Source organism: Poecilia mexicana, unplaced genomic scaffold (assembly GCF_051168715.1).
Source record: "Poecilia mexicana isolate PSO_F unplaced genomic scaffold, ASM5116871v1 scaffold_3, whole genome shotgun sequence".
NCBI classification, from domain to species: domain Eukaryota; kingdom Metazoa; phylum Chordata; class Actinopteri; order Cyprinodontiformes; family Poeciliidae; genus Poecilia; species Poecilia mexicana.
In genome coordinates, this window is record NW_028263372.1 from 14,608,193 (window position 1) to 14,729,548 (window position 121,356).

Genomic DNA, 121,356 nt, shown 5'->3' on the forward strand with positions numbered 1-121,356 from the left:
TATGTACTTGCTGTCTTCAAGGCCCAATCTACTCAGTTAGACCATCAACATGCACAAGTCTTATTAACTTCTCAGCAGTTGGCATTGACTGTTAGCATCATCCAGCCATAGAAAAAGAAAAAAAAACTCCAAACTTTTTATATTTACTTACCTACACTTTGTTTTTTCAACATCAGAGAAGTTTAGTTCTGGTGTTCTCCTGTTACGGGAAATTTGAACAAGCTTTATACTTTTACAATAAGAACATAGAAGTAGGTGCAGAGTATATGTTTTTTTTTTATTATTTATTAAATTTACTAGACGATGTCACACTTATGTCAACTCAGCTGAATAAGGAGAAGTGAAACCCTGCCAGACTGAGGCTGAAGGTCACACATCTTATTTCTGTCTAGTTTGAGAAATACTTTTTTTTTCCCCCCTCAAAATTTCTCATGAGTCATTTCATAACATTTATGCATGGCTTTACAAAGAATTTTATTCTGTGCTAAAAAGAATAGGAATATAGATAACCTTCTAGCATTGCTTTCCAAACCAATTCTTTGTTCCACAACTTATGCCAAACCTTCATTTAAATCTAAATCTCGTAATTTGCTCTAATAAAATTATGGGTTCTTCAGCAAGAAACAGATTTAATTAAGGTACCAGAAACGTATTAAAAACATAGTCACGTTTCCTTACATGGAACAGCTGTTTTTCTTTTTTTTGTTTTTGTTTTTTTCCAAACTGCCTGGTTTCGTTCATCGTGTCGCTTTTCCTTTCCTTCATTTTGACCTGTCTGGTTAAGCTCAGCGTGCCAGACACAAATAAACAGCTTCGTTTAATTTTCTTGACTTTTACACTCAGCTTCAGTTAGAAGCAAGACAAAGGACGAGGTCTTGTTATGATCCTTGAGCATCCAAGTTTTGCCAAATGTATTTATGGATCTCGCCTGGAAAGTATTTTTTGCTGTATACAGCAACTCCTGTCACAATACATAAGAAACAAGCGGAGCCAGCGGCAACGAACATAAAACCAAAATTTGGGGAAACAGCGGGGGAATGAAAGCATAAACCCTGTTGGCTGAAGTGAGCAAAACTGAGTCATCATTTTCTTCCATGTGGAAAAAGCTTTTAAATTATTCCCATTTGTGGAACAGCCCTAAACTGTGCAGGATCAAAATACCTCAGACCTTAAGGTATCATTTAACTGGCGTTTCCAGGTCCAGTGATGCTATACCCCAAGCTTCCTGGATGTTCACTCATGCAGCATGGGTGGGAAACTTATGCAAGAACGAAAAACATAAAAAAAAAAAATCCCATCCTGAATTCCTGCTATTATGGTACATTATGGGTTTGGGGTATTGTGATGTAACGTCTTTGGAGGTTTGGTGAACCTTATATGAATTTATGAGCCGTCCCTGTGGAAGCTTCTGGAAGGCAGCCTGGCTTTTGTCAAGTGTTTCACCTCATCTCTTGTTTTCTCTCTTTGTCTGTTTTTCTTACATAACATCCATATTTTCAAGCAGGATTCATCTCCATGCCGCAAGTTTCTGTAGTGACTTATATGAAGGAGTTAGCTGGGGCCTGGGTTCCACTTTTTAGACTGTTGTGATTTTTCAAGAATATCAGAGAAACACTGAACATGGTTTATGCTCAAGAAATGGTTGCATACTCTAAAATTTATGTTTTTTTGTTTGTTTGTTGTTGTTTTTTTACATTTGCAGTACAATTTAAAAAGTTGTTGGTAGCTACAAAGTCATTTCTTTTTATGCATAGAACAACTTCTATATTTCGAAGATTGCACAAGTAAAGTATTTTTCTCAGCAGTTCAGCATTTTTAGTCTTTTAGGCAAAGTTTGTTGTCTTAAAAAGATAAAAGGGTTTGGTTAACGATTAACGATTTGATTTGGTGATGAATCTGAAAAAGAAATTAATTTTTGGTGTTGAAAACTAAATAAAAGGCTTTTCCATCGTCTTGTCTGAATAATGAAACAGAAAATTAAACTTCTTAAACCTCCACCTCCACACGGGAATAATTCTCCATTATGAGGTGCCTCATCGAAAATAAATGAAGCCTACGAGTGCAGCTGTCTCCATTTGTCCCTAATTTAAAGTTCACCAAAAACTTCAGAGGTTCAGCAGATGGAAAGCCTAGGGTCGGCTTGTTTTCAAAGTTTGGTTCTCCACCCTAAACTCACTAAACTGTGGCTTGGCACTTCAGAGAGCGAGAGCCAGATGGCCTCAGATGGATGGGATAGGAGTGGGGGTGGGAGTGAAGTATTTTGAGGGGCTCGGGGCGTTAAGTAACTGGGGTTGAAATGAGTTAATGATTATTTTGAGCAGAAATGTTGACAGTTGAGATGATGGGTTTTATGCAATTCAAGGGAGGAGATGAGCATCGTCCGCTGCCGTCTCCATGTCCCACCGGTGCACTGCTGTTCAGAATATAAGCAGAATATAAGCAGAGCGTTGAGCTATGAAGGAGCATGACAGTTATGCAGAGGTTCATGCCCCAGACTGTCACTTGGTGACTGAAAATAGTTGAGCAACACACTTTTAGTTTGTCAGCATTCTCACCGGTCAGCATCATGAATCAGTCCAAAATTTCTGCACAGGATGTGAAGACCGGGTGCTGTTTAGCTGTTGACACACTGGAGAAGTCACCCTTGCGAACGCAAACGCTCTGAAGATGCATTAATCAAAAATTCCATAACACAACGCAACAAAAACAGCGTCGCTGTGGAAACGAGATTGGGTGGGGGCCCTTTGTAGAGCGATACAAAGGTCAGGTCAGTGACTGGCGCTGATGGTGGATCTTCTTCCACTGAATTACATACTGAGTCACAAACTCACACGCCCATGTCATGAGGTACCCAGTGTCCAGAGGAGCAAGTCGGTGCTAAGACGGCGTGCCAAGTTGTTAGCGCAAAAAGAATAGACGGCTTTACCTGCGGCCTTTGTTGTCCTCATGCTGAAAGCAACACAATAACTTTTAGACCAAGCTAAATGCAAGCAGATGTTCATAAATTGGTATTGGCTTGTAGGAAGAAATAAAAAGCAGCACGGATTAAACTGAATCTTTTCTCCATGTTCTTATTTACCTAACATAGGGGTGCCCAAAGTCCTGCATGCTTAAGTTCTCTGCCTGGTGGTAGTAACAACCTTTTCAGCATGTCAATGTTCCTCTTGGGCCTTGTAATGAGCCATCATTTGATCCAAGTGCATTAAACCAGGGAGAGAACTAAAACACGCAGGACGCCGGCCCTCGAGGACCCTCAAGGTCCCACCGGTGCACTGCTGTTCAGAATATAAGCAGAGCTTTGGGCACCACTGACCTAACAGCTCATTTTAGCAATACAGCTGTGAAAGGAAGTTTGAAAAGTAGCAATTTCCATAATCGACTGTGTACCATGCCCAGTTTGTGATTGTGACTGGACAAAGCGTGGAAGCGTCCAGCGAGCGTGAATACTAAACCCAACACACTGCAGAGAAGCGAGACACAATATCTAAGCCGCAGCCCAGAGGCATACAGTTTTTGTCTGCTAATTAGCTTTTTGCACTTCCTTATTTATTTTCCTAACGTCCAAATAAGCAGAAAATGTAAATGTTCTTGGTTTATTTATTCTGACAAAGAGATAGGTATTATGTAAAACATTTGTACATGAAAGATAGTTAAAAAAGATACAATTCGAACTCTGTTTTAAAGGTTTACGTGGTTCTAATGGTCTTTACTCTTCAGTAGCTGGACAGGAAGAAGAACAGAGAGTGAAGAGGAGAACATGGAGTAAATGACCGAGGGCCAGGAGTCGAACAACTGTGTTGAGAGCAGCAGTCTCGACATATTATGTGTCTGCTCTACCACTGAGCCACTCTGTCACTCCATCACTGAGCCAACGAAAGATTTAATCAGCCCGTATTTCTTGCTGAACAGAGCAGCCTATTCCAGCCATGAAGCAGCCTACTTGTTTGGTATTGACCGTATATGAATAAGGCCGAAGGACGATGAAATTAGCTGTCGAAGTGCTGAAGCCAGGAAAACCTTGCTCGAGGCTGTATCATGGGCAGCAATCTTATAAACGCCGCCGGTGATGTGATCCGTCGTAATTATAGCTACCTTAATTGACGTCAGGCAATAAGGAGCAATCTAAGCCACAAGGGCACCTGTTGTCACAGACGGGAGTCCGTGGTCCACGGCCTCTCTGACCTTTCTCCATCCCGATCCAGGAGTAACACCTCTTCTGTTTGGCTCTGTGAACACAGAAACACTCCCTCCTCCACCCCAGACAGCTGCGTACCTCCAGACCAGTCACAGTTTACACTTCCAGGAGTCAAAAACCTCCCATTAGCTGTTCTGCAAGCTGCCGGATGGCACCTTGTCATGACTTTCTCTCTCTCTCTCTCTCTCTTCCCGTCTCAGCCGTGAAAACCTGGCCTGTCCTTTTACATCCTCGCATCGGGTGCAAATGAGCCTGACCTTTGCAATGTCAACATGTGTTTGCTGCGGGAGACTTGATCAAAAGTAACTCAGTGAAAGAGGGCCTTTCTAACCTGTGCCCTCAAGCATGCAGATTGGGCGCAGTGGATCTGACAAGCTGCCTTTTTCCCGCAGACTGAACAAGCAGTTTTAATAAAGCCAAATTAAAAGCAGAGGAAGCATGTGTGCATCTTGTTTACTCTTGTTTGTGTGGCAAAACAAGCTCGGTTTCCTGCATGGCTCCACAGAACACCGTTTTAACTTTTATACCTGTCACAGCCAAGACTGTTTTTACTGTTAATTTATTATTTTGTGTCTAATTACTGAACTCCTCATGCGGACAGCTGACGTTTTCACACGTTCAGGGAACATTTCCAAAAGACTCACTGTAAGCTCCAAAGCCAGTCGTCTCCGACTTTTCATTCCATCTATGACTGTGTGTTTTCGATGTGCACTGGTGAGTCACCCCTTTGCCAGAACCAGCCTGCCGCTGACTCCAAGAGGAGTTTGTCCTCACAAGGTCCTGCAGGAAGCAGACAGGCAGACAGACAGAGTGTTTTTTTTGTGAATTAGTGGATGTTTTGCTGGCCTTCGTAAAAAGTTCCTGGCCATTAACCCCTTAAAAGTTCTCTAATTTGACATGGAAGTTTGCAACCCGCCACAAACTGGACGTAAGATTGAATCTGTGCACACAGATTATTTCCAGAGCACTTTTAGTCTGGCACTGCAACTGCTCTGCAGAGAAAATGAGGACCTTTTCCTGTAATATTTGAGAACGCTGACAAAAAAAAAAAAAAAAACATGTTCCTAGTCAAGTTGTTTTTCCGAGATTGTTGTACGATAGATTTGCTATATCACGTGTTAGGACAGAGCTTTCCTGCAGGCAACATCTGTTGCATAAATCACACCCACTGGTGAGCAGGACTCCAAATAAAGACCTGAGTGAAGTTTAAAAAATAAACAAAAATTAAAAAGAAGCACTGAAACCTCCTATTTCTCTTGTTTTTCTCATTGTCTGACCTTCCCCCATTATAGTCGTAGCATAAAGATTAGCTTAACGTCAAAGCGAGGATCCTCAGGGCAGTGTTTATGTGCCGACGGCTCCCAAGCATAATTATTCTGCTTCCCATATAAAACACAGCTGGACTGTGATGAAGCAAACATATTTTCCAAAGTTGTGAGAGGAAATGTCATTAAACGTGTGTACCTAGGAGTAGGTATCACTGTTACTCACTCATTCCCGTCTGGACAGCACAGAGGTGCCGGGTCACGTGACGCTGTTTGAACAAGTCGTCCCATGTGGTGGGAAAACTGTTTTTGTCAGATGTGACTGTGATGGGAAGATAAAAGAAGAGAGAGAAACGTGACGGCTTTACGATGTGGCTCGCAGGGAAGGACGCAAGTGGTCGTGTACAGACCTCTCTTGGACACGCACACACACACACGTGCAGTCAGACGCATTCACCAACAAAGTCACGAACAGGGATGTGCAGACACCTCTGCAAACATAGCCAGAAAATTATATTTGCTTTCCTCCAACACATCCGTGCCGCATCTTTTAAATGAAACTTCAAGCTTTGGTCATATTTACCACATCAGTAAATTTGTATTTGAGATGTTATTTTGTTTGTTTGTTTGTTTTTCTGTCTTTAAGTTACTGCTTTTTGATGAAAATGAGCAAAAAAAGAAGTCTGTTGGAATGAAGACAAAGACGGTTTGGAAGTCGAGGAGCCGTGGATGAACAGGCGGCTGTAGTTTATGACTGAAGCACGGCTCACAGTTCACACCCAGGCAATAATTGCACCTGCGGCTAACGGGTCGGACATAGTTGCACCTCTTCGAATTTGATAAGGTCATGGCGATGAGTGAGTTATCTCCTGCATCCACAGAGAGGCATTTAGAGGGGCAGAAATATGACAAAATTTTATCCCAGCAAAACAAATTTCAGTTTTGTTTGTCGCATAAAATACATTTCTACTTTACCTTTCAAATATTTTATAACTCTGTCGTAAATTCACTGAGCAAAACGAGAAAGGTGACTTAATAACTCCGCTTTAAAGAGGCTATGATGCGTGTTGAATGCAGTCATTTTTAATCACACAAATTCTTTATTCTACTGCACGTCGAATAAAAAAACGTGAACGTAAATAAGCATATGAAAAGGAAAAAAAATGTGCTTGAGATAGAGGTTCTCAAGGCTGTTTCATTGGATAAATTAATCAACAAAATACCATAAAACTCTTCAAATATTCAAAATCTTGGAGGCTGAACTCCAGATGGAAAGTTACATTCACATTTTTCATATTTTCTTTTCTTAACCGTCGTTGGCTAAAACACAGTCTAATGTCAAACTGCAGCCCTCATCAAACCTAATCGGGATTGTTTTGCTCTTCTTCCCTATATATTGGGGATTGTATTAACTACGCAGCACTCAAAACAAATAAAACACAAGCAATTTGTCCATTCATTATGTATGTATGTATATAAACAAATAAAGATTTTAAATCAAAAACCGGTTGAGGAAAGTGGCAGTAGCAGCAGTGCACTGCAGCAGCATCGTCTCAGAATAATTTCATGTGGGTGAGGAAGGATGTTGTTCCCCTTCATTAAGTATTATCCCTTGTTTTGTAATCCTCCTCCCCACCACCACCACCACTCCCTGCCTCCTCTTTCCTTTTTTGGTCTCGGCCGTCTCTCTGGTCTCCATTTGGCTCCATGTGAGCCCGGCAGCAGCCTCCCCTTTTTTAGACCATTTGCCACAGTGCTGTTTTCTGAAGGAAATGCCGGAATGTCTCACCGGCAGTGCTGCACACTTTAACCCTCAACATAATACCCTTACAGTGTGTTTTCTATTTAAACAGCAACGTTGAATGATTTTCCGAAGAGAATTACAAGAAATATAAGGTGTAAATATGTTTCTGACAGTAATTTCTGTTGCTCCAGGTGGGCTGTGACTCACATGCAGGGAGCTTCAGCTCGACAGAATCGCAGCGAAGCGGCGAGAGGGTGAGTCACGGTCTGTGGACGGGCGCAGTGACAGATCTTCTTGCATTATTTCCCAGCAGAAACTCTCTCTCTGCATGGAGAAACCATTTGGAAGAGCTTGGACGGAGCAAGCTTTAAAGGAAAAAAAACAAAAAACTTTTGGAAGAGAAATTACGTACAGTACAGCCAGAGAAATTAGTGGTGTCCACTCAGTAGTGCCAGTAAACTCTTAATTCCTCATCTGGGGAATTGCTTACAAGAAAATGTAACGCACACACACACAAAAAGACACCGTATAAACTTTAGAAGATCTGGGAACTTTAAAATAATTCGTGCTCCACAGCCACTGCAGCATTTTTTAAAAAGCTCTTCGGAAGACAAACTGCAAATCATCATCTTGCCCTGCAGCTTTCACCAGATGATGAGGTCAAACATCTCTGTTTTGGATGTCTCTTTCCAGTCCTTGCCTCCTGTAATTACACACTTTGGTTTACCCTGCAGGGATCCAGCAGGTGACGTCAGGCCGACCATCAGCCAGTTGCTTGTTTAAAAGGATGAGCTGGATCGTCACCATGTGTGCACATGTTCCTCCAAATGATATGACCCGTTGTTTATATGATTCACTGGGAAAAGGGACATGAAAGTGCACAGCAAAGGTAAAGCAAGTTTGATTTCAGGCATATAATCTTTGTTTCAAACTCAGTGTCAGGCAGAAATGTACGTGCACACACACACACACACACACACACAGACGCAGGACATCCAGCTTGAACCGAAGTTCAACCAAACGCTGCAGAAATGATTACAGTGCAGTTTATAAATGACGCCTGCGGCTGCTGAAGTGACGGTTTTTGCGGGGAGGTGTTGTGTAAGTTTGGGTTTGTTGTGGAGATGTTGTGGCCGGGTTTGAGCCAAAAAAAACAGAAAAAAAAAAAAAAGATTTGGGCGTTGCTGAGGTGAAATCACTGGGAACACAGTCTGAGAAATCTACAGGAACAGGAAGATGAACTTTGGTTTCTTTAGGTTTTATTTTTAAAAATTAAAGCTCATAGCAATGTGTTTAAGGGATCCAATTTTAAAAGAGAAAAACAATTTAAGAATCAGGAAATTGTCTGATGACAAAGTCCATTTTAATTTCAGTGACCTATTTGAATTCAAAAGCCTCAGAGGAATCACTTCTGGCTCTGTGTGTAGTTTTTACTCGTAAACCCAGAACTGAATGTTTTAAGACTCAACATCCATCATTTATTTTTTTAAGGAATGACATTGTTTAGATGTCCCACATTTCTGTGTCAACAGAAGGAAATAGGTGTGCAACAACTACAAAACCCAGAGCAGAGACTGGCACCAAAAGCTTTGACGGACAGAGACGTGAGGAAACAATCATTGGTGCATTTTGTGCATACACAAGAGAGTTTAAAGGGTCGAAACCTTTGAGCACTTTCTATGTGAGTCTCAAACATTTAGAAGTGAAAATCGTGACACGCTTCCATGTTTTTTCACCATCCTTTGTACATCAGGCTAAAAAGAACCAAAATGCAACTCGGGCCGATGATGCCTCGACAACGGATCTGAACAAAATTCACTTTCAGTCAATTTAAACTCAGCATAGATAAAGATACTAACATGATTATTGAAAGGAGCAGAGAAAATAACAATAGGTACTCCTGTCCAGCTGTCTAAGATAAATGTACTCACTCATAATCTGAATATCTCTTTTGTTTATGCTCGAGCAAAATCCTGGCTTGACATTATCATGTTCTCGCTGTAAACATTCTTTTTTCATTTTACTGGAAGCAACAGCGAAGGAGCTGTAGATCAAACTAAATTACCAGATTCATGTTTTAACAGCTGCTGGGAGCTCTGCAAGGCGGTTCTCAGCCACCTACGTGTTTAGGGTTGATGGATTTTCTTTCTTTTCTTCTTTGTGTTTTTTTATCATTTTCCTGGAAAAACAAATAGCTCGGTCTGTTTCTTTTGCATACAGCGAGTCAAATATAATGTTTATTTGGCATAAACATTTGTGCTAAAAAAGAAAATTCTCCAAAGCCTGATTTGCAAAGCTGGACTTCTTCCTTCACCTAAACATTCAAGGGGCAAGAGGTGAAGACCCAGAGTTGTTTGTGCCTGACGTGTGTTATTGACTGAAATATCACAGTCCCAGACAGTGATTCTCTGCAGACTAGACCCAAAGAACAGCACCTCTCTCTTTTGTGGTCCGGCTCGGAGCGACCCTCCTACCTCTGCAAACGCAGCCGGTCTGACTTTTGCGCACACACACACACACCCACTCACTTCATCCACAGAGTGCCTCTCTGCTGCGGTGGAAAGTGACTTCATCATTCCAGCGCCACTGAGTAACGTTAAATAGAGAGGTGGAAACCATGCCTTTTGATTTAAGTACCGCAGCACTACAACACGACATTCAGATGGGGGGAACGGATACTGGCAGTGCTTACTTACAGAACAAACACTCAAGAAGCTGGCAAAAAAAATAAAAAAGAACGTCAATGCCAGTCTCTAGAAGTGGTCCAAAAATCCTGCATGAGTGAAGCAATGAGTAGTTGCTGGATGTGTTTTTTTTTTTTTGTGTACTTTTTCTTAACCATACCATTTTCTTCTATCAGTTCCCCATCTGAGGCACCTTTAAGCAAACACTCTAACGGCCGTGAGCCAATCCTCAATTTGTTTGTCAGCTTCTGAAGATTAGTTTCTATGGAGTTCTTGTGCTTACTCGATTGAAATCATATGGCTTTATTACATAACACAGAGAGGGGATGGTGTGCAGCGCAACTTGACGGGGCGAAAGCCTCCCAGTGCAGATTCCAGCGAACCTGTCTCAGTCTTCAAGAAAACTCAAACTGGGATGGAAATCCGTTCTTCGTTCTGACAAACGTCCCTTTGAGAAGGAACTGGTAAAATTAAACACAAAGGACTAATCAAAACCCTGGGAAAGCTCAAAGCCTCTGATTGAAAATCTGTAGGATGACAGAAATCCTACAGATGACAAAAATTCTTCCTTGCTTTGCCTTCATGAACTACAAAAAAATTTTCTTTGACTAAATAAAACAAAATGATTCCAAAAAATGCCCTTAAAGGGGCAGCATTACATATTTTCCAGGCACATAGTGCCATTTTCTAGCACAATCAAGCAATCACGTTGTTATAAAAATGTTATCTATATTAAATGACGTAAAATAAACTTGACTTCATTCTACAAATTGAGCCTCTGTCTCTTTAAAAACTCTGAAACTCCGCCTTCAGGAAGTCATCACAACATTGCTCCTCTATTAACCCTTTTGACAACGTTTTTTTTACCGGCACTGGTCTGCGAAACAGCTTGAGCTCAGCAGATGAGCACTTCCACCGGGTGTTTGCTAATTGCTGCTGGCTAGTCTGAAGGAGCTGAGCGGGGAAGTCGCGAGGGAGGGCTGCACCGTAACGCGGAAGCTCGGAAACTTGGAAACCGCAGATCCGAGGAGGAGCTTCGTCCATGAGGGTGGTGCTAGGCTGGGGTGAACCCCAGCCGTTTTTGCACAGCTGAATGGTTGCCATGGAGATTAAAAGATTTCTCAAACATGCAACAAAAAAAAATTCAAGGCAACACCAGGTATGTTTTTGATGAGGTAAAGCTTACAAAAAAAAAAGAAGTAGATTTTACATAACACTGCCCCTTTAAAGACTTCTGATTCTTCGGCATGTTTTCTAGCTGATGCTGATTGAAAAGTAACCATTAATTCATAATGGCATTGTATAGCAGCTGGTACCATTTATCTCGTGCTGCATGAAGCGGTTATTGGCAGAAAACACTATAAACCACAGTTGGACTAAGCTAAATGATGTAAGAGTACAAATTGTTTATTTCTTGGCGGAAACGATGTGCCGAGCAGGCAATTTCGCTTTGCAGGTTAAGAACTCTGGCCGATGAAGCCGGAGGTTCTCAAACCGAGTCTAATCTCTGAACTGATACAACACAGCTGTCCGTCATTAAGCCCGCGGTGTTTATGTTCGCTTTGGCACGGACAAAGTTACCGGGCGGTGAGGTTGAATAAAGCGGCATATTAAGATTACAAAGATTGATGGGGTTATTACTGGTCCAGAGAAACACTCCTCCAGATGTTCCGAGTGCAGCATGTGCAGAAACGAGGCACAAATTGTCAACTTAATCCCAAAGGCACAGCAGTTTCTTAGAAAGTGAAATGTAAGGGGAGGCAACCAAAAATGACATTTAAAGCGCCGTCTTATACTTTTTGTGTTGGAACTGATTGTTTGAAGAAATGCCCGGTGTTCTTGTTGGAATCTAACTGTTTCTTGTGTCTGATTTTCTTGGTGCTTTTCGCCGCGGCAGAAGGAAAAGCGAGAAATGAACAAAGATGTAATAAAAAATTTTAAAAATCAACAAAAAAAATCCATGCTGTCCGTGGGGATCGGACATTACCTGATCTCACTCACTGCGTCTTATCTGTAAGGAATTTTAAACAAACCACTGGAGCGATGATCAACTAATCCTGTTATTTATGTAGCTTCCCACATTTTTACAGCACTTTAGGCTCAGATCAGTGAAAGCAGATCCAAACTCTGTCATCCTCTGCATTCCATCCGCCGAGGCGGGGCAGCGTGTTGTTGCGTACTCGGCCTTGGCCTCCAGGGAGTGATCTGTCCTCCTGAACCACACCAAAACAAACCACCAGCGTTTATTAAAGCCTCGGTCTCGTTTCCAGCTCATCCTCTTGAGTGTATCGTCTAATCAAAGCAAGTAGGAAAGTCCGCTTTCAAGAAAGTTGGGCCGCATAGAAATAGAAGGGGAGAAAACGTTTAATTTAGAGGAAAAAAACTTTTGTGAAAACACCTGGAACCCTTCTTCTCATTAAAAACAGAAAGAGGAGCCACACACCGCTGAATCTTGTGCCACACCAAACTTTTGTTATGTTATGTTTTTAGCTACTGCTGCTCTGAAATCAGGACTGCTTTCGACGATCTCTCTCTCTGCGAGGCGTCCCCAAAAATAAAATATGTCTGAAAATGTATGCGTATCAATGGAGACAGGATGACGATTCAGCACTTCAGAGAACAAAGCATCGACATGTTACAAGCGACTTTGACTTTTTGAGAGAAAAATGTCGAATATAAACGCTGCTTCAAAATCCTTCAAAGTTGGTTTTCCCATATTGTGTGACGCAAAGCTGTTGAGCTTCGAAAATGGTTTCAGATTATTAAAAAAAAAAAAAAAAAAAAGGCTGCATGTTAAAGTAATTATGTTTGGGCACACTTCATCTGGGTGGTGAGAGTCAGCGACCAAACTAAATTTAAAGGATAAAATGCTCTAAAATTGTGTTTTAAGTTTCAAAGTTTAGACTAAATAAATCATTAAAATATTTACAACCAGTTTAGTTATCATGAAAAAGCCTCTTGTCCTGCAACTCTGACCGTAACTGGATTTGATCTAATCTGACTGTTCAAGTTGATTACTGGATGTAATAAATTCAAACTAAATTAATTTGAATTCCGATTTAGCATTTTTAGTCTTTTTTTTTTTTTTGTACCAGTTTTACTTGTAGAACCTTTTGAAAAGTATATTTTCTCTCATTTTCTTTCCTTTCATTTTCATTCAAGTTCTAAATCGTCTCACTCTCCGGGCTGAGAATGGAAAAACAGCAGTTTCCTTCTGGGAGGGCTGGAGAAATCTTGCTTAGAAATACTTATGTAACTTGAAGCCCTCTCCTCCCCCAATTAGGAGGGGTAAGTCTGTCCTAGCTGTCTGGTTTGTAAATACTGGAAAGACAGGAGGGGGAACATGTGCTTCATGTTCTTTGTCCACAAATAGTTACTGGAATAAAAGCTGGGATCCTATTTTTTTTCTAACTTAAAAAAGTAAGAGGGATAAAAGCCGTTCAACAGCACTCCCACTACGAGAAGCTCAAACTAACGTTTTAAATAGCTTATCGATGGAAATTTAAAAAAAACAACCTTTTCCTACGTTGCCCTGTGATGCTGAAAAATCACATCCATCTTCATTTTCAGCTTTTTGTCATCTTACGGTTTTAGGTCACAGCTAACAAGTATTTGGAAAAACCTGCTGCCACCACCGGGTTTCAATCTTGCTGTTCTTTTGATGATACCAGGCGATTGTTGTGTTAAACCTTCCCGGTTAGGTTAGTTGGCCAAAACCTCAATTTTACTTTTATCGGACACAATCCCAGTTTAAGCCAGGCTTGGATATTATTTTGGAAGAAAATGATGCCGTCTGTTAATCCTATTTAGTCGAGAAGACGACTGAATAAATGTTTTTAGATGGTCCTGAACAGTTTTTGTTTTTTGTGATTGTATAGAATAGATCAGACAAAGAGTAAAGAATTTATACATTTTCTTTTTTTCCACTTACGCTGCAATCAGCACACTTCCTCTTTAATACCCAGTAGGATCATTTCTGCCCATCTTCACTAGAATCCCATCTGCAAACATCAGCTAAATCAAAAGACAGTATGACATTTCAACTTCTCTGATCAGTGTTTTTTTTTTTTTTTTAAAGCAGATTGAGTAAGAAATTCTGACATTTCGTCTTTGCACTTTTATGTCATGTCTGAGAAGAGAACGAATGCAGCTAGAGAAAAATCCCCAGCAGTGTCTGAATCCAGTGGATTCAGAGTAAAGAGCACATCTTCACTGTGTCACTGGCAAAGTGACTTGTTCTGTTTTAAAATTGTACTAAACAATACAAAACAGGCAAAACTACAAAACACATTGTCTCCAGGTACACTGCAGCTGCATGATACATAACTACTATGGGCCCAGTTATTATATGCAAGTCTGATGACACCATTTTAGTTCTAAAATGACAATACTTTCATTGAAAAGACTTTTAAAGTTCAGTTAAATTAAATGCATCATCTTTAGGTTTTCATATAAGCTCAAACAACAAACAGTAAATATAGACTAGATCATTATACACAAATTCCTGTCAAAGTCCATAAACTATTTAAATGTTTATTGCTCAAATTGATGCAAGTTTGTTTCAAATCATGTTTGCAAGTTTTTAAAACTTTTTTGATTCTAGGTAACACAGGTTAACCCAACATAATGCATTATGTCCCATTAGGTCAGCCAGAGCATTACTTTTTGAAATGAATGTTCACTTTCTTAAAATCTAGATGGTTTAAATTGAGAAATAGTATTATTTGTTAGATTAGAATGACAGAGGAAACCGTGAACGTCACACTTATGCAATAAACCACAGGTTTTATTATACAAATGATTCCATATTGATCTGACTTTTTACATCCGACTCTGTAATAGGCTACTTTTCACCATCTAGTGGTTGGCAAGAGAATTACATCAACGTTGAGACGTAAACGAATATTTCTGCAATAGTTTGGCTCAATGCAGTTTGGTTGATATTAAAAACAACTTAATATATTATTGCTTATTAAGCTAAACAACAACAAAAAAGTCAGTACAGGAAAATCGCAACACGTCCATCTAACAGTGTCTGGAGCCTTCTGGAAGAAATGCCTCAACTTTTTCATGCAAACTGCATCACCTCAGCTACGCGGTACGTTTTATTGGTTTGTCAAGGGGTCATTTTGTGTTTTTCACCATTTATTAATCTTTCGATGCTTCTTCTTATGATTGCAATTTTCTTGCACAAAATGTAATAGAAATAATACATTGTCTGTTCTTTTAAAATATATTAATATCTCTGTATGTTTCTAACCTTTTTTGCACTATTGACATTTCGCGATTGATTGATTGAATAAGTGTCAGAAAATAACCTGCAAAAATCTTCGGAAGGCAGAAGTAATAAAGATTGACAAAGCAGTATTTCATACATACATTTATTTTATATAAAAGAAAACAATGGTTGTAATATTAACAGTTATACACACAGGGATCCATCACTGGAAAACTACGGTGTCCAGCATGGCGGCTAGGCACTGAACGATGTTGGAGGTCATTAAAACATCTACGTGCTCCTCCAGGTGTCTCTTTGGATCCTGAGAGAAGAAATGATGATGATGATGTTTTTACTAAATGCATATTATAACAGGACTCATCAGCTCCATAAACATGCAACATTACTAAGAAAGCAAGTTGACGTATGAGCAATAAGTCAGCTTTAAAATTAATGATATTTTTGGGGGTTTTTTTACGCTTAAAAAAAAAAAAAGAGGGAAAAAAAGAAATAAATCAGTACCTGTTTTCCAACATTCTTGATAGCCAGCTGCTCCGGGGTCATTTTATCTTCCTCTTCAACAGCCTTAGGAAAAACAGTTTATTTTATTCCAAGTAAAACACCTTCCAGCTTATTTTACTGTGTCATCAAAAAAAAAAAGGTACTAACTTATTTAGCACAATATTTTAAAATCAAAATGACCTCTTATTTAGTTAGAAATATTTCTAAATGGCGAGCCATCCTCTAACAGGCTCAATCAAACGTTGTCGTGTTGTAAACCGACAGGGTTCAGGTTCTACCTTATTGTAGTTCTTTGCCAGCTCCAGCATTTCTTTGACGATCGTCTCATTGAGCTTGCAGTGCTCACTGTAGTCCTGCAGAGTCAGGCCCTCCATCCAGCTCTTTTTATGCAGGTTCAGCAGCATCTGAAAAATTCATAGAATGAATCACGTTTTACAAGAAACAAACATAAAACTAGATGGGGGTCTTAAAATATGAACTTCAAACCTTTTGCTCCAGCTCATTCTTTCTGTAATTGATGGTGATGGAGTAATAGTGTCTGTTAAGTCCATGAATCAAGGCCTAAAAGAGAGTAAAACAGATTATTAAGTACAATAAACATACAGATTTATACCGACTATCAGGAAAGGTCACAGGAAAACACAAGAAAAAGAAAAGTTTAAACGTGGAATTTTAAAATTGCCCCGTTTTATTCTAATGTAAAAGTTACCTGGATTGACGGCTTGTTGAGATGACCCAGGTTGGATGTGGTTTGCCTCGGTTCATGACCCAGAACCATCATGTTGGCATTAATCAGTCTGAAGGCATCAATAACCACCTGAAGGACACAGTGGCAGAAAAAAAAATATCAGCTTTCCTAAATAATTCAAACTTTGATGGAGTGATTTAACTTGGGGGTTCCAGTGCCCACCTTTCCTTTGACGCTCTGAATGGGATCGACTACCACGGCGACGGCTCGCTCTGACAGCGCCTCGAAGCTCTGCTGTGTGTTGATGTCCACACCCGACAGCCAGCAGCCAAAACCAGGGTGACTGTGGTACCATCCTACAACCATCTCTGGTCTGAAGAAAACAAGCAACAACTTTTTAATGTTTGGATTTTCTTAAAATTAAAAAAAAATTTAAAAAAATTACATATATATATATATATATATATATAAAATCCTTCTTCAATTAGCTTTTAAGTAAAATTAAATTATGTAAAAACAAGTGTGGGACTTTGAGATCTCTTCTTTAACAAATTCAAAATGCTGGTCTTGTTGAGTCGTACCTGCCCGTCTGCTTCAACATGTCCAACATCTTAGCCTGGAAGACGGGGTCCACAGCTTCTACACTCACTCCCTGTGAGACACACACTGCTTAGTGAAAATGAACAACTACAACAACGACGACGAGACCCAACGATTCCAAACGACTTGAAAACTAGAAATTTATGAAAATGAACCAGCAATTTTGAATCCTGGCACAACAATGGTGAATTCTTCAACGATGGTGTTATCAGGAGAATAAATGAAGATTTGGAGGGGAAGCAAAAATAAAACTGTGCGATATCCTTTAATAATAATAAAAAAAAAAAACAATGTTGGAAATTGCAAAACCACTCCTAGGTGAATTAATGTTTTCTTTCCAGCCTGGTATGCTTACTGCTCATTAACCTAATTGCAATAATATATGACTGAGGCAACTAGCGATGACAGTTTCATCGTTTTTACAGGACCTCCTATGAATCCAGGTGTGTCTGAAAAGCTGTTGCAGCAATATGAGAAATGCACCATGCAAGATTGCAATATTAGCTATTTTTAGATATAATGATGTTTTTCCCCTTCAAATTTTTAAGAAAAGTTGCAACCGCTTTCTAACAAATTTGTGTGTACAGAGAATTCTCCCCCAACTTCAGTGTGCAGCAATAACTGTGTGTGTGTGTGTGTGTGTGTGTGTGTGTGTGTGTGTGTGTGTGTGTGTGTGTGTGTGTGTGTGTGTGTGTGTCTGTGTTCAGGTAAGAACACACTTTTATTCTGACAAACACAAAATCTCCACAACATGCATTCTTGATTTTAGAGGGGATACGTACTGTTCCTGACTGAGGCATGGCAAACACATCGATCACTCGCACTGTGTAGTCGTCAACAAATTCTCCCAGCATCAGTCCCATGACCTCCATTGGCACACCGGCACGCCCGTGCTTCAACATCTGATGAGGAGGGACGGCAAAAAGTAAAAAGAAAAAAAGAAGATTTGAAAGGGTTGGGCTTCAGGTATATGACAGAGTTAGCTCTGATGATGAGTTATTTTATTACCTTAAGCAGGGCCAGAGAGGAGATGTACACCTGTTCTGCAGTGTCCACAGCAGGAGCATCTGTGGGGGGTCCCTGATGAAGCAAAGGATAAATCATTGTTACACACCATAACATTTCTGCGACTACATTGAAGTTTGTGTGCAAGGAAATACGGGAGGGGAAAAAAGGCTGAGAAGATGAGTTACATCAGTCTGAGCTTGAAATTCACAGAGAAATAACTTCACAATACAAAACTCAATCAAGCTCACTGGTTTTCTTTTATATACAAGGACATTTAAAATGTACCTGGCCAAGCCCTGGCATTCCACCCCCAAGCCTCAGCAGCCGGTCCATATTGAGATCTGTGAACACATTCCCAGAGTCTTACTATTAAACTCCAGCGGCAAATATTTTAATGAAAGCGCATTTTAATGTAATAATATATGTTTAAAATATTGTAAAGTAATAAAAATGAAATAAACAAATGGATAAGAAAAGGCTTTGAAGATCTGATAGTCATAAATGGCTTAGCAAGAATAAAGTGAGGGTTATTAACTAGATAAATATTATTAGGAGATTCTGTTTATATCGTAATTGGATGTTTGTGGTAGGAATTACACTTAAAATGTGATTAAGGCCGAGTGTTTATATTATGATTTTTCCTTTTTTCAGAAAACTTTCGCTTTGTTCTCATGAAGTGACAAAACAGAGAGAGAATTTAGTATGAGAAAGCAAAATAACACAGCTAATGCTAGGCTGATGTAGCCGACACTGCCTTGAAACGTAAACACTCAAATGAATATTAAACTATTCATAGACGCCATTTTATTTTTAACCATACTGAAAGTTGTCACATTTAGGGTGTAAAAAGTGATTATTAAACAAAACATAGACCTAAATTAGCTTGGTTGCTAAACACATTCGCGTTATGTTACCGTTAGCTAACTCATGCTAACTTAGCTTGCATGGCTTAAGCGACAGAAAACGAGCTTTTGTGTGAACGTCGCATGTACCCAAAGCTGTTAAAAAGTCTCTACGGAGCGTCTTCGGTGTACACCTGCTTTTACCTGCTGTCAGATGTTTCAGGCGTTTAGATGAATGTTGTTCAGCGTAAAGTCAGACCAAACCAGCGAGCTACAATGAATCAGCCAGAAACCAGAATAGTCTTTTTAGACAGAACTACTTCCGTCGCACGAAATTTACGTTCAGTGTTGACGCTCGTCTGGCGCATACAAAAATGAACCACTAGAGGGCGTCACGTTCATTGTTGCGGGTGACTCTCCTGCACTTATCTGACATCTCTGCCGTCAAATGACCTTATAAAAATGGAGATTTGGATATAAAGAGTCTTTGAGAAGCTTATGCAGACTATTGAAAATTAAATGGTTATATTTTACAATGTTTGTGAAGATGAAGATAAAAACAAACACAGTGATAAAACTAAGTGTTTACCTTATTGCAAATTAATTACTCTTGACATGTTACTGTCAACTTGAAAATTTGCTTTGAATGCATTTCATTGAATTAATCAATGAAATGCATTTTAATTTAATTATAGAGCTGTTTCAGAATTTTCATGCATTGACACAATTAACACCATTTTGGTTGTACTCATTCTGTATGAAACCTCTAAAGATGTTTTACTTAGCTGCTACTACTGCAAAAGTTAAAAATATGTGAAAATTTTTATATTAATAAGGGCAACAATACCTGTCTCACACAACTGCTTATCTTTGTAGATATTTTAGTGTATTCATACATGTTTTGGAAATGATCTCAACTGATTCATAATTGGAGAGCATGGCAGCAACATTATAGGGTTTGTTTTCCTTGGCCACTGAAATCTATGGTGACTCACACTGGGAGAGTTACAAGACACGAGACAAATTAATAGTGGGAAACGGTTGTTCTGGTGCCTGATGTTGTAGTTTGCAGTAATTTTATGTACTGTCACTAAGGAAACTTCTCAAACTGTACTTGAGTGTGAGTGGCAAATTCTGAATTAATCTGATGCTATTTTTTTTCTGTCCTGGGAAAAATACTCCCTCTTTACGGTAGTGAGTCTGCATGATGTTGATTGTCTACTTCTGGACTTGTGCTGTGATTCTGGAACAAACAAACAATAACTTCATGTCAAAAATGACCAACTTCCAGTTTCAGAAAACAATGAAATAATGAAAACAGCTGGGAATCTGGAACTGTGCTTGTTTATCACCTGTCAATTAAATTCAAATTAATTGAACTGAATTTATTTATGTAGTACAGATTCCCAACATAAGCACAACAAATAAAGTTAAGTCGATCTTGAACCACATGTTGTGCTACGGATCACTGGAAACCATTAGAAATAAGTTTGTCACCGTTTCTGACATTATAGGTCTCAATGATTTTGTCTTTATTTCCATTATTGGAGCCATTTAGATCTTTGAGTGATGGTTGTTTTTGTGTGTGTGAGAGCTCTTTTAGCTTACTCACTAAAACATCTCATAAATATCTTTTAGCTACAGTTATTTTAGACAGCTGTACGTGTTGTCGGAAAAGTTTAAGCGATTTTATGCTTGTACAGGTCTGGTTGGAATCAGTCCTGGGTATTCCAGGATGTGGCTGTCAAAATTAAACTCAGCCGTCCAAAAACTTTGGTGAATCACAGTTATGTCATGATGTGTCAAAAAGAGCAATTACCTCTTCTGAAGAGTGGTTACGTGAACCTTACCTCTCTGTTCCATCTTCTTATTTAGACTCCAGGGAAACAGACTTAATGTGACTCTGATCAAGATTTGCATTGAAAGCATAAACTGATTCAGTAAAAATAAAAATAAAAATGCTTAAATGGACTGAACTTATAAAGAACCCTTTCTATCATACTGACACCTCAAACGATTCATTTTGTTGCTTTACAGCAGACATGTTTGCCCATTTGCACTTAAAAAAACAACTAATTTCTGCATCAACATGGAACTTGAATACTTGCTACATGAACACGAGGAGGAAGCTGGAACCAAACCAACAACCTTCTGATTGCAAGAGTCCTACTCTACTTTAATTTACAATTCATTTATACAAACTGTAGATGTGGATCGGGTGATTTATAGGATTTAAAAAAACATTTCTTGATGTAAGATTTAAAGTTGTGTATTTCCATAAAAGCCTCAGTGTGCGATTATGACGTACACCTCCAGTTCGTTGTGACTTTTCCCCTGTTTCAGGCAGCTGCACTAGCGGCACCCAGAAGTGCGGCGTGTTCTTTTTCTGAGAAAAAGAAATGAAAGAAATCCTGTTTGACATTTTGTGCGCTTTCTCCCGTTTCAAGCAGCCATTTCATTATTCCCCGTGGGGCCACAAACTCCTGGCCAAACCAGAACAACTCCGGGGTTGTGAGAAAGCTTCGCCGTTTGAATTCACCCTCCTCGGTTGTCGTTGGTGGAGAAACATTTGCAAGCCTTCCACTCTGACACACGGCGGTGCCAGGCTGGCCAGCTGGCATTTTGAGAGGAATTTCAAACTTCCCTGTTTCTTTGATGAGTTTTGTAAGGAGCAGATAATCATCTGCATTCCTCAGCGACCCCCCGCCCCAACCTCCTCCCTGCCTCTCATACCTCAACACACTCCGCATTCTTAACCAGGATTTCCTTCCTTGTGCTGGCCTGAGACTACTTCTCTCTGGCCTCAGCAAGTCAGAGTGAATTCATCAGTCATATTATTTACACATTTTCACCTGTTGAGTATTTGCGTAAATTTATTATAAAATACATAAAGCTCACATAAACAATACATCTATTCAAGTTGACAACGCCCATACTGAAGCAGATTTTTTTTCAGTAGATGTACTTTGTGTTGCAGCTACTGTTGCTAATTGGAACCTGTCCAAACTGGAAACTAATTTCTTACTCTTTAAATCAGTCGTTTGTCTGGATAATTGATAAAGATGGAGAAACTAAAAAATAAAATAAAAAAAAAACCCTTCTCTGATTTGTGAAATTTCATTTCTGTAAAATAAAATGTAATCTGCGACCTGCGCAGTCGGCGTCCAGGGGTTATTAACCCACCTGGCTGGGTAACAACAGGCACAGCGAGCCATCTGCAGCTGATCGTGCCGATAGGAATGATTGGACTTTTCAAGGTACATTAGAAGTCACTTGAAATGCAAAACCAGCATGAAACCTTAATCCTGTCTGCAGAGGAAATACAGGAGAGAAATCTGATGCTGTAAGAGCCTCCCTGCCACCCTGATAGGATTTGGATTTTTAGAGTTAACTCTCAAGAGTCCAACAGGACCAGATGATGGGGTGGCTGCTGTTTAGAGCTCCTAAAATGGTTTAAAAGTGAAAATAAGACAAAAGTGAAAAGCGAGATGTGCGGATAGGCAGCTCCGGTGTTGCATAATATGATAACATGCTCGGGTAATTTCCCTGCTGCATTTCAGGGTAAAAATGTCAAATCCATTTTCCAAACAAGTCTCAAATTTCTACAGTATTGGTGCAAAAGTTATTATTAGTACTGGTGCAAGCTGAATGTCTTTTAAGGCTTTTAAAATGGCAGATTTTTCTTTGTTTTTGTTTTTTTTACCCACCCATTTTCAGAGGAATGTTCTTTTTTGTTTCTTGAGCCCTTCAACCCTGACCCATGAACTATTCGAGCTCAAGAAAAATGCACCCAGACTCAAAAGATGAGTCGCTGTTTTGTAAACATCACACACAACTTAGCATGAGTTTTAAAATTTATCTCTAGGCGCCATGTTTCTAAGAGCCTGTCACAACAACACACGGATTGTTAGAATGCATTGCATTCCTTCAATGAAACAGAAGATAACCCAGTTTGATAGGGCGGGGCGGCGGGGGGTAGAGAGGGAGAGAATCACCGTCTTCGGCTACAAGACATGGCACAGACGGTTCACGGAGGAACACTTGACATAGTACAACATTCAGAACTCTAAAGTACCAAGTATCCCTTCGGTTCGGGTGCGTTTTATATGCTGGAATGATTCATAGGTCAGAGTTAAGTGGCTCAGAAATACATACAGCATCTCTAAAAAAGGTCAGGTACAAGAAAAGTGGGGCAAAAAAGCTGTTGACGACAATAGACAGACAATAGACAGACTTTGAAAGACCTTTCCAAAGCCTAAAGCATTTTTTTCTTTAAAAAAAAAAAGAATGACTTTGCATTTAGTTGAACATCAACCAAATGCATTTAGCTATCTGCAAGCTGTAAAGACAACTTGTTGAAAGCTCTGAATGAGCATCAAAATCGGGGAAAATAGGAAACTGAAGTGACTTTAGATGCGGCGTGGATGTTGGGGCCAGTCGGTTTAGCCGGAGTGTTTCAGAAACCACTGGTCTACTGGAAACTTTATGCATGTACCATTTCTCGACTTACAAGAAACGGTCCAAGAAAGAGACAGTTTGAGCTGAGCAGAGGCTGTGGGTGGAAATACCTCGTTGGTGTCAGGTGGTTGGAGATGATAGACAGGCAAAAGTATGTACAAAGAAAGCAGTGCACAAGGAATACAGTCTCTGAACACAACACGTCGAACCTTGAGAAAGATGGGCCATGTCACCAGAAGACCACAACAGGAGCCATCCCTGCCAACTATGAACAAGAACTTTAGGCTGCAAGTCCTACAGACTCACCTAAACTTGATGATAACAGACTGGAACATTTTGAGGTTCGATGAGTCTTAATTTCAGCTGCGACACAGTCAGAATTTGGCATAAAGACCATGAAATCATGCACGCATTATCCGTTTCGCCTGGAGTTTGCAGCCTACTGGTGTGAGGGATAACATTTCTAAACCACCTCTGTTCCCTCGTCACTACATGTGCGTAATTTAAACACGTCACCAAACTGACCATGTCCAACTCTTAGTTACCACAGTGTCCTTCATAAAATATAAAGCAATATGGACAATCACGAGAAACCTCTTCATGAGGCTGTGAAACAACAACAGGGTCTTCAGTCTGAGGGTGTAATACAGACAGCAACAGGAGATCTTTCCCATTCAAAGCCTTTGGCAAAGTAGAACTTTTTGTAAAAACGTGGATATGAGATACAACTATATTGATTTCCCCTTTGCGATTAATAAAGTACTTCTGAATGGCATTAAATTAAAGTCACAAAGCTCAAATCATCTCAAAGTGGTTTAAGATGACAGGTTCTCTGTGCTCCAATGTCCTCGGCAGATCAGTTAAGGGATTGGTTGAAACAGCAGCAACTCTGTGGTGATGCATGCCATCATGTCCAAAAGCGTGGACCAAAATCTCCATCGAAAGATTCTGACACATGGTTGAATTTGTGCAACGGTGAAACACAGCAGTTCGGAAAGCACAGGGAGATCTAATCTGGTGCTAGCAAGGTGTACCTAATAAAGTGCGATGGCCTTTTATTTTCATCGGCCCCAAAGATGAATTCAGGCTAAGGCAACTTTTCGTTTCAAAAAGACAAATATCTAACGTGCTTCAGCTGTTGTTTGGGTCGGTATGCTGCCTGTAGTTCGCGATCACTGCTAGCCTGCAGAAATGAAGAGCTAAAAGCTGAACGTAAGGCGACCCATTGAGGTTTGGAGTGTTTGAAGAAGTGAAAACCGAAGCTGCTGTAGTTCTGCTTCTTTTTTTTTTTTCTTTTTTCTTTTTCTCTCATCAGCAGTAAGGAAATATTCTCTTTATGTTTTGTGAACACAGCTCGTGTGTGAACTCCAACAGTCTATGAATGATCCTGTTGGTCTGCAAGTGTTTTTATCTCAGCCTCATCTCCTAATTTTGTAACTATATGATCTGCATAGATTGGGCTTATAGATGCTGGCTGCATTTCAGGAAATCTACATAAAGGACTAAATGAGAGATGATGATGATGATGAGGTGGAGGAGGAAGGGGTTGGGGGTTCCTTCTTTGTTTCCAAATATTTGCTGGCTGCTCAGTTTATTAATCCTGTCCCCCACTCCGTCCTCAACACACAGTTGGGTTTTTTACAGGGAGACTGTGACCTCCTGCTGATTATATTTCATTGCATCCTGATTCTCTGTCATGCATGCTAGATGGGGGGAAGGGCATAAAGAGGAAGAGGATATGTGTGCGTGTGTGTGTGTGCGTGTGTGGTTGGAGGAGGTGGGGGTGAGGAATGCTTGGTATGTGCGGACGGGCGATAACAACGCGAGAGGCGAGCAACGCGCGTGCAAATAAAACATCCCCCCCTAAAAAGCGCCTTTAATGCCACTTTTAATATACGCCGACAATATAACAGAGGTCTAAACGTAGATATTTCCAACCGGATCGAAACGTTGTAGGGGAGTTTTGAGGCGGGGAACACGCAGTTTGAGAGCCGTGCAACACCCCGTAGAGGCGGAGATGGTTCGGTCTGTAGTAGGTGGGGACAGCCGAGCGGTCTGCAGCAGGACGTCGTAGATCAATGAACCGGACCGGAGGGTTGGTCAATCGCCTGGTGTGAATCTGACTGTATTATAGATGTGTCAGTACACCTATCAAGGACCGGGGCTTTATTCGCTGTTAACCAGCCGGTTCAGTATGCGGATATTATAAAGGCTGTTTTACAAGCCTCTCTCTCCCCCCTTTCCCTCCTTTCATCGTCGCTCGGTTAGCGCTCTGTTTTATTTTATTTTTATTTAATTTCATTTTTTTTTCTTTTTTTTTTTTTTCCTTTTTTTTTAATTTTTATTTTTGAAGGGAGGGATCCAACATACATCTATAAGCTCCGGGATGATTTTTGCAAATACAGGCAACCCATTGAAGACGACCCATCGAAAGCAGGTAGGCCAAAAATACAAACACACACACACACTCTCTCTCTCTCTCTCACACACACACACACACACACACATTCACATATACAGGGCCACACATATTTTATTCCCCGCTCTCACTTTTAGTGTTAGGTCACATTTGACTGGGCGTTTAAATGCACTGAAATGCCACCAGGCGCACATGACATTGGAATGGCATTCCCACCTCATTCCTTATATGACGGGATTAATTATATTCATCAGTAAACAGATCCACCGCTCTCAGCAGTTGCCAAGCAGATGCTCTGATATACACGAGGAGATAAAACAGCAGCTGGCCCCCCGATCCATGGCTCCACCGACACTTTGACGCTTATGTCCGAGTAACCTTGTTTGGCCCACTCACTGGTTCCCAACTCTGGTCAATATGCATGGCGGTAACTGTAGTCCTTTTTTTTATATATATAGGTTAATGAATACTGGGCGAATCCATAGAGGACTTTATGTCCTGATGCAAAGCACAGCATATATCAGTGTGCTGTATGGGTCGGACTTGTCCTGCTTGCTTTCTTCGTCTTGACCTCTGAGATCATCACACTTAATAGTTTTAGATGGAGGATTGGGAAAAAAAATTATACTACTAATGATTATGATGATGATGATGATGATTAAGCAAGAAAGGAAGAAAGAAAATAAGTGTACATGGTTGAAACTTCAACCCCAATACAGATAAAATCAGTTGTGGTTTGCTGAGCCTAAGAACGAATACCTACAGGAAATGAGGTTTTGGTAGTAATTAGCTGCAAAGATGCCCTTGTGAATGTCATCCTATGCATCTTTGAAGGGGACGTGGACCCCACCCCCCCTCCACCTATGCCCACCCATACAGAAAAGTTTGTAGCTGCATACCAACTAATTGTTCGAGAACAGAGCAGACCTCACAGATGTCACTGCCCCTCAGATTCATTTCTCATCTGTGGCATTCAAAGAAAATAAAAATAACACAAGCCTTTGTAAGAATAGCTCTGTTGTTCAATTCTTTTTTTTTACAGTCTTGTGTGCAGTTTTATAATCTTTGGCTCTTGAAGGAGATTGTCCTTTGGTTATGGACAGATGGTGTGATTCTGCCTTTGATCTGATTCTGGAGAGCGCTTGGGGTGGCTGGGAGCGATTTTAATGAATGAGTAAAGGGAAGGAAATGCTTCGCAGGGGCAGTGCGGGGTGTGCTGAGTGGCTTACAAGCACGAAGAAAGCGGCATGTTTCTGAGGAATGCCACAGCAGGATGTACTAGTTAAAATGCCGATTTAATCACAATGTGATTCATAAAGGCACCTCTTGCACAATAGTAAATCTTTCACTTTTGGTTGGCGGAATATCATATTTTCATCACCACTGGGACCTTAAGTCAATTACTTATGTCTGCTGTTGCTGTAAGACTGTAACAGAGGGAAATGTAGCATGTTTGTTTTTGTAAAAAATATATATTTTTAGAAATGTATAGCAGAGTAGTAGGGAGGGGGAAAAAAATGCCATTAGTTTACCGTCTTTCCACCGCTGCAAACAGTATACCGGGGTTCAGTGCTGGTCATTAATAAGCAATGCTTGACCAACAACTCTAGCTTTTAACGCAGTAGGAAAGCAACGCTCCCCGTCCTGCACGGCCAAGACGTTCTTGTGATCGCCGTCGGTCTGGTTAAATTAGATTATCCGGAACCTCGTACACTTCCTAACAGCGAGTTTCCTGTGTGCAGTCGTACCCCATGACTCCGTCCAGTCCCAGCAGCAGCAGCAACAGCAGCAGCACAGGCCTGGAGCAGCTCAGCAAAACCAACCTGTACATCCGAGGCCTGCCTCCCGCCACCACAGACCTGGATCTGGTCAAACTCTGTCACCAGTGAGTACATGCAGACACGTCCAGATGGTCTGGGCTTGATATCAACAGCACAAAGATCACATCTTTTTGAGATAAGAAGAGGTGGTGGTGTGGTGGTTCATTTACTCGAGTCTGATTTCACATTGGTTTCGTTGCATCTCAAGGTAAAGAGAGTCCAAAATGTGCCGAAGAGACATTTAAAGGGGTAATTCAGATTTTTCTGCAGACTGTTTGGAGTGTTTCTTTGACAAGAATGTGTTCCTCCTGCCTTCAGGAAATATGGCTTATATAATCTCTCCATGGTAAGATGAAAAGAAGCTGAATGATCTCTTTAAGCTTTTTGCTTCTGGAGATACATCATTGGAAGTGGGCTGAAGATCCCAAAACAAGTATGTTAGTGATGCGAAACTGCAATGCTGCCTGAAAAGCACTATAGTCTAACATAAGACACACTAGTGCAAATAAGATACATGGTGTCTTTTGCAGCCAATGCAACGCATCACATCTCCATAATTTGGAATCTCTGATTCTCTGATGTTAGAGATTGGAAAATGTTCACAGTCTTAACGTCAGTGCCCTGCTTTGCATGCAAACATAGATTTATTTGTACTTCTTAAAAAGAGAAGCTAGATTAGTAGCAGGGAAAGTTTTTCATCATCAAGTTCAAAGTGCCATCGTCGTTTTTAAAACCCCAAAATAACATCCTCTTATCAGATACATTAAGTATGCTGTGTTTTAATGAAGCAGTTTGATTTTCGCAGAAAGTGAATTTTTAATTCACCATGGAACAAAAGGGATCTTGCAAGTTTTCGTTGCTGAAAGAAAGAGACATAGTTTTCAACTGCAGTCAGTTAATCTACTTTGTTATTTATTCATTTATTTTTTTAAATTATTCTAGCTATGAATTTATTACTCTAAAGTGCCCCAGTCTGCTTTGGAGTAAAACTCGCTGGATTTTTGTTTTTCTATTTACCTGAAAAATAAAATCAAACCAAAAAATGACGTCAATAAAAGACACATACTTCATTTTGCGTCTAATATTTTTCTTAATAGGACAGTTTTAAATTTCAGTCAGTTAATTTCTTGGATTGTAAACATTGAAACAGTTATTATTTTGAATTTTTAAGCAAGTGTGTAACTGTATTAATGTCTACCACCTGTCATACAATTATAGCCAAAATAGATGCCTATCCAATTATTCATAATTCTAATAGTTTTCTTTATAGATGTGACACAGTCAGGTTTTAATGATCCCCACATTCACTCAATGACGTAAACTAACTATGGCGACTTTAATATTCAGAAATAATCAGGATGTTGTGAGCCAGCACCGAACCAAGGTTCACACTTGTGCGAATGATGCCACGTCACTGTCATGCTCCCGTTTTAGAGATCTGGTTACAAAGTCTTGAAACACTATTTTGAGATATTAAGGGTATCCCCATAAATGACATTCAGTCTTAATGTGATTTCTAAAAGCTTCTATTAAACGTGTTGTTGTTGTTGTTGTTGTTGTTATTGTTGTTAAAAGCAGCCATAATAAATTATTAAAAAGCAGCATAGTGGCTGTTTGGGGGTGTTTTTGTATTGATTTATTAATTGTGTTTTTGTACTTTAAAGAACAATAACTGGGTTTGCAGCAATCGTTTCTGTTGTCATTTTGTTGTTGCATGAGTTAAAAATGTTTGGGGAAACTCTGGATTAGAGAACACGGTAGAAAACAGCTCTTAGAATTAAATTACATTTTGCTGCATTTTTTTTTCCAGTGTTGGTGCTACGCTGAGCTGACAGGTGCAGGCTGAAGGAAAAATGTGTCACATTGGAGGACATTTTGAAATGTTCAAATTTTAAACCAAAAAACCTGCAAAATTCAGCAGCTCAGCAAGGCTTCTTGTAGCAAGTTGAAAATAAGCCTATTTACATATTTATAAGGACTATACCAGTTGAAACATGCACTGAATTAAATAGCGGCTTTACATAGTTAAGCTGTAGATAAATTGAAATTAAATAGAAAAGAATTGCAGACCTTGTTTTGTTTTGCTGAAAATCCGGTTTCATTTTTTAAAAATTGTTTTTAAATAGATTCTGGTTTAGACCATAATGCACAGCGATGCATAAGTGCTAAAACATTCAGTTGTCTATAAATACAAATACATATGTAAAAGCAGGAACTCACCAACGGTATGTGTAAAAATATTGTTTTATAGAGAAAAGACAGCCGTCCAGTGGACATGTTTCATATAACTTAATACTACAGACTTGAGTCCAAGTGGTTAATGTGGTGGACGCCATAATTAGTGGATTTTTGTCTTTGTTTTTCCTTTTAAATCAATCGCATATTGGAGGAAGAGGCACTCAGCCATATAACCAGCAGCGGCGGCAGCTGTTTGTGTCCTGTTTGCTTGTGTTTTGTTCTTGTTCCCAATGGTGTTTGCCAGCACAAAAGCAGAAACGAAACCGCTTTTCATAGCAACACAGTACGCATGTTGAAATGAGCGAGACATTCAGTCTGCATGGCCTCCAAATCCACACAGCAGCTCTCAGTTTGTGTCACATTTCAGCCAGATGTAAAATAAAGCCTGAGGTGATAGAATTATACTAAGGTTGTTGGAAAAATATGTTTGATGGAGAGCGTAGCTCCTCTCCATTAACATGAATGGCTTTATGTTGCCTGGTAAGTCGTTGCCCATAGCAGGGCCGCTTCTTGGATCGGACCTTCAGGGGTCATTGGGCTCTTTGAAAAAGTGGCAACAAATATTTCATTTATGTAAAATGTCAAAAGTAAATGCCTTTTTAAAACACAATATTGCTAATAATATTGCTAGTAATTGCTAGTGCCGCCTGCTACTTCCAGAACTAGAACAATATTTTTAGAACTATGCTTCTGCTAACGTTGAAGGAATTGAGTGTGCAAGCTTCAGAAACAACCTATTGATTACTTCTTTTTATTTCAGAGGGATTGCTGGGAATGGCAACATTTTTCCACAACATTTTCGATTCATTACGCCGGTTTCACAAATCAGCATCATGCAGTTATTCAAAAATTAGTCATATCAAAGAACGTTGGTGAGAAATGTTTTTTGCAGACTTTATATGCTGCTTTGGTGTTTCTTTAAGTTATTTGGTTTCTTGTGTAGGGCTATAAAACCCACAAAGCTTTAATTGTGAGTGTATTAAATGTGGGGAAAAAAAACAAAAACAAAGATGCATTTGTAAACAGTGTGTGATAGAAACAGGAGATCTGACTAAGATTAAAGGTATGTAGGCTTAAGTAAAAATGACTGAGTCTACCTTGCAGAGAAAGCACTATTCTACTCTTCAAAAATGTATTCCTTCCTTTGGGAACGAACGGAAATTGCCATCAACATCAGTTAAAGATGCTATCTCCAGTCAAACCTTTTTAGATGAGTGTTCTTTGACAGTAATGTGCATTTTGTTGTCTACACAGGTATGGAAAGATTCAGTCGGCCAAGGCGATCCTCGACAAGACGACCAACAAATGCAAAGGTCAGCTACCTCAGCTGCTTAGTATGTTCAGTCTCTGTTGAGAGCAGCTAGGAGAATATATGTATGTTTCGAGCCATTCGAGGTAGCATCTGGTTTGTATCAATATCCTAAGTGTTCATAAATGGATTAGTTGTTTAGCCTGATAACCGGTCTTTGTGAGGGCTGACCGTGAAGGATTCTGTTCCCGTTCTCGTCAAACTTCTGTGACTTCACATTGAGGCAGATTGAATTATGCAAAATCTTTGCTGCGCTTCCATGGTAACAAAAGTTTGACAAAAACAAAAGCAGATTAAGATGGATTATCCCAGACAGACAGGTTTAGAGGATCTACAGACACATTCTCTCTCCTCGTGGAATCAGCAGAAAACAGTGGCTCGCTGTGTTGCAGGGAAACATTGAGATCATACTTGAAAATGACAAAGAAAAATGGCATGTTTTCCAGTTTAAAGTAAAGTTACAGAAGTCGATGTGCAAAAAATTAGGTTATCTAGTTTCATCATGTCATTGTGCATATATTAAGCTATCAATGATTCATATAATTTACAATTAGGAATTCAGGTCTCCATTTACCCACTACATACAACTCAAAAGTAAGTGTACTGAAGTTAACAAGCACACATATATTATTTTTATCTTTACACAATACCAGACTTAGTGTAGTACCTGGTTTGTATCATTGACTCTGCCTATCTAGAGATTGGCCACTTACAAAAATAAAAAGGAAAGAAAACCACACCTTACTGTTAAAAATCCCTACAGCAACCTGTAGCAACAGTCGTACCTTATCCACGATGTGTGATCTGTTCTCGCCGCCTTTGATTCACCATACTGAGTCACGAAAGGGAAAGCCCTTTCCTTGCATCCTCTCATTACTGCTGGAGAAATGTTTTGATGCTTTTACTTAAAATATAACGGAGGTGAATGATAATGAAAATCACAGCGTGGGGTCAGCAAAAGCTGAGGCACATAGTGTTCAGAGAACTTTGTGTAGAGTCCATAGCTACAGGCCTGCAGACTTCATGTGGCTCAGGAAAGTCTCATGCAAACCTAACATCATGACGTCGATTGTAAAACCTTGTGGCTGCAGTGGTGTAAAACATTCTCCTCTGGGCTCTAGAAGAGTCATTTTTCTCTGGAGGGATGAATCATTCCTTTCTGTTTGGAAACCCATTGGATGGGTAAGGGTTAAGGACTGGCCAGGAAGTTGGTAATTCCCTGACATCATCATGTCAGGTGCAAAGTTTGGTGCAGAGTATGATGCGGGGCTGTCCCTTAGTTCTAGTGAAATGAACCCTTGGTGCTTTGACATCTAAAGACATTTTGGACAGTTTCATGCACTCCAGGGCAAAAAGCAAAGTCCATAAGAACTCGACTGGTCTGCACAGATTCCTTAAAGAATCTACCATTTGAGTCAGGACAGAACAAACTAGAACATATGCGGTACGCTGATTCCCCAACACCAGTGCCTGACTTACATACTTCTGGAAGAATGGTCAACAATTCCCATAAACACACTCCCAACTTTGGTGGAAAGCTTCCCAGAAGAGCTGAAGCTGCAGTGGGTGAGCCATAGAGTACCGTAGTGAACGGATATATTTTCAGATACCCTTGTGCAAATGTGGTAACTGTGGCAGCGACTTTGCAAAAACAAAGTCAGAAAGAAACCGAAGTGTCATCATTGTCTTCACACTGAAATGTGACTGTGTACATTTGCTACATTCAAGTAGCCTTCAAATGTCCATGGAGATCCTAAAAAGCAAGAGGAAGTCCTGATCAGAAGTAAAGGAGGCCTTTGCTAGTGTACCCTTTAGTGGAGATGATGTTTCCTTGAAGGGCATTGACTTGTGTAGCAAAAAAAAATGTTCTTGGATGTTCTGCAAAAACGAATATCCACTTCACAACGTCTTGGACTTGTCAGGCTCGCTGGCAGATACCACGACCCTCATGTGGTTTACAGAACCTAATTACCACATGGCAAATAGTCTGAATATTTTATACGGTGATTTTTATTTATTTGTGTCGTGCAAAATTATTTGGTGTAAGCGACTTATCCGCAATGCCGACAGCAGAAATTGTTGGAATCATTGAATGTTCTCTTGGTTTAATGTCTGCTGATGGAAATCTTGTCCCACAAACATCAGGTTACGGCTTTGTGGACTTCGACAGCCCGGCTGCTGCTCTAAAGGCAGTACATGCTCTGAAAACCAGCGGCATTCAGGCCCAGATGGCAAAGGTAAGTCTGATACGGACACGCCTGCATGTCTACGTGTGTGTGTCTACGTGTGTGTGTGTGTGTGTGTGCATACTTTTCATGCTTTCGAACCTTTCCTTTGACGTTGTCCTTTTTTGACTGTTTGCGTCCTTGTCGGTTGCATGTTGAAGCTGAACGTGTTTTAGCCGGCGTGTTGTTCCTCCTCTGACCCCAGTGACATAATGGCACAACAATTTATCAACCACGCTGCTTGCATATGCATTTTTACATTCCTGTTGTCTAAAATAACATTAATTCCACAGTTTTACCAAAAGTCTATGAAGGCAGAGAGATATTTAGCACTTAAGCACCATAAAGAAAGGGGATATTTATGCATCTTCTTAACTTGCTTCTCTCAAATACCAGCAGCAGCATGAAATCTCTTTTAGTCCAATCGTTTTTCTGCATGTGTATGTGTGCTGCTGTTCGCTGATGAATCGCTCCTCTCGGGAGATCTGCATGTGGCTGCTCAGTTTTTATCAAACATGGCAGAACACCGGTTGTGTGTTGCAGTAGCTATGGCGACGGCGCTCTCGTGCTGTTTCCAGGAGAGACCGTAGAGGCGCCGAGCGGCTGCTCAGAGCAGATGAAGTGGGATGCGCTGTGTGCGGTTACATGTTTGTGTGCAGAAGAGCTTAAAAATGTTTGCTTAACCCAACCGTTCCCTTGACCAAAACCCGAGCAAAGTCAGCGTTCTGACTCATCCGTTTGTCAGTGAAGATAAAGTGAATTATCTGTTTTAGCTTTCTTTCTTTCTTTCTTTCCTTTTTTTTTCTTTCTTTCTGGGATGTAACATTCTCACACTTTCTCTTCCTGTCTCTGAGCAGCAGCAGGAGCAGGACCCCACAAACCTTTACATTTCCAACCTGCCTCTGTCGGTGGATGAGAGAGAGCTGGAGAAGATGCTGCAGCCCTTCGGTCAGGTTGTCTCCACTCGAATCCTCCGGGACTACAGCGGTAACAGCAGAGGCGTGGGCTTTGCCAGGTCTGTCGCAGGATACGCTGAAAGGAAGCACATCCGCTTCTTGCCTGATGAATCACCTTTGAAGTATTTGCGGCATAAGCCTTCAGCGCTTCGCCGCTTTATGTGATCTGGTGTTCAGCTTCGACTATTTGTATCTGCTGTTTGTGCGCGCAAAAAAAATAATAGAGGACCGGCAAACACAGCGATCTGTGAGGAAAAACCGTAGTGCACCAAAAAGCTGCTTTTAACATTGTTTGACAAAAAAAAAAAAAAAAAGAAGTAAAGGATAAGAATGTTATTTTAGTGTATGTTGTAGCTATGCAGAACATGAACACTTTATATTAAAAAGACATTGTTCCAGTGGGTGTGTCAGCTTTCGTGTCTCTCTTACAGGATGGACACGACGGAGCAGTGCAATGCAGTCATCTCCCACTTTAATGGCAAGTTCATCAAATTAGCCTCCGGAGCTCTGGGTAAATGACCTTTGTTTTTATGTCTGTTTTATTTAAAGTGGATTAATAACAGTAATAATTTCATGTTGCCTGTGTGTTGACATTGTCGTCTTCCAGGGCCGTCTCAACCTTTGCTGTGTAAGTTTGCTGACAGTCAAAGAAAGAAACATGCTCACAGCGGATACGTTCCCAACGGACAGACAGGCGACCTCAGACTAGTATGTATAAAATGCTCTTTTATTATTTACTGTATGTGATTTTGATCACTGCTTTGTTAGTATGATATTTTAACCTATTTAAAAGCTCACTTTTAAAACCCTTTGTATTGAGAAATCAGCCTACTTTTAAATAAGTAATGGATTTGTAATTTTCTAAAGCATTTAAAATAGATTCAGTTATTTAAATTAACAAAGTATGTCCAAAACAACATAGTGATTCGGTGAATCTAAATTTTTATTTTGTTTCATAAGTGTTGGGGGGGGGGGGGGAACTGAAGATTGGACTGAAAAGCCAATTCAAACTAATCCGATTAGCTGCTTGTTGCCACCAGCAGTGGACAGGAAAGAAATAAGTGATTTTGTAAGCAAGTGTTAGCATCTCAGGATCACTAACATAAAGGTACTTCCTAAACTTTTAGGAACATGAACCTCAAAATCAAACAACTTTTAACTAGAAAAGGTTATATGCTGTATAAAAATTTTAGCTACATGGTTGTGCACAAAAAAGATCTTAGGTTTTCTTGTGCATAAATAAAGAATGTGAGTTCTCTCCAGGTTCTCCTACAGTCCAAAAGCATATTAGGTCAATTAGCTGCTTTAATTACGCCTTAGGTGTGTGTGTGTGTGTGCGTGTGAGTGAGTGTGTGTGAGTATGCATGAATGCCTGCACCTCATGTCTCTGTGTTGCCTTATGATGGACTGGCTTTCTGTCCCCCACCATCCTGCATAGAGGAAGCGCAACATGTATGGATTGGTGCTTCTTAATTTTCACAAGTTTTCAAAATTCTTGAAAATCTGTTCAAGAAATATTAAGGGGAAAAAAAAAAATCACATCTTTACATGGAATCAAATCAAACAGCCCAACATCACTTTCATCAGCTGGGCTATTTGGGGGGACATTATGATAAACTCAGAAAACTATATGGATTTTTTTCCTGACTTTTAGAAACACATTTGAGACAATTAGTCCTGCCATTCCAGTAATCAGCTGGAGCATTATGAGTCCACGTGGGTTGAACCATGGTTGGTAAAAAACTAATTGACAAGAACCAGTATGTCAAATTAGGAAACTATTCTAGTTGCACATTGCACATTTCATAAGATGATATTGGTTATGAATTATTTAAAAAAAAAAAAAAAGGTTTGAAAAGAACCCCTTTTGACTGCTCTACAATTTCTGTGAAAAAGAAACTATTTAAGTCATTTCCAGACAACATTGTAAAACTGTTTTCATAAAAAGGAACGATGAGTATCATTTGAGTCAGAATTAGTCTGAACTTTTTCTTCGTTGCCATAGGGTGCCATGACGCTGACCTATGACCCCTCCACAGCAGCCATACAGAATGGGTAAGTTACCCTCTCTTTATAGAAGTTTGTCCAGTCCTTTAAAACCTTCTGAGAGAAAATGCTCTGAAGTCAGTCTTGGTATTTTTATTTGTTTGGACAAATAACTTTAACAGTGGAATGCTGGCGGGTTTTCCCCCAGTGAAAACTGGTCCTCTATTAAATGAAGTTAGCGCTCTGGCCTGTTCAATTACTTAATAACTTGATGTTCTGATCTTTACCTCCAAAACTTGCTGTTAATATGTACCAATTTACTCTGTGTAGAAAAGCATGATACATGTTTATTTATTTATTTTTTTAAATAAAGGCCATACCAATGTCATCACATTGACTGAAAACATTCAACCCTACTTGTACTTTTAAAATTGTGGTTAGTAATAGATTAATTACTTTTAGTTTTTCAGAAATTATTATAAGATTTCTGAACATTTTAATAGCTTTAAGCTTCACATTAGTTATTTCTGAGTTCATGAATATTGTTGTGTTTTATTTTTTATTTTTTATTTTTTCTAGGTATTATCCCTCTCCGTATCCGGTGACCAATAGAATAATGACTGTGCAGCCTGCAATGTCTCCATACATGTCTCCTGTCTCTGCTTATCAGGTATTCAAAGAGTCATTTTAATAAATCAACATAAACATAAAACAGACGCAACAAACAAACAAGCAAAGTCTGGATTTTCTCCATTTCTCTGCTGACTTCAGTATGCATTTTAAGGCGTGTCATTCACTGCATGAGCCTGAGGGTTTTCGTCATTTCCCACTTGCTCAGGAGCAAGAGATGCAAGAAAAGGTGTTAAACCATATCTGAAACACTTACAGCCTCGGGTCGCGATCGACTGCTGTTCTTAAAAATGCAAAGCAGGCTGATCGGCTAGACGTTAAATAATCTCTTAGTAAAGCGTGCATTTGTGGAAGTGAAATAATGCGGAGAAATATAAGATTTCTGCCAAGAGTTATTTCTGTTAATTCTAGCAAACAGATCAAAGATTTGCTCCTAGTTTGGAAGAGAAGTTTTTTTTTTTTTTTTTTACTTTTTTGTTTTGCAATAGTTTTTATTTGATACTACTGTGCCAGATTTAACCTTCTGACAATGTTATATTTGGATAAAATAAGAGCTTCAATTAAAATAGGGAAACATTTGACAAAACATAAAAATCAGAGACTTTTTACTTCTCTGGGTCAAGAAGTGAAGCTGCACACCTTCACAGCTCTGTCAGCAGGAACACTCAGACAGCTCACTTATGTCCCAGGACATGTTGTTTTGGCTTTAATTGGCAGTTGGTCCATTTCCAATAAAGCTCCACCTTAACCTGTCACTGTTGCACCTGTTAAGTTTTCTTTTTTTTTTTTTAGGTTTGAGTGTTTTAAGGTTAGAAGGCCAAGAGCCCTCTGGTGGACACCAGCAGTCTAAAGCTCAATCAGTGCTCTGAAATGGTAGAATGAGCAATAAAAGCTCGAAATTAAGCATAATCAAGATTCAGGAATTGTTGTTTTCTCACAGGCCTGAAGAAAAATAGACGTTGCAACAAGTTGCTGGTTAGCAAAAAAAAAAAAAAAACTACCCTAATTAAGAGTGGTAGAGCAAAAAAAATTAATAAAAAATGGCAGACACAAAGAGCAACATCGAGAAATAATAACAAGTTCAAATAAATCTACATAAACCAAGCAACTATTGGAGCTTTACTATCATTAGTTTAGAAAGTTTCTCGGCTCTCCACTGTTTTGAATACATAGATACATATTTCCATAGATAAGAAATTGTTACCTCAAGGAGATGTTTACTGGGATAATGATACCGCATTACTATGGATACATCGCCTGAGGGAATCTAGTTCTCAGACTTTACTATAAAAATGTCATATAATTTAGAATTTTCAAAACTACCAATAAAATATTTAAATAACAAAAGTAATATAAAGCTAGTGAGTGAGGCCAGTATTTGTTTTATATGCTCATATTTTACAGAAAAAGATGCAGCGGTTTTACTGGCCGCAGTTAAAAAAAACAAACAAATATAACAATTTATAGTAACATCGCTATGAAAGTAGGAATAACTATTTAAAAGTCTGAAATTGATTTGTATATCACATTTAAGAGAGCTGTCAAAAAATATACTGGGGATTTTTCAACAGAAGAGCGATTATATGAGGAGACTTTTACCAGCAACGGGAGAAAAAAGGCAGCATTTTATTCAGGTTGTTAGTAATTCAGCCACAGCAGATGACTAAAGTTAATAGGAATGACTAATCACACTGACACAGCTCCACAGTACACAGGAAACTTTCTGAGCTCATCAGTGAAACAGACATGCACACTAAAAGCTGAACGGTTTGGACATTTTATTTTTTTAAGAATTGTGAATGAACAACCTCACAGTGTTTGAATTAAAAAAATTCAAACAAATTCAAACACTGATAAATATCTTTCTGATATTTGCTTATGTCTATTTCCTGATTTGCACACACACACGCCCACACCCACACACGCACACAAACTGCGGCTTATGGCATCCAATTGTGGGTAACATGAATGCTTCTTATCTTTTGTGTGTTTCGCTTTCTCACCCTATGTTAGGTTCAGAGTCATTCTTGGGTGGCGCATCAACCATACATCATGCAACACCCAGTAAGTGAACAGAATATATATATATATATATATATATATATATATATATATACAGTCCTCCAACACCATGTTATGCATACAGGAAATGGGTGTGTGTGTGTGTGTGTGCGTGTGCGTGTGTGGTGCAGTTGAGGCTAAAGGGCTGAGCTCAGTGCTGTTCGCTCTTTATTCAGCCCGCTCTGCTGACACAGTCAACCCAACACTCAAAGTTCCCTAAACATAATGTGGGGAAAGACCACGCTGACACAGGCTGTGGGATACAGCCGCTCTCTGTCGGAGTGTGTGTTGGAGTGTGTGATGGGGAGAGCAATGAAAGAGAACGGGAATAACTAAGGAGACATTCAGCCCTCCCTTCCCCTGCGCCGTCTCTGTGGATCCAGCAGGAAATGCCTGAAGCAGAGACAGTCTTGTGACTCTTTGACTCTTCCAACAGATGGTTTCCACTGGAACAAGTGTCTGCTGCTGTGTCCCCTCCCCCCACCACACACACACACACACACACACACACACACACACACACACACACACACACACACACACACACTTTCTGCTGGGAAATGAACTGTTCCCGAAAGGCATTAAAGTTTAAAGGAGCACACTCCATTTGAAAATTGACAAGCTGCCAAATGAACACTTTTGGTGGTTTTTGAGCATCAAACCTGACTGCAAAGCACATTCAGTGGTTAATAAGTACACACTCACAGATATGGCAAAAAATTATCACATCATCTGTCAGTTGACTGCACCTGTATGTTTTTTTGTTTTTGGTATATTTTTGTCCATGTTTGTTGTGTGTTTTTGTTGTTGTTGTTGTTGTTTTGCTTGGGGTTTGCTGTTTTTGTTCTTGCAGAGTGAAGACCGATTTGGCAAAACTCTTTATCATGTGACATGATGCTAAAGCTGAACTGCCTTGTGCCGCAGGCTGCTGTGATGTCTCCCTCTGTGGATCCCTCCATGTCAATGCATCCCACAGCCATGATAACTCAGCAGATGGGCCAGCTGTCGTTGGGAAACACGGGAGCGGTGTGTGGGACTAACTCCATTACACTTATTTAATTATTTTTTTGTTCTTTTTTGTTTTTAGATTTAACACCGTCTTCAACACTCTGCGTATAGCATTAAAGTTTGCAGGAGACGTAAAAGCATGTTGAACTGCTGTTCTTTTGAGGCTTTTTAACATGGGAAACTTTTTCATTTGTCTGACTTTCAAACATAAACGCACTCACAATCATTTGTTAGATAAGGTTCCCTCATTTAGCTTTTTTTTTTTTTTTTTTTTTTTTTTTCAGACAATCTAAATAGTGGGGTTGTGTCCAGAGGTTACGAGTCGCTATGCTCTGCTTTATTTCAATCCAGAAATCAGAAATTAGAATTTATGTGGAAAATGTTCTGATGTTGGAAACCAGATCTCATGATCCAAAATGGCTGACACGTTCATTTTCTATAATTTCCCCTTTGGGAGAAAGGGGAAAACAGAGAAGAGTCTCCACAATTATACTCTTTGTAGGTTTTATTACAGTAAACCAGTTATATACGTAGTTTTGTGTTAATAAAAGTATTGCTACAGCATCGTCTTAAAATACCCCCTTCACACTTTTTCATATAGTTCCAATGCATTTGCATAGTGCAGTAGGAATATAATGTTCTCATGTCTCCATTCCTATGCATTTGATACTATAGAGTACACAGTGAGCAAAAGTGAGTATTTCATTTTATTTTTCTTCTGTGTCTCACAGTACATCGCTGCCAACCCCGGGGTCCAGGGAGCCTACATGCCACAGTACCCCCCACTGCAGACAGCAGCTGTAAGTTCTCCGTAAAGTCGTTTCATATCGCCCTCCGCGCAGCATCCGTTTAAATGCAACACATTTAAAAGCAGTAATTACATCAGAAAATGACAGCAGCCCGTGCCTTGTCCAGAAGTCCTCGATTCATAAAAGCCCCGAGTTGCTTTTGAAGCGTTCGTCCTCCAAAACCATCAATTTTCTCACACAGAGGGGGGTTATTATCGGGCTCTAAATGAGAGATGCTGCTCTTGCTTTGCAGGAAAACGGCACGCTGCAGCAAGTGGACTCTTCCAACAACTCGTCTCCTTACAGTCAACTCAGCAAGTAATGCACAGGTATACAGTGTGCTTTAGTTTATGATTGAAACTAAAGCACTTTTTTTTTTTTATAAAGAATTTTTTTAATGTTGACATATATTGATGAAAAATAAAACTATTCCTTTAAAGGCTGCTTTTATGAACTTTCCATGTAAATTGTGTAAAACTAAATGGATTAGTTTGCGCAAAAGAAAACAAAACAAAACTAATATTAGTAATCTAATTGTATTTTCCAGGCCACATTACAGCTCTGTGAGCCGGAGGGCAGTTGGGAAGTTGCTGAGGATATCGCAGGGATAAAAAGCGACCGCCTGCCCTGATTGGACCAGATACACAAACGTTTTTTTTGCACAGCCCCGACATTTTTAGTGGGAATTGAACACAACTTAAATGGACTCAAACAGTCGGCTAATCACGGGGAAATCAAGTAAGATTAAAAAAAAAAAAAAAAAGTAGATCTATTTTGATAACAAACATCCTTCTCTTACTCTCCTTTTCAATGACACCCTCCCTCCCACCCACCTTCACCCACCCATCCCCCCCGTAAAACCCCCCTTCCCACCTAATCCAAGTATGATGTGACATTTGCAATGCATGGGACTGAGATACCCTCCCCCTCCCTCCCTTTTTTCTGAGTTCTCCATGATTTTACAGCTTGTTTCATTCGTGGTGTACGACCGACATTAGCGGGCCTTGTTTGCACTGAAGCTTTTAGAATCACTTCGTTTAGGTCTTCAGGGCTGCAGGAGAGCGAATAGCTGACGACACGCATGTCCCAGCTGCACTTGAAAGCTAACGCAGACGACCATTTCACTAGGAAATTAATGAATTTATTATTGGAAACGGTGCCTTCCTCACGTAACACTGAACATCGTCCAACACTCTTTCATCCAACTCGATCAGGTGTCATTCTTCTATTCCAATTGATCAATTGTGTGTGTGAAATCATGGAGCTTTCCATGAAGTGTTTCGCTATCTAAGTCGTTTTGGTAGCAATAAAGACAATGAGAGTTCCACGGCAATACTAAGAACAAAGGTGACCAACTGAGAGCACGGTGATTCCTTATTTTTCCTATTTCCTTTTTTTTTTTTTTTTTTTTTTTTTTTTAAATGGTCTAAAACATGAAACAGGAGCCGTACCTTTATGACTTTACAAGTTCTACACCCAATGGGCATCTATTTTGGAGGCTTTGTTTTACTCTTGTGGTCGGTGTGACCGGTTATCTACCTCACGGTTTTGCTGGAGTCAGCTGGTGCTGTTGGGTTTGCAGGTAAAGCCCCTTCTCGCCAGACTGAACGCTGCGAACCAGAAGCCATGCTCAGGAGCTGGCTAAACAGGACTTCTGCCATTTGTCTCCCATGTGCAGCATTCCTCCTCATAATCATCGAAATGGGAAAAAAAAAAAAGAAATGCTTTTGAAATTTTTATCCCAATTTGTCTTTGCTTTTTCTTCTGGTGTTTCTTTTTTTTCCACAACGTGACAAGCAATGCTCCATTTTAGACACTCAAAACGAAGTTCCTCTGAGTTCCTCAGCAGTTTGTATTTTTGACAGATCTTTCACAACTCGCAGTCTGCAAAGATTAAAAACTTTGCACGTCCCAAACACTTTGGATGAGCTTAAAACGACTTCAAAATTAAAGAATTGTGTGGGATTCTGGGATTTGAAATTACATCACAAAGCTGTATTTCCTAAGATCTGCAAACTGCATACTGCAATGGCCAAAAGTGGAAAAGCAGAGGAGTTTTACTTTTACTTTGTTTTTTTTTTTCCTTCAATTTATTTCTGAATGACCATCTTGAAAGAAGGAAAAAGGTCAAACGCGTACGGTCGTGGTGCTTCTTCCTGATCTGTTCTGCTAAAAACAGTGAGTGCTGAACACAGACAAAATACAGCCAGGGTTTTTGCTGAGAGTACTTTCCTTTCCTGAAGATTTGTTGCTGAGAGAAAAAAAAATAATAAAATGGAACGACAACTACCAAAAAAAAAAAAAAAATCATGTTTTCCTCATCGCTTCCCTCCTGTCACCTCCTTCTGATTCTCAAATGATCCTCTCTTTGCTCTCTCTCCTTTGGAAACATTGAAATAAAAACAATAAAATAATCTTCTCTTTCTCAGATATGGCTCCTGTTTTCCTTAAAGGCTGATTAGTTTCCTGCATTAGGAAATCAATGAATTTATTCTTGTTATTGGTACCGATATGTAATGTCAGATTTATATGGAACAGATCTAATATTAGATTATTGTTAATATAACATGTGACGGACGGACAGATAGACAGATAGATAGATAGATAGATAGATAGATAGATAGATAGATAGATAGATAGATAGATAGATAGATAGATAGATAGATAGATAGATAGATAGATAGATAGATAGATAGATAGATAGATAGATAGATAGATAGATAGATAGATAGATAGATAGAAACTGTTTTTTACCGTTTCTGTTGGTATCCTAAATAAAACTTATATAACTTAAAGTATTTTATGAAGGTTTTAGAAATAAAGTTTTTCTGATTTTTTTTTTTAATAAAAAAGGTTAAAATCTTCTCTATCTTTGCATATTATGAACAAAAATGTCAAGCTACGTCGGGTGTTCGCTGACTATCTGCCAGCAGGGGGCACTGTGAACCAATGCAGTCCAACATGCTGCCACCAGGACTGACATTCAGTCATTGATATCTTTTGGCATGGCTGACTCTGATGTTATGTATGCAGCTTATAGTGGATCAGATGAGCAACATGTGCAGCATGTGTGCTCTTGCTCTCCCCATTTCCTGCACTATTTCAGGCCCGCAGCCTTTGTAGTTTCACTCTCACACCGGATCTCCTTCTTAAGCTCAGACTTAGCACAGCTGATCCCGGAGACATGAAGGCACCATGCCTCCATCCCTTTCCACTCAGAGGGATCAAAACTGCCATGGTGCAAGATTAGCTATTACACTCTCCAAAACACAAGGGCCATCCCGACCCATCCACGGCAACTCCGCCGCAGCTCATGCACGCACTTGTGTCAATCAAATGCCAATTGTGAGGGCATCAAACCTTTAAGCATCAGAAGCAAACAAATCAAGAGTCTGCGCCTAATTCTCCACAGCTGAGGGGACACATGGCACAGATTCCCCCCGAGTAACACCAAGGTCAGAGGCCGGCTTTAGGAGAAGCAGACAGTGTGATCCGATATCGTTCATTTAGTGCGATGCACTTCAGCAATTCAACACATGGGATGGATCCGAGATCAGGAGGGTTTAGCATATCATGGGATATTAGTTCCTGTAGGAAAGTCTGTAAAAAAAAAAACAGGACACTATCAGAGGATTGAATGTTGAAAGAAGGCAAAAAGTGTCCCCAATACCTAGTTGGAAAAAGCTCACATCTGTCACTGTGGGATGGAGTCGTCTCAGTTTTCTGCTTAAAATAATCACAGCACAATTTACTTCAGTATGTTTTTTTTTTTTTTTTTTTTTTTAATGAAAATCAACATTTTATACCCAGCATGTGCACTGGAGTCAGGTGAGTGTTTGGTAACATTAGATTCAGATTCACCTACAAGCACATCTTCCTGGGGTTAAATTTATATTTAACTGTATTGGTGCTGTTATAAAGAGAAATTACCCATGTTCAATTTAAAAAAAAATCTACTTTTTCCAGTGCAGTGATTCTTGAACTTCTACCATAGCTTCAACATGTATTTATGCTTTAGTAAGAAAAATACAGCAGAAGAAGGGTATGCTAATATGAAATATAAATCAACATAACCAGAAAAACGGCTGGGTATGTTTTTATCCAGAAAAACGGGCTTAAAAGGTACAAAATGAAACAAGGTGACACATATTTACACTGTAGACCCAAGAATAAAACGCCATCAGTTTTGCTAATTACATAGCAGTCTTTGCGAAGATTGTTGGAGGGTTTGATAAATCCTAAATTGAATGCTGCTGTTTGTGAATACGATGTTCTCAGCTTTGGAATAAATCTGCATGCTAGTGCCAAGTTTGACTTTCACAGACTTTGTCATGAGGTTACTCACTCAACATGCAGCCAATAAATTCATAACTTGCAAGCTACATCTTTTAAGATCCTTCAAAAATATTTTCATTATCATTTCAGGATTATTTTTTTATCACTTTCTATAGTCACAATAACATTATCTTGTGACCCTCATGAATATTGAAAAGGCAACTGTAATCCTTATTTCCGTTAGTTGCAATATTACAACCTGAAAACCTGGAAGCATATTTCCTTTGTCTGTTTTATGAACAAAACGTGCATCTATTCTTTTATAGCATGGGTGTCTTAATTTTTACCATTCATTTGAGCTTGTATGTGTATACCTGCACCTGCATTCTTGCCATACCAGTGCGTGAGGGAGGCTGCACCACAGACCTGGCACTCCTTTGCTCAGCTTCTCCTCCTTTCCACCACAAGAAATAATTGAGCTCAAGCAAGCACAACCCAAGCAGGGTCCAGATTTATTAGAGGGTTCGCACTTCTGATTCAGGAGCGTTGTGGTGCAGCCTCTCTCGGGTGCAACACGAGCACATCAGGCAGGTCGACTCTTAATAAAGAAGCTGGCTCCCGTAGAGAGCTCACAGCCTGCAGTTGTTACTGTCACTCATTATCACTGCAGCCTCCCTCTGCACACACATATGGGCAAGCTGGAGCTTGTACAAACACCCACACACGACCCTTGCATGCATGCACACCCACTCACCCACTTTCATATGCACACACAGGCATGCACACACATGCACACACACACACACACACACACACGCACACGCACACACGCACACACACTCCCACACCCACACACAAAGGCACACATGAGCCAAGGAGCATGGGCAGCAGGGTCACCCCAGCGCCATGCTTCATAAAGGGCGCCGTTACAATAGGTTTACTGTTACTCTGACGAGAGCTGGGACACAAAAAGACTGATGGTGCTGGTCGGATTTCTTTCCATTTTTCACTTGGTTGGAAGGAAGAAAGACTGAGAGCGGACAGCATGTTATCAGAGGACGGCCCTGCAGGTGAGTTTGCTCATTGGGGTTAGGGTACTGCTTCTTTTCTGGGACTATTGGACAAATGTAGAGCTGAGAGAAATCTGACTTTCGGACTTCAGAATGTGCATCAGTCTGAATCTCTTTAAAGGTCAAGCCACTGTAATGACTGGAAACCGGTGCACTGACAGACATCAGCAGAAAAGGCAACCCATATTTATCTTTTGCAAAGAGTGACACCTTAAGTCCTTCGTCACATTTGATGGGGTGAAACGTTGCGCAACGTGGTTTCATTGCATCATGTTTAGGTAAGAGGTTGGAGGGAGGAAAGGTGAATTCCCTGGCAGACAGAGAAGCAGGAAATGAGGGGCAGTAAACCAAATGAATGAAGGAGGGAGCCTCGTGGATGCATACATCAGGGTGAGATGGGTCAGAATACAAGGAGCTGAGCCAGAGGGACTGGAGTGAAAGGAAAGGATCGGTGTTACAGGGGCAGAGGTGGGGTTCGGGTTTGGGGTGACAGATGGGACTCACCCTCAGCCAGGGGGGTGTGACGTTAAATTGTGAGATTCCTCTTAGCCGGGGAGAGCGGTGATATTTTCTCCGCAGCTGTCAATGATTCAACACCTACACAGAGCCACACCCTCCGACCCTGTGAACTACACACATAGCGTAGTCACACACTTGCACTGAGAGCCATATTTCATATTCTGCAGCAGGCCTCCGGGGTTGTTTCTGTCAGTCATCAAACTGAAGAATTCTTCAGCGACAACAACAATGATTCATGAGTTAAACATTAACATATCCGTTACTGTTTCTGGGCTATTCTCTGCCCCGGCTGGGTTTGCTCAGAGTCATGCCGGTCTGTATTTGATTAGCATTGTTCATCCCAAGTACAGCGAATGAACAGCTGAGTCATAGTTTGGCCTTGGATATGCCTAACAGATACATCCATAAAGGTGTGAGGAATATTTGATATAATCTAGACAACAAAACAATCCTCTAAATGAGCCTAATTCATGGTTTGTACTACGTGCAAAACTGACACAACTCATTTATCACAGAAGTAGGAGTTACACTTGTAATGCACTTCCAAACATTTGGAGCCAAAGTTTAGTTTCTTTTTGTCTTCTAACGACTTTACTTAAAAGCTACTTTGTGCTTCTTACATCGAAGAAAATCTAAGCTTAGCTATATTTAGCAAAAGCACATGGGAACTCTCTCAAAAGTATGTGGCAAGACGTGTCATGGTCTGATAAATGTAAGATGAAACTTTTTAACCGTAATTCCAAAAGCAACACTGTATATCCTCCTGACTACCAGGAAAAAAAATATTGTCCAATCACCATTTTTTTTTAAATCCCACATTCTTCGTAAGGTAATAAAAGGTTTTATGCACTTACTTTGTCTCGTCCCATAGAATGTGTTATTACTGATGAACACAATTTTTATGTATTAGAAAAAGATACGAACAAAAGTCCCACCCCTTCATATGTGGTATCATTGAAAAGCCCTAAATGTCCTCTCCAGATACCAAAAGGAATTAATTCAGTAGAATGCAGGGGGTGGGAGATATTCAAGTTTAGAAATGTCCTCTACAGAGGATAAAAATGAACTACTGGTAGTCAGGAGGATATCATCAAAAGAACACCATATCCACAGCGAAGCAGGGTGGTGGCAGGAAGCATTATTCTTTTGGGGGTCTTTTTTCTTCAGCTGAAACATGATGGGCCTAAATTAAGGTAGGAGTAATTATATACCAATCCAACATTGGCATAACATGTCAGACTTCAGTTAGAAAGCAAAGGAGGAAGAAGTGCTCCAGCATTAAGCATGAAAAGTGATGCAAAGCATGAATCCTGAAGAACAAGGCAAGAGATACAGAAGATTATGACAAAATACTGAGTGCTGTCAAAAGTGTACAAACTTATGCAACCCCTCTATTATTATTATTATTATTGCACTAAAAAGCCTTTATTTTTCACTAAAAGATTCTAGGTTGATTTTCCTCTGAGTTATACGGGTCATAGGTCACTATAAACATAAAAAAGAAAATCTGAAATGATTTACCATAATCTCATTTGTTTCTATGTGAACAACAACCTCAGGATTTGAACAGGAGTGTGTAGAGTTTTTATTTCAGGTGTACTATAAGTCGCCGTGCATTTGGTCAAGGTGCAGCTCTCACTGTTTTTGTTCCCCCCAATTTGCTATCACCTGTTTTGTGCAATAGATCATTTGAGATGGCCACAGGTGAGTAAATGTAAAGTTGCACAGTTAAAAGTTAACATCAATATTTTTGGTTTGTTTAGCTTGTCATCGAGAAAAATTGAGTCTTCATTGCTCAGTCATATTTTCCCAATGTTACTGATACATCTATAAATATTAGAGTTACAAACTAAATACTTACTTAATCTTGTGAATCTTAGTCTGTGCATTTGTGAATTTTGAGACAGTTTTAGCCCCATAACTAACAGCCCTTGGTGAAAGTGACTTTGAAAAATAAACTGCCGCATTTTTCTCTATACCAGGCTAAATAAGCCTAAATATTGCTGTTATTTTTTATTTTTTTTACTGTGCAACTTTACAACAGGCAGCCCAATGATATGTTTTGTAAGTCCGTGACTCAACGTTTCCATTCTCATTACATTTTGTGTACAAAATGTATCATCATAGTTAGATGAATATACTCTCGAATAATGTCTTGTAAGGCAAACAAAAGGCGTAGGCTGTCTCCATTTAGGTTGTTTACTAAAATCATAACAAAAAACAAAACAAAACAAAACAAAAAAAAAGCGATAGGGGAAACGATGAGGTCAGAATAAAAGCCTGTGATTTGCTCCCGCCCCCGCCTTCTCTCTAGTCTCACCTGGACGGAAGTAACAGCCCAGGTAAAAGCTGCTGCTCACCTCCTCCCTCACTCCAGGTGCTGCGGTGCGGCAGCGCTCTCCTGTATGTAGCATACACTTTCAGTCTAAGGAGACATGGCGCTGGATTGGTTTCACGCCTGGAAATAGCCCACAAGACAACCCGAAACATTATTCTTCTGTTTCTTCTCACCCAGTAATCTCACGGACTAATGTGGCTTCTACTGCTGAGCCTGATTCTCCGGCACTGGATCTACACCGTGGAGGGTAAGCGGGAGCCTTGCTCGGTCACTAAACATTTAAAGGGCAGCTCGGCTGTCATGTGCAAAGAAAGAGCCATGTTTTTTTTTTTTTTGTTTTTTGGTGACTTTTTTATATGATTAAAAACAGCAATAATCACATATTTTGTGATCAGAATTATTACAATATATTGAAAGTTTTTTTTTTTTTTTTTTGAAAGCTCCTGGATGTGGTTTCCTGTTCAACCTTTATTATATGAATGAGGTCCAGAAATTATACACATCCTGAAATTAAGATACCTTGATACCTTCCTTGAAACGACTTGGATTTATGTGGAAGCTCTTTTTAAAGTTGAGTTCACTTGTGTTGCAGGATCATGTTCAGCTGCGAGTGCTGTGTCTTGTGATGAGTGTCTGCAGCTCAGTCCTCACTGTGGCTGGTGCACTCAGGAGGTAAACACCATTGTACCTAGAGATGAGGAAGAAAACAACAGAAAAAGCCTGTTTAACAGAATAGCGATGAAGTTACATAGTCGGGACCTTGTTGTTTTGTATGCTCTATAGACGCATCTATGACTGATGCAACTTCTTTTTTTTTTTTTTTCACCTGTCAGAATTTCACAGACTGGGTTTCAGTCTCATCGCGATGTGACACTTTAGATTCCTTGCTAGAAAAAGGATGCTCAAGGGACCAGGTTCAGTTCCCCGTTTCCGAAAGCCAAATCCTCCTGGATCGACCGCTCGGGAAGATCACAGACGATGCCAACAGCACTCAGATCTCCCCACAAAAAATGTCCCTCAAGCTGCGACCAGGTATTCAGCTCAGAGTATCTGAAATTAACAATCTGGAGGTTGGTTCTTATTGTCAGAAAACTATAAAAGGTGAGTTTTGTGTGTGTGTGTGTGTGTGTGTGTGTGTGTGTGTGTGTGTGTGTGTGTGTGTGTGTGTGTGTGTGTGTGTGTGTGTGTGTGTGTGTGTGTGTGTGTGTGTGTGTGCGTGTGTGTGTGTGTGTGTGTTGTATCCACAGGCAGTGTTGAGACTTTTCAGGTTAAAGTTCAACACACAGCGGATTATCCTGTGGACATATACTACATGATGGACCTGTCAGCCTCCATGATTGATGATCTCAAGATGATCAAAGACTTGGGCTCATCTCTGTCCAGAGAGATGTCCAAACTCACCAGTAACTTTCAAATGGGCTTTGGCTCTTTTGTGGAAAAGCCCGTCCTTCCCTACATCAAGATCACTGAGAAAGAGCTCACCAACCCCTGCAGGTGCTTTAATAGATTTGAAAGCAAGAAAATGATGCAGTGAACTGGAGCTTTCAACAATATCACATTCTTTCTAGTAAGTTTACTTGTTTCTTTTACGCCTGATTTGTTTCAGTGACTTGGGAATGACTTGCCACCCAACATTTGGCTACAAACACATCTTATCGTTGACAAGTAGAACCAGCAGTTTCAATGAGATAATCGCTCAGCAACGTGTGTCTGCTAATAATGATGATGTGGAAGCTGGCTTTGACGCTATCATGCAGGCGGCTGTTTGTGGGGTATGATTAACAACAAAAAACTTTCTCCAAGAAGATGTTCTGTCTGATATCAGGCATCTGGTCGTGTTTCATAATAAGCGGGTTCTGCTGGTTTTGTAGGACAGGATCGGATGGAGGAATGATTCCATGCGTCTGTTGGTGTTTGTCAGTGACGGGGACTCGCACTTTGGGATGGACAGTAAAATGGCCGGGATTGTGATTCCTAACGACGGACAGTGTCACTTGGATGCAAACAATGAATATTCAATGTCCACAAAGCAGGTAAAGCTGCACACAAGCATGCAAAGAGTTAATCAGGGAAGGCATAAGAGGTGAAAGCAAGCACTTTCATCTTGACAGAGATCCTAAATTGAAACACGACGTTTTACTGAAGTATTCAGTAAACTTGTTCACATGTTTTCATGTCACAGCCATAGATGTTTTGTCAGAGGTTTATGTGATAGACCGACACAAGTATCTCAAAAGGTGTACAAAGTACCGACTTCTGAGTCGGTACTTTGTAGAGTCATTTTCTGCTGTAATTACACCTGCAGCTCTTTCAGGGTGTTTTTCAGGTCTCGCCTCCGAATTTCTATTAAATGTAGGACGAAAGGATTATTCTAACACTCCAATATGCTTTCAAATCCATTCGTCCGTTGAAGGAGCCTCAGAGTTTAGGATTAGTGTTCAGGAAGGTGAGCCTCCACCACATTCTCAAGTCTTTTGAAGTTTATGACGGATTTCCTGCCAGATCATGTATGCGTCCCATCCATTTTTCTATGAAGTTTCACCTGCTGAAGAAAAGCATCCCCACAGCATTATTCTGCCACCACCAGGCTTCAAAATTGAGATGGTGTGTTTATGTGTAGGCCTAAAAGTTCAGGTTTGGCCTCATCTGGTGACAGCTCTTTTTTAAGTTTGCTGTGTCCCCTGCATGTGTTGTTTGCAAATGTTAAAAAGGCCATAAAATGGCTTTCTTTCAACAATGGCCAGATTTTTGGAGTTTAAATTAAAACTTGTAAATGGTTAATTGTTTGAATTTATATAGCATTTTTCTATTTGTGCCGGTTACACTGGAACCACATTCATCCAGTTTTCAGATCTGTGTAAATTTCTTCAAAGTCTTGAGAAAATTCAGATCATTTCACAGTTTTGTTAACTGATATAAATTCAGTTACATTTCTCTATTCCTACCCTGAAACCTGGCTGCCCACGCAGCCACCCCTTTGCCAAGTCTGTCTTTTGTTACATGGCTGTGACAAATCTGAGCATGTCTCAGGACACAGTTGAATGCTCTGATAACACCAATGTAATCTATTTTTAGTTTTTGTTTTTAGATCGTTAGGTAGTGAAGTTATTGGGTTTCTTTTTTTTATTTTTCTTCAGTCAATCTTTAGTTCAGCTTTAAGGAATCATTTTCTTCAGATGAGCTAATGCAACTTTTTTTTCTTTTTTTTTCTTTTTTTTTTTTTTTCCAGGAGTATCCGACTCTCGGTCAGCTGATTGATAAAGTGGTGGAGAACAACATCCTCCTAATATTTGCAGTGACGGAGAAACAGATAAATAATTACAAGGTAAATTCTCTCTTCTGTGACGTTTTCTTTTAGCCAAAAGAGTAAGTCAGTGCTTGAAAAATACTTGTCTTTAGGGAGTGTAATGCTTACTGAGGTTAACATATTTATCTATTGAGCTACATTCTGCTTGTTTGAACTAGCCCAGTGTGTTTTTTTTTATACTTCCTTTGCCCTTTCCATGCTTTCTGATTTTGGAAATTTGAGAAGGGCTGCCCACATTATAACATCAACACTGCAGTTTACCTGCTTTTGTTTTTCTCTCAGAACTACGCAAATTTCATACCTGGCGCCACAGTGGGAGTCCTGGCATCAGATTCGAGAAACATCCTGGACGTGATTGTAACGGCTTACAAGGTAAATTAATACTTCAGATCATCTAGACTGTGCGCTGGAGAGAACTGCAGCATTTGCAGCCGTGATACTGTGATAAAGAAGTTTTTCCTCTCCTAAATTTCACCATAACTTAACTCTCCGTGACAGTCGGTCTTTCCCTGAATTCCTGCCCTTTTTGCTAGTTTCCTCTTTCATTCTTCTTTCTCCTGCTGCATTTCTTTTTCCACTGCCAGCCTGTGCTTTGCGTCGACATGTTTCGTGGCGAGTTCCTGCTTGTCCCATCCGTTTGATCTTCTCTGATTCAGCGTTGCTCTTTCTTCTCCGCTCCTTCCCTCTGTCGCTCTGGGCTGCGTTGCTTTGTAAATCCCCCCTGGCGGCAGTGACCGGTGGTGGAGTGGAGCGCAGTCCTCTAATTATTGTGCCCACGTACGCCGTTTGTAGCCACGCTAACCGAAGAAAGAGGTCCCTGTTATCACTCTGATTGTAGACGCAGCACCCGAAGGGAACACAATACAAACAGAGGAATATTCCACTAAAGTCTGCAGATAATGTGTATTTGTGGTTACTTGGGATTTTGGATTACGGTTTGGCTTCTCAGAGAGGACATAGTTGGACCACTTTGCTTTAAATGCCTTGAAAGTTATTTACTGAACAGCGCTGCACACTTTTGGAGCCGTTTTATAGACCCAATCCGGGTTAGGTTGGGTGTATCCCACAAAGGTCCTAGTTTCTCTCCTCCTTAGCAACACTCACCGTGCAGTACAGTTAAAATTAACCCTCTGCTCACATCCAGACGGTTTGTCAGAGCCCATTCGTCACGCAGCTTGCTCTCCATCTGAGTGTGGCTCGTCGTTCTTCTGTCAGCCGTCTTGTTTGGTTAAACACACCTGGCACAATGACTCACCTGCGAGACGCAACTGAAGGTTCAAACATCAAGCGCATCACAGGTCACAAAAGGGTGACCATTTATGGTCTTGGAGACTACGTTTCAAGATAAACAAGGGAATACCCTCTTTAGTATCTATTTCCTTTCCATACTGGCTACTGGAATGTGAAGTTCATGAACTGTTTTCCAGGAGCTGCGTTCAGAGATTGAGCTTGAGGTCCTTGGAGACACAGAGGAACTTCAGATGTCCTTCACAACTATTTGTCCAAACGGCACGGCCTTTCCTAATCTGAAGCGGTGCTCCAACATCAAACCGGGCGAAACGGTTGGTTACTTCTGCTTTTGTTGCTGTTGCATTTGTACCTGTTGTGTGTCATTCATTCATGCAGTGCAGTTCAAAGTGCTGCAGGACTCAGAATTTAACGAGAGAGATAAGGTAGCGGAATGAGAAACACAGCTGCGTGCAATAAAATATACTGCTGGTAATATAAGCAATGAACATCTCAACTGCTTTCTGAGTTGTCCTAGTCAAGCCTTGATATATGGGAAATGGTAGCAAATTTTGTTATATCCCCACAATGTTAGTAAATTTAAATCTAAAAAATAAAAAAATCTAGGATTGTCTGGTAAATGTTCAGGCATAAGTCCAAAGTTTAAGTCTCTCTGTATGAATCATTTTTTTATTGTAACTTTAAAAAAAAAACATCATGAGATCTGCAAAAATCTCATTTTGTGGATGTCTATGCCTCTTTGCAGGCCACAGGAGTTACTGTTGGTACTCAGTTTGCACATGCGTCGTTGTAAATGGCACCTCTTGATTAGCTAAGTGAGGACATTTTTACGTACATGTTCACCCCCAAAACACAGACTGAGTATTGGATAACCAGGTTTTGATCCAGGAAGTGAAATACCAGTTCTGATGCATGACTAAAACATTAGTTATTAAAGCTCCGCATGCTGCCTCGTGTCAAGGTTTCCAAAAGTCTTTTGGTCTTGTGATTGAGGTTGGTTAGGGGGAAAAAAAAGTCTTTACAACTCTAGACTTACTTTGCAATTCTCTGGATGTTGGAACACAGTTATTCTGGCAGCGCATTCACAAATCACTGCTGAGTTTGAATTTAACTTGTTGGTACCTTTTCTTTCCTCTGCAGGTTGTATTCAACGTGTCCGTGGCGCTCTCAGGATGTCTATCGGGAGCTCGACGCTTTTCCCTCAAACCGGTGGGCTTGCAGGACAGCTTGGAAGTGGAACTTGAGTCTCTTTGCTCCTGTGATTGCCACCGGCTTCCTTCAGCAAACCACCAGTGCGCAGAAGGCCAGGGGACTTACCACTGCGGCGTGTGTGTGTGTCAGCCGGGGTTTCTGGGAGCACAGTGTGAATGCAATGACGAGACTGCTTTTTTGAGTAACTGCCTCGCGACCAATGACTCTGAGATATGCAACGGTCAGGGGGACTGCTACTGCGGCCACTGTGTGTGTCATCCGTCCAGCTATGGCCGGATTTACGGAACGAACTGCGAGTGTGACAATTACTCCTGTGTTCGCTTCCGAGGAGAACTCTGCGGAGGTGAGTTATCGCATGTGAAAGCTGCTGCTTGTCTCTTCATATTTTCTTTTTTTTTTTTTTTTCGGGGGAGTGTGGGGGGGGGGAGATGAGCCAGTTTCCTGAAGAATTTTACGCTTGTAGGTCATGGGGTGTGTGACTGCGGAAAGTGTCACTGTGAAACCGGCTGGACGGGGGAATACTGCAACTGCAGCAGCAGCACCGAGGCGTGCATGTCGGAGAACGGCAGTCTCTGCAGTGGCAGGGGGAAATGCAACTGTGGCCAGTGCATCTGCTCCATTGCTGGGGCATCGGGAGAAAAGTGTGAAAGGTGTCCGACATGCATAGACTCCTGCACTTACGCAAAGTGAGTACAAACCGACGTCGTCTTCTCCTTCTGGGTGAATGCAGATTTCGCCCGGAAGAATTTGTCTTGGATATATATTCACTTCCTTACCGAAAAAGAGAGAGCGTTGTTATATCTGTTTGTGTTACGTTTTCTCCTTGTGCTACGTGATCTGACTGTTCTTTTAAATCCAGGGATATCACATTTTGTTCCTCTTGTTCACATGTGTCTACACCTTCCATGTAACATCAAAAGACACTAATGTCCCCAACACAGCACTAAAAGATTTCCTTTCTCTGCTGTAGAGCAGCTGTCAGGGCCGCGGCCATTTGATACCACCATTACTGGTGATGGAGAGGGGAGTGCAGCCTTGGGAAAATGTTGATAAGTGTCTAATGCTGGGACTTCTTCCCATGTTCTCTATTAGTGATGGAGCCTCATCAAATCTAAGTTTTCAGGGTTTCCCCCAGGCGAATCATCTGTATTGTTTCCGTGTGTTTTTTATTATTATCAGGAGCTGTGTGGAGTGTCATCTGCTCGCGAAGGACGACTTTGGGTTGTGCGATCAAAACTGCAATGCTGCTAAACTTTCCATAAACACAACTGGAGGTAATGAACTTCTACCTGTATCAGTAGTTCACACAGGCTTTTCACTTGCATTGGCAGCAATTTGTGACCTCCACTATTTCGTGTTAAAGTATAAACACATTGGTAATTAGCCTGTTAAATGTTAGCATTTTAAAAATGGAGTAATTTTTGCAGTCAGCTGATGCTTCACGGTCCTGACCCTCAACCTTTGACGCTTATAGCACCATCCACAATTATTGGCACTATCTTATAAAGATGCAAATAAGAATGGTTGTCATGGTGACCCCAGTTTCTACCCTACATTGCACTTCTCTAACAGTAGATACACCAAGCAGTCCCAGTTCTTTCGTAATGTTTACAACTGTAGCATAAATTGTTTGGTTTATGTTTGAGAAAACACATCTGCCTCGTTTGTACAATGTCTCATCTTCCTCTTTTTAAAAGTTAAAAAGTATTGGACCTCTGGGTAGCCTTATTATATTTATAACCAATCAGGAAGTCATGGAGTACAAAAATATCCCAGATGCTCTGATCAACTAAGTAAAGCATAAATTATAACATTGCTTAAGCTATATATGAGTAAATGTTGGATTGGTTACATTTTGTTAAAAATAAATATGCATGTGGGTTTTTTACTGCAATAATATAAATATACCCACATTTTTTGACTTCAATATACAACAGAAGTAGAAATTATTCAGGGTATTTATATGCCTTTACCAAAGTTGGCAATACTATTGGATGATGCTGTATTGATATTATACTGTCATATTAAAGGTTAATTTACCCACAATGTTTCCTCTCAGCTACAACTCTCAATTTTTTCATATATTACTTCTGATAAATTTGCTGTTTAATTTAAAATCTTGAAACTTTTTTTATATTGCTCTTCAGTTTTGTAGACTATTTTCTAATCATAAAGGGGTTTTACATTTATCTGTATATTGGACATGTTTTCTATTTTTTCTTTAAAACAAGCAATCAAATGCAATGTAAAAATTATTTTTCCTTTGCTCCCATTATAGAATTAACTTTTATAATACTAACCAAAAATGTTTTGTAAGATAATTTCAAATCTCTTGAGATATTGACCTTTGACTTATTAACAGGAATCTATATCTTATTTAGGGGTTTTATTTAAGTTCAGTTTTATTCCCTACAATATAAAAAGCAAGCTATTGATTTGATTTGTATAGAATTAAAGACAAATTACGAAAATTCACCTAATTTATCTCCGTGAGTTTGTTACTTCAAAAATATTTTTAGGCCAGAGGAAGTTGGCAGGGAACAAAAAAAACTATCTTCACATTGTTTATTCTGTTGAAGTGAGCAAGAGGTTTTGGCATCCAAACTCGTATTTCAGATTTTTTTGGGATAAGACTAACAAGGAAACATTTCAGTCTTTGCTATTAACTGTTGACAGGACACAATTATGCAATAGTTAACGGCAACAAACTGCACACTTCCCCTGCGGGCGACAACAAAACAGGACCTGGAACTGGTTTTAAATCCAGACATGTCGACTTTCAATAGATGTTCAATAAAAAAAAACTAATGAAGAAATGTGTGGGGATGTAGATACTATATACATGTTTGCTTTTAAAGAAAAGGTACAAATGGTTTATGCCTTTAGAGTTTGATGTTACTGCTCAGGTTTTGTTATATATCGGGGTCAACATGCTAAATTTCACCTTTGGGTCAGTGATTTGGAGGAATGCCGACCTCAGTCGACTCATGTGTCCATCTAAAGTCTGCGCCCCCATCTCCAACACAAAACCAACCACATCCTTTCAGGTTCCATAGGACAATGGGGAACATATTATTTACCATGTTGTACAGGTAGAGCTATTATAGCGCCGGTGAATAGCTGCAGGAGTCGGTCATCCTTCATAGAGGGGCCGATTTTAAAACCGCTGTCCCTGTGCAAGCTGAGAGGTGTATCTGATTATCGCTGGAGGGTTTTTTTTTTTGTCTTTGTGTAACTCGCAGACAGCAGATTGTATCGTTTGATATGGAAATCCAAACTGACGGCACAACAGAAGAAAGACTATCCTTTTACATTCTCAGCTAAAGTACAAAAAAGGACCTATGAAATGTATGTACTGGATTCACTCCTCATGAAGGTTTATGTTCATGTTGCTTTTCAGATTATGACAAGACTGCCTCCATGAAATGCACGCTCAAAATCGAGAACGAGTGCAAGGTGTCATTTTATCTGATGGAGCGCGAGACGGGACACGTCGTCTACAATCTCGACATGTACGGTGAGTTTCTCAACGAAACGCGACAGATTTGGCATCCTCTGAAATTAAAAGTCAAGGTTGCTGTAGAAGCAACATTTTGTTAGTTTTTAATGCTTTCCCATGACACATCTAATCCTTTTTCTTGTTTCAGGATGCCCGGAGCCCCCCAACATCCCTATGATTATTCTGGGGGTCTCCCTTTCTGTTGTGTGCATTGGTGTGATTCTACTGGCCGTGTGGAAGGCACTGGTATCGGTGCATGACCGAAACGAGGTGGCGAGGTTTGAGGCTGAGCGGGCAAAAGTGAAATGGCAGACGGTAAGACCTTGATGGTTAAAAGTCATAGCTTTATTGTTTCTTAAAAGTCGCCCATGCTGTTACAAGTTGTATGCGTATTGAACCTTTAGTCTCCAAATTCATGTTGGATGCCATCCGGTTTAGACTTACTAAGACTTCATTCACGGACACATTATGAGCTGTTTGGTTAAGCATGAGCTTTTTACGTATTTATTTTAATCTTTCTTTTTCTAAGATGGACTGATAATGCAAACAGATTCAATAAATTGTAAACAGAAGAATCACAAGTAGAAATTTATAGTGGATTATTTCATAGTGTGAAGAAGGTTAAAATTATAAACACAGGGTGAGATATGTACGTGCAGGAATCCTTGCTAATATCAGGTTAAAAGTCCCATAACGAGTTGCAGATCAATCACAAATTTTAGTACTCATCATGGAGCCTCTGTCAAAATGGATATGTTTGATCACCAGCATTGGTGGAGTTCCTTTAAGACTGATTGGTTTCCATGGACGCATGGAATGTGATTCATAACTTTTCAGTAGGGTCAACTTTAGAAACTTAGCCTGCTGTTTGCTTTCCAAAATAGCAAAGCAGCAGGTTTGTCTTGTTTGGGACGCCTGTCATGTTGAGTTGAAGAGGCTGGAAGTGGCATGTCTTCTTCATTATTCCAACAAAATGACCCCATATCATGATGCTCCCACCACCGTTCCTGGAATCGAAACCATATTTTCTTCCGTTTCTCTCCTCTAACCCTGTCCGCGTAGGACGCTGCAAATTTCAGTCAAGTTGACGGTGACATTTTGGAGAAGAGGCTCTCTACTCGGTCGATACCCTCAGTCTACGCCAATGTAAAACGCGCAGACAGCGATTCTGATGTTTCGACCGGGCGGTCCAGTGTATTTTAGGAACATTCAAATTAGATACACAATAAAACTGTTGCTTTTATGATTTCATTAAGATCTCCAGTGATGGTCAAACTGAATATTTTTACCGTATAAAATATTTTCTTTACAGTTGTGCCTTTTCTGTCTTTCTTTTCAGGGGACCAACCCTCTGTTCAAAAGTTCAACATCCACATTCAAAAATGTAACCTACAAGAACACGCACAGAAAGGACTGTACGATAAATCACTACTGATGGCAAACTGGAGGCAGCAAAAGCCATCACCTGAGTGCACTTGAGTGCAGGCGCAAGTCTGCATGAATGAATGTGTGTGAGAAAGAATTTTTTATTTTTTTTTTTACTAAAATTTTTGTTGTGTTAATTCAGAGACGGTGTGAGACAACGGAGAGACATGACAAATTAACTGCTGTCAAAGTGCACTGCCAGTGTCGTATTGTAAGACACTAAACGTCATTGTTTGTGCTCCGACATGCAGGGATAGCTTTATATAACGAGGGATCCACTTTAGCAAGTGGCTGACTACTGAAAAACTGATTAGTTCAAATATATGTAAATACTGAGTTGTTTTTATCTTTTATTGTATTTGTTGTTTTAATATAAAGCAAGGCTGAGCCTTTAATTATGCAGATCTTTCAGATGAGTTTTTTTTTTTATTAGTTGTAAATAGCGAACAAATCAAGACATTTGTTTACTGTGAAATTAATTGATGTTCAGTTTTAAATGAATGTATGTCCTTGGTAGTACTTGACTGCATCAAAGGTTAACGTTTCATCAGGTAAACACAGCAGCATTGTGATATTCTCTGGTCACATTGTCATTGAAAAGTTAATATATTTAAGGTTGCAAGTAGGTCTCTTTTTTTGTAGCACTACATTTTCTCTCTCTGCTTGTGGACTGTTTTTCAGGGGGTTCTTGGTGAAATCTTGTTTTAACATGTTAATGTTTTTTAGGATTGTGTTGACCTGAATAAAGTTGAATTGCTCTCTATGATTGCAGTCTGTTTCAACGTGATTGACATGGGGCAAAAAGAGCTTCCATGTAAATGACTTCTTTTTTGACAATTCTGCACACTAACTACACACACACAGCTTAATAAACAAATCTAATGAGTGTTGAACTCTAGAATTCTGATTAATGAATGTGTAAAGTTAATGTCTTTTAAAACTGTGTGTATATCGCATTATTAAAAACATAACACGGTGCGTGGCATCGTCACAAATTTCTGCAGGTAGAGGTGCATCTTTTGAAAAGTCATAAATTGTAGGAAACCGTCTAGAGAACAAGCTTGTGTCATGAAGCTCAAAGAACAAAAATGACGCAACTTTCTGTTGCTTGAGTTTAAATAATTTTGTTATAAAAATGTTATGTAGAAAGGAGTCCCCTTTTATTTATTTTTTTTTTGGCTTACTTTGCCGAATCGCGTCTGCATAAATTATAACCTTGAAATTTTCTCATATAATACTTTCTTAGATCTTGAAATGTAAATATTAATTTTATTCCGTTCTTTCGTTTACTTTTCGATGTGACGAATGGTCCTCTTTGGGATACCTTTAGAAAATGTCTGTGCCATTTCTGCAAACCCCTCACCAGCGTTCCCCGCATTGCTGTTAGGAAACCATGAAAGAAAAGTCTTTGACACATCGGCGGATGTTCCCTGTACGTTCGCCATATATTGATGGACTTTTTGTCTTTTGGGAGTAAAAAAGTCGACTGGCCGTGTCCCAGTGAAAACACAGCAGAGCGGCAGGAATGCAGCGCTCGGACCCGGGCGGCAGCAGCAGCTCCTCCGTCAGACGTGACGTCGCTGCTGGTTCCCCGCAGAAAAACTTCACTCCAGAGAAAGTTTTCTAGAAGGGAGAGACAGAAGGGGGGTAGAAAAAAAAAAAAAAAAGCAGCGGCGAGCCCGAAAATACGCGAAGCCCCGGAATGTGCAGACGCTCGGCTCTCCAACATTTCAGCCATCTGTCGAAATGTTTCTGCGCTCCTGTCGATGTATGGACTCGGTCCCTGCTCTTGTGGCGCTTACTTATTTAACTGTGCTGTTCTTGTCGAGAAGCTCCCTGTGTAACAGCGAAGAGGACGATGAGGTCCTGGGGAAAAACCAGCTCGCTGAATTCTACAGTAAGTTATTATCCATCCTCCAGCTGCAGACCGCTTGTCTTTCTTTCATAGCCCTGCGCGGTACGACCAGGCTGCACAGATTAATTGCAGGCAGAATATTTTATAACTGCGCTGCTTCATGCTAAAGTCGGGTAGGATGTGTGTTCTCGCTGCTGTGTTGTGTGTGACTAAAAATACCGCTGTCTTTAGACCTTCCTCCTTTCCTGTAGTGGCTCTTTGATTGCAGTCATGAGAGCCACAGAAGCTCCGGCTTCAAACAAACAAGTCAAGTTTATTTGTGTAGCACATTTTCAGTAACAAGGCAGTTCAAACATCATAAAAACATCACAAGGTCACCAATTATGAAACATGCCATAAACATAACGTTTTGTAAAATCATTAAGCAAATACACGTCAATGTTTAACTTACTTCTAATCAAAGGCAACTCTGAGCAAGTTGGTTTTTAGCTCTGATTTAAAGGAACTTGGTGTTACAGCTTTCTTTATTTTTTTGCCTGAGAAAACTAATGAAAACGTTCAAGGCCTTCAAAAACAAATTATGTGATATACAGCTCAGGAAAAGCTGAAACTTTTGACCTGTGAATAATTAAAACCTATAATGTTATTTGGTTACTTTACTCAAGTAAAGAGTAATTGTATTAATGATGCAACAAAAGATTCAACGATTAATCGGACGGACCTACATCTCATTCATCGGAATGGTCCTGGCTAGAGAAAGTTTGATCAGTTCAACCTTCTCAGTTAAAGCAACTCTTGATTTCTAAACTATTTTAGTTAATTTACATAAAAGTAAGGAGTGGACTATCATTCTCTTAAACTCTCCAGGTTTCCCTTTTGCAAAACACCCGATTCAAATGACTCACCAAGGTACGGCCTAATTTAAAGACGCTGTAGCAGGGTCAACACCAGCACCTACTGACCTGTGACACCTAGAGGATTGTGTTCTCAGAAGACCAGAATTGGGCACTAAATTGAATGAAAGGTCAAAAAAGCAGTACCAAGATAGCTGCCTTTGGACCTCCTGGCAGAGCAGGTCCAAATCTGTTTCCTCAAGAATCCTGTTCAATCCAAGTACAATCAGTTTCATGCAAAAAGAAGAAGAAGAAAAAAAAAACAAATATTTGAGGCAGAAGCATGAAAGTAGCTGAGCTAATTTAGGTGCAGTGGAAAAATGCTCTAAGCTCTGACAGACACTTTAAATTATTTTCAACCATTTTTTTTCCCCATCTGAAGCTGCTAAAGAGAAAAGCACACCACCACTTGTTTATTTACGTTTTTTCTTTCATAGGACAGTTATGACATGTGTAACTTTGGAGTCTGCTAAATTGAGTAATTCCGTGGGGTTTCTGCAGGTTTTTGAGGACACTTAAGCTGTTACTTTAAAATCGTCTTAAAAGGAAGAACCTTTATATTTTAGTGAAACAGCACAAATAAGTCTGCATGGCCAAATCTGGGTACATTATGCTCAATCATCTTTTGTAATAACTGGTATCCTGGAGTCTCAAGCTGCTGCTTAGAGAAAAATACACTGTGCTTTAGAAATTAAGACGACAAATGAAGCCCCAAACAGTTGGATGAGACACATTTTTTGCTTTACGTGCTACAACTCCAGATCACAGCAGTTTCTATGATTGCAGTTCTAATTTGCAAAGTGCAATAGAAAAAACTTTGTGAGATAGTGGGGGAGGGAGAAATCCTACTCCTTTATTTAAGTTGTTAAATATTTTGCATTTTTGGTCATCACTTCCACAAAATTTATGATTTCAACTGCGCCACAATTCCTCTCTGTTTTGGCACTAATTTATGGGCTTTCTGAAAATGTTGCATGTTTTACTTCAGCTTGACAGTGAAGTGTGACAATTTCCAATGTGCAGTTTTGTTTTCATCCACTATAAAATCCCACTTCAGGACATTTAATATTTAACATATTTAATTATGTACATTGTATTTTGCTGCATCGTAGTTCTTACCAGTGAAAATAGAGCAAGGACGTCTGGACACTGAAAATAGTTTTGGTCATGCAGACATTTGATTGATACCTTCCTCTGCTTGCCGAACACTCCTTTTAAAACCAATAATTTTTCAATACACAAACAAGTTAAAGGTTTATTTCCACCTACAACCGTGCAGTCTTTGGTATGCAGTTGTGACATGAAGGAAGTTAGAATTTCTCCTCATTCTTTCATTAACTTCCTTATATAATCGGCACACATCCCTTTTTTTCTTTTCAGCATGTATTTACACAGTAACCTGTGGAGGAATTGTTTGCTCACAATTTTATATTCCTCTTGTGAAAAATGTTCCTGTCTTGGTGACAGAGTTTTGAGGCGCAAAAAAACCCAAGTTTGCCTGTTGTACTGCCGCATATTTCTCCCCAACAATCCACATGAGAGTATCTCTGCTCCCTCTCCCTCCAGGAAAAGGTCTCTTCGTCCTGGAGAGCGTTACGCTGAAGCGCTGCGCGACGGTGAACGGCTCCAATGTGGTGCTGGGCGATTGCGAGCGTCCCACACGCCGCATGCTGTGGAAGTGGGTCTCTAGGCACCGACTCTTCAACTTAGGCTCCAGCATGTGCCTGGGCCTTAACGCTTCGGACGCAACGCAGCCGTTGGGCATGTTCGAGTGCGACGCTACCCATCTGGTGCTGTGGTGGCGTTGCCACGGAAACATGCTCTATGGGGCATCGGAGTGGAAGGTGACGGTTGCCGGACGTTTGGTGGTGGCAAAAAAGAACATTTACCACGAGTGGCAAAGGCACAGCACTCCCAAAGAAGGCCCCTGCTCACATCCATATGAAGGTAAATTAGTTACTGATCAAGCTGTAGAAATACAAGATTCTGCCCGTGTCATTTCTAATGCATTGTGTTTGATTTGTAGAAATCCACACTCTTTTGGGAAATGCACACGGATATTCTTGTGTTTTTCCTTTTAATTACAACAACAAGTGGTACGCTGAGTGCACAACTGAGGGCCGGGAGGATAATCTTCACTGGTGTGCCACCACTGATCGCTACGATCGGTCTGAAAGATGGGGCTTCTGTCCAGTTAAAGGTAACATGAGTCCAGCTAACAAACACTGTCATAATTGCACAAAGGCAAGCAGAGTCATAGGCAGTTTGTCTGTTTGTCTGAAAACAAACAGTCAAGCTTTGGTTTAAGGGTGGGGATGCGAGGAGTTAAAATGAGCCTAATAGATTGCCTACATGGGAAAATGAATATATACTGGATCAGTGGTGCCTAGCTCTAGTCCTCGGGAGCCGTCAGCATCCATCTTTTGGATTCATCTCTGCTCCACCACAGCTGAATCAAATGGCTGAATTCCCTTATCAGCACTTCGTTCTACCCTGCAGAGCCCTGATGACGAGTCATTCAATAGTAGCGTAGCAGAACTGGAGTTTGCCAAACCACGAAGTAGACGGATCACAAAAGCAAGTAGTTCAATAAATCAATAAGTAAGGAAGTAAAGTTCAATAAATAACACTTATACACCGAAACGCAGGTGAAAACTGTGGCAGACACTTGAGGATGAAATGCACAAAAGTGAGAACCAGTCACTCTAACTCTAGCTATTAAGTGTCTAATTTGTGCCTCGACCAACTTTTAGCTTCCAGTTGCGATCATTTCTGGGAGTCGAACCAGGAGCTCGGCGCATGCTACCAGTTCAACCTGTACACCATCCTCACCTGGAGTCAGGCGCTGGCCACCTGCCGCGCTCAAGGAGGGGATCTGTTGAGCATCACCAGCCTGGCTGAGCACAGGTATATCCGAGGTGGGCATCGCATAGGAAACATTTGCTGAAGCACTCATGTTAGCTTCTGATGCGTTTTTTTATTGTAACATTAGATATTACTGCATAACAGTTTGCGCTCCTACTCGGGTTATGTTTCGGTTAGATCGACTGGCAAATGTTGGTGCGATGGTGTGGATTGGACTGAACCACCTCAAGGACGGGTACGGATGGAAGTGGTCCGATGGCGCTCCCTTGTCACTGGTGAATTTTACTGCAGGTATTGCTTATTTAAAAAGAATCTGTGAACAAAATCTGCTGCTCAAATCGCTTGTCCTCCCAACTTTATGTCGGATAACATTTGGCTCAACATTTACTCCGTCCTTCAGCTCTAGTCGCTGGTCCGCTAGAGACCAACATGCCGTGCGGAGTGTACAACTCTGCCTATGGAGCCCATTGGCAGAGTCTCTCCTGCGAGTCCGCCCTGCCTTACATCTGCAAGAAGACACCGAACAACACCGGCACAGTCGAGCCACTAGGTGAGATTCTGGTAAATCACAAGAGACAGACGCAAGTCATTAACGAGGGTGGGAGCTGTCCTGCTTTTTCTCGTGGCAGGTATGAGTCTTAAGAGCAGGGATTACTCATAAGGCATGCTTTTATACGTGTTGTTGCTTTTGGTTTAGTCCAGGTCCCTCCCCATGTGCAGAACAGCTGGATAGGGAACTTTTGACCGTACCCTGTGTTTTTGTTTTTCTGGTCCATCTTGTTCTGGTCGTCTTGGTTCATTTCTCGCACATATTGGTTCTTCCCCCCTTTTCAGAGAACTGGCAGTACATCCCTACCGAGTGCGCTGATGGCTGGTGGCCTCATAATGGCTTTTGCTACCATGTGCTGGCGGAAAAAGAGTCTGGAAGCTGGAAGGAGTCGTCCCGAGCCTGTGGCTCTCTGGGGGCAAAGCTCATCAGTCTTCGTTCCTTGTCAGAGGTGGAGATGCTGCTTAACCTGCTGGCTAACCGTAAGAGTGTCAGACAGCAGACGTGCTGTATTTTATCAGATAACATTTGTGTTTCTAAATGTTTAAGGTCTCTGGCTAAAGCCAAGGAATCATGATTATCTTTCACTTTTTTGTCATTTTAATGGTTGTCTTGAGATAAACCTCTGTTGATCTTTATGAAGGACCCTTTGAAAAACATTTAGCAGACTTTGACTGCTGAATATTTAGTTAATATTGTCCTGAATGTGATAATATTGCTATTATTTTATGAAATATACTCAGTAATAACAATAATAAAAATGAAAAATAACATAGATAAACACATTTTCCAAAAATAAAACAGTTTTTGTACTTGATAAATGTAACATACATTTTCTGAGATTTTTTAATTTATTTTTTAAAATTGTTTTTAGGTCCAATACATTTCCTTCTTATTTGGTAGAATTCCCATTAAAACTGTATGATCGTGGTCAAACACTGTGGCGATCCTTCAACTAGCTTCACACAACAGTTTGTTATAGTTTGTATGACAATGTGTGTGGCTCTTGTTTCTGAGAACAGGGATTTGTGTTGACCACTCCTGAACAATGCCTTTGTTGTCCTTATCCCATTGGGTAACAATTTTGCCAGTGTGTTTAGGGCCATTGTCCTTTGTGAAGATATATATTTTGTATTTATTTAGTTTTTTAAATTCTTCCACAGTGAGTGGCCCTTCGGAGCATGTAGATACAAAGTATCTCACCAGCTTCCGCCTGGATCTTCACAAGCCCATTTTTCTGTCTGTTATTGTCGCAGTTCATGTTGAATCGCTGCTGGTATTTGAGTTTTCCTTGTTTTCTCGTGTTTGGCAGATTCCAGGGGAGTCACAGAGGTCTGGATTGGTCTGTGGAAGCCGGGGTCATCGCCAGGTGTAGAGTGGTCGGATGGTTCACCAGTAACTCTGACTCTCTGGGACCAGTATCAGCCTGTGCCCAACCTGACAGATTCGTCACTTTGCGTCAAAATGGAAACAGAGGTGAGACGCGGCGCTTTGAGACAAAGCTATGCAGTTTGCTGCTGCCCTTGTCAGATTTCAAGTCTTCCCTCTGATACAGAAAGGCAACTGGCTCTTGGCCCCATGTCATGAGCAACACCCTGCTGTATGCAGAAGAGAAAGCCAGAGTCCAGTTCAGCACAGAGGAACCTGGGATGAAGGATGCCCTGCGGTAGGAACCTGAACGCACAACTTACCCTTCAGCATGTAGTTACCTGCTGTGTGTTTGGGAAGCAAAACAAGTGGAGTCATAGATGGCACACTGCAACCTGGGCTCAAATTAGTGGTGAAGGACGCGTGGTTCATTACATGGTTACACAACATTCACACTGAAAGTGCTGAATGTCTTCCAAAGCTTACAGAAGACGTTTAAAAATCCCCAAAAAAGAATAATTCAAGCAAAAGGTTATTCTTGTTTCTTTCTTTCCTTCTCTAACTCTAAAAATATAGCCCTGAATTTCTCATGTAGTAGAAATATAAAAATAGTTTACTTTAAAAACTATCTATTATGAAAAAAAGGGGGGTTTGTGTACAAGGTGGATTGGCTGTACTGTGTGCCGGGACACGCACCACAAAGAGCCACACACCCATTACAGCTCGACTTTTAGTCCAACAAGTTGCCCCTTCAGAAGCACAAAGAGCTGATTCACCCGCCCGCTGACGTATTGTCTGGCATTCACGGTTCTCCCTGACTCTGTTTACAAGAATATCAGCCTCCTGAGTCATCAGGCTACTTGGTTCGAAAGGAACACGAGGCCAAAAAATTACCCAAAGGGCACAATATCAACCGTCGTGCACGAGCAGTCTCTGTTGATTCCTGCCTGACGTACTCCAAACAAAGCTCTGTTTTCTCTGCGTCGTTTGTGTTGCGGAAAGGTAAGGCTCAGAAATGTGTCTTCGAGCAGATGTGAGGGTGAGCCTCTGGATCCCATAAGGCAGCTGTGGTTTGAGGCTTTAATGGGGGTTAAATAGGAAAATTCACACCACGTCTCTAAACAGCCTCTCTTCTGCACCACACACTTTTAAGTAATGCTGTTGCACAAAACTACACAAAGGCACAGAGGAGGAATTGAATTGAATCGAATTGAATCAATTGTTTACCCACACACACCTACATACAAGATCAGAAAATGCGGTTGTAGGTTCTTGTGTTTCAAGGAAAACTCTCGTCCTGGCTGCAATTCAAAAAACCTGAAATTAGCATGTTCTATTAGCTTCCTGAGATAGAAAGCCTCGATGTTCCTGAGCTGTATCAGTTTGTCCCGTCTCTGTGATCACTTCAATAATTATTTGTTAGTGAATATATTCTTCAAAGCATTTTGAAATTCTGTTATTTGATTGATATTTATTTTTTTAAAATTCCTGATTATTCTTCTAGGGTTGGAAGCGACACGGTCAGTCCTGTTACACAGTAACTAGTCATGAGCAGACGTTTGAAGACGCGGCGTTGGGATATTACTGCATGGCTTCTCTCCTCACTGTGGAGAACAGGTGATTCATTAAGCCAGTGGTTTATGTTAACAAAACTACTTTTTTTTTCTCTTAAGTCTGTCTCAAGCCTCTTCTCTCATCCTCACTGCGGCAGGTTTGAGCAGGCTTTCGTCAACAGTCTGCTGAGCGCGAATGGAACCAACAGCAGCATGAACTATTGGATCGGCCTCAAGGACCAGGAGAAGAAGGGGGAGTACAGATGGCTTCCTCACAACGGCTCCTCTCTGCCTCTCACCTTCTCAAACTGGAACAAGCATCAGCCTGGTAACCACTGGTTAAGAAAACACCGGTTTAGATATCAGTGGATCCTTAACCTTTGCTTACTTTCCCTTTCATCCAGTCAGTGCTGGTGGCTGTGTCGTCATGTCTGGCGGTCCTGCTTTGGGTCACTGGGAGGTGAAAGACTGCAAATCCCACAAGGCTTTGTCAGTGTGCAAGATGAGCAGCGGCCACAGTGATGCTGGCCTGCCAGAGCGCCACATTGATGCTTACGCCCCCTGTCCTCCAGGCTGGGAATCACACTCTGGACTGCTCCACTGTTTTAAGGTATAAAATTAAACTCTCTCTTTATTTTTAACCTGTAAGTGTAGATGGCACTTATTTTCTTAAAGTGCTATTTTATCAGTTTCCAGATAAGTTAGTATGATCACAAAATGCAGACTCTCCTTTATTTATTCAATAAGGAAGTTCATTAAATGCATCTTAGAAATAATCAGGCACAAAAAGGCTGATGTACCATTGTCATTTTAAAAACTTTGCTTTTAAAGTGAAAAGCCAAGCTTGCCCCCCCTGTGTGTTATTTTTTTATTGCCCATTAGGTTATTGATATAGTTTTTTTAAACAAACATTTTCTCTGCTGAAAAGTAACAACCTGGTTTTGTTACGGAGGTGTTTGGGGATGGAAACGTCGGTAATAAGAATATACCAACGCTTCGGGGGACAAACGTACAGAATTGGCTTCGATCTCAGGGATGCAATGTACTTGTACTTCCTTGTCGTTGTATTTTATTTTTTTATTTTTTTTTGCATTTTAAAGGCACACACAGGATGCATGCTAAAACACTGTGACATAACGTTCGGCATTTCCCCAGTTTAAGCTCCGCTGACCTGATGTGTGGCTCTTCTAGGTGTTCCACGATGAGAAAGTCTTGATGAAGCGCTCCTGGGTGGAAGCAGACTTCTTCTGCCAAGCCCTCGGGGCTCAGCTGGCCAGTTTCCAGCACTACGAGGAGCAGGTGTTTGTTAAGCACCTGCTCAGCACCATGTTTGAAGGGTTAGTATCGCCCCTTGAGGCTCAGTGGTGCAGAACTGTTGTGAGGATTAAAATATGCTTTTTTTTTCTCTCTAGCTTTGAAACACAGTAAAAGCAGTTTCCCTACACTCTTACATACACAAATGGATGAAACAGAAAAATAAAAAACAAAAGGTTTCTAAACTTTCATAACAAAGTCGCACAACTTAATTATATAAAAAGTACCATGTATTAATTTAATAAGGCATTTTATTGCTATAAAATTAATGACTTCTGTGAAAGGAGCCAGTATTGTATGTTGATGTGCGCAGTTTTTTTTTTTTTTTCCAAAGGGAAACCCGTCTCATGTAGCGTTAAATTTCTGTGTGCTTGTTTTTTCTTTCTTCCCTGTGTATTATTTTGTAGAACAGAGGGCCGATGGTTCTGGGTTGGCTTAAATAAAAGAGACCCCGACCACCCTGGAGCCTGGGAGTGGTCCGACGGCTCTCCAGTAAGAACACAGAGATGTTTGCCTCAGCTTGCAGAAAGCCTGTCTGGGCTGTAATATGTAGACAGTTTTTACAGCTTTTATACCAGCCGGGCCAATCTTTGTGCAGATAGTGACGTCTTTCATTGAAGATAAGAACGAGGAGGATGACAGGAGGGACTGCGCTGTGTACAGCGACCTGACTGACAACATGATGCCACGGCCTTGTGACACCAAACACGAGTGGATCTGCAAGCTGTCCAGAGGTAAACGCGCTCACACTTTTTCCCTCCACGCCGTTTGCACCATATATAAACACACATCTGTGCCGCCTGGCTTAGTAAACTTTGTTTCGCGCTGCAGGTGATAAGCTGAAGAAGCCTTACTGGTACACTGAACGTGAGTAAGATGATTTTTGTTTGGGACTTTGGATGAATTTCACAATTGATTGCCACTAGATGTCACACTAGAGCATCCGGATGTAAGACAAGAAAACAGATCTGTAGTTGAAAACTAACTTAGAGCCACTAATGCAGCATCTAGATTTTCGTGTTTCTGTTTGCTTAAATAGAAGAGGACCAACAGAGATACCTACATTTCTGCACCGCCACAGTGACGTTGGTTCTCAATGTATTCATCGTCTTTGTAGGACAACAACTTCTGTTCCTCAAGGAGCCCATTTCTGACATGATGCATTATGTCAAGAAATAGCAAGATTGTTACAATAACGATGATTTGACTATTTTTTTGACTATTTATTTAGAACATGATAGTAGTACAAAATCATGCACAAAAACAAGAAATGCAAAAGACATATTTTTGTATCACAGTAATCTTGACGTGCCCGAAAAGGAGTTGGAAAAAATAAGAAACTTATGAACCCCATAAACTCATACAATATGATGATGATGATAATAATAATAATCGTAATAATAGATTTTATTTCTAATTGCCTTTATATCAAGCACTACAAAAACAAAATAAGCAATTACAATGGATAAAATTTATTTAATAAATGAATACATAAAAGAGATTAAAACAAATATGCAAGAAAGTGAACCAAAAATCAGCTACAAAGAATTGTCTTATTAAGACCTTTATTGAAGGGATTGTGATGCCCTCAGAGTGTCAGGGAGAAGGCAGCAGTTTGGTTTTGGTGTGTGGAGAAGGTTTGAGCGAGAGGGGCATTTCCATAGTTGCATTGGCGAGTGAGGAAGGAAATCTTTAATTCAATCCTGGTGGAAATGGGAAGTTGGTGGAGAGAGAGGAGGGTGGCAGTAATATGGAAGTAACATTTGTTCACTCTCATCTGGAGCCTAAATGCAGAGTTATACTAGAGCCTCTGCAGGTTCTTGCTAGGAGTCTCAATGAGACGTGTGTTGCAATAGTCCAGTCTGGAGGAGACAGAGGCATGGACCAGTTCTTCTGCATCAGAGATGATAATCGTGAGCTAATTTGTCACTTGTATTTTGTTCTCTGGAGACATCTTCTCTCTGCGTTTGCTCCCCCCACAGAGAGCCAGGCCTGGGTGTTTTACCGAGGAGCCGAGTACTTGCTGGCTAATCAACCCTACAACTGGCACGCAGTCTCTTTGGCTTGTCAGATGATGGGAGCCCACCTGCTATCCATTCACTCCAGGGAAGAGTCGCAATTCATCAAGGAGCGCTTACGACGGGTTTGTCATCGGCCTTGTTCACACACTGATTAGCATCGACAAGATGCCACTTGTAAATATCTGTGAAGCTGTATTTATATTCATTATGGCACAATATTCCAATGCCTTGTCAGCATTTTCTTTTCACTTTGAGTGAACTACATAAAATAAGTAGTTCACTTTGCAAGTTTAAAGTAATTCTCCTAAGCGCCTAAAATAAAGCAGCGTTCGACACCTATTCAGTCTTTCATCACCGAATAACAATAATCCAAACAAACATTGATGCTTTATCTCTCTGAAAACAAACACAGTCAGCCTCTGTCTAATCAGAGAGGTTTGCCGCCACTCAATGGCACTGCCGAGCCATTATTCAGTTCATGCTCTCATTGGAAAATCAACAAGCGTGCAGACAATAACACTCATTTCTCTCGCGAGCTCCAGTGTTTTCAGAAACACATCGACGAGCTCTTACATGCGGACACTTAAATGCTCGAGTGCCCAAACACAGAACGGGTAAGAATAAAGCTTTCTGTTGGCAGTAGCCTATTGGATCAGACTAAAGACGCCTCTTGTGGCTCTGAGGCTTGTGAGGGGATAGTGGAAACAAAACAGGGCGGTGAAAGAAGTAAATCAGGGACCATGGAGTGTGCCTGAATGGCTGCCCATGATCTTTCAGGCGTGTGAGAAGGGCTTGCTATTGTGGAGTGTAAGTAAAGTTTTTGCTAATCCCTGCTCCTTTCACAGTTCTCCCTGGGACACACCGACTGGTGGATTGGCCTTTCCTTTGGCCCACCTGGAGAGGAGGTCAGGTGTGTGAGTATTTAAATCTGCTGAATGGATTTTATGTAGAAATCTGTGTAGAAATTGGAATTCTGTTTTTCATGTAGCCAGAGATATAATTCGCATTTGTTTTGAAGGTGAACTCAGTATGGCAGGTGGGAAAATCAAACACCTCGAAGTTGCGGGAATCAGCTGTTTATTTGCATTTCTAATAGCCTAGATGGCATTAAATCATCCCCTATAATATTATGGTGCTAGTGTGCTTCTATCTGTGGTAATAGGTCTGTTGTCAGCAATTTTCTGCCTCAGTTTCACGTGAGATGCATTCAGCTGAAGACATCATTCCTAGAATCGAGTTATAGTTTCCAAGAAAATATCAAACACTCCAACCAACAACAGCAAGTCAAACCTCTGGTATTTTGTTGGCTGGAAACTGAAAAATGTGTAAATCTGTGTAATACGTCAGGCTGGACACCCTGTCAGAAAGATAAAATGTTAACTCCCACTGATAATGATCCTTCAAGTAGTTTTCCTAAGACTTGCCATACTTTTGTTTATTAGTCAGATATCAACATTTTCAAGATAGGAACTTGAAAATGACCCATCTTGAAATTCTTAACTCTCCAACTTGGAAGTTCACAACGCCTGGGGAACTTTCAAGTTGGAAAGCTGGATGTCCCCGAGGGCCTTGATTCAATATGCAGAATGACAGCCATATGCCTGCTGCAGAATAAACCCTTTGTGTGAGCTCCTTTAACACGCTAAACCAAAGGAATGCAAACCTCTGCTGTGAACATGTTCCTCAGTGATTCAATGCATGAAATTGAGATAAATGCATCAGTATAAGCTTGTGTTCCGAATACTAGTTGGCACTGCGTCGGATAGCGTACCCAGCCAGGTTTTCCGACTCACAATTAACACACATTGAGCTTGAGTGTAGCATTTTTCCTACATTCAAGTTCTGACTTTGGAGCCAAGTTGAACACAGCATCAAAGAAAGAAAGAAAGAAAGAAAGAAAGAAAGAAAGAAAGAAAGTAGGGGAAGACCAAGAGGCAAAGAAAAGTTGTAAAGAAAGACAAGTATTGAGCAAGAAGAGAGGCTCAGCTAAAAAAAAAAACAAGTGGAAGGAAAGAAAAACAACCAAAAAAAAAACCCATCCAGGATAAATCAAAGAACAATGACTGGGGGGTAAAAAAGTGAAGAAAAAAAAACTATGAATTTTGCTGATCTCTTCTGTGTTAAAATTTCACAACTAAGTAGAGAAGTGCTGTTTATCATATGGCAACACAAGATTTTGTATTTTCTACCAGGTCTCAGTTGGGTAGGAAAAAATATACATATTCCTATATTTTATTTCTTACACCATTACATAAATATTCTTATATCCTTTCTTCCTTTTCAACTTCTTTCATCCCTTTCTATCTCTCCTTGCATCCTCCTATGTTACACCAATAAGACAATAACTATAAGACCTTAAAGACCTTTTAGTTTACTTCCTCATGTCCTTCCTTTCTTGTGTTCTGATTTCCTTTCTCGTGCCCTCCCTCCACTCCTTTACTGTGTCTTTCCTTCTGCCTCTCTTTGTGTCTATCTTCCTCCCTTTTCCTTTCAATATACCCTCCCTTTCTTTATTTCCTTCCTTACTTCCTGCTTCGCATCTTTCATATTTAAAGCCTGCACTGTCATGATTAATGGGCTTGGCGTTGATGAGGAATGATGCTTATTATAAAGGACAGACAGGGAGCCAGGGAACAAACAGAAACCGGGTAGCATGAGACAACGAAAGAGACGAGTACGGAGTGAGTTAAGAGAGAGAGTGGGTTAAATACTCAGCGCTTGGTTGCTGAACAATGAACCGGTGCTAATTAGAAACAGGATGCAGCTGAACGTATGCCGAGAGGGAGAGATATAGATAGAAGAGAAGCAAGGAGTAAACAAACTGGGAAACAGACAAAATACACATGGATAAAGAATAACCAAATACAAGTCGTAAACAACAAACATGATCTAGCGTAAGCCATAAACAACAACTAAGAAAAGACTGGTCAAAAGCAATAGACATAAAGCTATGGCTGATAATGAATAAACAAGGAAGTAAATAATACAAATACTGAAAAAATGTAAACAACCTGGAATCCTGACATGCACACAAAACACCTCCTGTCAATTCACAGTAAAGTTTGGTGTTTTAAAGCAAACTCTGGGGACAGGGGACTCAGGAGAGTTAAGTCTGGAAAAGTTTTGTGTAGGAACCTCAACAGGTGGTTGATGTGCCTCATATCCATGATGAAAAACACCATTAGGAGTTACTTGTGTCAAAAGCAGTGAGGTGTAACCCAGATTCAATAAACAAGCCACTGACAGCATAATTAAGATCAGAAAATCAATCCGTTAGTTAAACCAATATCGGTGCTATTTCTTTCTCTTTTCTCCAGGTGGAGCGACAAAACAGAGATAGATTTTCAGAACTGGGCTGATGGCGGTTTAAACAGTGACCTGAAAAAAAGCGGGGCGTGTCTCTCCATGTCTTCAACAGGTAAACGCGGGCAGACAAGTATGGCCATTCATATTCAAATGGCAGAGGCCAGTGGTGAGGTTTCACTTGGATGTTGCAGGGAAGTGGTCGGTAAAGAAATGCAGCGAACTTCACGGCTACGTGTGCAAGAGAAGGACGGTGTCTGTGGTGGAGACTCCCCAGGAGCCACACTACATTGGAGCGTGTCCAGAGAAGTGGCTCTACTTCGGACACAAGGTACAAATTAGCGCTCGTGCAACTAGTGCCGAAAAAAGATCAGGTTGTTTTTACCGTTGTTTGTATCCTCCGGAGTTAAGTGAGGACATCTGTCTGACAGCTGAAGCTTGGTTGAATGTTGGTCGTGAACCAGGGCAAAGTTCCCCCAAACACAGTAGCAAATATGCTTCAAAATGTCTGTTGAAACAAAAAATTAAATGAATCAAAGTCCTGCAATGACTCAGACCTCAGCCTGATTGAGATGCTGTGCAGAAACAAATGTCTGCAAATCCCAAAGGACTCATCCAACGCCGTGAATGGAATGTGCCAAAATTCCTCCACAACAAGCGGCCAATAAAGTCTTAGAGAAAACCATTTTTCTAAATTGTTCTTGCATAACTTTTGAGTCAACAAGTGCACCTATTTTTGTCCACTTTTATTATGGTCTGGCTTAGTCTTTGTATAATGAGTGATAACATGGTGGAATCTGCTGCCGTTTTGTGCGCGCACTGGATGGAATTTAAATAATTTCACAATCTAGTCATTTTTTATTATTGCTTGAAAGACTAAGCTCTGCACAGGATTGGATGGGGACTTTCCTTTTTCTACCACTGTTTCTATAACAAAACTAAGAACGAACTGCACTCCCACAGACCTGAAACAATTGGCAGGTTCTTAGCTGCCTTTAAGGTCAAAGCAGGATGTTTGTGTTTGCAATTTCTGAGTGATGTTGTTAACACGAGAATAAACCAGCTGGTCCTTGTCATAGCACTTGTTTTGTTTCTTTGCTCAGATCAAATGTTTCCCTAAAGTCCCATGTGGGAAGTAGCAGTGAGTAAAAACTCAGATTATACAGCGTCAGCCATTTGGAAAAGGAGGGGGAAGCGGTTGTGGCTTTTGTTGCTCTTCACCGCTTTAATATAATGCTAAAAGAGGAAGAGATGTGGGTCATGGATACATCATTACTACGGAATGTGTCATTGCTTCCTCTCAAACACTAACAAAGAGGTTTGGCCAGAATATCTTTGTATCTTTGACCTTTTTAGCTTCACGTCCTTGAGTGCTGTGGGAGTACTGGTTAGTCTTACTGTTTTGTGTGGGATTAATATTTGTATTGGCAGTGCCTCCTGCTTCACCTTCCTGGCAGTCCAAACGAAGGAAAGAGTTGGAAAGACGCCCAGTCCATCTGCTCTTTGTTTCAAGGCTCCCTGGTTGCCATAGAAGATGAGATTGAACAAGGTAGAGGCAACGTGAACTCTACGATCTCTCCTTTCTACAAAAACCATCAGTGCTACTTTGTTTTCCTTCTCAAAGTCTGTTTTATTTATTTATTTATTTATTTATGTATTCATTTATTTATTTCTGCAGCCTACATCACCATGCTGCTCCAGGGCAGCTCGGTAGGTGTGTGGATCGGTCTGCGAGATGAGGACACGATGAAATGGACCAATGGGAAACCAGTCAGCTACACCAACTGGTCTCCAGTTGAACCAAAGAGTTATCTTACTGTAAGCCCCAGAGTTTGGTGATGTTTTTTTTTTTTTTTTTTTTTTTTTTTTAATCAAACTAAATAAATTAGCATGTAACACAGACGAGCATGTGCACACGAAGTAACATGTGGATCGTACGTATTGGGAAGTCAGGAGGCCGTAGCTTTGTGACGCTTTGCGTTGACCTCTCAGCAGGATGACTGGCTCAGTGGGGCTGCCGATGAACCGCTCTGCACAGTTTTGTCAAACAACCACAATTTCCACCTCACTGGGAAATGGTACGATGAGAAGTGCAGCGAGAGCGGGTATGGCTTTGTTTGTCAAAAACCTCAAGGTAAGATTGAGTATGTATATTTCTGTTTTTTGTTTTTATTTCCCTCTCGTCAGTCCGTCATTGTTTCTGTGTGTGCTTTCTTTCTTTTGTTGTTTGACCGCTTGACCTTACAGATTTGCAGTTTATGACTCGTTCTGGTATTGATGTAACCAGAACATCAATACTGGTTACAGTATTGATGTTCTTTGGCGGTTGGTTACCTCAACCAAAGTATTTTACTTTGGTTGAGGTTTACTTTACTGCAGTATCTACGACCACGATCTGTATAATTAATAACAGATAATAGAAAGTTAGCATCTTTATAGCTCATCTGAAAACCAGACATGAGCAAGACTGTACCTTGGAAGACCCCAAGTTTCACCTGGCAGACTTTCAGTAATGACTCCATGAAATCGATGTTTAGTTTTCCAAATCAAATCGGTGGATGAAATCCCAAACATATCCTAGAACACACTTTGTACCAAACATTAACACAGTGAAATAATCATTCTGATACATATTACCAGTGTTTTTGGCACCGTGTCCAAAGTACCTTTTTTTCTTTTTTTTTCTGGTTGCAGACACATCCAAACCCCCCACCCACTCCTATCACCACCCTCTTCCTGACAATATTGAGTACAGGAGCAGCACCTACAAGGTTGTGTCTGGCAACATGAGTTGGTACGACGCGATGCACATGTGCATAGCAAATGATTCTGAGCTAGTGAGCATTACAGATGCCTACCACCAGGCTTTCCTTACTGTCCTTGTCAACAGATTGGACGGCCCACATTGGATTGGACTGTACAGTCAAGATGTACGTACCTTTTGTTTTGCTTAGCTTTGTGAATGTCTGCTGTGTGACACTGTGGATATGTGAGTCGGTGTCAACTCTGCTTTGGACTTCTTACTCTGCTGCACCGCACTCTCGATTAGGTTTTAATAGTGCCTGAGTGTGTGAGTGCAAGCGAGGAAAACTTAATTCAAAGGAAAAAATATATAGCGTTAAACTAAATCTCCCTGTAAGAGAATGTTACCCACTCGTCTGATTTGCAAAGTATTATGGGATATTATGGGAAATCCCAAATGATTCCATAAATGGACATCTATCCACAGCCTGTGTTTTGTTCAGTTTGTTTTTCATAGTTTCTCTTGTCTCTTGCGAATCTCAGAGGCTGTACTTTGTGTGCATTATGCAGGCATGTACTTTCCCACTTAACAGTCAGAGAATTAACATTTGGAGTTAGTCATTGCTCAGCCTTCGTGGGCTGACTTTGGAAAAAGAGAGAAATAAACAAAGGAAGTGAGAGAGTTACTGTTTTTCCCCATAAATCGCCTCCTCTGCTCTTTCGCCTGGTTGCAGATGTGTTAATACCATAGCACTTTGATCGTATCACTGCCTTTTGCCATGTTACGTATCATGCCATAAGCAATAAAGATAAAGATAAAAAATAAACTTAAAATACAAACATGTCTTGGTAGAGAAAGAACCAAACCCCTGATTTGAAAATCTCAGTAAAATCCTGTTTTGCTTGTGGAGCTTTCTGACAAACATGCTGGTGACTGTGAATCCTTCCAGAGTGGCATCAATTACAAGTGGTCAGACGGCAGCGACACAGTGTACACACACTGGGACGCAGCTGATGATGACGATGACGACTTTGTGACTGGAGAGTGTGTGTACATTGACGTGAACGGAGGCTGGCGGAGAGCAGACTGTGAGACTCCGTTGCCAGGAGCGCTGTGTCACGTTCCCCTGCCCAGTCAGTACCGTTTCTGTGATGAAGCGTGAAAACCCGAACACTCAACGCTACATGTAATCAGACGGGTAAAATCCCACTCTCACTTCTTCCTCTCACAGACAGTAAACCGTTTGTCTCGAATGAGATGTCCTGTCCGCACACCTGGGTGAAGTTTGGACGAGGCTGCTACGACTTTGAGCCGGTGGTTGAGAAACTCACATTTGAAGAGTCGAGAACCCGCTGCAAACAGAAAGGTGAGTTTTCACAAGTTGAGACTTCAGTTGCTGGTTTCCCTATTAATCCAGTGCAGCCAGGAAATTCAAATATTTCACAAAAAAAAATTTAAATCACCCTCCTCTGTATGTGAAAAAGCTCGAGCTGATTTGAAATACGACATCGTGTTGCACAGACAGAACAGTACAATTTTAAAAAGCAGCAATCACAACCAGAAAAAAAAAAAGTTTGTTAGTTATCAAATGTTTTTGTGTAGGACATTAATCTAATGCAAGGCCTTATGAATGAACAACTGTCATCAGATTAGATCTCACGACATATTACTCAGTCATAAGACAATGAGTTTTATTTTGAAAATCCACTGAAATTATCTTGTTGCTTGTGGTTTCATTGCACAAACAGCTGCAACAAAACTGCATTTCTATAGAATAAGAGCATACAAGTATCAGAAAGTGTATTCAACTTTAACCACTAACACTGAAGTTACACTTAAAAGCAAAACATATGTTATTACTCCCTGTAAACCTGCAATTTTGCACATACGTTCTGTCTTACAGAGATAGTATTTAATATTTAATCAATGTCCACTTAGCTTGACTTATTTTAGCCTCACTCGACTAGTTCCCAGCTCCGAAGCGTTATGCAAAACAACAATTTTCTGTTGGTCAATACGATTGCAAATTTCACTTCCTTGTTAAATTTGGGTTCAATCTTCAGACCTGTGATAAATCTATCCCTTCTGCGCTGATGACATTCAGATCTATTTACCCAGTTTAACAGTTCCTACACTTCATTAAAACGTCTTGTTCTTTTACAGACTCTAATCTAAATTTTTACTCAGCCTTTTTTTTTAAATTATTTTTTAGAAGACTTTGATTACAAATGATTAACTCTGTACCTGTTTGAGTACTACACACTGCAGCGGGTGTTGGTTCAGCATAAGGCCATCTTACTGCTTTTGTGGCACATAGACAAACTTAGATCAGCTCTATTTCAAAGTCTGTTACTCTTGGACTTGTCAAATGAGTAATGGAGGATCCCTGCAATAAACGCGGATTCTTTAAAGTGCCCTTTGAGAACTTTTGTACCTTTATTTGGTTTTTGTTTCTTTTTAATGTTTTGTTTGACATTTTAGACACAGTCTAAGAACCACAGAACCAGTAAACCCAGAACTTAAAGTTGTCCAGACTTGATGAAACAGAAAGTAAAAATAATCCTGGTCTCGCCTCATTGACTTCTTAGATGGTGGTTTTACGGTCTGTTATTTTAATATTTTACTGCTCTTTGTTGTATTTAACATTTGCAAGGCTTTGTTGCAACTTTGCATAAGGTTTTACACAAATAAGGTTAACATTCAGATTAAAAACTGATCTATCAGTTTTTTTTGTTGTTTTTTTACAAAGCATAGTTTTGATTTGTCATTGGAATATATGTTTTGTGTAGAAATTATGTTGAGTATTTTTGTGATAGGTACAACAACCTCTCGTTACCCTTTTTTATTCAAACGTTATGCTTGATTATGCTGTTTTAATCAAGCATAAAAACAGAAACCCAAACTCGTCTTCGTAATTGAAGTTGGGACTTGGTTGTCCCTCTCTCACCCTGCAGTCAACACCTCAGACATCCTGACCATCGAAAGTGAGACAGAGAACCGCTTTGTTCTGGAGCAGCTGTGGTCATCTGGGTCCCTTCATCGCATGATTTGGTTGGGGATGTACTTCAACATTGACAGTAAGAATTCCCGACTCACGTTCAAGCAATGAATAACGATCAACGAATTTCTGTAAACTGTGAAACTTTGCTTCCAGCTGATTCGATGGCCTGGGTTGATGGTTCACCGACGGACTACACCAACTGGGCAGATAAAGGCCCAGACACCAAACAGCTCACCGCAGACACCTGTGTTACCACCAGGGTGATGGATGGCGTGTGGCATCTATCGACATGCGGAGGGCAGCTCGGCTTCATCTGCAAAACTGTCTCAGGTAGACAAGGACTCCTTGTGAAGGGGCGGTCGGATGATAATCTTTGGGTTAGCACACGGAAACCAAAAACAATAACAATATTTTCTGGACAAAAGTAAATTTTAGATGCATTTCCATAAGAGCATTTCAGTACGTGAGTGTGAAAATTAATGTTTGTAATTGCCAGTATCACAGAAACAAATCTTTTGATGGATGCTACTTTGTGTATTCTAACAATGTGCTTGTGATTGTTAGTGTCTCAGTTTCTGAAGGACACATTCCACTGAAGATTTGCCACAATGTATAATTTTTTTCTTAATTTATTTTTGGCATGCAGTTAGCTGTCCTGAATGCCAAAGATGATTTATGATGCAATGTATTAAACTTCATTGTGTTTCGTCTTTTGCAGATGTAGCCTCTGAGGTGGAGGTGGAACCCCTTAATGGTAAATTGACATAAAAACTGACTTTGAAAACAGTACATAGACGCATTTATTAGGGTTAGTCCAATTAACACCAGCACACGGGGAACAATGTATGCTAGTCATACCGAGTTAATTATTTTCAGATTGTTTGCCAAAAACAATTTTGATTATTTCTGAGTTCTGGGCATGAGTTGCCTCACCTTGATCTAAAACATCATGTTTCTTGAAGGTTTGCATCATGGCATCATCCCTGCTGCAGTGGTGGTGGCAGTATTGATCTTCGCTCTGCTGGCAGGGGCGATGTGGCTCCTGTACAAGAGAAACCCGGCTCGCTTCCGTGGCTTCCCCTCGCTCGGCAGCGCCTATTACAGACAGACCAACTCCCAGGCAACAGAATCGGATGGAAATGTTCTGATTACAGACCTGGAGGCTCATTCAGGGGAATAGCACCCAGGGACTTTGGCAATTTGTTAGCCTTTGTTTGTATCTCAGCATTTTCCTGTCTGGCGTGTCAGCCAGGTGAAATCTTAAAGCTGCGACACAAACTTCTCAGCTCCTCGGAGCTGAGAAGATGACAGTGGATGTGTTTGAAGGATCCTGTTGACTCTCTGATTCAGTTTTATTTAAAGCATTCAGCCGGGGCTAAAGTGGGAGTCAATCCCTTCTGGAGACAAGGAGGCGCAGTATTTGAATTAATGCTTGAACTAAGACCAGATTATTTGAAATAATGAGGATAGCAGGGAACGTGAAGCTTAGGAGGTTAACAAAACGTTTTTAATCAAAACTGCATGAAATTAATTCCGTTTATTTGGTTCAGTGCAGAAAACGATTGATTTCAACGATTTGAAAAGAGTGAAGGGAAAATTGTGGTAATTTCATATTTTCACAAAAAAAAAAAACAACATAATATTACTTACCTGTTTCTGTAAATGATGCATTCAGGAGCATCTGGATTTGCTGGATCTGTACATGTGGAACATCAAAGTTGTCAGTATTACTTTTTTATTTACATGTTATTTTGTATGTACACATTCTGTATATTGACTTCGGAAGGTTGTTTTTTTTTTTTAGTGCTAGCAATGTCCTGTTTTCATTCCTAGTTTTGTGTTCTGAAGCAAATTTAAAAATATGCATTTTGTATAGTTTTATTTACATTTAAAAATTAAACCGTTGTGTGTCGTTTTTTACAATGCAGGGTTACAGAAGGTCTGAAATAAACAACATCCATCTGGAACCTTCTGCAGGTTTACCACTCTAGTTTTAGGTGATAGGTTATGTATTTTTTTAAGTGGGCTTGTAAATATGAAAGATAATGCTACCATGTCTAAAGAAATTGATTGGTCAGACTGTTTCATGCATTTTTAAATAGATTTATATGTATGGTTTGCATAAGAAATATCCTATATACCTGATTACATGTTGAACCAGTTCTGCATTTTCAACCTTTGTCAAGTAATTACTCTGCAGTGATTTCAGTAAAACACACTCATTAGTCATTAGAGTGTTATATATCTGCTGTCAGTAAACTGCAGCCCCAGAATCATCAGCAATATTTGACATCTAAATGCAGAGTATTTAATAATTCACAGGATCTGCAGAAAAATCCGTGTGCAAGCAGGAGGGAGAGTTGTGTGACGCAAAAATGTTGGGACTTCCTGTTAAGTTTGCGTGTGATTAAAATATGCTTGTGTATAATATAGAGATAAGAAGTCTGGGTGTGTCCACTGGCAAGCGTGAACACCGGAAGTTCGGTAATTTCAGAATTAAAGTGTTACAAAAGAATTTCTTACAGAAGTGTGGGTAAAAACGTGAACGCAAGCAAATGTCAGAGCAAACATTTCTTTCTGTCTTTATGTCTAGTAAGAGGTACATATTCTGTCATCCGTATTAGGTGCTCATTGAAAAACAAACTGTAAAGGAAAAAAATAGATAAGTACAGACAGAAACGTTTTGTACACGTTCAATAGCACCAGCAAAAGAAAAGAGTATAGTAAATAAATTATCAAGAGCAAATACACCAGTGAAAGGTGTCAGATGACATTTATACATTACATACGTTTTGTGAACACAAGTAGCTGTAGCAATAATGACCAAGGTGAAGAAAGGAAATACTGGATTAGAATTTCTATTGATTATATGATAGTTTTGTTTTGTTTTGTTTAGATTTTTTTTAACCTCATCGCTGTTTGAATCACATGTTTTCTTTTATTTGTTTATTTTTAATTCTAATTACTTTTGATATTTGTCTCTCAAGATTAACATTTGAACAGCAAACGTCTTGTTTTCATTTTGAAAATCTGAAAGTTTGTTGTTTTTTTCTGGAAAGTAAATCCGCGTCCTACAGCTATTTATCGGTAATATATTGTATTATTTAATTATTTAAAATTGACGTACTTCTTTACGCCGTATTTGTTTTTTCCTCTGGTGTTGCTTTCTCAGCTTTATGCTATGCTTATGTTTAAATGCGGCTAATTTATTCCGAGTATTTTTATTTATTTATTTCATTTTTGCCAGTTTAATTTTCCCCGACGTTTGTTGTGGTCGTTTTTACGCTCGGTCCGGAAATTGACGCCAGCTTGACGGGCTCTTTGGGCGGCGCTGATGTGACAGCTGGGACTGCGCCGATTGTTGGGTTATGTGTTCACTTTCTGTTTAGAAGTTCGTTTATCGATAGGGGTAGGTTCGCTGCTCTTTATTCAGGAGGGGGAAATAGAACATATCCTTTATGAAGCCTTAAAAACCACAGACTGCCACAAGTATGCTGAAATTCTCCGCAGCGACACTTTGCCTTTGTTTGTTGATGCTGGAGACATCTGTCAACCGGGGAACTTGTTCACCGGACAGCGTCCAGAGCTCCGGTAAGTAATCTGCGACACTTTGCTTTCGGCTCTGCGCCATCTACATTTACAGCTCCGGTCAGCCCGTTGCACAATCAGCTCAGCTGGATAATAACTTTTACAAAGGAGGCCAGCAATTGGCGCAAACCTGTCTGACCACAACAAGTAAGCTTCTGCTAATATTTGTTTACACTCTAAATCGCTTTGGGGTCCTTCACTTAAAATCCAGCTCTGATAAACTCCTCCTCGCACCTGCTCAGTTTCTGTTATACTGCCTACAGTTTAGGGGTGAAATAACACAAATCACTCACTGACACAAACATCTTTGCAGCTGTAATATGACACTTTCTATTTCTGGAAAGCCAGCTGGGGTAAATTGTAGATTTAAACTGTTTCCCATATTGTTTGAGACAAAAAAAAAACAAAAAAAAAAAAAAAAAAAAACACATTTTACCTTATTCCTCTTTCCCTTCAAAGAAGATCCTGCTTTTTATACAAACCCAGCTTGTTTATCCTCATGCATATCAGCATGTTAGTACTGAATAGAGCCCCTCAGTCACTCTTGTTTTATATATATATATATATATATATATGAAATGAAGCATATAATTATGTGAAATTATATGCTTCATTTTCATATAATTTAATCGAGTTTTTGCTTTAAGTGCAAACAAGACCTCATTTTACCTTTCACTTTCATATTGATATTGATTCTAACGCTTTCTTGCGTTGAGTCATGCACTTTGGGGGAATCTTACAAACTTTGAACATATTACTAGAGCAATCTTCTCTTCAGGTTTTGTCCCATGGATTCCAGTGATATAATTTATTCTAAGTTTCAAAAGTATACCCATCCCTGATAATCCAAACCCCAGTAAAACCCGTAAAGCCTTGCCTGCCAATTGTGACTCCTTACAAGTGTAATTCAACAAACCTTTGGGTTTGATTTTATCATTCAGTCTTATTAGTTAAAAATTGATTCCAGTGAATCTGATTAATAATAAAGTTCAACATTCTTGATATTGTCACATTTTTCATTCTTCCAAAAACTAACATTTTTGCCAGCAGTGTCTGGAGCCTCTATAACCCAGGTCATTGTAATTGCTGACTTTTTTTTTTTTTTTTTTTTTTTAACTTTGTACATTTAGCGTAGTGTACACTTTACCTCTCTTATCAGTGCAGAAAGTGTCCCTCTAGGCCAAATTTCTGGTACCTTTTTCGCACGTTATCTCAAACACATTTGGAAATGCAGCAAAGGTTTGCATTTCCTCCTCTCTGATTCACGCTTAATTTTTTTTAAAATATTCACTGCTGACGTATTAGCACAGTTTACAGTAAACATTAATCTGAGCAGATCAAGTTCGTCTTGCTTTTATCCAATATAAGAGTTGGGTTTCAATATTTACCACATTTTTCTCTTGTTCTTTAGATAAATTTGATTTAGATACTTTAGGCTTAAGGGCAATCAATATTTTTATTTGTATGGTTATTGTGCAGTGTCTTCTACACGGGAGAGTAAGTAGACGTCTTAGCTCAGTGTTTTTTTTGTTTTTTTTTTTTGTTTTTTTTCTCTGTGTTATGGAGGCAAACCCCCCCCCCCATATATCCGCACCTCTGGTCTCTGAATAGAAACAAAAGATAAATCTTTTTCCCCTTTCTCGTCCTCAGATGAAGATGCCTTCACCATCCAGCATTCCACCACAGGTAAATGTGTGGAAAAGGGACTCTCAAAAACCTTTACAATCGCCGCCTGCAACTCCACCATCAGATCCCAGCTGTGGAAGTGGGGTTCAGGCGACAGGCTCTTCCACGTGGCGTCGTCTCTCTGCTTGGCGCTGAACGTCAGCTCGAAGACGCTTGCCCTGGTCGACTGTGGCTCCACCGTTCCTTTGACGTGGCACTGCCTCGACGGACTGGTGTACACAGTTTACCAGATGGGCCTGACGGTCACCAAAGATAAAGTTGGGCCCAAGCGGGACTCTAAAGACTCTTGGGTTAGAGGAGGAACCCAAGAGAACATCTGCCAGAGGCCTTATCGTGGTAAGTGTTGCCTCCACTTTCTCGTGCGTAAGACAAGAAGTTTGTCCAGGTGCTTGACGCTTCAGGAAGTTGTCTGAGGGAATGGGAGAGGGGGAAAATGTATATATATATATTGATAAATTAATTTTGTAATTTTACTTCAAGATGTAAAATTTGCTTCTTGAAGTGATTTGCTTAGATCTCCTGTACTGTGCCTGCAAAAATACCTCTGCAGGTGTTGTTTTGAGGAAAAACAGGTTGTGACACATTTTAAAACAAACCTGTCTTGTTTACCTGGTTTAGATGGGTTTTTTTTTTTTTTTTTTTTGTGGGACTGCTTGTTATGTCACATTCTAATGGAAGGAAGTACAATCCTATGGGGGATTTCCAGTCAAGAGAAAAAAGAAAAGAAAAAAAAAGCGGCCTTTTTCTATCCCAGAACAAGCATTGTTCAGCGCTTGAAGGCGTTGACTCGTATAACAAAATGTTCAATTAAACTGTCACACAAAGTTTAAATGATCGAGAAATATAAGAGGATTATGTTTATGAAGCATAATCTGACTTGTAGTAGTACAGTTTGACTCCACAGGGATCTCAAAAAAAAGTGTTGTAACATCTGCACTAATAAATACGATCTGACATTATGCTCTGATCAGTCTTGCGAGTATAACCATTTACAGCTGAGGTGAGTCACATCGCTCATCTTTGTTACAATGCAAGGTTTTGCTTAAAAACCTACAAGCTCACATTAAAATAGGTTTTAATGACATTTGCCTCCAAACCAAATCCTCCCACACACTTCACAGGCATGACAACAAAACTCCCCCTGACAGAGGCAGATGCACGCAGTTAGCCTTTATTAAGCAGCAGAGGCTTAGAGTAAGATTGCCAAAGAACAATTGTAAAACGTTGACAAAAAGCCTCAGAGGTTAACGTAAGCCACCCAAAAACACCAACCCGATGGGTTCTGATAGGCCGGTTTTGCATCTGAGCAGACAATATCTACTTGCTGAAGGAAGCAGCTGGAACTCCGAGTTCAGAGCATAAATAGGATCAAACACAATACCCCGACTCTTTGAAACGTTTCAGATTAGTGAAAATAAACCTCCAGTAGACCTCAAGAGGCTAAATGTTCCCATAAGACATCTCCCAATGTGCTGATTTTTTTTTTTTTCACGAGAGAGCAACCTAGTGAGTGTTAGAAGAGCTGTCAAAATATTATGACTAATGAGTTTTTAAATAGCTTTTTGTGCAAACCTAAAGATGACAGATTAGCAGTTTTTAACTTCCCTTCCTAAATCCCAGTGCGAGTCAAAACGTGCATTGTGCCGCTCGTGGCTGTTTTTAGTTCGCACAAATCAAATAATGACTTTGTCCCTCAAATTTCTGAGTGACTCGACCAATCAGAGTGGACGTTTCCGTACGAGAGGAAGCACTTAAAGTGAGACGACTTCTCCTTCCCACACTTGCATATGCTTCGTCATCCTGAGCTCGTTCACAGTGGAAGAGCCACATAGCAGAATGAGGAGCAGTGTGTGTCAAAACCCTTTCAAATTAAAACTCTGAACTTGTGAAACGGATGCGGAAATTTACAGATTAAGTGGCGGTCTGTGGTTTTTAATAACCGAATTTGATCTTTTTATTTTGAAAGAAAAAAATTAAAATATAGCCAATGCAGTGTAAGCACTGAGGAGTATTTAAATAACTGTAATGTGTGTAAAATAAGTTAAAGCTAACTTGTTCCTTTTGATAAGCTCAGTGTTTTATTACTATTATTATTAAAATATGATGGTCTTTCTAGCATTAAATTCCAGCTGCCAAACCAAACCCGCAACAACAGCACCACCACCCACCAAGTGGTCTCCACAGCCCTCCCAGTTTGGGAATCACTGCTCCAGCAGATTGTGTTTCCTTGCAGCCTCTTGCTGCCCTCTGTGCTGCAGCGTCTCATGTTACATCTTCTCTCAATTGGAAAGATGGAAACCTGCGAATGGATAACTAAGCAAACGGACTCGCATTCAAGTGAAATAAGCCAAACCTCTGTAGGTTTTGGTCAGCTATAATGACCGAAAGTATTTCTATTTGCTAAGTGCCACAATACTGAGAGAATTGTTTCACTTTTTTTTTTAATCTTTATCAATGTCTTCAGAATCAGAGGAAAGATTACTCTCTCTTCACAGAGTGAACAAAAACCTGGTCGCCACTATTTAGCCACTTTGGCTGTATGATTCGGACCAGAGGCCGTTGCACGCGTGTCGGTTCTGGACGCGTTTCTCTGTGGATACTGACAGCATCTTACCAGCATCTTCACAAGGCCTTTGACTTTTGTTCTGGGGTCAATCTGCATTCGTCGGACCAAATTCGTTTCTCAACTTATGCAGCGTGATTCAGTTTCACAGCCACCCATGTGACACGATCCACTTGCCACGGTCAGCAGGAGCTTTTAATGCAGCTGTGACTTTGTCTCTTGTGTCTGGGCAGTTGTTCACACCACCAGAGGGAACTCTGCAGGAGCCCCATGCCGGTTCCCCTTCAAAGTCAACAACACCTGGCATCACGGATGTATTCCTGATGCACAGGCACCCAAACTGTCCTGGTGTGTCACATCCTCAGACTTCGACTATGAGCAGAAGTGGGGGTACTGTCTATTACCTGGTAAGTTCACTTTTTTTTTTTTTTTTTTATTAAAACGACATGCATTTACTTCTCTGTGTAGTTGTAAAATATATGTGTTCTGTCAGCTAATTGGATTAATGTACCCCTTTATTTGCGTAGCAGTTTTCTTCTTCTTTCCACTGAGCTGTTTCTGCACTTTCAACGACTCTGTGTCTGTGACTTTGCAGAGGTGGGCTGCCAGACCCTGTTCTCCGGACCACCTGGGGGACCCTGCTACGAGTTTGTTTCCGGCGCCGCGGTGACCTGGCATGAAGCTTTGCATTCATGTCGCAGTCAGGGAGCCGATCTTCTCAGTCTGTCGGAGTCCGATCTCAACTCCACAGCCTGTAAGACCAACCTTTTCTGTAAAAGTACCCTCACCTCGCTATCCACCTGAAAACCACAGATCACAGACGAATTTGTCAGTAATTAGTCAGCTGGTTTTCAAAGTTCTTGTGTTTGTGCAAGCAGAAAAAGGTTCAATTGAGTACTAACGACTCCGATCGTTTCGCTTTTTTGACTCCATGCCTAATCACCTCAACTTCACTTGGAAACGAGGCCCGCAGGAAGAACATTAGCATGTTTTTATTACGGTTTACTTTTGTTCGAGACGCAGCATGCTGTTGCTGCGTATGTGCCCGTTCCGATAGGAATCCTTTCATGTACTTCCTCCTTTTGTACTTCCAATCTCCTTTTTATGGTTGCGGTGTTGCGTAACCATCAACTGGACTTCGGCTGAAGCAGGTTTCAGCACTGATAGGAGGTTTCAAAGTAAATTAATCACCTCTGAAGAAGGAGGAAAACACCTACCGCTTGAGATTTTCATTATAAATCTTTAACAAGCCCTTTTGTACTCACCTTTTTTAATTAAACAGTTTCACAGTTTGCACCATCATAACCGAAGGGTTTATCCCTCATTGGGTGCTTTCGTAGTTTCTCATGCCGATGACATTTTGTGTGTTTTTCGTGACCTGAAGTTGTCTTGTACAGATGAAACCCCCTTCATGAGGCACAGTATGACCAGAACCGCCCACCCGCTTCCTAACTCTGCTTATGCTCATAATTGGAGGCTGCATGTCTTCTGGATGCAGCCTTTCTAATGAAACTTGTCCTTAATATGATAAAATTATGAACAAAAAAGGGACTTCATTCGTCCAAATAATCAACTTCACATGAAAATCAAAGCGCCTGAGGTCATAATTTGCAAAGCCCAACTGAGTGACTTAAATCTAATTTTCTCTGGACTCATTCATAGATTAATTTGTAGGTTAGCATATTTCCATGTGCATGCTTGTTGTTTTATTTTATTTGTATTTAGTCATATTTGATTTCTTACATACTTACAACATTACACTGATGTGTTTATATATACATATTTTTTTTCCTTTTTTTAAAATAAATTTTATATTGCTTATGGTTATATTTGTATTTTCTGATATTGTATGGAGTAGCTCGTCAAATAGTAAGCAATTCCCACCTTCGGGAATCAATAAAATATATTCTATTTTATTCTAATGTATAAATAGAACCCCGGGTTTATACGTTATACTGCACTGGGTAACATAAGGATTTTACATTTTTATATTAATCTGGTGATAATGACCTCGATGAATGCATGGTTATTGTATTTTAATGTTCACGGTGGCACATTTTCTGAATGAGAACATTTTATGTTTGCTTCTCCTGACTGCTGTGATGTTGCACTGTGCAGTTTTGGGCGGACTTCGTGAAATGCCCGAGAGGATGTGGATCGGCCTTCACCAACTGGACAGCTCCCAGGGATGGCAGTGGTCAGACGGATCTCCTCTTTATGTCTTGCGCTGGGAAGCAGGTTGGGAATTTCCATTTCTTTTCCCTCTTTTTTTTCTGTTCTATGTTTTTGACTAAATCAATGTCCCTGTAAAATGATGAAGTCTAAATGTCTGGAGGAAATCAAAACTCAGACCAGGAGCCTGCTGCATTTGACAGCAGGCTGCGTGTCGCACACAAAGAACCCCATCCTGTTGTGGTCTGCTCTTCTACATGCAATAGCAGCAGTCAGTGAAACAATATAACCAGTGTTGCAAAGGAGCTGCGTGTGCCTTGTTATTGGACACAGTGTGCCACTGAGATTGTTAGTGTTGCCGAATAACCCATGAGTTGCGCTGAATGGGTGGCTTTTCCAAGGCTGCCAGCAATTGTACTTTTCATTTTGTATTTAAGCAATTTGTCTTTCCTTGTGATGGACGCTCGATGGTTAAAATAATTTACAGCGTGTCAGGGTCGTGACCAGCAAGTACAGTAGTGGATTGTTGTTGTATCAAATGTGCTTTGTTTCATATTTCTCCAACGTTTGCCCACATTGTGTAAAAGTTCAGTCAGGCAGTGAGGAAAAAGTCATGTTGCTTCCAATGCAGCGCTTGTGTGAGTTACAGCTGAGCGCGTTGCTATTTGCGTACTGTCTATGTCCCACTTTTGGTGTGCGATGTTTACTTGGGTCGTGTGTTTTAGGATGTACATTTTTAAAGTTGTTTTTCTAAAACAGTGTTTGCTATTGACAGGAATGCCACTCACCTCATTCCTTATCGAGTCAGACTGCGGCGTCTTAAATTCTGGAAAGAACTTTGAGTCTGAATCATGCAACAAAAGGCTGCCGTACATCTGCAAGAAGAGGGTGAACGCCTCCGACGCGACGGCCGCAGGTCGGTTAAAGGAAGTGTGCAATTCTTGGCATGCCACCTGTTTCTCTGCTGAGTGAAACTGTCGCATAACTGCATCAGGATGTCATTTGAAAATCCGGTGCTGTGGACCACTCTATAATTTAAGATACTTTCCTTATTCCATATTCCAGTTCTCATGAAGATTTATATTACAAGCTCATTCTTAAGGGAATCTTACTAAAAAATAATGCTAAAAACCTCGCCTTATTTAGAGTGCATTTATCTGACGCAGCTTTTAATAAAACCCCTTGGCTCAAAAATTTTGTAATGTCCTTTCTTTCTGCCCTTCTTTATCTCCACAGGACCTTTGGTAAATAAAGAAACGGTGTGTTCAGAGGGCTGGGTGCCATGGAACGGCTGGTGTTACAAGTTAATTAACGACATCAACAAACAGAGGAACTTTGTAGACGCTCAAGAATACTGCAACAACACAGAAAGAGGAGCGCAGCTAGCTAGCTTCCACTCTATTGACAACATCGAGATGATCAGCACGTATTTTCCGACAGGTAAACCCCCCGATGTTCAGTTGTCCTGAACTAATTCTCTTCTTTTCCCTTGCTGTGAAAAATTCAGAAAATAGCACAAGGGGGATTATCTATAACATTAAAGAGTTTTTGTATTACGTCAGATTTATTGTTGAGCAAAAGAATTTGACAAGTCAGTTGCACAGTTTTTTTTTTTCTGATTGCTTTTTATTGAATTAATCGATGACTCATAAAATGAACGTTGGGAGTTATTTACTGATGGCTACAGAAACCTGAAGCTCAGGTTTGAGGCTGTGCCTCAACAATGATTGAAGACAGTAGTTTATTTCTAGGAAGGCACTGAACACACCTGTTTCATTTTGGAAACCAAATGGAGCTGCTGGTCACAGCACGCACGCAGACAAAAGGCTGCAGACGTGTGCAAAGAAAAGGTCTCCACTGCAGGTGGAGGAGTTATGCATGTGCTACAAGCACGTCATATTTTACTGAAAATGGAAGAATAGTATCGGGTGTTAAAGTTAGCAGATATCAAACCTATCCAAACACACTTGGGTAATTTTCTCAAGTGGCAAAAAAAAAATAGAAAACCTTCCTTTGACTTCATCAGTAGTCGCTAAACAAGCAGGCTGGTGAGCAAAAGAATCCAGGAGAACAAGCAGGTTTATGAGGAAGAAAAGAAAAAAAAATATTTCCAAAGAGATGACTAGGCATTTTTGAAGTGTATGGGACTTTCCAACAGGAGGTGATGGAAAGTAATCAAGCAATCTACTTCAGAAAAGTCATAATGACTGTTTTTAAATCTATTATTTTAATCACTTAAATTTTTTTTATAGGGACCAAACCTTTCAACAAACTGTTTGATATTGCAGGGATTGAAATCCAAGATCTCATTTTAAATGCGGACCTGTTATTGTACTTTTGTCCATTTTAGGCTGATTTAAAGTCTTTCCTTGAGTTTTCTCTAAGTTTCCCCGTGTCCCCGTGCAGATGGGAATTTTGCTGGTGCCTGGATTGGTCTCAAGGGTCATGGATTAAATCCCACCGTCTTCATGTGGACTGACAAGGAGCCTGTCAGTTTCACCTACTGGGACCAAAACCAGCCTGTCCAGAAAGCTCAGGATCCCACCTGTGTCTTCTACTATCGAGAGGTTTGTGTGTTTTTCCTCACCATTTTATGTATTAAAAGACAAAATGATGATATATGTATAATTTTTTTTTTTTTTTTTTTTTTAATAAATCCTTATTACTCATTTTAATCTTCCAGTCTCATGGTTGGCGGGTTGGGGACTGCTCAACGAAGATGTCTTTCATGTGTCAGAAAAAAGGAGTCTTCAATGAGTCATCAGTACAAGCTGGATGCCGCTACGAAGATGTAAGTGTGGACTTTGTGGTCAGAGTTTACAAAAATGATTGTTACAGTATATTATGTAGGACTGGTACCTAGTTAATTTTGTTAGGTTCTGGTCAGCAAATTAAAAATATATATATAGGATGCAATCAAAATTCACTTTTTAAATATATACTGTATATAAAAGAAACATCAATGGTGCTGTTTTCATTACATAGATATCGCATAGAAACTGGATGTGTGTCACTGTCCCCGTTTGCATGTAATTTGATTATAATCAGAGTCTTAATGTTTTTAATTACCCAGGGGTGGAGGAGGCATGGCAGCTCCTGCTATCTAATGAGGACTGAACAAGTGCCCTTCAAAGACCACTGTAACGTCACTATAAGAAACAGGTGGGGTCTGGTTACCGTCGGTAAAACTGCAATCATCTGAAGTCAGTTCTAGAACAGAGAAATCATTATATGATTAACTTACGTGGTACTTTCCGGGTCTCTGAGGTAAAAATGTTGTCGAGGTTTGCCAACATCTTTATGCACAGTTGTCAGAGAGATTCTTCCATAATTAAATGAAAAATCCTTCCTTTACTCTGCAGATGAGTTTATATTAGACTGAATGAGAGCCCAGATCTTGTTGCTCTAACCCCCCCCTCCCCCAAAAATAATCACCTCTCAAGGGTGATTATTGACCCTTTTACTCTTATATTATGCATGGACAAATGTGTCAAGAAGCATATTATTCCAGATTTCTTATTATCTGCTCAGATACAATTTGACAAACTATTTTCTTAATGCACAGTTTGGAGTGTTACAATTAAGCATGCAAAAACAAACTGCTTTTGGGGGCTGCGGTGCGGCTCTTGAGTTTTATATTTATTTGGACTGGCTGGGAGAGTCCCCACCCTGAGAAGATTGTTACAAAGGCTTTTAGTCACCGTTTCAAAACTGACACAATGTTCTTTCGTGTTATTCTTGTACAAATTTACTAGAACTGTAGCAATCTATGTTTAGCAGGCTAACATGCACCAGAACATAGGCGCTGACAAAAATCCTGCTTTTACAGAGTTTTAGTTTTAATTGCATAGAGTTGGTTACATAACATAGTGGGATTTGCTCCGCTGATGTTCACTGAAGTTTAACAATTTTTCATAACCTGTGAAGAAATTGATTATTTTCCATCCAAGTCCCGTTGGGTTGTCTGTTGGTATTGATAGAGGGCTTATGTTTTACCATGCCTGCACCCAAATGCACAACATTTCAAAATCCTTTTCTTTGCATTTGCATGGTGAGCTGTGTCTTATTAGGTCGTAGCAGGGGCTGAGTCATTCAGATTTCTTTCTTTTTTTTTTTTTTTTTAGGTTTGAGCAGGCCTTCATCAACCGCCTGCTTGCAGAACACATCAGCAAAGACCCTCAGTATTTCTGGATTGGCCTGCAGGACATCAAGAACACAGGAGAGTATCAGTGGATGAGCCAGGGCGACTCCTCGGGCGTGGTCACGTATACTAACTGGGGCTGGTTTCAACCAGGTTAGTGAGTAACTAGAGCCTGTTGCTCCACTCACACTGTGGTAATTTAGACTCTTGTGTAATATCAGATTATGCAGAGCTTACAACTTCTTGTTGTTCAAATATACTGGTTTTCTTATGCATAATCATATTGCCATATTTTTTTATTTTTTTCCCCGTATCTATGTATTTTAGATAGGGACGGAGGTTGTGCTGTGATTTCGACAGCAAAGCCGCTGGGCAGGTGGGAAATAAAGAACTGCACTCTTTTCAAAGCCGGCACTATCTGTAGAACAGACCTCCAACCACCTCCAGCACCAGAACCAGAACCGGATCCTAACGCGACCTGTGCTGATGGATGGATGACTGGAACAGACAGCAAATACTGCTACAAGGTACGTACAGTCAAGGGCACCTACAGGACATTATAGGAGGACATGCACAAAACCATCACTGCACCCGACCCGCAAGAGCGCAACCACATCTCCAACATGTCTCTCAAAACCAACACAAACCTAAACCACACAAATGCAGGCCAGATACATATGTAATGCGCATGGTCTGCTATAACAGCTGACCTTTTTTTTTCTTCTATAAATTATGTAAAATAATAAAGGCATGAAAGCAAAGCCTGTGTGTCTGATCCAAGAAAGGAAGATGGAGATTCCCAGGTTCAGGTGATGTTTCTGAGACTTCCAGAGGAGAAGAAGGTGAAGCAACAGTGTTTGCTTCATTTCTACTCTTTTGGAAAACGTTTTGAGTAGACTGAATTACTTAACTCTCCTACAGTCTCAGCGTGACGTTCAGGAAGAGCGCAGCAGATGTCACGGTCGGCCAACCGGGTGACCTGTCAGCTCTTCAGTTTGTGAAACCATTAAAAAAAAGCTCATAAACCGGCAATCTGCCAGAACCGTGCACACGGTAAAAAGCTCAGGCGGGGTCCACTCGACCAGTCTTAGAACTACGGGAGGTTAAAACTTCACTCATTCATTTTTAGCTTATGGAAAAAGCGTAGCTTTGTGTAGCTTTTTTTAACTTCTATTTGATAATGCAGTGTTTTTAATGATTTTATGGTTGAACTGAATAATACTTCAACTATTGATTTTTATTGTTTATTTGTGGAAAACAAAAATGTCTTCAATTCTTAAACACAAAGGTCATCCGTATGTCTTTTGGCGTTGTTACACCACATGTCCCGTTTGTCCTACATTCACTTTTTATTGCCTTTTTCTGCTTAACCTCTTATATTGGTTATCTTTTATGAGCTGATCTTTCTCCCTGCCAGGTGTTTCATGAGGAGCGGCTCAGCAGGAAACGCTCCTGGGAGGAAGCCAGGAGGTTCTGTCAGGCTCTGGGAGCCAACCTGCCCAGTTTCACAAACATAAAAGAGATGGCATTTCTGCACCGCATTATGAGGAATTCAATTAGGTATATCTTCTTCCGTAACACAGACGTCATACTGGGAGTTTGGGGAGAGGGTTCTTTACTTTCCTGACCATTCTGTGGCTTTTCAGAGAATGATCTGAACAGGAGAAACACTCTTTCAAAAATCTGTCCAACTTTAGAGGATTTTACTCATATCTTTGTCTTCAGTCGTTTCTTGATTAATCAGTGTGAATAAAAGGAATGTCTTTGTCTCGTCGCAGCGATGATCGGTTCTTCTGGGTCGGCCTGAACAGAAGAAATCCAACCGATCAATCCTGGCAGTGGAGCGACGGCCGTCCTGTAAGTGCCTGTATTAAAAACTGAAGGGAAAACCCCACCATGTCCCAGAGAGTCAATGTGTCTTAAAAGCTTTCTTTCTGAAAGAAAGAACTGCGTCACTAAAAGCGCTCGCGTTGATTCCGTGAATTACGTAAAGCAGTGTTACACGATCTCATTGTTGGACGAGAGTATTTGTTTTGAGTGCTTAATCGATGGTTTCTGCCACAGGTGTCTCTCGATGTTTTACACCACGAGTTCCACGAGGACGACGCCTATAACAGAGACTGCACGGCTTTCAAGGTTAGCTGGATTTGTGTTTGCTTTACGTTCTTGTGACAAATTTAGATTTTTTATTTTTTTTTCATGTAGTGTAGAGAGTTATACTTGGTTATTAAAAGTAGTAAATTGCAGTTAATTTATTTTATAACTTTTTTTTTTTTTTTTTACTTTTCCCTTGAACAATTCATTTAAAACCTCCGTGTATGTCTTGGACCTCTTATGCTTTTTCTGAATGTGTTTCCTGTAGTCAATGAAGAGAACCTTCACACACCTGCTGCTCTACTTTTATGACATAAACGTCCCACCGTTCTTTGCCACGCCATTCCACTGTGACGCTCAGCTGGAGTGGGTCTGCCAGATTCCCCGCGGTGAGTGAGTTCCCTCGACCCCGCTGTGGAGAGTCTGCGTTAAGTGCAAGACGACAAGTTTCCCTTGGCTTTTTATAAATCTGACCAAGAGGGAGGATAGTGTGTGACTGGAGAAATTAAATAAGTGAAGTCAAGTGTATTTGTATTTGTTTTATGCTTCTGAATTTACATTTGTCCATGCTTTAACAGGAATTAAACCAAAGACTCCAGAGTGGTACAAGCCTGGTAATGAAGCTACGGTTTTATTTTAAAAAATCCATTCATTAACATGTCAATAATTTCTTTGATTCATCCGTTTCCCATCTTCAGCTGTAGATGACAGTTCGGTGCATTGTTGTGTTTTTCAGATGGGCACCATGAGACCTCTGTCTTCATAGACGGAGCTGAGTTTTGGTTCGTAAAGGAGCCCAAGCTAAGCTTCAATGAAGCTACTCAGTACTGCAATGCAAATGGCAGCAAACTGGCTTTTCCGACAAGCGTCAGTGCAGCTACAAAGATCCAGCGACAACTGGTAGATGTAAGTTCCACTGATTTAAGTGTTAAAATATTTATTTTACATCTGATGATGGTTTGATAATGAAGTACAAAGCCAACGTAAAGTTAATAAATATACATTTTCCTTTGAATAATGAGATGTAAAAGTAATAGTCAACACAAGCATAGCAAGTGAAATGCAATTATAAACCAAACTGGCATTATAATAGTGACAATTGCATCCCAAAATTGAGCAAAATTTAATCATTGCAAATAAAAACTTAAATTCAACTAAAAGTCTTAAAGTCTTACAGTGGATCAATACACTTTCATAAGGTCCATAGGGAGAGTTTTCAACAGGGGAAGGCTATGAAACGGCAACTTACAGTATGCTTATGATGATCTTTAAAAAGAAAGTAATTATCCGCCTCTTCTCAAAGCAGTTTGGCATAAAAAATGGAAAATTCAGCTTAGATGATGTGTGGTTTGAAATATTGAAGATTAATTATCTGTTAGTTACTTAGAAAACTATAGAGACCCTGCAACCACGGTTCATAAAAGTAAAACAGGATTATAGTTCCAAATGAAATGGGGGGGGGGGAAACGCTAAACATATTATTGTGCTTCTTTTTCCCTTCATTATTGTTTTCATTCCTATGTGGAATTTTTTAGCCGATTTGAAAATCCTCACAGTCCAACGCAATTCTTTCCCCTCTCTCCAGGGTCGTGAGAATCTTGCTAGACGCAGTGAAACAGAACCTCAGACACACATACTAGAAACTGATTTAACAAGAAACTGGAACGTATTAACTTGAAGGCTAACCAAAAGAAACCCTGATTCAGTAGATTCATGAAAATGCACAACTATAATATAACTTATTATGACGTGTATGAACTGAAATGAATAGTAATGACTTTGTTTTGAAACCGTTAACAGCTGGGTGGACCAGAAAATCAAAAATGGTGGATCGATGTGGCACACCTCAGCCGGCTGTTCTCCCCTATGTAAGTGAAAGCAGTCTCACACGCTGTCTAATGTTGATGGGGTTTTTTTCTAAATATAGCTGCATTAAAAAATTCACAAGGTGACACAAGCTGACTGAACTCACATGTGTTCCAGGTACACCCAGATGCACTTTTACCGCTCTCAGTTTTTGGGCCGATGCACTTACATCACTCCTAAAAATCCTATTCCAGGTAATTGAAAACTCTGTTAATGTTCCACTCAATGGGAAACGAACGACAATGGAAGAATTAACGAGTAAAACTAAACTACTAGTGTGAGGACATGCTACTCTCTTTATATTTTTTTTTTTACATAGAGACGTCATTGCTGTTCAAGTTCAAAGGTCAAACAAAGGGAAGTAGCATGTGACTTAGCTTTTATTGTTATATTTACTCCTTCCTGTAAGTTGACCGTTAGCAGGCTTTGATGTTTGAAATGATCAAATAAAAGCTGTTGTTGAAATGTATCCCTCATTTGAAGCGCGAAAGAAACTATATTACATCCATATTTCTATATATAAAAATATTTAAAGAGACAAGTAGCAAAGTCATTTTCTTACAACTGGACACTGTTCAGTGAGTTCAGTTTATGTTACGTTTAAACTGAGCATCTAAAAAAGTGGGAGTAGGTGGCATTGATTTTGCTGTAAAGGTTTGTCCAAAGCAGGTTGAAAGTAGCTTGTTAAAGTTTTTACTGGCCTGGTCTGGGCCACCCTTAAGAACCTTTTTCTGGAGACGTCACTGAAGCAGAACCACCTGGTTATAATGCTAGCCTTCTCAAATATCTCTGTTTCCCTTCCTTTCCATTTACCTTGCAGGCAATGATCTAAGTTGCCAGCCGAAAAATCCGTTTGTGTGTGAAAAGCTCAACGTCACGTCAGTGGAGAAAAACCCTGCGAAACCCCAACCTGAAAGATATCCTTGTGGAGGCCGCTCAGTCTCCTTCAGGGACAAGGTATGAAGTGGATCCTCTTATTGTCATCATTCCTTTAAACCCTTTTTTTTTTTTTGTCACGGAAGAGAACATTAGCGAAAGATTAAAATGAGCTGAGATGATGTTGAGGACAGATGCATATAATGTTTCTAAAATTCAGCATCGCACCTCCTTAGGTTTCTTTGTTGGTCCAAAAGAAGTACTCTGCGTATTGCTTTCATTTCTAGCCAGATGCTGAATTTACTCCAGAGGTTTTACAATTTCAAGACATTTTAACACAGCACAAGATTTGGGATGATGCAGGAGGATCACAGATCAGCTCCGAGCTTCAATCCTTATACTGTGTTTTTGTTGTTTTCTCAGTGCTACACACTGTTGAACAAGACCTCTATAGTGTTCAAAGAGGCCAACGAAGAGTGCAAATCTTTGAGGGGAACCCTGGTCACCATATCAGATCAGGTGGAACAAGGTAAGGACTTTGCTTGACATTGTCTTTCATTCTTCTTTTATTTATTTCATGATAATTGATGCACACGAGCTCAGTCCAACTCTTTTTCTTAGCTTAACACGTTACCTGTTCATGTCTTTAATGTTTTTGTTTGTTTGTTTACTTTGGGTTTAAAAACTTTTTTTTTTTTTTTTGTCCTGATGTTGAAGTTGCTTTTGTCTTTTCAACAAAACAAAAGCTTTTCCTCACAAAATGCAGTGGTTCCATTGCGGCAGGGTTTTTCCCTTGAGAAAAAGTCATAGCTGTGCTATTCCTATCGGGCGGTGCTAAACCGTCGCATGAAAGAGGAAAGCACAGGCTTTTGACGACGCTGTCGATGAGCGGAAGTCAAACCAATGTTTTAGATTAGGATGTTTAAACAATAAAATTGTTTCCAGTCTACATCATTTATTTCCTGCTGCACATCCTAGACTTCATCAACACTCTGTTACCAAGTATGGAACATATGGAAAGAGTATGGATTGGTATGAAAATCAAGCAGAACAACTTCCTATGGGTCGATCAGACCCCAGTGAACTACTACAACTTTAACCCTCTGCTTCTGGGCATGCACAAGTCTATGGGAATCAGGGTAAGTGCCACGTATCACCTCGTTACCTACGGTTTGTGTATTAAGATTTCTTTTTTTTTTGTTTTTCCCAAAGAGTTGCATTGTCCCTTCTGATTGGTTTTGTTTTTCATTAGACTTTTGATCCGGAGGGTTCGGTCATTTGTGCTTTCCTGATCAATAACAACCACTCTGACATGCTGGGAACCTGGGACTACTCTCCTTGCACCCAGAGTCAAAATCTGGGCATTTGCCAGTACTATGCAGGTAAGGTTTTCCTATGATCTGCTTAAAATGAAGGTGTTGGCTGGTTGAAGTACAGAATGTTAAATTGTATTAACAGGCCTAAGAAAAAAATACTGAAGCCAATGAAAGAGATCAAGCAAATGCTCTCATTCTTTGGTATCAAAGTTTTAGCTGCCACATCTATGTACCAAAACTGACATAAAAATATTGCTGCTCCCTCATCTTTTAGTTTCTAAAATATTTACATTATTTTATGTTTAAAAATATCCCAAACATTATGTAAAAAAAAACAATGTTTGGGATATATTTACATGTTAGTGTTTTGCTTTTATCCCTTTCACCGCTTTTCTTTTTTTTAATCCTTCATTGTAGATAAAACAGAGGAGAAGACTGTTATCACTGAAAAGCCTCTGAATGTCAAAGACTACTCTTTCCTGCTGGTTTCCAAAAATCTGACATGGTTCGAGGCTTTGGAGTACTGCAAAAGTAAAAGTATGTATCCAGCGAGCATTGCCGACGCCTTCGTGCAGTCCGTCCTCAGCGTGAACGTGAACCGCGTTGGAAGCGCCATGTGGATCGGCCTTTTTAGCGAAGATGTAAGCGCCCTGCGATTTATTTAAATATCCCATACACCTACGCTTCTTTTTTTGTGAGATGCCTCCTTGTTGTTCAGAGTGGGCAGCACTACCGGTGGACCGACCACAGTCACACCGTGTTCAGTCGATGGTCTTCGGAGCCCACCAGCGGAGGGTGTGTGTACCTGGACACGGACGGCTTCTGGAAAGCCACAGAATGCGAGGACCAGCTTGGAGGCGCCATCTGCTACAAACCGCACAGTGAGTGCAGCTCTCAAACGCAGACAACATTGATGTGATGTTTTGTTTTTTTGTTTTTTTTTTGCTTGTTGGATACAGTTGTTTCCAGGCATGTACAAGGGGATAAAAGCTGTTAACATACAGACTCACTTTTAAACTCTTTAAATACAAAAGTGCTCGTATTTCTTCTAGATGAAGTCATTCCCCCGCCGGAGCACGCTGCCACTAAATGCCCTCACAACATGCAAGGACCAAACTGGATTCCCTGGATGAGCAACTGTTACACCTTTCGACTCGTCCCAACCAGATGGGATGCTTTTAAAAAAAATAAAATGGAGGACACCTGCAAAGAACTTTGTAAGAGTTGGACCTCGATTGTTATCGTGCTGAGGTTTGGACAGGAATGTTTCAGTAATAATGGCTTTTTCGTCGCCTGCGTTTCAGATCCAAACGCCTCCATCCTAACCATCAGGAATGAGAAGGAGAACAAGTTCATCGCAGAAAAGCTCAAATCCTACGAAAGCTTAGTCCACTTTGTTTGGCTGGGAATGTTCAGAAATAGTGGTAGGTCTTTTATGTGGTGTTTGTGCAGGTTTTACAGTGCCTTGAAAAAGTATTGGCCCCCTTACATATTTTTAAAAAAAGACTGGACTTCCATCATTTCTGGACTGCTGGGTGTGGATTACCTGTATATAAGCCACACCCACTGTCTTTGAAGAAAAAGAGAATTGTACAAATAGCCACATTGGTCTATTGGTATAGACCACATTGGTCTAAAGCTGTGGTATAGACCACATTGGTCTATTGGTATAGACCACACCATGTTATGTAAAAACATGGGCCCGTGTCCACGTTATTACATAAGATATTTACACAGAAAGATTTTTTAAGATCTTAATTATATACATATTGGCAACCTACACAAATGCATATCACAAATGCTTTTTTCCAAACAGTACCTATAACATGGCTGCTTAAATAAACAACATACAGTAACCTACCAAGAAAAGTCATTGATCGCCATCTTGTTCCTTGGCAGTTATTAGTTTTTGGAGTGAACTTTTCCCCATTGCGCCAGATTTTCTGTGCTTTACATAGCTTTTTTATTTTTATGCTAATAGATGAAGTCGTCTTTAGAAATATATTGGGGTGTTTTTCTCACATCCTCTCTGGTTATCTTTAAAATTATTATAAAAATTATTTCATAAAAAGGTAAGTGTGACCACAAATCAAAAACAAGAGATCTGTAAGTGGGCAAATATCTTCTAAAGGCACCATACGTCCTTATGTGTGGAGTGAGGGAAATGTTATTCTGCTCTAGATAACCAGACCATGTGGCTCGATGGTACGAGTGTCCAGTATTCCAACTGGTTGAAAGGCCGACCCAATTTAAACGGCACCTTCATGGCTGGTCTCACGACTGAGGGAACCTGGATTCTCTTAAAAGACAAAGACACCTTTGAGGCTTTCAGACAAAAGTCAATTGTGGTCTGCAAGTTGGATAACGGTCAGTGTCATGTGCTTCACATCGTCATACAGAATAATTAGTCAATTTTCTGACTGTATTTGATGCTACGTTTTTTTTTTTTTTTCCATCGTAGAGCCCAAAACGGAGTACAAGCGTTTGCTCAAGAACCTGAAGGCCTACGAGTCCCTCTCTTACGAGGTCGTCACCAAACAGTTAAATTGGTCTCAGGCGCTAGAAGAGTGCAGTCAGCGTGGCGGTCATCTGGCAAGTGTTCATGACACAAAGAACAACAAGCACCTGCAGCTCATCGCCAAGACGGATGGCTTCCCGCTCTGGATTGGCCTGTCAAACCAGGAAGTAAGAGTTTTACGGAGAAGAGTCAAACATAGCCTGAGCATCACATTAACGCCGTCTTACAAGAGCTTCTGCCTCTTCTTGACTCACACCTCTTCCTTCTTCTTTGGACAGGTCAGTGGCTCAGCCTTCGAGTGGTCGGATGGGACCAAATTTAGGTACAACTACAAGATCAGAGAATCGCTGACGGACTTCAGCTCAGGGGAGCCCAGTTGTGTGCTCATGAACCCTGCTGGAGAGTGGGTGAAAACCCTCTGCGATACCTTGCAAGACGGCGCCATCTGCTACACCACCAACACCACCACGCCCTCCCAAAGTGAGACGACAACTCGTGTCTGTTCCTCCACTATCGTAGGAAAAGGGATTTGTGTTGACTGCTCAATTCTGCAAAAAAAAAATAAAAAAAAATGAATTGCTAAAAAGAAGCATTCAAAGCTATGCAAATGTTTGAAAGCAGCACTTTTTCCTGCGATTGTTTATGTGATGGACTGTTATCCACTGTTGCTCATGTTGTTGCTGTGAAACAGGAGCTAAGCTGCAAACCGCCACGGAGAACAACTCCTGCCCTCAGGGCAACGGGATGTCGAGATGGGTTCAGCATCAGGATCACTGTTATTTATTCGACGGGAGCTTCTATAACTACAGTGTTTACTTCATGGAGGAGGCCAAGAAAATATGTCAGCAGATGGGTGAGCTGGACCTTATTCATTCAAATACAACCAGACTAATGTATATATAAAACTAATGTCTCTTTTTCTGGTTTGAATAAAACTGTTTTATTCAAACCAGAATAAAACACATTGTATTAATGCAATCAGACAATTAAAATGTACCATCAGGTTTCTTGATTTGCATGTGAACTACTTGAAATCCAGCAACTGTTTTTTTTTTTCCCCCTCTCCCAACAGATGCTCAGCTACTGACAATCAAAACCAAACAGGAGAACGACTTCTTGAACAAGCACCTGACCGACGACCCTCTCATCACCAGTCGAGTTTGGCTCGACGTCAAATTAGACTCTGCAGGTAAAGCCTGATTTAGTTTAGATGAGGAATTGTCATAATTGTGAATTTTTTTTCTAGATTTACGGACGAGTTTACAAAAAACATCATCCCAGATGCAGCTACATAAAACCTGAATATATTTGCTGTGGCTAAATGTTACACTAGGCTTTGAGTAAGAACCTTGTTCCAAGCATAAAATAGTTTTTTTTATTTTTTTTATCCAGTTTTCAGTTCTAAAAAATTGTAGATGTGTTTGCGAACAAAGACAAATAGGCTTTGAAAATGGAGGATTAGAAATTCGGCATAGAAGCACTCAGCAGAATTCAACAGAAATATGAGATAGTTATCATTTTCAAGATGCACGGCATGAATTCAGCTTTTGTTGCTAATTGTTGTTAAAAAGTCCCTCCCTAAATAGTTCAGACCCAAAACTGAACCGAACAAATTACTTGGCACTGTTGTAAAATGAGACCTTGCCTTCTCCCTGCGGAAGACGGAAGGTTCAGTTTATTTTTGTGGTGTCTAGTCACAGCAAAATTAGTTACAACACATGCTAACAATACACTTGAACATGTGGTCATTTCTTAACTGATCTTAGCTAAGCGTGTGAAGCAGAATTGGTAGAAATTGCCTTTTAAACCACATGACTTCACATTTTAGGTCAAGCTTCTCTGGCTCCTCCCAGTGGTCATACTGCTATCTGCAGAAATACACCACTTCTGATGTGAAACAGCCAATCAGAGCCAGGAAGAAGGATTTAACTGAACTCAACATTACTATTCAATGTAGCTGTATTAAATAGCAGAAATGCAAACTAGTGTCACAGGAAAACTTTAGTTTTTTCTTTAGTTCAGTCATTTCACTGTGGGCAATGATGCTTAAATATTAAAGTTAGGTATCAATATTATCAATAATACAACTAATAACTAACAAATGTCATTGTGACTGGTACTACAATGCAAGCAGCACTGTGCAAGAAAATCCTGAAGAATAACAGTGAACGACCACTTAGGAAGAAAGTAGAAAATCTTGATTTTTATGAAGATATTAGGCCAAGTAAGGAAACCAATAGCGGGTCTAAGTTAGCAGTGATCATGTAACGCATTGAGGTCGAACTCATCTTCATCTCTTACTTCCTGCCAGGTAAACCTGTGTCCTGGCAGGATGGCTCGACCCTGTCCTACACGAACCTGAAGTCTGAGCCCTCGTCGTCAGGGAAACGGTCGAACCCCAACTGCGTTGTCATGATGGCAGGAGACGTCGGCGACTGGAAGCTGGTCAACTGTGAATCCACCAAGAGCCGTGTGGTCTGCAAAACTCAAGCAAGTGAGTATCGTTAGCGCTTGAGAAGTGGAACCAACAACGTTCAAGTGGAATAAGTTCGATGTGTAAATGGGAAGAAAAGCTGATGTTTTTACCCGTTTTGCCCATCAGAGTCTTCGGGCTCCCCTGTTGCACTGGGCCTCTTCATCATAGTCCTCCTCGTCCTCCTCCTGGCCATCGCCTTTGTCATCTACAAGAAGAAGCGGTCCTACTTCTCCTCGGCAGTTCGCTACGAGAGGACCCTTGATGACTTGGACACCACCAGTATAATAACATGAAAAGATTGAGCTTGTCTTAGCGTTCAGCCTCAGGGACTACTTCTGTGCCTGCGTCATACCTACATTCTCTACTCCTCAACAAAAGTGGATGCAGCCTTCCTACTTCTTTTGTTTTATTATTTATTTTTTTCACTCCAAACTTAAAGAAAAAATATATATAATCTGTAAATATTGTCTGGGACGCTGAATCAGCTGTGTGAGGCTGAAAACCAAAGAGCTCTGACATCAGAAAAAAAAAAAAAAAGATTCTATTTGATTCTCTTTTCAGCAGCAAGTTGGAGCTTGGAGTTTCATTCAAAAGATTTCTAAGAGATGAATAATGCTTTGTTTTAATGTTTTTATGGGTATTTAAGTTCCATCAAGAAGCTGCAAACTTCACTCAACTGCTAATGTTAGAGAATATTTATTAAAAACTATACTTTTAATCTGGTCATTGAAGTGATTTGCCAGCAATGGGGTGAAGTGAAATTATTAACGTCTTGAGTTTACAATGACAGCATACATTTCCTCTCAGTTGTCTCACAATGGTGATATTTATACTTTACAGTAGTGCAACCTTCACTCAGTAATTGTCCTGTTGAAGAAGGTGCAAATACACAAACACAGATCCTATGCAGGAAAAACAAACCAAGATCATTCCCACCATTGTAGTATTAACTTTGGAGGTTTTTAGACTTTGTTGAGCCAATTTCTCAAAGAAAGCCCAACTTTGCTAAACTTGTTTTGTTCTAACCTTGCAATGTGCAACGTCCCATTCTGTCATAACGAGTTGATACACACTGAGAGTTCATTCAAACTATGAGAAACCAAACTTGCTGTTATTTTTGTTTTTAAACTAACTAATCTAATGGTGTAAACTACACCTATTTGCTTTGAGCCCATGTGTTTTCACCTGTTTCACCTCTAATACAGCTAATAGCTTTTATTTAAAAATGTGTTTATATATAAATCCAAAAGAAATGATCATGGGTTTAAGCGATCTGACTAGATAACATTCTTACTTTGTTCATGTTTATATTTTCAGCTGAACTATTATCTAATAGGCAAAAATCTGACAAAAAAAAATCTGCCTTCTAGCATCATCAGTGGCTAGATATGAATTTACACATTGTACTACTAATCCATACAGAATATGATGTATTGTTCTGCAGGCTAACTGTAACGGTGAAGAGCACTGCCTTAGTCTAAAATGAATCGACACCCATCAATATAATGTCTGCGTCTTATCTATGCACACAACTACTGATCAAGAACGCACTTTAATACGAGAGAACGATTTCTGCTGTATGCTAAAGCACAAGATGGTCTGGAGGTGATCGACACTCAAATTGCACTGTTTGCTGTAAATGCTTTGTAAATATCTTTTTTTTTTTTTAAATTAAACCAAAGATGGCATGTGAATGTTAAAAGCTTTTACTGAGCAGCTGCTTCAGTGTGGCCTGTTAATATCAAAATGCAAACTGTTGATTATTAAGTTCACTGTTTTACTAAAGCCGATCAACTTAAATCAGGTACAGTAAGCTTTCAATAAACATTTTCTTTGAATTTGTACTGATTTTGTATAATTGCTTTTTTTTTTTTTACTTGTGTTAGTCAATATGTTTTATGAATATTGAAATCTGAAAGCACTGTTCTGGTAAGAAATTTACATATTCAAACCATTCCAGCTTAGAGTGATTCATGACATTTCAGTATAAAAACAAAATTGGTTGAAGTTAATTTTCTCTGATCCACATGAGGTCAAAAATGTTTTAAATTTGAACTTTGTGTGAAATAGACCATTCCAAATAAAAGCAAACTTTTCTCAACGTTTTAAAAAAGAAAATGTTCAGAAAATGCTTGCATGATCACTTGAAGTGTAATTTTAAAAGCTCAGAGAGCCCAAATTAAATCAGTAATTCTTGTATGCAAACTTCATCCTGGTTGGATGTTGCTCCAGGATACAAGACATTTCTAACCCAATAGAGTCAAAGGAGACTTACAGGAGTATTTGCAATCTTTATTCCCAAACTGAAAGCTGAAAACTATTTTTAATACATAGACCATCTATAAGAAATAAAAGTTGATGGGGTAAACGTGATTTTGCATTTTATTTTTAATTAGAAAGGAAAGCAAAAGAAATAACCACATTTTATATTCTGACTTAAAGTATTTTTAATCAGAGTAAAAAGTTCTTGTCCTCATTTAACCATTAATGCACTTGTGGTATGACCATTAAAAAGATTTATTTAAAGTTAAATTAAAGTACACAACCAAAAGAAAAAAAACAGACAGAGTGGTCTTACTTAAAATATTATGCATTAATTCATCCCAAGTTTGCATATGTGCGAAAGCCACCGGCGACAATAGTAAAACATGTTCTGTGCACATGGTATCTTGCTGCAGATGCAGTTGAACATGACATCATAGCAAAGGGCGAAAAACCGAGTGAGCTATAACAACTACGTCACGGTAAGATGATCAGTACTCTTCGTCATAGTCCAGGTCGGAGAAGTCGATAGACGGCCGGCTGTCCTGGTCTTCCTCATCGCTTTCTCCATTGGGAGCTGAAATCCAGAAACATCCAAGTTAAACTCTGTCGCCACTATTTAATTCTACAAGTAAAATCAGAGTTTTGTTTGGGTTCGCCCCCCTCCTCCCCAAATGTAATGCACAATTTTCCTCTCAAGCAACAGAGGATTTTCAATAAGAGCCAGGAGACAAGGAGTGGGTAACGTACTTTCAAGACTGTCCATGTGTTCATGAAGAATTCTCACCAGGTTGAATAACTGATGAGAAAGCAAAGGTTTGTCTGATTTTACAACATTTAAAGTCCGACACAAATTTAAACGCGTGCATCTATCTGTTAAGAGACAGAGTGCAGACTAATCTGATTGAAAAATAAAAGTGGCTTTTTTTTTTTTTTTTAAAGCCAGAAATTAGAGAAACTAATGAATTTAAGACGACTGGTCAACGTGGGGGGGGGTCAGTGTGTGTTTTCTCACCCCAGCTGCATCGACAGCTCCGAGCACATCGGAGAACCGCTGCTCGCAGAAGTGGAGCAGGACCACCAGGTAGAGGCCACTGCTGATGAATTCATCATATTCTGACTGGAGGAAGGAAAAAATATATATATACTTTACAGAAGCAAACACATGAAACTGATAGAATAAAAATGTAAGCAAATAAAACTGTCTGAACTAGTTCTGAACTGTTATGTAAAAAAAAAATATATATATATATATATATATATATATATATATATATATGAATGAGCAGGTATTCAATCAAACATGCCCCCAAAGACTTTTTGTATTTACCATTATAGAAACAGCAAATGCTTTTGTTTGTATCCGTTCATTTGCAACCTCAGCACACATTTTACTGTTAATTAAAACCATGTATAACTGATTATCCCTGCAAGAATCTTAAAATGAACAATTCATTCTGTCTGGTTCCCACACCACCATGCAGGAAAACAAAATGCAACAATCACACTTACAATAGTCTGCAAATAGAAACAGAACATACAACTAATTTTGTTTCTTTAAATAAAATCATCAAATAAATTCAGCATCAACAAAACTGAGTTTCTCCGTGTTTGGATTTTAAATAAGGTGTCGGATGGCGCATAGTAGTTTTCTTAAACGGGCTGGAATGACTCACCTGGACGTGAGTCCTGTACAACTCTTGGATGTCAAAGTTATCAATATTCAAGCGCAGCTTCTCCTTACAGAGCTCACATGTTGTGACTGCTTCAAGGTTTGTTCCTGGGAATGAAAAGGAGAGGAAGAGATTTCTCCATCGTTTGGAAGTTTTCCCAAGTTTAAAACAGGACTAACGACCATCTTAAAACTTTATTTAAATTTAAGGTTGATGAAAATAAATTCCTTAGCTTCCTAAATTACATTTAGCTTGCATAATAACTTATGAAATATAACCGTCAACTTCAGCTGATGTTTTATGACTGGCTGAAATGTCAAGTGTAGGATATCCAACAACAATACTACAAGTTAAGCAGACCATTGACATTTTAAACCAGGTAAAATCAAACATCGTCTCTATGAGCTAGTGCTGGATGATTTAACAAGAAACCCTATTACCTCAGCAAAGAACCACATTCAATAGAATGTGATTTTAAATCTAGTTTTAAAAATCTGGGTGTATTCAAGACTTTTTGGTGCAATATTATTAAAATTCAAGATGGCTTTTTAGGATCCTGCAGAATCCATGATGTAATTTCCTAAATACAACATTAACATGTAATTGATTATGCTTTGCTGTAGTTTCCTAAAACAGTTCTTGTATCTGGAGGTTACCTGAGCTGATTTTGGAGTGGAGCCACCTCTTAATGCATTCCTGGTGGACGAACTGCAGACTGCCGGTGCAGTGGCAAGGCTGGATCAGGGGGTTGGAGGAAGACTCCTCCCGCATCTGGCAGATTCGGCACAGGTCTCCTTCCTCCTCGTCGGAATCCTCCATCAACAGTCTGTGGTGGCAAAGAGAAGTAATGATTCTTTTCCACAGTCTCCAGTATACCTTCAAGAACGACTCATTTACTAAAGGATAAATTCACAAAAATTAATAAACTGACAGCATTAACACGACACGCATTTAAAAAAAAAAAAAAAAAAAATATATATATATATATATATATATATATATATATATACACACACACACACACACATATATACACACACATCATATGAATTACTTCTCTTTGATCTTGCGCAGCTTCTCCTGATCCTTGCTGGAGAGCGTCTTCTCCTTCTGGTCCGGCTCCGGCTGCCTCTCGCCACGTCCCACAGCGGCTGAAAGGTTTTCCAGAACTCCCAGCCGCCGGCGAGGCGAAAACACAACTTCCAGTTCAGGCAACGTTTCATCCTCTATTCCATCAGCATAAGACTCAGCCAAAGCAAACGCTCCTTCTTCCTCCTCATCTTCATCATCATCATCTTCTTCTTCCTCCTCCTCTTCTTCTTCCTCCTCATCATCATCTTGTGATGCTTTATGCTCCAGGTCATCCCACGTTCTCAGTAAATGCTGCGGACGGCTGTAGTCCTGCTCTGAGCCTGAAGGGGAGTGGGAGCCGTCTTCTCTTGCGTACCTTCGGAGGCGGGACAGGAGGGGGGGGCAGCGGGCTCGGAAGGGGGCAGAGAGCCAGGATGAGCCCCTCCCTCCTCCTCCTCCACTGCTGCTGCTGCTTACAGAAGGTTCTCTCCATGAAGCCATTCTGGACCGGCCCAGACCACCATGACCCGGGTTGCTTTCTTGGATAGTAGAAAGGTCCGTTCTAAGACTCCTGAGGCTATCCAAGGCCGTCGCCGCACTGCCAGCGTCTGGGTCTGCGCTGGACGACCCGGCTCCCTCGTCGCTGTCCACCGACTCCCCGCTGGTAGACGGGCTGTCGTCATCGAGCGAGCGAACGCTGGATGAGCAGCTGGAAGAGTCCTGGCTGGAACGCCGTGAAAACAGACGAGACAACAAGCGGCGCGTGGAGCTCCGGCCTTCCGGCTCTCCGCCCTCGGCGGTGGGCCGTGGGAGGGCGGGCTCTGGTCTCCTCACGGGACTAGACTGCCAGGGGGTGTGGGAGGAAGAGGAAGAGGAGGAGGAGGAGTGGGAGGCGAATACGCCAGAGCACACGGCGCTTCGTGCTTGTTCCTGAGTTGAGCGGAGAGAAGGTGGAGCGTTTGTGAAACGAGCCGCGCTTCTGCTGCTCAAGTCATGCAGCCGCGATGACGTCGGCTGCTGCGAGGAGAAGGATGAGGCGTGGCGACTCAGAGAGCTCTCCCGCACAGCGGAGGATGAGGAAGAGGGAGAGTAGGTAGTTTCTTTTGGCCGAGCTCCTTGTGCATATGTGGACGTCACCCTGTCAGTTTGATCTGAAAGACAAAAAGAGCATGAACCACGTAAGTTCAACAAGTCTCAAAGGACCGCACCACCTGATAAACCGTGCGTACACAGTGAGGAAACCAGTCCAGGATTCCTGGCTCTTCTCTCTCCCAGACTCGAGAGGACGGGCTCAGTCTTCGTCTCCTGCTCTCTGGAGGACAGCAGGGGCTTCGTGGAGGAAGGGGTCGGTCTTGAGAGTAAACGATATGAACCCCAGGATGAATCAAGAGAGTCATTTGCGCCTGTTAGAAACAGAAAATATTTTACTAGATTTTCCCCCCCCCAATAAATCAGCTACATGTTGATGTGACATAAGTTAATTTGCTCTACATTAAACTTTTATCCAATTATAGATAAAACTGAGGTATTTTCCCTCCAAGTAAATTAAGAGCTGCCTGGGATTATTATGAAGAGTTGAGTTGCTAATGAATGTTAATGCATTCATTAGCACTCCTCATGTTCTTTCCATGTGTAGAACTGAATCTAAGCTGGGAATAAATCTCAAATAATTGCTTTGGATCAATAGTTTGAGCTATGACCAACCTCTGCTGCTGCTGCTGAGCACGTTACTAGAGTAGCCAGAACCTGTGAGCGAAGTGTTGGCCGTTCTGGAGTACAGGCGATTGCTGTATGAAAGTTTGGCCCTTTTCGATTCCGCATCGTCGCTGGCAGACAGAACACCCGAGCAAATCCCTGACCTCCCTTCAACATCACTCTGAGGAGAGGAAGGAGGAAAAAAAAAAAAAAGAAAAAAGAAGGGAGTTTGAATGACTTCCCTTTAAAGATTCTCCCTCTAACCTGAGATCTTTTAGTAGATCTCAGTTGTGTGACCCCATATGAAAGGCAAGCTTCAGTACCGCTTTGCTCCTACTGCTGAGAGCTGATTCAACCCGGGGGCGGTCGTAAGATCTGCCGGAGGACGTCAAAGAAGGCAGCTTCCAGCTGGGGGAGCGGGTGTCAGAACTGCTGTAATCTCTTGACGAGCTCAGGAGGCGAGAACTCTTCAGAAGAAAATGAAAGAGAACACAAAGCATTAGCCGGAGCTCATATCTGAGCAATGCTTCTATGAAGATCAAATCTCTAGACTCGCAAAAGAAAAAAATAAAAAGCATGACAATTTTGCATGAGCAATGTTGCAATAGACTGACTGTATGTCCTTTATGTATGCAAAAAAGATGATGCAAAAAAACATCAGCAATAATCAGAACTTGATACAATCCTTAAACCGCTTAAAATGTGATCGGTACATCCACACCCCATACCTTTACTGTTCTAGGAAGAACAGGAACAACTCAACAAGGCCCTGGCATAAAGAAACACTATCCTGTGAAACGGACCTTGATGAGCGGCAGGACTGAAATACACGCAAGGAATCTAGGCTGTCCTAAAAAAAGACCCCTGGAGTGTCGGCTGATGCACCACTGATATACGCAGTCAGCTACTGTATCATGCAGCAAAGGCAAGAGCTCCTTTAAATGATCGCTCTTTGGAGACAAGAAAGGACATCAAAGTCATTTTCAGAGGCAGAGCAACACTAAAAGGTGCTGCAGTTGATTCTCACATCTTAAAAGAGGGTGCACTGTGGACATGCATGGGGAAAAAATACCTTAAGGAAACATACCTTTCCATTCTTAAGTTCTCATGAATTAAATAAGGGTATGTGGAATCTCAATCTATAAAACCGACGTGCAATAAGGCAGAGTGTTTCACAATCACTTTACCTGTTTATCTGTGTCTGCTTTGTAGGGAGATGATGCGCTCTGGAAGCGGTCATTGTTCAGCACTGGCTCCCTGCTGTACCGCCTACTGGATCCCAGGGACGAGGAGACCGCCGGAGTGAAGGTGTAGGACGATCTGGAGCTGGACAGACAAAACGGAAGTCTCCGAGACCTGGAGTCCATCACGGATTGCTTTGAACCTTGAAAAGTCAAGACGAGATGCCAGAGTACATTACTGAATGTGAATACGTTGTGTCAGTAAACACTAAAACCAGCCACCATGCTGCTTCCTAGACTTCATATCAAAGTTACTGTGCCTATCTTTAGGACTACGAACTCTGTTACAGGAACCTGACACCAACATGGCACAGTTGGATATGACTACGCAAGCAAGATACTCCATCATCAACAATAACACATTAATACAGCTGAATAAGAGTTACAATCCAATATTTTTCTCTCCAAAAAACTCTTACAAGTGAACACAGGAATCATATCAAGATAGTACCAGTTAAATATTCAAATTTGAAAGCTTCTCCCATAAGGAGACGCAATTTGAGTTGCTCACAAGCAGTGATATAGATACATGGATGTTCATTCGACCACCTGTGGTAAATATAACCCAGCTGGGCCGCAGATTGGGACACTCAAATGATGAGCAGCGAGTAGAGCAAGTCAAATATTTTGACCGGCTGATAAATAAGGCCAATATTCACCTTTTTTTTTTATTAGATATTTTTTTAGTGTGGGTAATCAGTTTAATCTGAGCAAACATAATGTTTGAAACCCACATCCACATAGTTAAATAATAAACGATTTTTTAAAAATATAATACAATCACCTAAACCCCAGCAACTTTTAGTTAAAATACATAAACCCATCATAATTGTGGAAGTTGCAAAGGCCAACATGAAAAATCTATCAGTATTGCCCAATGCTTACTTCCTTCATCTCATTCTGTTACTTCTGTATGATGCTTAGAAATCTATATCCCACAACGCCTTACGCAGTTATGGTTTTTCATGTATATTTAATGAGATAAAACACGAACATACAGCCTATGCAGCAGTAATTCAGCTCAGGACTTTGCATTTATAACTTATCTGACTAGATTGTTTTATGAGAAGAGACGGTTTTAGCCTGAACTCGGTAACGCCCTTTGTTTTCACTTGCCTGTTTATGGCTTTATACTTCATTATCTATGGGTTTGTTGGATTAAAAACCTACCCGACACTGGAAACCTTCCAGTTCATGCTCGACAGACTGCCTCTTTATGCATTTAAGCTTTAATAAAATGATTTCGTGACAACGCTTCCTGATTCTCGTTGCTCTTGTTCGTTAGCAGTTTTCAAACAAATTAAATTCCATGACACCGAACACATTAAACGGTGACAGCTGTTTGCTTCACTAGCAGAAATTCACAGTAAAGAAGACGTGACTTTGTGGATGTTACCGTCAGAAATAAGATATAACCGCGCTTCTATCAGCTGCTTTACTGTCGAAATATCAGTCTGGGTAACGGTCACAGCTCGGTTAGCTTCCCTCCACTGTTACACTCCTGGCATTCTCGCGCTAATGTGCAACGTTAACTTCAACTCCGAGCTTTATTTGTCTATATTATTTTCAGCACATGCAAAAGTAGGAAAATATTAAAGAAAAACGATGTTATTACCGTATGTCCTCACCTCGGCTTTAAGCTCTTCCTTGTTTTAGCACAACAGGAACTATGGCGTCCGTCCCTATGCAGCTGACGCAGATGGAGATATATGCGTTGACCTGGTGGGAGGAGCTTCAGCACGAGTTTGTTTTCTGTTGCTGCTTCTTCGTGCAAATCGTCAAAGAGATATACCGAACGAAATTATCTGCACACATTCATGCAATTGATACTGACATTTTTTTTTATGGGGCCCTTCACTTTTTCTTCACCATTTGGCTTCTAAGCTGAGTAAAGCAGCGCCCCCGTGTGGCTCTATTGAGCTACTGCTTTTTATTTCATTGGGTTTTTAACTCTTGTTGAAACTATAATCAGAAATGGCATTTTTTAAAAACTCACGCCGTCAGTTCTATTAACAAAACCTACATTTTTCATTTAAAAAATACTAAATTTTACATTTCACCGGGAATTGACTGATTTAATATTTTTAGACTGTACACTTTAAAAACTATAACTTTGTTCTGAAAAGCGTCATTACAATATCATAAATGTTTTTAATGACAGTTGGTTAACTCATACCGCTTTCATAAAAATGGAATTAGTAAATAAATAAATAAATAAATAAATAAATAAATAAATAAATAAATAACACTTTATTGCACAGTTATAAATGCTGTAGAAATTATTTGTCAGGATCAAACAAATCAACTCAAACAATCCTTTCCTAATTACAGAAGGACATTTTGTGTTGTGGCAACTGATATTCAAAGTTCTTCAAAGAGTGGCAGATTCTGATGGCTGTGGCTGTGGCTGCAGCAGATCTGAAGAAGAATCAGACTGAAAACAGTCTCTTGTGATTTATGAAGAAAACTACTTTGCACAATAATATGTAATGAAATATGTTCAAGTCAAACCTGAAAATAAATCATAAATACATAGATATGTATATATTTTGTGAATGTTGGCTTATAGTTTGACTCAATTAATGAGTCCAGACAAATAAAAACATATTTTTAAATCTTGTACTTCACAAAATGCACATGGTGCACAGATGATGCTTTGTCACTTATGTTTTGATATAAGTTTTGATTTATTCCTTTTAATTATATCTGGTGGTAGATTTGATCATTTGTTAAAAATGAGCCAGAATATTAAAGAGACAGATGCACAAATGTTCAAGTAGCTGCAGTGAAATCTCTGAAGTAAGTCGGTGAAAACAGGAAGCAAGGAGGAGGCAATTCAATATATTTTTCACCAGGTTTTTGCAGGGAATGTGAGATTGCATGCAAAACCAAAGCAAGCTTTAAGAACTGACCAGGACACAAAACATGTCTACAGTGCTGTTTTACTTTTACAGAGACATGGCAGCAGGGACATGATCCAGACTCCAAGACCTCTCTGTACAGCTGCCAGACAAATGCAGGCAAACAAAAACTGCAGACACAGTGACAAGAGAAAACCAGAAGGGATTGCAGAGGCAGCAGATGGTGCAATCCTGAAAAATATTACTCTGAATGAGCGTCTCATCACCTCGGATATTGAACTGTTAGCTGTTAGTTTGTCTGTGTGTTGTCTGCCAAAAAGGGTTCACCCGAATTACCTACCAACACATGTGATGTGATCAGCTTTTGCTAAGCTACAAACACAAGCACGGGGCATTCAGGGCAGTCTCTGAAGATTTCAACCTGTGACTCCCTCCAGTCCCTGTGCTACACAAGCTATCTGTCTTTCTTCTATTTCTACGCCTATGTGTATTTATTTAGGATATAAATTATTTTCCTTAAGGAACAAAAGGTTAACTCCTTTCAGGTCAAACCTAAAATGTCTTGTTGTTTAGTGGAGTGGATTAAAGTAAAGAGTTACGACTCCTGTACTCCAAAATTAAACACAAACATGATATCAAAACCTATAAAATAAATACATGCATAAAATCCATTAAAAAGACTATGGTGCCTTACAAAATTATTTTATGTGTCAGTCACAAATTTCTTGTTATTTTATATGACAGATCAGTACAAAGTCATTTGAGTGTGAAGGAAAACCTGATCTTCATACCCTCCTTCTCAATCTCAATTCTTTCGCAGCCACCTCACAGGCCTTCCTCCAGGATTATCCTGTATTTAGCTCCATCCAACTTTTTGTAGCTTCCCCAAACATGGTGAAGAAAAGCATCCCCACAACATATTACCACCACCACCATGTTTTACTGTGGAGAGGATATATCTATATAGTGATGAGCTTTGTAAACTTTCCTCTACATGAAGTGTTTTCCTTCTGGTCCAGAAAGTCTAGTTTCCTCTTCCACGTAGTTCGGCATGTTCCCTGGCTGCTTCTCTGTTTAATGCTCTCCTTCCCTGGCTTGTCAGTTTGAGAGAGCCATGTGTTGGCAGTTTTTAGATATTAATTTGTTAAAAACAAACATAGAACAAAACAAAGAGCATATAGTTTTCAGGGTTTTTCATTAAATCCCACTGAAATACCCACAACTTTGCAGTTTCACACATAACAAAATGTAGAAATACTTTTCCTAGGTACTGCAAATGAAGTAGATATGTGGAATAAATCAAGTGAAAAAAACCAATAAACAGCATCAAAACAATAGTGAATGCTTATCTGTTCTCTCTGGAAATGGCTACCATAAATTACTAATCAATAGTGCTGCAAGTTTTTAGTCCATGAGTAATACAGCAAAACATAACATTGAATGCATGTGTATGGATGTCCTGCTGAAATATAATAACACTAACAGACACAGAGGCACAGCAGAAATATGTGTACATAAAATAATCCAATTTGCATACTTATCTGTACATAATAAAATAGTAAATAGGAAAAGATAAAACTCGGAATCATATCTTTTTGTATGCAAATGTATAACCTATGAATGCATAAATCATCTGAGATATGTGAAACCAATCTGGTGTCCCTGATAACTGTCACTGATGTGTGGTACTGAGTGGCACTGAGCAAAACTACATCTTCACTTAATGGCATTTCTTAAAGTTGCGTGTTGTTTTCCATGAATATATTGAACTTTTTTTTTTTTTTTTTTTTACCAATTTAGGATACTTTTAAAAATTTGTGTTGTGTTATGTGGGGGAAAAATTATACTGGATTTAAAGTAATACACCAATTTGTCAGAATTTGACCATATGTTAGAATAAATTTTTTCCTAAAGACATAACTGCTGAATTTTACATGGTGGTATTACAGGTTTCTCTGGCAACTGAGATAAGAAAGGTAAGCAGAATCAATTAAACTGGGTGATGCCCTTTTGCATGCAAAACTATATAATGAGCCAATAATGACGTCAGTTTTTTTTTTTTTAAAAGATGATATTAGACATAATTGGAAAGAAGGTAACCTAAAATTGTGTTTCATTATTGTGGCATTTAGCAAATAGAAACAATATGACTAATTCTAACTGACCTAAAACAAGATACGTTTGGCCTGATTCAACAGCGGAGGGGGGAAATGTTATGTGTTATTTATTCAGTGTGCGTAATGGCTGGCTTTGAAAAATACATGTTAAAGTTTGCATGTACAAATTAAGTTAAAGCTTTTCTCTGGTTACTCTTTAGGTTTCAGCTACAGTTTATCCCAGGGAAAATTAGCCAAAAGCAGATTAACAAAGAACAACTTTATAAATGTATCTATTTATTAACTGTTAAAACATTTGCTTGAAGCAGCTATCTTAACTAACATGGTGATACTACACATAAAAAACTTAGTATTTATGATAAAAAAAATATGTATTCTTTAAACTCACTAAAAACAATACTGTAAATCATCTCTGCTGTCATTTTCTTAAAATGTAATTCTTCTGAAATTACCCAGATTGACCCCTTATCTGAAAATGCTGATACTTTTTATCCACTGTCTGTACAACAACAACAAAAAACAGATATTTTACTCAAACAGATAAAACTGGCATTCAAAAACAAGTCAAATGACCCGATTATTTATCAGTGGAACACAGTGCAACTTGTCACATCAGAGCTCTATCACTTCCTTATGTGTTTTCTCGAGATATTTCAAGAAAAAAAAAAAATTGACAACTCCATCAATGTGCTGAAACATATGGTTTGTTATCAGTGTTATGGATGGTGTATCGGTGAAAGAGAGCTTGATGTTTTTCTATCCAGCAAAGGTAGAGAAAATGAAAGTGGACTGGTTTAAATGGAGTTAAGCATGTTAACCACGAAACTATCCAGCACATTGAATAGTGGTGGAAACGTGAAAGTGGCAAACGGTGTGGATGGTTGTGGATGTGTGGGCATTCATGCATTCACATCATGTTAACCCACAGCCTGATTACACTATCAACAGACACCAACAAGAGGAGCTCTGAAGATTGAAAAGGAACAAAATCCACAATGGGAGAATTACAAGACTTATTAAGGAAGAAAAATGTGAAAATGATGGCATGCTCAGCTATTTTCTCTGTCTTGAATCCATGTTTTTTTTTTCTATAACAAAGCACCCTGAACCATTTACAAAACATTACTGCAGAGCAACCTTGACATCATTCATGCAGCCACTAAGCATAGAGATAAAAACACACACACACACACACACAAAGTGATCATATCTCTTTTAAACACAAGGAACATTTTGAACAGATGATTCATATGCAAACAGGCTGTAATACGTGTAGCCATAAGCAACCTTGTATTTGCTGTATTGGTGTAGTTCATGTTAATCACTCTTTGCATGAAAATTACCAGATGTATTATGCGCAGTCATGTTTCCATCACACAAGAAGAGCCCACATCAGCCAACATATATGTCTTTGAGACCTTTCTTAACCCTGTAAACACTACTTATCCCCCACAGTCTGACTCTGGAAACTGATTTATGTCCCCACAACATGAGTGGTAGAAGCACACACACACACATACACACACCCACTTACAGAGAGTCACAGTGGGAATGTGAGCATGAGTGTGAGTGTACTGTCCAGGGCTGACGTCATTAGATAAGTCACAGGAAGCTAATAACCACTAAGGGGCGCTGAAGTTTACGGTTTCGTGCCTGCGCAGCTTTTTGATCTGCATTGTTATTTGCATGCTATAACTTGCTGTTTGTTTAATCAGGGAGGCAATTAAAGCCAGTTTCAACAGGTTTAATTAGATTGATTTGTGTAATTGTTCTGAAAGGCATCAGCACTGTAAATCCAGGATTAGGATGTTTTTTTTTCTTTATGATTTACTTAAGTTTGACTTGCATCTTATTTAGCAGATCCCAAGAGATATTGATCAGGGGAAATACATACAGTTTGTTTCTCCCCCCAACCCCCACATTCAGTTTTAAAGCTGCGATTTTGCATCCTCAAATAAGATTAATTCACAATCACACACAGTGAATTCATGTTAACTGTGTGTGAAGGAGGGAAAGGAGGGAGTGGGGTAGGGGGGGAGGGGTCCTGGAAGGTCAATTTTGAGCAGAGAGGGAGCATTGTCGCACAGCGGATGCATAATAACGTGAAGGTCAACAGCATG

General features: G+C 40.1%; 6 protein-coding genes across 9 annotated transcripts; 4 read left to right on the forward strand and 2 right to left on the reverse strand.

The window, feature by feature from the left end:
* Window positions 1-15,253: 15,253 nt before the first annotated feature.
* On the reverse strand, window positions 15,254-19,130 carry psmd14 (proteasome 26S subunit, non-ATPase 14). Its single transcript, XM_014981937.2, has 11 exons — window positions 18,971-19,130; window positions 18,210-18,265; window positions 17,925-17,996; window positions 17,699-17,818; window positions 16,898-16,968; window positions 16,539-16,689; window positions 16,338-16,445; window positions 16,115-16,189; window positions 15,907-16,032; window positions 15,629-15,691; window positions 15,254-15,428 (listed from the first exon to the last, which is right to left on the reverse strand). Exons 2-11 carry the CDS (start codon window positions 18,255-18,257, stop codon window positions 15,330-15,332), a joined length of 933 nt encoding a protein of 310 aa, XP_014837423.1. The 5' UTR covers window positions 18,258-18,265; window positions 18,971-19,130; the 3' UTR covers window positions 15,254-15,329.
* Window positions 19,131-24,274: 5,144 nt separating this feature from the next.
* rbms1a (RNA binding motif, single stranded interacting protein 1a) lies at window positions 24,275-43,092 on the forward strand. Its single transcript, XM_014981935.2, has 14 exons — window positions 24,275-25,661; window positions 27,386-27,528; window positions 30,956-31,014; window positions 33,156-33,247; window positions 34,093-34,250; window positions 34,623-34,702; window positions 34,799-34,899; window positions 36,197-36,246; window positions 36,757-36,847; window positions 38,821-38,871; window positions 39,793-39,894; window positions 40,608-40,676; window positions 40,918-40,993; window positions 41,212-43,092. Exons 1-13 carry the CDS (start codon window positions 25,611-25,613, stop codon window positions 40,984-40,986), a joined length of 1,116 nt encoding a protein of 371 aa, XP_014837421.1. The 5' UTR covers window positions 24,275-25,610; the 3' UTR covers window positions 40,987-40,993; window positions 41,212-43,092.
* A 5,417-nt stretch (window positions 43,093-48,509) lies between these two features.
* itgb6 (integrin, beta 6) lies at window positions 48,510-60,320 on the forward strand. Of its 2 annotated transcripts, XM_014981932.2 has the most exons (16): window positions 48,540-48,931; window positions 49,044-49,113; window positions 49,459-49,538; window positions 49,700-49,898; window positions 50,114-50,360; window positions 50,473-50,638; window positions 50,738-50,899; window positions 52,096-52,191; window positions 52,456-52,545; window positions 53,601-53,735; window positions 54,562-54,976; window positions 55,097-55,319; window positions 55,813-55,907; window positions 58,034-58,150; window positions 58,281-58,447; window positions 59,472-60,320. In XM_014981932.2, the coding sequence occupies exons 2-16, from the start codon at window positions 49,059-49,061 to the stop codon at window positions 59,565-59,567; spliced, it is 2,343 nt and encodes a 780-aa protein (XP_014837418.2). In that variant the 5' UTR covers window positions 48,540-48,931; window positions 49,044-49,058; the 3' UTR covers window positions 59,568-60,320. The 2 variants fall into 2 exon arrangements, with proteins under 2 accessions (XP_087860334.1, XP_014837418.2); XM_088004208.1 differs by lacking the exons at window positions 55,813-55,907; window positions 58,034-58,150; window positions 58,281-58,447; window positions 59,472-60,320 and adding an exon at window positions 55,604-55,736 and having other exon boundaries at window positions 48,510-49,113.
* A 373-nt stretch (window positions 60,321-60,693) lies between these two features.
* On the forward strand, window positions 60,694-83,736 carry pla2r1 (phospholipase A2 receptor 1). Of its 2 annotated transcripts, none has more exons than XM_014981925.2 (30): window positions 60,694-61,454; window positions 63,872-64,252; window positions 64,332-64,505; window positions 65,059-65,223; window positions 65,348-65,461; window positions 65,571-65,720; window positions 66,005-66,199; window positions 67,030-67,193; window positions 67,273-67,383; window positions 68,590-68,702; window positions 68,797-68,966; window positions 69,043-69,248; window positions 69,830-69,975; window positions 70,360-70,444; window positions 70,551-70,686; window positions 70,784-70,819; window positions 71,935-72,095; window positions 72,819-72,883; window positions 75,291-75,391; window positions 75,471-75,607; window positions 76,708-76,825; window positions 76,955-77,094; window positions 77,269-77,410; window positions 77,971-78,206; window positions 78,969-79,152; window positions 79,251-79,385; window positions 80,974-81,096; window positions 81,174-81,350; window positions 81,739-81,774; window positions 81,983-83,736. In XM_014981925.2, exons 1-30 carry the CDS (start codon window positions 61,304-61,306, stop codon window positions 82,198-82,200), a joined length of 4,470 nt encoding a protein of 1,489 aa, XP_014837411.2. In that variant the 5' UTR covers window positions 60,694-61,303; the 3' UTR covers window positions 82,201-83,736. The 2 variants fall into 2 exon arrangements, with proteins under 2 accessions (XP_014837411.2, XP_014837412.2); XM_014981926.2 differs by having other exon boundaries at window positions 77,272-77,410.
* A 441-nt stretch (window positions 83,737-84,177) lies between these two features.
* ly75 (lymphocyte antigen 75) lies at window positions 84,178-108,160 on the forward strand. Its single transcript, XM_014981924.2, has 35 exons — window positions 84,178-84,611; window positions 86,259-86,630; window positions 89,091-89,264; window positions 89,453-89,611; window positions 90,976-91,095; window positions 91,805-91,945; window positions 92,266-92,469; window positions 93,436-93,596; window positions 93,713-93,820; window positions 94,103-94,191; window positions 95,154-95,323; window positions 95,498-95,697; window positions 96,588-96,730; window positions 96,949-97,027; window positions 97,235-97,306; window positions 97,533-97,653; window positions 97,843-97,878; window positions 98,001-98,170; window positions 99,065-99,132; window positions 99,248-99,324; window positions 99,951-100,087; window positions 100,430-100,535; window positions 100,985-101,145; window positions 101,259-101,388; window positions 101,740-101,963; window positions 102,041-102,203; window positions 102,375-102,539; window positions 102,627-102,746; window positions 103,504-103,689; window positions 103,784-104,007; window positions 104,119-104,320; window positions 104,532-104,693; window positions 104,913-105,029; window positions 106,152-106,334; window positions 106,443-108,160. The coding sequence occupies exons 1-35, from the start codon at window positions 84,512-84,514 to the stop codon at window positions 106,607-106,609; spliced, it is 5,211 nt and encodes a 1,736-aa protein (XP_014837410.2). The 5' UTR covers window positions 84,178-84,511; the 3' UTR covers window positions 106,610-108,160.
* A 427-nt stretch (window positions 108,161-108,587) lies between these two features.
* On the reverse strand, window positions 108,588-116,085 carry marchf7 (membrane-associated ring finger (C3HC4) 7). Of its 2 annotated transcripts, none has more exons than XM_014981928.2 (11): window positions 115,887-116,085; window positions 114,205-114,401; window positions 113,341-113,484; window positions 113,027-113,198; window positions 112,552-112,725; window positions 111,306-112,473; window positions 110,908-111,077; window positions 110,255-110,358; window positions 109,594-109,698; window positions 109,329-109,377; window positions 108,588-109,155 (listed from the first exon to the last, which is right to left on the reverse strand). In XM_014981928.2, the coding sequence occupies exons 2-11, from the start codon at window positions 114,382-114,384 to the stop codon at window positions 109,070-109,072; spliced, it is 2,352 nt and encodes a 783-aa protein (XP_014837414.2). In that variant the 5' UTR covers window positions 114,385-114,401; window positions 115,887-116,085; the 3' UTR covers window positions 108,588-109,069. The 2 variants fall into 2 exon arrangements, with proteins under 2 accessions (XP_014837414.2, XP_014837415.2); XM_014981929.2 differs by having other exon boundaries at window positions 115,874-116,085.
* Window positions 116,086-121,356: the final 5,271 nt, after the last annotated feature.

What these genes read in the sequence shown, in the direction of transcription:
- rbms1a (XM_014981935.2), top strand. Translation starts at nt 25,611, where the DNA reads ATGATTTTTGCAAATACAGGCAACCCATTGAAGACGACCCATCGAAAG. An exon ending in CTGGTCAAACTCTGTCACCA is followed by an intron (nt 27,529 to 30,955) that starts GTGAGTACATGC and finishes TTGTCTACACAG; the next exon opens with GTATGGAAAGATTCAGTCGG. An exon ending in CATACATCATGCAACACCCA is followed by an intron (nt 38,872 to 39,792) that starts GTAAGTGAACAG and finishes CTTGTGCCGCAG; the next exon opens with GCTGCTGTGATGTCTCCCTC.
- pla2r1 (XM_014981925.2), top strand. Translation starts at nt 61,304, where the DNA reads ATGTTTCTGCGCTCCTGTCGATGTATGGACTCGGTCCCTGCTCTTGTG. An exon ending in CTGGAACAAGCATCAGCCTG is followed by an intron (nt 68,967 to 69,042) that starts GTAACCACTGGT and finishes CCTTTCATCCAG; the next exon opens with TCAGTGCTGGTGGCTGTGTC. An exon ending in TCTCTCCATGTCTTCAACAG is followed by an intron (nt 75,392 to 75,470) that starts GTAAACGCGGGC and finishes TGGATGTTGCAG; the next exon opens with GGAAGTGGTCGGTAAAGAAA.
- marchf7 (XM_014981928.2), bottom strand. Translation starts at nt 114,384, where the DNA reads ATGGACTCCAGGTCTCGGAGACTTCCGTTTTGTCTGTCCAGCTCCAGA. An exon ending in AAGCAGACACAGATAAACAG is followed by an intron (nt 113,485 to 114,204) that starts GTAAAGTGATTG and finishes TTTCTTCTGAAG; the next exon opens with AGTTCTCGCCTCCTGAGCTC. An exon ending in TGTACAGGACTCACGTCCAG is followed by an intron (nt 109,699 to 110,254) that starts GTGAGTCATTCC and finishes TCCTTCCTCCAG; the next exon opens with TCAGAATATGATGAATTCAT.
- itgb6 (XM_014981932.2), top strand. Translation starts at nt 49,059, where the DNA reads ATGTGGCTTCTACTGCTGAGCCTGATTCTCCGGCACTGGATCTACACC. An exon ending in CTGGATCTACACCGTGGAGG is followed by an intron (nt 49,114 to 49,458) that starts GTAAGCGGGAGC and finishes CTTGTGTTGCAG; the next exon opens with GATCATGTTCAGCTGCGAGT. An exon ending in GTCCCTCAAGCTGCGACCAG is followed by an intron (nt 49,899 to 50,113) that starts GTATTCAGCTCA and finishes TTGTATCCACAG; the next exon opens with GCAGTGTTGAGACTTTTCAG.
- ly75 (XM_014981924.2), top strand. Translation starts at nt 84,512, where the DNA reads ATGCTGAAATTCTCCGCAGCGACACTTTGCCTTTGTTTGTTGATGCTG. An exon ending in TCCAGAGTGGTACAAGCCTG is followed by an intron (nt 97,879 to 98,000) that starts GTAATGAAGCTA and finishes TGTGTTTTTCAG; the next exon opens with ATGGGCACCATGAGACCTCT. An exon ending in CACCACCACGCCCTCCCAAA is followed by an intron (nt 104,321 to 104,531) that starts GTGAGACGACAA and finishes GCTGTGAAACAG; the next exon opens with GAGCTAAGCTGCAAACCGCC.
- psmd14 (XM_014981937.2), bottom strand. Translation starts at nt 18,257, where the DNA reads ATGGACCGGCTGCTGAGGCTTGGGGGTGGAATGCCAGGGCTTGGCCAG. An exon ending in CCTCTCTGGCCCTGCTTAAG is followed by an intron (nt 17,819 to 17,924) that starts GTAATAAAATAA and finishes CCTCCTCATCAG; the next exon opens with ATGTTGAAGCACGGGCGTGC. An exon ending in TCAAGAATGTTGGAAAACAG is followed by an intron (nt 15,429 to 15,628) that starts GTACTGATTTAT and finishes TTCTTCTCTCAG; the next exon opens with GATCCAAAGAGACACCTGGA.